Source organism: Rhinopithecus roxellana, chromosome 2 (genome assembly GCF_007565055.1).
Source record: "Rhinopithecus roxellana isolate Shanxi Qingling chromosome 2, ASM756505v1, whole genome shotgun sequence".
Lineage (NCBI taxonomy): Eukaryota > Metazoa > Chordata > Mammalia > Primates > Cercopithecidae > Rhinopithecus > Rhinopithecus roxellana.
This window is the reverse complement of record NC_044550.1, coordinates 107331100-107475278: the sequence shown is the minus strand read 5'-3', so window position 1 is coordinate 107475278 and position 144179 is coordinate 107331100. Positions and strand designations below refer to the sequence as shown.

Genomic DNA, 144179 nt, shown 5'->3' with positions numbered 1-144179 from the left:
ACTGCTCTCTAGCCTGGGCAACAGAGCGAGATCCTATCTCAAAATAATAATAATAATAATAATCTTTAGTTGTTCCCTAGTTAATATCTCATTATACCCCCTCGATTTTGACATCACTGAACTATGAGAAAGAGACACTTTCTCCACCAATCCATTGTCTTATGAATATTTCATTGTATCCCCATGATACCCTCCTGATTGGTGAGAAAAAATTTAAAGAAGCAGGCTTGCAAGCCACCAGGATGGGAAGCTCCCCAAATAAGATCCAGGGGAGAGAGGCTCCCTGGCACTTCAGACATTTGTGTCATTGCTCTTTTACAATAACTTGCTTTGAGCTGGAGCTCCAAGAAAAAGATAATAATAACAAAATAACAAATGTTTTGATTGACAAATAAAAATTGTATATATTTATGGTTTCTTTTCTACATATAATGCTATTCCCTACCCTTCTGGTTTGTTTTGTTTTGTTTTGTTTTTTGAGAAGAAGTCTCGCTCTGTCGCCCAGGCTGGAGTGCAGTGGCACGATCTTATATGAGAAACATCAAGGATCAACAACGTATCCCACATTTATTCACTCAACATTTTAAAGGGCCTTTTATGTGTTCGTTGCTGAGTGTAAAGGTAGGACCAAAGCCCCTTCCCTATGAGATCCCATCGTCTGGAAGGGAAGTTAAATATCTAAAAAGGTAAGGATAAGCCAGTAAATCCTGTACTCTAGAATGTTTCCTCAGCATCCCACTCAAAAACAGATTCAAAGTACAAAGAAGGTAACAGTCAGATTCCTCAAATTCACCAAAAGAAAGTATGTATCTAGAACAGTCAACTTAGAAAAGTGTCTGGCCTGAGGGTTTGGTTGAGTGTTTGAAGCACATCATGTATCTCCAGCCCTGGTTTCACAGTCAGTTTGGTTTTTGTTTTGTTTTTTGGTTTTGTTTTTTGAAATGGAGTCTCATTCTGTTGCCCAGGCTGGAGTGCAGTGGTGCAATCTCGGCTCACTGCAACCTCCACCTTGTGGTTCAAGTGATTCTCCTGCCTCAGCCTCCCGAGTAGCTGGGATGACAGGCACCCACCACCACACCCAGCTAATTTTTGTATTTTTAGTAGAGACAGCATTTCACCAGATTGGCCAGGCTGGTCTCGAACTCTTGACCTCAGGTGATCCACCCTCCTCAGCCTCCCAAAGTGCTGGGATTACAGGCATGAGCCACCACACCTGGCCACTGGTTTGTTTTTTTGTTTTCTGTTTTATTGCTGGAGAAGTCAAATGATCTAATGTTAATCCTGTCCCTAACACTTAAGACACCTTGGACCTAAGCACACAATAAAGAATAAGAAAAATAACGAAAATGAAAAGTCGTATTCATTTCTTCTTACCCCCAATATTTAAATTTTTTATTACTATAAACTGGAATATTGTTCTAGTTAGATGAGATTTTCATACATTGGAAGCAAATTTCTTACAAGTGTATGTCATTTTTAAGATTACAGTAGTATTTAATAATATTGCATTTTACCTAACGAACAGGTAAAATAAAGGAACTTTGTTATAGAATGATTACCTTATGTGAGAACTGTGACTGACCACACTGTCCGTTCTGACATTTACATCTGAGGTGTACTCTGTGAGGGGATTCAAACATCACAAAACCCTTTGCAATGGGTTGTATTTTATACAGAATGTTTGTTTGTTTTTTTTTTTCTGAGAGCAGCCAGGTAGAATTTAAAAAGGATTATAGTACAAGAAAATGTAACTTTTTGTTTTTTCTTACAGAACTATCATGAAGATTTACTTAAATTGACCTTATTTGTAATTTATCCTGATCCCGAGCAATGGTGGTTTTAATACTTTGCTGCCTTCAGGTCAAAACAGGTGGACCTTCAACAGGTGACCCATGATGGCATTTGTGCTCTGATAATTACAGCTGGTTGCTTTGTATTTCAAATGAATTTTCCATCCCAGCTAATGGCTCTTTGTTCTCAGACAGGAAAAGGTCTGTAACCTGAAGCAAGCTTGACCCTAAGCAGAACTCCTTGCAAACATCCACTGTCAAACTGGGGTCTTTCAGGGGTTTCCATGTACCGATTACTCATCGAGAAATGCTTTCAGCTAGCAAGATATTCCTGGTCCTTCTGGAACAGATTGTTTATTGTCAACAAACCTGTCATTTATGGGCTGCAGCAGAATTGAAGAATGAATGTTGGAAATCTCACAAGAAAGAGCTTTGTGATGAGGAAGATGAACAGGCTGAGAGACCCCCAAGCTCAGTGGCAGCTTTGTGCTATCCTATCCCCAACACCACACTCTCCCTGGGAAACCGAAACTCCTCCTGGCAGAAAAGGGCACTCAGGAAGCCACATTGGATGGCTGGGGAGCTCCTAGGTATAGATGCTGCACTTGCTATTACTTTATCATATACATTTCACTAGTTATCAATAACAGTCTGTATCATATATAATCCACTAGTTATCAATAACAGTCTGTAGTCTGTTAAACTGATAATCACATCATCATTGTCATCATGGCTGTGACAATGCAGCAGTCTGCCCTCTCCTTCCCCATCGCCATGATCATCTATATTTACGGAACACCCATCTAAATGCATTATTATTTTCATTCTGAACATCAGTGTACGGGGTATGTATTCCATTGCCTCCCTATCTATGTACCAGGCGCTGGGCATTGAGAGGTATATAGATCTTGGTTCTACCATTTATGATCTAAAACAGCTGAAAGTGTTGACATAAGGATACTAAAAACTAAATAGAGGCTGGATGCCGTGGCTCACGCCTGTAATCCCAGCACTTTTGGAGGCCGAGGCAGATGGATCACCTGAGGTCAGGAGTTCAAGACCAGCCTGGCCAACATGGCAAAACTCCATCTCTACTGAAAATACAAATATTAGCTGGATATGGTGGCATGCGCCTATAGGCCCAGCTACTCTGGAGGCTGAGGCATGAGAATTGCTTGAACTTGGGAGTTGGAGGCTGCAGTGAGCCGAGATTGTGCCACTGCCCTCCAGCCTGGGTGACAGAGTGAGACTCCGTCTCAAAAAAAAAAAAAAAAAAAAAAGAAAAAGAAAAAAAAAAGAAACTAAATAGATATAATTTATTGACATTACAGATATAATTTAATTTTAACTATTAAGAGCACAATCAGGACAATTCTATGTTTTCCATTTCCATTTCATGTCCCTCCTGGTACCCTAAAGGTTTGCATGCTCCAGTTATGTGGGGCCACGCACCCAGTTTGTAGCCAGTGGAATGAGGACAGAAATACCACTATGTTGTAGAAAAGGCGAGCCTTGCCTCTGTTGAGGCTATTCTGAGATCTCAGAGTGCCCAGCTCTTAAGCGGAGTGGCCATAAATCCACGGTGCTGGACATGACATGTACTCTGTGTATGTCTGATCGACAATTAACAGTCACAGAAAAATTAAAAGACAATTGAAAGTCACAGAGAAATTCAACCGTCAATTGTCTTCACACAAAGGAATGACTCTAGTTGCACATCTGACTCGACAGTTGTAATGCTGGGATATGGCCCCGTGACTGCTGTGTGGACGCGGGCATCCTGGAGCTGGTTCTCCGCTCTGTGGTGACCTGGCTCTCTTTTGATTCTACTAAGCATGGAAGAAGTTACTTAGAGCAAATACTTTACATTTACTAGTAAGATAGCTGCACAGGCTGAGACTTTTCTGACAATGGTAATGATCTCATTAGTTATTTTAATAGTTTAAATAGTGCCTTGGAGAGTAAGAAGATCGACTGTTAAGGGAAGGAAAAACACAGCTGAGTTGTCTTATTAATGAATTGAGCTGCTCATTAGCTAATCTTTTCCAAAGTCTTTAATGATCTCCTGGTTAATGGCTGCTAGAAATACAGAAGTACTTTAATAGAGGGCTCTCAATCTAAAACATTTGCAGCTGTAACATTGATTACTTTGTACATAATAATAATAACAACTCAGCCAACTTTTCCTGTGTGCTTACTATGTGTCAGGCACATGTGGGAACAGAGAATACCTGAAAAGACAAACAGCCTTAATTCATTTGGCTATAGCTAATGGGTTTCTAACTCAAGTTACACATCAATTTATTAAATCAGGTCAGTTGATGCAATTAGCCAACTGTTAAAAATTGTACAGATGGAGAGAGCCGGTGGATCCCAGTGGTCATGATTTACGAGAAGGCGTACGTCACACCTTGCCTCTACGGGAAAGAAAATTCATTTTTCACAGACAGTGTAAGTCTCCATCCCGAGGTAATAGAGAAGCGAGTTTGTGATTGTTTGGTTGTTATTGTTGTTTCTCTCCTTAATCTTCCCACCTCGCATTTAAAAACTCAAGTAAAAAATAAACCGTGAATATTAGTCACCATGTTCTTTGTTGTGGAAGAAAGAGACAATGCTTCACAATCCCTTAAAATTGAAGTTTTAAGGGATTGATGCCCTCCAGCAGCTGATTTGGAATACCTGGTTACTTGTCAACTCCTAACCAGGACACAGAGTAGTTCAGAGAAGTCGCCCTGGGAGTGTCAGGTGGCAGCCAAGCGTGCAGATGCGCGAAGTCAGACTGCACTGAAATGCTGTCTTTCCTTGTGAGAAACTGCAGCTTTGCTCAGGTTAATACATTTGCAACATTTCACTTTCCTCATGCCTGGAAATGGAGGCCTAGTAACCACCTCACTGGACTGCTGTGAGGACTCAATTCCAACGCGATGATACACATGATGTACTGGTATGCAACAGGTATCCAGCAGATGGCAGCTACGATGTTTGTGTTTATTATTAATAATGGGAGTACCACTTGGGCAAGTTCATCTTGGTGATATGATGCTTCAGTTTCCTCTCCTAAGATTTGTTGACCCTCCTGCCAACCAGGACTTGAACCCTGCCCAAATTTCTGTATATCTTTCTTAAGCTTTGCCAAACTCCCCCCACACCCCCTACACCCATCCACAGGCTGGACTTGCCCTTTACCCCTGTCAACAATACCGTTGCCCACTCCCCTCTTCCCACCCGCCCCCGCCACTGGTTGTATTTCTGTCATGGACAAAATCATCAAAATGATGCTGATGCCACTTGCTTTTTAGAATGAGCAGACACAATGGCTTCCTGCTGTATCCCTGCCCCACGTATCCGCCGAGCACCTCGGACCTCAGGAATCCCCTCAGCGGGGCTAGGCTTGACTGTTGTACAATGAATCACTGAGCTGCCACAGCTGGGGGCACCACTGTACTGCGGCGAGTTTCCCAGGCTCCCTCCCCAGCTTCTGTCTCCTTCCTGTTGGCTTCGCTCCCGGCATGCCTCACATATGAGCATTTCATCTTAGGCTGTGCAAAGAAATAAAACAGCAACCGCATCAAAACAGGTTCAATTTACTTTTCAACACAGTCTTATCATCTACTCCTCATTTCCCTACCTGGGCAATTAACATAAAACTTATTATTATTTTACTATTTTTTATGTATCAGTAGAATTCTATTAATAAATGCCACTAAAGCGTCCAACTCAGTAATGCAAACCTTGTTTTACCCTATCTTATATTGGCTGGGTGGTGGAGATCACACCACTGAACTCCAGCCTGGGCTCACTGCAACCTCTGCCTTCGGATTCAAGAGATTCTCATGCCTCAGCCTCAAAAGTAGCCGGGACTACAGGCCTGCACCACTGTACCTGGTTATTTTTTCTGCATTTTCTGTAGAGATGGGGTCTTGCTATGTTGCCCAGGCTGGTCTCAAACTCCTGGGCTCAAGCAATCCTCCCACCTCAGCCTCCCAAAATGTTGGGATTACAGGTGTGAGCCATCGCACTCAGTCTCACAGCGATTGTTAATCATAATTTGTAATTATTAATTAGAGAACTCCAGCAATATACATGAACTTGGTGATAATTTTACTCTGATAACATATCATATAAAGATAATATAAATTCTGCCAGAATACTCTGTGGCTTCTTCTGCTTCCCAAATGTCCTACATAAAACTATTAATACTTATAAAAGACTTCAATGAAGAATGAATTTCCCCCAGCTGAGCAAGTGTAATTTGGCTATGGCCAGATGAAGGAGCTTTCTGAAGCATTTCTTGACGTGGAAGCAAATGGGAAGGCCTTATGCACAGGCAACCAAGAAAAAGGAAATCTAAACCATTTAAGATGCAATGACTTTCCAGGTGCAGGTGCATCAGGTACATATCCGTCTACTATCGGCTTCTGTAACAAGAGCCTCTTTATATAACATGGGCAGTTGGTCTTGTACTCAGCTGGGCCTCCAGCATGGCTCCTGTCTCAGCAAACAGAGTCAGAGGGGTTAGCTCTGGTGTAGGGTGCCTGCCTGGGTGGCAATCCCTATTGGATGGAGGAAAATAGATCATTATTTAAAAGTCTTGATCTGGCCTTTCCCTGTGTTTTCTGTTCTGCTAGAGCTGACAGCTAGGGCTTCTCAAGCTATGCACAATTGCTTTCTGCACTGTGTGTGTGTGGCTGGAGCCTCTAGGTTAGCAAATGTATCTGCTCACTCCAGGATGGTCTTTTCATAAAGAAAACCTGGGCCAGGCTTGGTGGGTCATGCCTGGAATCCCAGCAGTTTGGGAGGCTGAGGTGGGCAGATCATGAGGTCAGGAGATCGAGACCATCCTGGCTAACACGGTGAAACCCCATCTCTACTAAAAATACAACAATTAGCCAGGCATGGTGGCAGGTGCCTATAGTCCCAGCTACTGGGAGGCCAAGACAAGAGAATCACTTGAACCCGGGAGATGGAGCCTGCAGTCACTTGAGATGGCACCACTGCACTCCAGCCTGGGTGACAGAGTGAGACTCCATCTCAAAACGAAAAGCAACAACAACATCAAAACCTGATATGTTCAATCATTTCAAATCACGTGCGTCCAACGGGGCCTGTGGGCTGCGTGTGGCCCAGGATGGCTTTGAATGTGGCCCAACACAAATTTGTGAACTTTCTTAGAAGATAATAAGATTATTTTTGGCAGGTTTTCTTTTTAGCTCACCAGCTGTATCATTAGCGTTGGCATATTTTATGCGTGGCCTGAGACAATTCTTCTTCCAGTGTGGCCCATGGAAGCCAAAGGACTGGACACTCCTGCTTTCAATTCTTCTCGGTGCTCTTAGGATAAAGACCCAGGTTCTTCCCATGGACTCTGCTCCCGACACAGCCTGGCCCGCACTCCCTCTCCAGCCCGTCTCCTACCGTACGCCACTGCCCCTCGCCTTGTGTTCACCAGCATGGTCAGCTTCTCTCAGTGCCTGGGGTTCCCGACCTCCACAAGGCCTTTACCATCTCTTCCAGAACTCTGTTCTTCCTTCCAGTTGTGCCTCCACTGTCACTTCCTCTGGAAGCTGTTTCTGCTCTTTCAGACCAACTGGGTGAAATTGCTATGTGTGCTTTCTTCTGCCATGTGTCACTCCTCTGTACCACTGGCCACCTTTTGTTTTTTTTGAGACAAGTTCTCGCTCTGTCAAGCCATCCTCCAGCCTCAGTCTCCCAAGTAGCTGTGACTACAGTCTCACACCACTATGCCAGGCTAATTTTTGTATTTTTAGTAGAGATGGGGTTTTGCCATGTTGTCCAGGCTGGTCTTGAACTCCTGGGCTCAAGCGATCTACCTACCTTGGCCTCCCAATGTTTTGGGATTGCAGGTGTGAGCCACCGTGCCTGGCCCACTCAGCACGTTTCAATATGACACGTGTCTGTGCGATGATGCAGTTCACATTTGCCTCATCTCACAAACTCTAAGCTTCATCAAGCCAGAGACAATGTTGACTTTGTTCTTGATAGCATTTCCAGGGCAAGCATGGCTCCTAGGATAAAGCAAGTCCCCAGTGACTCATTTCATTAAAAGCAGAGAAGGATTAGAAGTTCACCAGGCTTGGCTGGTGCCGTGGCTCATATCTGGATTCCCAGCACTTTGGGAGGCCGAGGAGGGTGGATCGCCTGAGGTCAGGAGTTTGCGACCAGCCTGGCCAACATGTCCAAACCCTGTCTCTACTAAAAATACAAAAATGAGCCTGGCATGGTGGCGCATGCCTGTAATCCCAGCTACTTGGGAGGCTGAGGCAGGAGAATCACTTAAACCCGGAAGGCAGAGGTTGCAGTGAACCGCCGAGATCACGCCACGGTACTCCAGCCTGGGTGACAGAATGAGACGGTCTAAAAATAAATAAATAAATAAGTTATCAGGCTTGATTTTCCAGAGGAGCCAGGTCATCCTCAGTCAGCACCTCCCAGGTCAGGTCCTATTCCCCCAATTGCTCAGCTTTCTACAGCGACGCCTACCACGGGCCGCTCACCCTCAGAGCCTGGGACAGGTCCTGTTCCCCTAGTTGCTCAGCTTTCCACAGCTGTGCCCACCGTGGGCCGCTCACCCTCAGAGCCCTCATGTCTGCTGCTGACTTTTGCTTGCAGTTGGCCCACTTCTGTTCCTTATTCTGCCTGGAATCCTGCAAGTCATTGATCCCTCGTTCAACCTGCCTCTGGGTGCTCATCACAGGCTCAGTGGGGGCCTGGCTCCAGTCCCGGTCACCCTCTGTAAGCACCAACCCTGACACTTCATAATTAACGTTGCCAGGAAGCTCTGATGAAGCCATTCACAGGCCCAGGTGATGGTGGAGAAAACGTCATTCTTTCTATAAATGCTTCCCACATCTCACTTCTTTTCACGACAGGGAGCTGTTTGCTGTCAGGTTTTTGCCTCAGACAGAAATTCATCGCTTTCAGGGCTTTATCCCTGTATCAACTCTTCTGTCACTGTGGCTTTGCATTGCTGCATTAGTAACAACAAAAAGGAACTCATGTTTATCAAGAAAAAGCAAACCTTTAAACTTCAGAGGGATACACTGAAAAAAAAAACATAAAAATGCTCAGAGATTGCTTCTTCAAAGCTCTGAACAGACGAAAACACGTTGGTTATTTGCATATAGACAAGTTCTTTGGTAAGGTCAAGAGCACATCATTTCCAACTAAATATTCTAAGATATTAACTGTCTTTTTTACCCATGTGAATATCATAGGACCTCCAAGTGAGGCCCAAAGCTCTCTGTTTCTAGAAATGTATTTGCAGTGATAGTCCTGGCACAGCTCAAATCTATCCGAACTTGACCTGAATTATAAGTTAATTCTTAACTGCTTTTTGCAAAACAATCCACTGCCTTTGGGAGTTAGGAGAATGAGTGTGCTCCTAAATCACTCGATCATCTTGAGATTTGCTGTTTGCAAAACAGGGCAGATTGCCATCTTGACAGACTACTGAAGAAGAAACCCAGAAAAGGGCTTATTGTTTTTGAGATTGATTTCAATCAAGATCTGAACCCCTGAGGTCTTTCTTTGTTAATTTTCCTCTGACTCTCCACGTATTTCACCCTTGCCTTCTTTTTAATTTCCCATCTGTCTTGCTCTTTTTAGTTTCCTGTCGAATTTTGTTTGTTTTGTACACTAATTCTTTCTTCTATACATGCCTTTGATTTGTCCCCTAAGTCCTGACCTGTTTCAGGCTGTAGTCTCTATTACTTTCGTCCTGGGACATGTTCCTTTGAGTTGCCCTGATGGGTGAACTCACACCACAGAGGGTCAGGCTCGGACATGTCTTGTGGTGGATAATCTACTGGTTACAATTTTTTTTTAAATGGTTCCTACTTAGAAACTCAGTCCTCCAGCACTCATACACATAAACTTTCAGTTACTTTTTCAACAAAATTTTTCTTAGTGGTGAACTCATTTTACCAAGAAGTATTCAATATGTCACATAAATTTGCAGATGTAATATTATATATATATATTCAATAGTACAACATAAATTCAATAGTACTATAAATCGCATTTCAATTTAATACTATACAGATGGGTATAGATTATCATTATTGATGACTAGATTATCAAACTCAACGCTTCTCATAGGTGTTGTCATGAAGTGCTGGTGAGTGAGTCACAGTAGGAAAATATAATATTAACACAAACAGATGCTTTTGAGGATAAAAGAGACTATATTAACAATTACACTGGGACAAGCAGCATAAAACATGAACTGCTGTGGGCCAGCTGGCATGTGTGCTCACCTTAGTGATAACTGTCCTGAGGTGTGCTGCAGACCACTTGACAAATAATCACAAGACTGACATGCAAATGAGGCAGGTTCAAAGAGATTGCTCATTTACAACCCAACATGCTTTCCTGAGTGAAGGGAAATCATTACAAATTTTTTTTTTTTTTTTTTTTTTCTGAGACGGAGTCTGGCTCTGCCACCCAGGCTGGAGTGCAGTGGTGCGATCTCGGCTCACTGAAAGCTCCGCCTTCCAGGTTCACGCCATTCTCCTGCCTCAGCCTCCTGAGTAGCTGGGATTACAGGCGCCCACCACCATACCCGGTTAATTTTTTGTATTTTTGATAGAGATGGGGTTTCACTGTATTAGCCAGGATGGTCTCGATCTCCTGACCTCGTGATCCGCCCACCTCAGCCTCCCAAAGTGTTGGAATTACAGGTGTGAGCCACCACGCCTGGCCAATATTTTTGTTTTTTAAGTTATAAATATTCCTAGGTAGCTTTATATGAACCTTCTTACAGAGTGCCAGCATTATGGGGCCAATACCTTAAAGTTAAGAGCAGATGAGCTAGACAAAGTTAACTGGAATTTAATTTTTAGGAAATTCAAAGTGAATGTGAAAACTAGGGTTTATCATTTGTACTAGTTCACGAGTTCTCTTTCCTGAATTCCCAGGGAAGCCAGACTCCCCACTTACCACCTTTTGAATCTTGAAACACCCTCTTCCTCCTCATCCAGGACCAAGGTTTCCTAGAAAGCGCTATCATTTTTTTCCAGATTAACCTGAAATAGACAATGTCCATCTGAGATCATTTCAATCTTAAAACCTTGGCATCAAACTAAGGTTCAGGTAATAGTCTTGTACCTGAGTGCGATCTTCCTCTCCCTGAAACTCCCTTCATGTAGTTTCAACTGCCCAGTTCCATGAGCAGAACCCAGGAGCAGAGCGTGGAGTTCTTTAGATATGTCAGCAAGGGATGTGCCGCTTGGGATTAGGAAGCGACAAATCTGTAAGCAGCAGGAATTTCTTTTCCCTCCAATTTTTCACGCGGTATCTGGAGAAGCAAAGATCTAGACCTGGGCTCATGGCAAAATAATATGTGGAGTTTTGGGAGTTGTGTCCTATCTTTCTCAAAAAAGAAGTGCAAGGATTCGACGGGTCCTAGACTTCCAGAGGGAATTTACCACAAACCCAGAGAGAAGCAGGGCCTTGGGGCCTGAAGGAGAATTCCCTGCGGCATGCAATCTATAGGAGTAAAGAAAGTGTGACACATGCATCTAGGTCTAATTTTCTGGCAAATGATTTCTTTCTGGTATGAAATTGTTGTAAATCATGAATATTGTTAAAAGGGGGAAGCATAATGTACTTATGCTGGCTCTATTCCCAGAAATAGTATAATGTATAATACATGTTGTGGAAGGGTTCACAAACACCGGTGTTATATTTCTAGTTATATACTTCCGTGTATTATTCTAGTAGTTTCATGCATTTTGATTTTTTTAATCTACAAGTGGATCAGAGCCCATAAGAGGAGGAACCACATTTCATTCACTACTGGACGACAAAGAAAAGCCAGATTGAGACTCTGCCCATGCACATGGTCACTGCCCTTCCACAGCTTTCACTCTGGTCATTTCATAGAGTTGTCTACTGTGCAAATAATCATCTACTATAAGACTATACATTGAGGATATGCTGAAGAATATCAGGTAACTGTCAAAAAAGATATATATGCAATTTTTAGTGCAATGAATATTCTAAGATTTAGCTGTTTATGCTGTTCACAGTGTTCATGGCAAAAGTTAGAGAGTGTGATAATTCCCTACAGCAGTCATACCAAAGTGCCAGGTGTCAAAATAAAAAGGTAAAGGAAATGTATTATCTCACAGTTCTAGAAACCCAAAATCAAGGTGGCAGCTGGGCCTCTCTACTCTGAAACTTGCAGGAGAAAGGCCATTCCTTCCTCTTCCAGCTTCTCGTTGTTTGCCGGAAATCTCTTGTGTTCCTCAGCTTGTGGCAGCACATTTCCGTTTTCACCTCCCTCCTCACGTGATGTTCTCCTTCAGTATCTTCGCAGCATCTTCCTTCTGTGCTTGCTTGTGTCCTAATCTCCTCTTCTTATAAAGATGCCAGTTATTTTGGATTAGGGCGCACCCTAGTGATCTCATATTCACTTGCTTGTATCTGCAAAGACCCTGTTTCTAAATAAGGTCACATTCGGAGGCAGCGGGAACTAGGACCTCAACATATCTCTTTGGGGGAGGACACAATTCAACCCGTGACAGATGGTGTTGCTCTTCCATTAGTTGACATCCCAGGAACCATCGCCTTTTCCCATTTATCTTAAAATTCAGGTCCAAGATTAAGAAATGGCTGAACAACAGGAAAATATGAAAAATGGTAGCTAAACTAAGAAAAGAAATTTTAGTAAATAATAATCATTCTGGAAATGAAGGTAAACTGTAAGTTGCTCAAAGGAGAATTAGATATTGCTCAAATTCACCACGGGACCAAGAAAACTAAATCAAAATAAAGAAGTTAAAAAGTATAATAGAAAAAATAGTAAGTATAGAAGATAGGCAAAGAAGATTGAACACATAGATATATATATAATTGGAATCTGCAAAGAAAAAACCAATAGAATGTAACTAATATTTAAATTATAATTCAAAACAAACATTCCTGAAGGAAAAATACAGACCTAACTCTATAAAGCTGAGTCACAGGAAGTTGCTGGGATTCATTTTCTCACCTGTGGCAAGGGCAGCTTCATTTGACTAAATCCAATATAGATTTAAAGGGCCTACTGGCTGTCTGGGTAAAAAATCACCCACAGCGCTCAACTCTGGAAACTATGCCAATAAAATGATTAACATTTAGAGATTAAAAAAATACTTTTGTGGCTTTAAGAAAAAGAAAAAACCATTTACAAAGGAAAGAAATATTTTTTAGTTTACAGCAGACTTCTCAAAAACATCTACAAAGCAAAACAACAATGGGGCGATATTTTCAAGAAACTCAAGGAAAGAAAGTATGAGTTAATGATTTTATATCCAGCCAAGTTTCATTTCAAATCTGAAGGCTATGGAAAAACAATTTTAAACATACAGAAACACTTTGAATATTGTAACCACAAATCTTTCCTGAGAAATCAACTACAAAACAAACTTCCTTACAGATGTGACAATGGGAGAAACTTTGAACATAGTACTGGTAATGAGTATTAATTATATTCACATGTAAACCTAAGATTTAAACAAAGATTAGGATAAGGATGAAAGAATAGTGTGTAGACGTTAAAAACCCTGATATATATATATAATCAAAGCCAATAAACCAAGTAGTGGGTACCTAAGTAGGGAAAAGGAAGTTAAGAATTTTTTTCAAGGTATTAACAGGAAGGTTACCATCAAAAAGTGAATACAAAACACACCTACTATAATTTTATTTTGAACAGAAAGAGCAATGGGTGGTTGCCAGAGGTTATGAGTGAGATGAGAGCTTCAATATAAAGCCTCATTCCTTAACAAAAAGGTATGCTCTGGGATGATGGAACGGTGTTGCATCCCAAGTGTGGCAACCTATGCATGTGTTAGAATTTATAGAACTGTATACCAAACACAAAGTCAATATTACTGTTGTAATTGTCTATTACAAATATTATTTGAAAGCACAACAAAAGCATACTTGTCAACCAACGGAATAAATAAATGAATAGACCACCCTCCCCAACCTCTACCAGAAAGAGCAAAGCAATAAATGACAAGGTGAAAAACACATTATACATAGAATGCAATACATACAGTAAATATAACACAAAATAATGGCAGAACACACACACCAGTCATATTAATATATGTCAACTGGCTTAACTCACATGTAGTAGGCAAAAAAAATTAGCCCCTCAAAGATGTCTGGGAATATGTCACATTACAAGGCAAAAGGGACTTTGCAAATGTGATTAAGGTAAGGGCTTTGAGATGGGGAGAGGCTCCTGGTCCTCCAGGTGGGCCCAGTGCAATCTCAAGAGTGCTTAGAAGAGAGGCAGGTGTGCCAGGGAGGCAGCGAAACGGAGGTCCAAGCGATGTGGGAGCCTGAGTCACGGAATGCCAGCAGCCTCTAGAAGCTGGAAAAGCTAAGGGAACAGATTGTTCCCAAGAGCCTCCAGAAGGAACGGGGCCTGCTGACCTATTGTGTTCTTCTGACCTGCAGAACTGTGTTGCTCTAAGCCACAAAGTCTTTGGTAATTTGTTATAGAAGCACTAGGAAGCCAGTACGTCATCATTTTAGATTAAAATTATAGATCAGGTTACAAGATAAACTCCAGTGGTCTGCTGTATAGAACAAGCACACCTAAAAAAGCTTTAGAAAGGCTGCAAACTAAAGGCATAGGGAGAGGTGCACAGGCAGCTGTGCACACACACAGAGCACTGTGATTTCGATATCAGCAAAGGTAGAACCCAGCCTTAAAGAGTTAAGTGATGCCAAGCAACAGGCAGAAAGCAAGGAGGCCCAAACACTCATGGGGCAGGTCAAAAGGTCAAATCTGGGGCAATTCGAGAAGCAATGATTGATAGCAAAATGTTAAGTAAGTAACATCCACCAGTGTATAATGACAATCAGAAATGAGGAACCTGAGAACATTAACCCATTTGCCACTATTAGAGGTAACTGTAATAGCAACTCTTTGCTCTAAAAGTGGTAATTTAAAAGAAAGAATCAAGCATTTACCGCACCTTTTTAGAGAAAATGATAGTTCCTTTCCAGCCAATAAGTGAAAGGTCTTTACAGAATAATGCCAGCTAATCAACATAGAAAGAATGACAGGATGAAAGAACAACCGTGCTACAACCCCCAGTGAGATCATCCACTCAGGCCAGGATCATGATGGGTGCTAAAGCCTTTAGGTGAAAGACTTTTGGGACACAATATTCAGAAGGTGTCCAAGCATCAGCCCACTGGAAGGGAAAAAACAGCCTTTGTAATGAAAGTATCTGAAAATCACCACTTTATCCAAAGGATCCAACTTAATACCACTGATAGGGAAACACCCTGACATGTGACCAAGAAGTAATGCACCATGAGGCCGAGCGTGGTGGCTCACGCCTGTAATCCCAGCACTTTCGGAGGCCAAGGCAGGCAGCTCACTTGAGGCCAGGAGTTCAAGACCAGCCTGGCCAACATGGTGAAACCCTGTCTCTACCAAAAATACAAAGAGTAGCCTGGCATGTGTTCTGTGAGGAAAATGCATGAGGGGAGAAGAAAAGACACACACACAATACCTTTAAGGGTAAACAACCTTTACCCCATGTAAATGACAATGCAGATATAATAAGCAAATGATACAATAAACCAATTGATATAATAAGCAAACTGATATGATAAGCAAATTGTAATGAAAAGGGGAGAAGGGGCCGGGCGCGGTGGCTCAAGCCTGTAATCCCAGCACTTTGGGAGGCCGAGACGGGCGGATCACGAGGTCAGGAGATCGAGACCATCCTGGCTAACACGGTGAAACCGCGTCTCTACTAAAAATACAAAAAACTAGCCGGGCGAGGTGGCGGGCGCCTGTAGTCCCAGCTACTCGGGAGGCTGAGGCAGGAGAATGGCGTGAACCCGGGAGGCGGAGCTTGCAGTGAGCTGAGATCCGGCCACTGCACTCCAGCTGGGGCGACAGAGCTAGACTCCGTCTCAAAAAAAAAAAAACAAAAAAAAAAAAAAGAAAAGGGGAGAAGGGAATATATGTGTATATATATATATACACTCACCAGGCTATGAAGGATTTACCACCAGACTGGGAAGCAACAGTCTGGGCTCCAGAGTCATTCACTTGTCCATGCACCGACAAGGAGAAGTCTCATGAAGCTTCGGCGCGGTCTGGGACCCGAGCTCTTTTTGTTAGTGAGTTATTTGCCATGAGACCCAGTCACGAGGGCCCTTTGAGACTGGGCTCAAGGAACACAAAAAGGTCAACTTGTTTTTGCAATTGTCTATTATTTGTCAAGAGAAATAGAGAGTTCTCCAAAACAGCATTGGATGAACGCCTCGAGGGGCTCACACGACCTGTTCCGGGACTTGGTGACCATTGTTTGTGTCCACGTTCAATTGAGTTCAGATTTAATATTTAACTTTTCCTCCACATTCAGCCTCAATTTGATACTCAGTTGTAGGAAATCGCCCTTACAGATACACAGGGAAGGCATCGTTGATATAGATGACAGATACAGGGTCAGCACAGGAGAATTAAGAGCACAGTTAATAAAATCCACACCCAGCGTGGCCTTGCAAGAGGAGTCATATTGTGAGAATTGCCAGGGATATACACACAGCATTCAGTATGCAGTAAGGTGCAGGCCCCTCCCTGGGCTGCGGGAAGCATATCTAATGCCATTCGATTTTACAACACAACAGTATGAAGCTGAGCAAATACATCTGATAACAACGTAAGTCCAGTGCTACTATCATTAAGAGCTTTTTCTACATGAAAGCTTAACATTTTAATTTGTTGCTGAAGCAGGATTGTACTGGCGGCAGGAGAGAATACTGATAGGGTACCACCACCGGGAGTCAGGTGCATTCACGACCAGCGATGTTTGTAAGCATCTGGATTACTGGGGAGGGGGAATATCATCCCGGATGGTGAATGGAATTAATGGCCACCCCCAAGTGCATCTCCTCGTCCAATGTGGGGGCAGGTATCCCCACCACAGGATCCACATACCCAGAGGGCCTCCCAAGGGAAAGAGATAGTGTTTCACTGAGGGCAATGTGGTTGATTTCGAGTATGTGTTGACAATTTTCTGGAGGGAGAAACCCCAGAGTAACATTAGAGGAGCCATTGAAGGCCTCCAGACAAAGCCGGGGGCTATACGGAATCCGGCCACCAGCACCGCGGGTCCCCAACGCAGACTGGTCCAGGCATGCTGGGCAGAATGCCAAGGCTTTTGCCACAAGGTGAGGGTGGAGTTCACCTTTCGTCTTTGCTTGGTTTAGTCAAAGGAAGTCCAGATTGAGTTGCAAGTGCTGTTGCTGTGAGCAACAGAGAGATTGCAGTGAGCCGAGATCATGCCACTGTACTCCAGCCTGGGTGACAGAGTGAGACTTTGTCTCAAAAAAATAAACAAATAAATAAAAGTAATGCACTACATACACAGCATCACTTGTGAAGTGTTCTGCCTGATAGCCATCTGAGTTTAATGAAACATTTACGTCCATTGGTAGCCACAGAGCCATTTAGAAATGACGGCAGGGATGACTCTCCAAAGTAGTCCATTCCCAGCGGCCTCTGACAACTCGACGCAGAGCCAACGTTGACTGCAGTTGGCTTCTTCTGCAGCGGTGGCTACCCAGTTGATGAATTTATTCTTGGCCTCTGACACAGAGACATAGGCACTGACCATTAGTAGATAGGTTATTCCCTGTAATCACAAAAACGGAGGGGAACATGGTATTGTTTTTCATCTTTAGGAAACTGTACAATGCCTTCATTTTCTGCTGCCATTGCTACAAGGTCACCAGCCTTAGGGGTGGAAGCTGATGGATGCTGTACTCATACTTTGGCTCCAGGACTTAAGGTACCTGTACCAGTGGGTCTGAATCCCTCAGTTCTGTATGTAGCCTCTGTTGGGGCAGAGAGGTCCTCAGGGGTTAATTGTTGACAAGGTACCATTAACAATTGAGCAACTACGGTTTTATAGCAAAAGAATCTGGAGTGGTATTGAACAAAATGACCTTTAACTCTCCCCAGTAACCACTCTCAATTATACCACCATACATTATGCCTCTCATTGCAAGGCTGGAACGTGTTGTAATCCATACATCTGTATTCAAGTTTGCAGTTATGGTGGAAATTCTGGCCTGTTGATCTGCCTGCTGATTAAGTAGTCTGTCAAGAGAAAGCAGAGACACATGAGCATCAGCATGGAAAACAGTGCTCATGGTAGTGTGCTCCAGGATTCAGATACCTTCCCAGTATTGTTTTCCCCAGATCTCTTTATTCCCAGTTAGCCATTTGTTTAGTTGCCATTGGGGCATCCGGGTAGTAAGGCCATATGCTACTGACCAAGAGTTGGTATACCAGTGACAAATCCCTCCAGCCTCCTCCTGAGTAGCTCAGAGGATGGATACTAGTTCAGCCAGCTGGGTGCTCCTACCCTTTCCTTCATCAGAAATGCTTATGTTTTTAACAGGATCACAAGCCACGGCCTTCCAGCATCGGGTCCCACCAATGTATCTGGCGGATTCACAAGTAAACCAAGCATGTTTCTGATCCTTTGGGCCTAGTTCTTTAAAGGATTTGCCCCATTGGGCAGGGGAGGTTTCCTTACCTATCTGCAGGACTTGCTCAGTGGTTTCCCGAGCTGGCAAGTTTCGTACATCCTCATGTAAAAGTGATACGCCTTTTGCTTTTGGCTTAGCCGGGTCTTGTATGTACCATTTCCATTTTATGTTGCTACTTTCTTGGGTGTGCCCTATCCGGTGAGTTCTGGGGGAACCCATGACCCAAGTCATAATAGGAATTTCAGGCCTCATAAAAACATCATGGTTTAAGCATAGGCCCTCCGTTTCCAGCAAAGCCCAATAGCAAGCTAACAATTGCTTCTCGATACGAGTATGAGCTTTTCCAGCCTCTGGCAGTTTCCGGGTCCAAAACCCCAAAGGTACCCTCTCTCCATCTTCTTTCTGCCTAAGGCTCCAATTAGCATGTTGATCTAGGACGGCTACTTGCAGTTCTACTGGCCCATCCCATAAGGGCCATAGATCCAGGGCCAATTGCACCACTTCTTTGGCTTGTTCACAAGCCGTACTCTCTTTCCCTCTCCATTGAATGACATAGCGTTTTCTAGTGACTGCGTGCAGAGGTTGTAAAATGTTACCCAAGTGGGGGATATGATGTCTTCATAATCTAAACACGCCAATAAATTTTGGGACCTCCTTTTTAGTGGTAGGGGTTGCAGATTATAGTATTTTAGCCTTAGCCTTTGGAAAAATGGACTATTTCCCTGCATTCCCTAGGTTGCCAAGGAATTTTACAGTTTGTACAGGTCCGTTAATTTTACTAGGGGTTAATTTCCCATCCTTGAGATAGGGAGCTGGGTTTTCGCCTGCTCCAAGCCCCAGCTGACTAGTTCTTCAGTTTTACCCTGACCAGGCCACATGGACTTTCTCAGCATGTGCCTATAGTCCCAGCTACTTGGGTGGCTGAGGCACCAGAATCACTGGAACCCGGGAGGCGGAGCTTGCAGTGAGCCGAGATCATGCCACTGTACTCCAGCCTGGGTGACAGAGTGAGACTTTGTCTCAAAAAAATAAACAAATAAATAAAAGTAATGCACTACATACACAGCATCACTTGTGAAGTGTTCTGCCTGATAGCCATCGGAGTTTAATGAAACATTTACGTCTAAATTCCAGGTGACAAGAAATAAAGGGGATAATTGAAAAAGTTAAATAATATCATGATTAAAAAATTTAAAAATCAGAATATAACACATTCCCCAAGCCAACAAGCCTTTTCTTTTCCCAAACTTAATGTCATGAAAGATAAATTTAAGAAGTGGCTGGGGGTGGGGCGTTGCTCTAGATTAAAAGAGATTAAAGTGGCATAAAAGCTCAGCAGTATGTCAACATGTTTGGATTCAGAGTTTAGAAAAGCACAACTGTGTAAAAGCTTTTCGGAGGGTCATTAGAGAGATTTTGAATAATGGTTAGTATTAAATGATACAGAATTATGTTTCTTGAACATGATCATGACATTGAGGTCATGAAGAAAATGTCCTATTTTATATATGCCTGCTGCATTATTAGGGTGAAGTGTCATGATGTCTGCAATTTACCTGCAGGTAGTATTTATGAAAAAAAGTATATATGCACTGTGCTTCTCTCTGTATATATACACACATACATATGTACACATCTATATACACAGTGTATATGTCTGTATATAGAGAGACGGTGGAAGGAAGGGGAAATGGGGAGGAGATGAAACAAAAGAGGTACTTTGATAAAAATTATTGTTGGAGAAAACATAAACAGAGCTCAGTGTCTCTCTCTTATGGTTCCCTTTGCACACATACTGTGGGTGGGCGTCTGGGAATGAATCTCCGGTTTGCACCTTTTTGGCTTGTGCTGCCCCAGGTCTGAGAGGACGGTCTTCAGCTCCCTAGGTGGGGCTCTGCATTCCCCTTCTCATCCTGGGTGTTTCCGTACCTCTGCTCTGCAACTGCCCCGGAGCTTTGAGAATTGGCTCTCATCTCTGGATCCTTCACGAGAAAGGACATTTCTTTCCTAGAATGCCCAAAATTCTATATTCCAGATGTCTTCTTCATTTCTTCCACAAGTCTCTCTAATAGCAGCTCCTAAAACTCCTGCTTTTGCTCCTGACTCATGAATGTCCAGGCTTAAACGCTGCCGGAAACATATCCTTTGTCTGTTCATCACTGGATCTACCCATTGATGAGGTTTCACTTTCTTCCGTTTGCATCCTGAAACCGTCAAACTGCCAAACAAATAATGAAGAGTTACTTTAACTGAGGCAGGAAGGTGGGGCTTTAAACCCTACCCTGCATGGTCTATGGTGTATCTGAGGCATCTTCAGGAACCACAGGCACTGTGAAAACACAATTTTCAAAACGCTGGTCTCCATCATAATTTGAATGTGGCTTCTATCATTCCCAGCTGCTGTCTTCTTGCATTATGCTAATATTTCTAACAGTCTGCAACAGCCCACTCATGCACTTCACTGCAAAGCTACACCTCACGTGGCTAATCCCATTAAGTCCCTATTTCTGGTCTGAGGAACATACCTGATTATCAGTTCATTCAGTTATTTTGTTTAGTTCCTTCTTTTGCATTAAAAAAAATGCCTAGTGGAAAACAGTGGTTTTTATTAGTTGGCAAGCTTCATTTTTACTAACTTTCCCAATTGTTTCATAATGACTATGTTTGTCTTTTAGGGCTGCTACACTGGGTAACTAACCAACAGAAACACATTTTCTCACAATTCTGAAGTTTGTCAGTCTGAGATCAAGGTGCTGTCAGGGTAGGTTCCCAGTGAGGCCTCCCTGCCTGGCTTGCAGACGGCCGCCTTCTCACTGTGTCCTCACACGGCTTTTCCTCACATGGCTTTTCCCAAGGGAGACAGAGCAAGATCTCAGGTGTCTCGTCCTCTTTTTATGGGGACACCCACAAATCCTATCAGATTAGGACTCCACCCTATGACCTAGTTTAACCTTAATTACTTCTCTAAAAACCCGGTCTCCAAACACAATCACAATGGGGGTTAGTTAGGGCTTCACCATATGAATTTTGGGATGACACAGTTCAGTCTATAAAAAAGACCTTTATTAAAAACAAGATCTTGGATTTTTCTGCCCAAGTAGACAATGAAATATGTTAACACACTTAAGCCTAGAGCCTGGAGTTCTGGAAGTGACTGAGGTTCTATCCAGTAGATTACCAAAGATAATTAGATTTGGAATTAAGTGGGAAAAAAACATAACTCCGTTTTGCTAACATGGATCCTGGTAGAGGGGGCATGATGCTGGAGCTAGTAGCAGCTCCCTGATTTGGCAGGTGGCTTCCCAACTCTGCAGCTTCCTGCAGCAATTATGGTAGCTTTCCTGGTCCTGGCCAAGGTGACATGGTTCTCAAACCAATGACACTTAGTGGAAGCATTTATTCTTACTCATTCATTTGTTTATTCACTTGGTGTCACATATTTCTTGAAAGAATGAACAGATGATTGAATGAGTTTCCTGTATCAGAACTTAGAAAGCTCCCAAAGCAGGAACTTCCTGATTTCTTGGTTTCCTGCACCAATAGTAAAAGCTATTCTCCCAATCAGGGCAGAGGCAGAGTGACTTTCGGAGCTGGGAGTTGTTTCAAGAGCCAAGTCTGGATCTTGCATCTTCAGCCCTTCCACACTGTTGCAAGCACTGAGGACCAGCACTAGCTGAGGTGTCTGTAGCTACCTGTCACTGAACACAGTTAGCTTCTTGCAGAGGGAAGGAAGAAGGAGGTTTTTGGCTAGAGTCCCACTAGGAAGACTGTTCCCTAGAAATCATGTGTTCTATACTACAATTTAATAATCATTCAAATTCAAAAGTTAATAGCATTCTAAATTTGATAATTTACAACCAGACAACATCCTCACTGTAAAGCCTTCTTTTTAGATGTAAGAGTCCCCAGGATAGGGAACAAATGCATGTCTCACCTTCTCCAAAATTCATATGTTGAATCACAAACCCTCAGTGTGGCTACATTTGGAGGTGGGACCTTCAGTGGGTAATTAAGGTTAAATGATGTAATCAGGGTGGGGCTCTAATCCAATAGGATCAGTGTCCTTATAAGAAGGAACACCAGCCCCTCCCCGGCATTCCCCTGTCCCATACATGCACTGAGGAAAGGCCATGTGAGCACACAGCAGGACAGCAGCCATCTGCAATCCAACGGGAGAGTCAGACACCAAACCTGCCGGCACTTGATCTGGGATTTCCAGTCTCCAGAACTCAATTTCTGTCGCTTAAGCCACCCAGTCTATGAAGCTTTATATGGTAGCCTGAGTAGACTGATGTCCCCACCACCGCTTGACCCCCGGAGCCGATGGAACCATCTTCTTAAGCATCTCATTCCCATTTTTTGGGCTTCCTTGCTTTCCTTGAGATGCAGCAGCTAGAATGGTGTGTCCTGTGTCTAGTGTGACCTCACCAAAGAGGAGCAGCTGGATAGGTATTTAATGAGACTGTTAAGCAGAAGGCAGCTTTCCGGAGAAGCCTGTTGTCTATATACTTCATTATTTAATGTTGCTTCATCAGTAATGATACCCAGCGTTGCCTCTCAATTTTCCATTCGTTTCTGAGTTACTGGAGCCCTTGGCCAAGGGCTGAGACTGCAGCACTCTAAAGAAGAAAGAGCAAACCAGCCTCACCTGCTATCTGCCTTGTTCTGGGCTTTGTGCTGGTTGCTCTATTTGTATGCATTGCCCATGTAACTGTTCCAACTGCTCCATGAGGTGGGATATGTACGGATGGGACAATGAGGAATTTCAATATCAAGTTTGCTGTGCTCTGCCTAGCACTTCCGCTCCCCCAGCTTGCTCTCTCTAACACCCTACTCAGAGTTTTCCCCTGTGATGATGACTGTGTGTCCTGTGACCACAGTGTTTCCTGTTCCCCTTGCCTTCAGGAATGCACTGCTCTCCACCTCCAAATTTGATGCTATGGCTCTCAGAATAATCATCTGTTGTGCAGGCCTCAACACCATTGCCTTTTCTTCCTGTCACTTTAATATGCCCACCGAGGGGTGGATCCAGTTCCCTGCCTGCTCCATCCCAGTACCCAGACAGCTGACTGTCTATCATGATGGCCGCACAGTATATTCATGACCCTGTACCTCAAGGGAACCATTCGTACTCAAGAGGCATTTCTGCACTTCCTTAGTCCTCTCACTCTCCCAGCTGCCCACCTTCATCCTCCTCAAATCCCCAAAATGCCTCCACAATTCTCACAGTTGCTTTTTACTTCAATGAGAAAACAAAAGTTATCCTCAGAAGACAGTGTCCTCACTCACTCACCATCACAATTCTAACCTGGCTACCCAAATACCCAAATGACCTGCCTTGAGTAACAGTCATGAATCATGTCGACTTCTCTACTTGTTCATTACCTCAACCTCTTTCCCCTACTGAAGGACAACATGCCAGTATTTGTCCCCTGTCTCCTCCATCACCATGTCTTCAATATCCACTGAGTCATCCCATCAGCACACAAATATGTTATTTCTTCTCTTTAAAACACCTTCTCTTGAACTCAGTTCCATCACACTTGATATCCCATTTCTCTGTCATCTTTCGTAGCAAAGCTTCTCAAAGTTATTTCCAATTTTCTCACCACACTGTCCCTCAAGTCCACTTCAATCTGTCTTTCACTTCCTCTGCTCCTCCAAAAGTGTGCTTGTCAAGATCACCAACAACCTTACATGGAGAACAAGTATTTGGTGCATAAATTAATAAAATAAATACAAATACAATTACAAAGTGGTAAATGGATCTAAATAATCTTTGCCTGAGTCATGATTTTTCTGGAGGCCAGGCATGATTAAATAGTAATGATTACTATCATTAGCACAGTAACAATGACCAAATAAACTACTATTTTGCTTAGCAGAAAGGAATTATACTAAAAATAAAATCAAATTTCTAGGAAGTTAATCACTCCAATGATTTCTGCCAATCACCTTAATGAGTCTTGATGTGCTAACGAACTCATTCTTAATTTCCGACAGCTTCCAAAACATTTTCAATCACCACAAAAGGGATTCATAGATTAGTTTGCAAAGAGATGCATCAATATCAATCACCACAATACAGGATTTTTAAATAAATTACTGCTGAGGCAGCTGGCAGACAGAGAGCCCATGGGAGAAATGTTTGTACTAGGCAGGTGCATGATAACTTAGGTTCTTTGCAGCCCAAGGCTGTTGCCTCTCTTGTCTTTCTTCTGGGATCTCAGTAAGACTGGTAGTGATGTCAAAACAGGAAGAAATTGCAAACTTTCACACATCTAACTTTTAAAAGTTGGAGATTACTCTGAAATAATGACCTCTTACACTAAGGTCGGGATCGATACATGTTTTAAAGTATGTTAAGATGGCTACTTGTCTTATTTTGTTGTTGTTACTTTATCCTTATCGACATAACAACCAGCACTGAAGTGATGTTGGTGAGCAAATGATATGGACTTTAGCATTTGAATTCTGTTGAGCTGGAGACAGCAGTCCCTCCTTCCTCCCCCAGGCCTGCGAGGGAGTACAGGATGATGTTGCTGGGTCACCTAGGTCGATTCAGGCAGTCAGCATCAATAAACCCTGCCTGCTGCAGACATGTTCCCACTGTGAGAAGGGCTCTGCCCAGGGTCATCGCACAGGGTCAGCAAACCGCAAGTCACTGTTGGTTCATCCTTGAACAGCTTTATAAGATGAGAAGATCTATATTCACAAAGTTCTGAATCCCCATGAATCTGTCAAAGACAAAGTTACTCTCACTCCCAATTTAGTTATAGGTCAAATGGGCTTTTATTCACAATTAATGAATCAGGGCAGCCTCCATTCTACAATTAGAAGGAGCGCCCCCACTGGGCAATGGCGGAAAAGCCGGTTTTGTAAGACAGGGACAAGGAAACAGGACAGTAAAGAAAAACTGACTGGTTAACTTCAGGTTACTTTTATTGTAAGAGTTAAAGCAGAAGGGGTTTCCTTATTAGTGGACTCAGGTAAACTGGACTCCTGATTTCAGGGAAAACTGGTTTGTTGGGGGATCCATGTGCTTCCTTAAAGTTTCCATTTTATGATGTGAATTTAGCATGAGTGCCTCTATTTTGGCTTGGCCTGGTTTCTTGGGCCTAGTGGGATAGGCCCAACATAAGCATTTCTTCAGCAGGGGTTCTCAGACTTTGAATTGTACCAGTGAGCCGTGGGCCCTGGTCTCTTTAAAGATTAAATGATAAAAAAGGGAGCATCTTTCATGTCTTAGCTGCCTGTACTGAGATAATTAAGTTAGAAGAAAAATAATTAAGGATAAAAGAAAATGCACAGTATGTCCCCCAGGCCAGTGAGTCCACACCTGTTCATTTGAACACTTTATTCAAACCCTCCCAAGTGAAAATGTCTCCTATCTATTTAGCATTCTTCAGCTTCAGAATTCTCCCAAATTATTTCCTTTTTTGGGAGGCTAAAGTTTTGCCTGTTGACTGTCTGGTGTGAATTACATTGCCATCAATGGAAAGAAGAAGAAACAGAAAGCCCTTCCATTTGCTGGTAAACATTTGTGCTGAAAAAATAGCATATTTGTTTCTTCCAAGTGAAGTGAATAATTTATTTTGTGGTGGAAATGTTTTATTATTTTCACACACTTTCTGCATTGCCTTGTTTTCTCACTAGGGTTGAATGATCAAAAGATTTTTGTAATATTCAAATTTTATATGGACCTTGAGTGATAAGCAATATTAGACATGGCAAATAAATCATTTCATTTCTAGTTTTTTGACCTCTTATCCAATTTTATTAAGTACATATTATGAACAGAGACACAATTTTTTTTTAAATCTAAAGAGGATTTAAAAAATGAAGTAGACGATAGAACCCCTGCGTTTAAGGAGTTACAATCTATTTACACTCACTAAAGAAGAAAATCATAATGCTCAGTGGGTATGCCAACAGGATAAATAATGTTCTATAATGTTCTATTGTCTTTTAAATAAAGAAAATTACGGTTTCAGTTGACTTTAAGGTCTACACAGCAATCAATTGAGATTTCTTGGAGCCGAGTCCACACTCAGTGTGGAAATCTCCTACAAGAAAGATGAGCACTTCTGCAAGTCCTGGCTGGATTATAAGTTACAAAGCTAAGCATAGTAACTGATAAAACCTAAGAGAAAACAATATTATTTGAGGACTTACCGTGGGCCAAATGCTATGCTGAAGAGCTTCACGTGCATCCATATATTTAATCATCCGTATATTTAATCATCACACGCTCCCTATGAGGTAAGTACTCTGATTCTGCCCATTTTGCAGATGAGAAGACTGATGCATAGAATAATTAGGTAACTTGCTCAAGAACATTCAGCTACTAAGTGGCAGAACAAGGATTTAAACTGTCTGACTCCAAGCCTGACACGATTACTATATCCATTGACAGATGGAGGAGTCATGGCATCCAGTCCACGTTAAAATGTTCACTTTGCTTTCTTTTGGAACACAGGGCAATACTGGTTAAGGGGGCTACTGTTCCTGTATGGGCTGAACAGAAAAAAAGGCCTCCAAGTTATTCCATTCTATGCTCTATACACTATGTGAAAAGAAAAATCTATTTTAATTGCATCTGCAGCCACTACTAGCAGACCTGTACCTGATGGTGGGTCTGCACGTTACACTATATACACACATAAAAAAGTACATTGTTTCTTTGGTCAATTAAGCCAAAACACCAGTTCCCCCAGAAAATAACATTCAGTCTGGCTGCTTGGGATTGCACAGACACAATGTCTCAAGAAGTTTGTGTTACCACGATGTGACTTGCCAGCTGCCTTGAGTAGCGTTGTGTAATTGCTCCTCTTCACCTGCCAATACATGCAGGAACACGCCAACAGCCTAGCCCAAATTCCAGCGGGTGAACAAAGATCAAATAAGATTGGACATCAATTGATCATTGTTGAAGCTGCATGGTGCATGCATGTAGGTTGATTATACCATTATCCACTTTGCATTTCCCATAATAAAATATTTTTAAGGTTTTCAAATTTAAAACTTTAAATCTAGAGCGTTTCAAGATATTTAACAAAAGTTTCAAGATATTTAACAAATGTCCCTGATTCTATATTGCAATTGTTTCTATCATTATAACTCTTTACACTTCCATAGGAAAAGTGTTATATTAATGCTATGGTTAGCAGTTTGTATTAATAACTATAATATTATAGGTAAGTTAAATATTAAATTAACCATGTATGTGCTTTAAAAAGCATTGTAGATATAGATGGCAAATCACTTTCAACAAAACCAGTGATGACCTGTAAAATTGTTTCCTTCCCCATTCACCTTTCTTATTTTCTTGGCCTCTTTTCTTTAAATGTCTTGCTCCTGTCTGCTACATAAACTTTGAAGGTTAAGAGAAAATTTGTCAAAGTGGAAATTTAAAAACAAGCAAAACCTACTATTGTTCAATGATGATCAAAACAAAACTCAATTGAATATTGCATATTTTTCAGATGAGCTTGGCTCACAAAACACTAATTTATTTTTAAAACTCTCAGTCATCATATTATCTGATGGAGGTGATGGTGGTGGGGGGAGATGGTAGAACTGTAGATTGTTTTATTGCTACATTTACTCAATATCTTCTTAAAAAACAAAACAAGACAAAAACATGTAAATATCAATTAACTTAAAGGAGAAGTTTATTAGAAACAACTTTAGAAAGGGTAACGCAGTGAACTGTGGCTAATCGTTTGAGCAGCATTTTGTAGTTTTAGTTTGAGAGAGCCACTAAAATATAGCAGTCTTCTATTTAAATAGTAATTCAATTAGATCTGGATGAGATGATTAAAATGACATTTAAAAAATAATGTATTCGGCTGGGCGCAGTGGCTCATGCCTGCAATCCCAGCACTTTGGGAGGCCGAAGCAGGCACATCACAAGGTCAGGAGTTTGAGACCAGCCTGGCCAACATGGTGAAATCCTGTCTCTACTAAAAATACAAAAATTAGCTGGGCATGGTACTGGGCGCCTGTAGTCCCAGCTACTCAGGAGACGGAGGCAGGAGAATCCCAGGAGGCAGAGGTTGCCATGAGCCGAGATTGTGCCACTGCACTCCAGCCTGGGTGACAGAGCAAGATTCCATTTCAGAATGATGATGATGATGATGATGATGATAATAATAATAATAATAATAATGATGTATTTGTTGGAGTAAAACTCACAATTCCATTACTTTTGCAAGGTAGTTCTGTCAGAGTCACAATTTTATTATAGTCAGGCCAGAAGGGAGAAGAGCTTCTCATCATTGACCTGTAGTTATTTAATTAATCATTTTAAAAAATGAAATGAAAAACCTCAATGAGATATCATCTCATGCCAGTTAGAATGGAGATCATTAAAAAGTCAGGAAACAACAGATGCTGGAGAGGATGTGGAGAAATAGGAACACTTTTACACTGTTGGTGAGAGTGTAAATTAGTTCAGCCATTGTGGAAGCCAGTGTGGCAATTCCTCAAGGATCTAGAACCAGAAATACCACTTGACCCAGCAATCCCATTACTGGGTATATACACAAAGGAATATTAATCATTCTACTATAAAGACACATGCACAGGTATGTTTACTGCAGCACTATTCACAATAGCAAAGACTTGGAGTCAACCCAAATGCCCATAAATGAAAGACTGGATAAAGAAAATGTGGCACATATACACCATGGGATACTATGCAGCCGTAAAAAAGGATGAGTTCATGTCCTTTACATCATTCTCAGCAAACTAACTCAGGAACAGAAAACCAAGCACCGCATGTTCTCATTCATAAGTGGGAGTTGAACAATGAGATCACATGGACACCGGGAGGGGAACGTCACACACCAGGGCCTGTCTGGGGGTGGGGACTAAGGGAGGGATAGCATTAAGAGAAATACCTAATGTAGATGATGGGTTAATGGGTGCAGCAAACCACCATTGCACATATATACCTATGTAATAAACCTGCATGTTCTGCACATGTATTCCAGAACTTAAAGTATAATATAAATAAATAAATAAATAAATAAATAAATAAATAAACAAATTTTAAAAATGAGCATTAAGGAACCCATGGCTCAAAACAAAATGTAGGTTCTTTACAACTGCTTATGTCTAAATGTATGATACTGCTATCAACCCACTCAAGGTAACCAACATCCTAATCCTAGATTCATAATTCCCTGACTTTTCTTTCAACAGAGTTTTAACTATGAACGTGCATAAGTACATTCTTTTGAAATCTTGATTGTAACTTTTATTAAAGTGCCACATGCAATTTTTTGGGCCTTCAGTTTTTTCTTTAAATATAGCATTGTTAAAATTCATCCTATTGTTGTTTCTGTGGTTCATTTGTTTTTATAGTAATATGACATGCATCACATGAACAGACCATGAATTAGTCACCCACACTTCTTTAACAGGCAATGGGTTGTTTACAAGAATTTGCTTATTGTGAATGGAGCTGCTTTAAACACTCTTGGCCAGGTCCCCTGTTGTATGTATGAAAGAGCTTCTCACCTGGAAGTAGAGTTACTGAGTCATTAGGTACATAAGCAATCAATGGTAGTAGGTGTGAAAAACCTACTCATGAACTGGGCAGCTCCCCTAACTAGAATAGGTTCAGATCTACACCAGGGCTGCTACATGGTCAGATAATATTTATAGACAAAACAGGGAAAGTAGTGAACAGCAAACAGACGTGAAGTACAACAGTGAGGTTACCTACAGCTCTGTGGTTGCCTTATTTGAACACATCTGAACAACTGGCCACCTGTGACTGACTGAAACTCAGCTGCTGTGATTGGCTGACTCATCTACTTGTTTCCACATCCAGTTAGGTTACCGTTCACTATACATATAGAGAAAAACCTTAAATCCAAACTTAAAATATGTAAGAAGGCAGATTTAAGCTAAACTTAATTCACACTGATGGTTTTACCCATTTTTTAGTGTTTTATTTTATACATTTATTTTGTTTATTTGTTCCTTTGTGAGTTGCATCTGTCTTGTTATTTGGCTCTTCTGACTGGTTTCAGGAATTCTTTATATGAACTTAGTTCTATATATGAACTTTATATGAACTTAGGAGTTCCGCATATAAAGTCTATTTTTTGCATCTTGTAATATGTTAGTATAACAATTACATATGCGGATTTTCTAAGCAAACTTCACAATTCTTGAAATTCAAATTCTGTTTGAAACACAGATTTTAAAGATAGTCACCCCTGGTTTAAACCCATCCCTCTTATGAACTGTGTTATCTCGGAAAGTATATGAATCTACTTGAGTTTGAGTTTTTTCACCTAGAAAATTAAATACTAAAGTTAATAAATACTACACTTAAGTTTCCTATGTCCTCCGTAAAAAGTAGCTATTATTAATTTTGTTTCTGGATATGAACTAATTTTTTTCTGAACTATTATTCTTCCAAGTGTAGCATCATTGCAAACAAGGCCAGATTTAAGTTTAAAACCTCTCCCAAAAATGTGCCCATTCATCCATTCATTCTTCAATATCCACATATATCAGAATAGGATAGTTTTTATTTCAGCAACAAACAACTCTCAAATCTCCATCCTCAGCCAGCTGAAAATTCTGCTCCATGTCGTTCTCAATCAGCTAGAAAGAGCAGTCTGTACCTGGAACGTTGCCAGGTCACCGTGTCAGAAGGAAAGCGAGCATGGTGAATAACACACTGGCCAGTACACAGCGTCCACTCAGAAGTGACGCAAGTCACTTTTGCTTATAGAGCAAGTCACAGGCTAGACCTCAATTCAAGGAGAGTGTGTGTGGAAGTGTAGTCTTTTCATGAGCTTAATGGTAGAAATGGAAATATTTGGTGCACTACTAGCACAGTATCTACTAAGCTCCAGCCTCTGTGCCAGACCCTGTTGTAGGTGCTGAGAATACAGGGTGAACACAGTAGACAAAATACTTATCTTCACGAACATGATATTGTCACTGGGGAGAGACAGTAAATAGGCATTGCAGAAGGGCCTGAAGTTTCAGAATGGGTTGTAACCTTAGAACATTGCCTGCTATCAAAACTCTCCTTGGACTAAATCCACCTAGCACCAGGAATCAATTTAATTGTGACTCTAGAATTCATAACAAAATCAAATAATACAGTTGAAGTGACTTCATGTGGATTTTATAGACTAACTTCATGGCAGAGTTGACTGAAATAAATATCCAGAACATTTTTAATTGGACTTCAAGCTCGTATACATGGAGGATACAGGGGCAACATATTCTGCCTTTGTTTAGATCACAGTTTCCTGCATGAACCAGCATGCAGGAAACTATCACTTGTGAATCTGTCACTCCACATGGGTTCTTGATCTGAGTTCTTTGGGAAAGCAATAGCTGTCACTTCTTGTAAAGTGCTGCCGATATAGGTGGGAATTTATTTCACTGCATCTCATTTCAATCAGAAGTACAAGGGCAAAAATCACAGGATCCTTATTCATTGACAATACCGTCAATCCCAATTAGTCAACACCTGGAGGATTCTCCAGTAACACAAGTGTGCTAAATTCAGTTCCTATGTACTCTAATAATAGTCTCATTTATATTCTGAGTGCATGGTTAGTGATTTTGCATTGCTAGATTTCATTAAGAGATACATGGGAGGGAGTTTTTGAAAAAAAGATCATCTGTTTGTTGCAAAATAAAAAATATATAACTTGAATTGAGTCTATTCTCATTAATCATTAGCAATCAAATGACCTGAGCTTTCTCCTAAACTACACAAGCTAATAACTGACATTACCATGAACATAAGCAGAAATGTAACAGCATGGTGCCAGCCACCACTGTTTCTGTTAAAGTATAAACACCAAAATAACAGAAAGCCTTTGTAACCTAATAACTAAACATGGTATCCTTAGAACTCTCATAAATCATATGTAAAAGTCTAGAGATTCATGAATTTGGAAAACAAAGTTCTATGGGGGCCAGCTTCCCATCTATCTGGAGAGCACTGCCTCATGAGAGTTAGGATGGAATACCGCCTAGCTTGGCATCTGGCTCTAAATGACTGCAATGTGCTAGACTCCTTACATAATTAAAAATTATGTAGAAGTTTAAATTCTGCTTTGTTCTTACATAAACAGAATCTGTACGGCAAAAGAGAAGAACAATTTTTTTTTTTTTTTTTTTTTGAGACGGAGTTTCACTCTTGTTGCCCAGGCTGGAGTGCAGTAGTGTGATCTCGGCTCACTGTAACCTACGCCTCACTGGCTCAAGTGATTCTCCTGCCTCAGCCTCCTGAGTAGCTGGGATTACAGGCGTGCACCACCACACCTGGCTAATTTTGTATTTTTAGTTGAGACAGGGTTTCTCCATGTTAGTCAGGCTGGTCTCAAACTCCCAACCTCAGGTGATCTGCCTGTCTTGGCCTCCCAAAGTGCTGGGATTACAGGCGTAAACCACCATGTCTCAAAACTTTTTAAAAGTAATTAGTCTGAATTAAATATACCAAGAAGAAAATGCTGGCAATTTTTTTTCTTTTTTTTCTTTGGCTTTTGGGGATAGTTTATTTATATTCATTTTCAACAAACTTTAACAGGCTTCACTGCCTTCTAGCTGCAGGCACTTATTCTTTGACCTCTTCAACAACATCCTAATGAGTCTCCTGGCTTCCTCACTTAAGCACAACCCAACCCATTCTCCACATAGCAGCCAGAGTAAACTCTTTGAAAATATGTAAATCATATTAAATCAATCCCTCCCTAAAATCTTTCATACCCTTGTCATCAGAGAGTTCAAAACCCTGAATCTCCTTACCATAACTGACAAGTCCCCGCAAACAGCAAACTGCATTTCCCATCTCATCTCTATTCTTTTCCTCTCACTGTGTACTCTTGTAGGTAGCAGTGGTTCCTTCACTTTCAAGCTGTAAGTTGGTTCATTTTATAAACACACAAAACATGATTGAGCTATTCAACTCTTGGTGGACATTCAAGTTGTTTCCAATTTTGGCAACCATGAATATTGCTGCTGAACACATTCTCATATGTAGGCACACATATTTGTGCACTTCTGTTGGGTATATAGCAAGGAGTGAAATTGCTAGCTTAAAGGGAAAGCTTTTATTCAGCCTTGTTAGACAATACCGAATAGTTTTGCAAAATGGTCGTACCAGTTGACACCCAAACAAGAGAGAATGAGAGTTAACTGTGCATTCTCTCCAACATTAACTGTTGTTAGTCTTGGGGTTTCAACCAGTCTATTGTTGTAGCTCATTGCTGCTCTCTCCCTATGGGCATTTGCTGTTATCATTGTTGTTAATGTATAATTATATTCAGTTTGTGGCTTGTTTTTTTATTGTGTATTCCTTGAAGTTTTAATTTTGATTAAATGTAGTTATTTTTTTCTTTCGTGATTTGTTCTGAGTTCTCTCTAGGAAATCTTTGCATAACCACAGGTTGTAAAGATGTTCTAAATTTTTCTAGGAGCTTTATAGTTTCAGCTTTTCAATGAAAAAATGTTTCAAGTTAATTTTTAGATATGGCATAATATATGGACCAATTTTCAATTGTTTTAATATAGATATTTAATTGATTATGTGTGTTTGGCTGAACGTTTTCCTTACCTTATTGAATTATTTTGTTGCAGCTGGGCACAGTGGCTCACACGTATAATTGCAGCACTTTGGGAGGCAGAGGCAAAAGCATCACTTTAGCTCAGAAGTTCAAAACCAGTTCTGGCAACATAGCAACACGCACACCACACATTGGTCACAATTGGAGAATGCAAAACTAAATATTTTGAAAATTTATAAATAAAAGAAAACATTCAAGCATTTATTATGTCATTTTTTACCAACAATTTTAGGAAGTAACCAAATGCTAGATGAGGAAAAGAATATATGAAAAGAAACAATAAAACTGGATATAGTAATTTAGCAACTTCTCATGAATTAATGAATGCCACTGATATTTAAATGGCTACTGACACATTTAAAAAAAAGATAACCAGAAATACATGATTCCTGATGAGAAAGACGTAATTTCAGAAATAGTCTTGTCCTCCCCAAATTGAATAAACCAATCAAGCAAAATTATATCAAGCCTTTATATTCAACTATCAATTTATTAAAAAAATTCTGAAGATGGAAGAAGACATTGTAAAGCAGACCAGGATGTAATCTGGAAAATCCAGACTGTGATTGTCAAAAATTCTATAGCAAAGACAATCTATTTTCTTCAATAAATAAAGTGTAAGAGAAAAAGAAGATGGATGAGAATCTAGAGAGCAAAATCAATGTAAACCAGCTTTTTCTTTTTTCTTCTTTTTTTTTGAGACAGAGTCTCGCTCTGTCACCAGACTGGAGTGCAGTGGCACCATCTTGGCTGACTGCAGCCTCTGCCTCCGGGGTTCAAGAGATTTCCCTGCCTCAGCCTCCTAAGCAGTTGGGACTACCGTCGTGTGCCACCACACCTGGCTAATTTTTTGTATTTTAGTAGAGACGGGGTTTCACCATGTTGGCAAGGATGGTCTCAATCTCCTGACCTCATGATCCGCCAGCCTCGGCCCCCCAAAGTGCTGGGATTACAGGCATGAGCCACCATGCCAAGTCCAATGTAAGCCGTGTCTTTTTAACCAATCATACCAGGAGACACATTTGGATCCTGATTTGAACAAATAATTTTTTAAACAACATTTATAAGATGATAGAAATTTTTAATACAGACATGATACTTTATAAGTTAAGAAATTGTTACATTTTTATATGAGATAGTCATTTGGTGGTTGTTTTATTTAGAGTTCTTATCTTCTCAAGATAATCCTAAAAATTTTCAGGATAAAACTACATAATGTCCACGGCTTGCTTACTATGTGGGCCGGGAACTGGTGGGATGTAGATGAAGCAGGATATCTTCAACTGATGATTTTGGATCCTGGGTGATGGAAACACAGGTATTGGTACGCTATGAAGTCAAATTTACACATATTTGAAATGATTATTCAATATGAAAATTGAAAATACTATTTTTCATAATAAAAAGCTTATAAGTTCACAATCATAGCAGCAATCTGGAAATCCTCAGGTGTTATTTGTCACAGAATAATTGACTCAAAGTAGAACTTGTCGGACCCTGCACTGTGCTGTGTATGAACAAAAGCAGAGTTAATTTTGTAGTGGTCAGATTCTTTTTATAATCTCAGGGGAAAAAAAGTGGATAACAGGACTGAAATACAGTGGTGTTACACTGAGAACCATTGAATTTTAAAGGTGGTAAAGAAAATATTAATGACAGTTTTAAGAAATTCTATATACCATATGCTAATAAGTTGCTTTTATGCGTTTTCTAGGGTGGTAATTCAAGCAGAATTTGTTAACATGAATGAAGACTATAATTTTTGCCATGTATGCACAAACATCTTACATATCAAGGGGAAATATAGCAATAAGAAGACATTAAAACAGAACAGAAAAGCTTTCAAATTTATTGTTTATTGGGTACAAAGAGGTATAATTTAAAATATATTTCCAGATTTCCGAAATACATTACCATAACTGAGTTAACTAATATACTCTACTTTGGCCAATGATATGCATTACCCTAAAAGATCATAGAAAGGAGACTTTTAAGAGACCGATCATCATGGCGGACAGGAGGCAGGACTAGAGTGCCACTCAGGACAGAGCAGAGTGCGGACCTCACATTGTGAATTTTAGCTCCGGATCAACAGTAAGAACAAACCAGCAGTCCTGAGAGGACCCACAGACCTTCTGAAGGAAGCGGACTGCTCCTGCAGGACCCGGGAGACCCCCGCAAAGATGTGAGTGCCCCAACTGCAGAAGTGGAAAAGGGAGACCCTCCTCTCCCAAACACACACCCCCATTGGGGAAGCTGAAGGTCTGTTTGCGGGAGGATTTCCAGCTTCACCTGGGGCTGGGTCCATCTGGAGAGCCAGGAGAAATACAGGGGGAGAGAAAGCAGCGGAAAGGCCGGGGGGCCGCTGGGTCCCAGAGCAGCCCATTCCTGCTGGCGCCACAGGCATTCATCGGGAGAGGAGCGGGCAGAACTCCACAGGGAGAAGGAAATCTCTAGCTGAACTTTGTCACAATTTGAACTGGGTGAGAATCCTCCTGGCCAGAAGTCAGAGGAGGGCACGAATCCGGTGTGCAGCCTCCACAGGCGGGGGAGGAACCAAGTCTTTTTCTCTGGCAGCTGCGAGGCGGGTAGCCTGGGGCAGGTTTTCAAGCCCGTTTCCCTCTCCCACCTGGAAACGGACTGCGGACTGTTGGGGGGTGCACGGTGGCAGTGAGACCGGCCCCTCGGTTTGCATGGGAGCTGGGTGAGCCCTGTGATCGCCGGCTTTCCCCCACTTCCCTGACAACCTGCATGACTCAGCAGAGGGAGCCATAATCCTCCTAGGTACATAACTCCAGTGACCTGGGAGTCTCACCCCCAGCCCCCACAGCAGCCGCAGCAAGGCCTGACCAAGGAGAGCCTGAGCTCAGACACGCCTACCTCGCCCCCACCTGAGGGTCCTTCCCTACCCACCCTGGAGGCAGAAGACGAAGGACATAAAATCTACGCCCCTGGTAGCAGAAGACAAAGGAGTTCTAGGGCCCCGCCCACCACCGGTTCCTCTCCACACTACCACAGCTGATGCTCTCTGGAAAGCGCCACCTCCCGGCAGGAGGCTGTAACACCAGCACAAAAATAGAGCATTAAACCCTCAGAGTCCATTGCACTCTCCTTGCCTCCCATCGCCACCTCCACTGGAACAGGCGCTGGCATCCATGGCTGACAGACCCATAGACTGTTCACATCACAGGGCGCTGACATCCATGGCTGACAGACCCATAGACTGTTCACATCACAGGGCGCTGACATCCATGGCTGACAGACCCATAGACGGTTTACATCACAGGACTCTGTGCAGACAACCCCCAGTACCAGCCTGGAGCCGGGTAGACTCATTGGGCGGCTAGACCGGAAGAGAGACAACAGTCACTGCAGTTTGGCTCTCAGGAAGCCACATCCATAGGAAAAGGGAGAGAGTATTACATCAAGGGAACACCTCGTGGGACAAAATCAAGGGGAAATATAGCAATAAGAAGACATTAAAACAGAACAGAAAAGCTTTCAAATTTATTGTTTATTGGGAACAAAGAGGAATAATTTAAAATATAATTATACCTTATATTATATTTTATATATAATATATATAAAGAATCCAAACAACAACCTTCAGCCCTAGACCTGCTCTCTGACAGATGTTACCCAAATGAGAAGGCACCAGAAAACCAATCCTGGTAATATGACAAAACAAGGCTCTTCAACACTCCCAAAATCACACCAGTTCACCAGCAATGGATCCAAACCAAGAAGAAATCCCTGATTTACCTGAAAAAGAATTCAAAAGGTTGGTTATTTACCTAATCAGGGAGGGACCAGAGACTAACAAAGCCCAACGCAAGGAAATCCAAAATATGATACAAAAAGTGAAGGGAGAAATATTCAAGGAAATAGATAGCTTAAAGAAAAAACTAAATCAAAAATTCAGGAAACTTTGGACACACTTTTACAAATGTGAAATGCTCTGGAAAGTCTCAGCAACAGAACTGTACAAGTAGAAGAAAGAAATTCGGAGTTCAAAGATAAAGTCTTTGAATTAACTCAATCCAACAAAGATAAAGAAAAAAACATAAGAAAATATGAACAAAGCCTCCAAGAAGTCTAGAATTATGTTAAATGATCAAACCTAAGAATAATTGGTGTTCCTGAGGAAGAAGAGAATTCTAAAAGCTTGGAAAACATATTTGGAGGAATAGTCAAGGAAAACTTCCCCAGCCTTGCTATACACCTAGACATCCAAATACAAGAAGCACCAAGAACACCTGGGAAATTCATTGCAAAAAGATCTTCACCTAGGTACATTGTCATCAGGTTATCCAAAGTTAAGATGAAGGAAAGAATCTTAAGAGCTGTGAGGCAGAAGCACCAGGTAACCTGTAAAGGAAAACCTGTCAGATTTCTCAGCAGAAACCCTACAAGCCAGACGGGATTGGGGTCCTATGTTCAGCCTCCTCAAACAAAACAATTATTAGCCAAGAATTTTGTATCCAGCAAAACTAAGAATCATACATGAAGGAAAGAAACAGTCTTTTTCAGACAAACAAATGCTGAGAGAATTCACCATTACCAAGCTACCACTACAAGAACCGCTAAAAGGAGCTCTAAATCTTGAAATAAATCCTGGAAACACATCAAAACAGAACCTCTTTAAAGCATACATCACACACAACCTATAAAACAAAAGTAAAAGTTAAAAAACAAAAACAAAAAAACCATAAAAACACAGGCAACAAAGAGCACAATGAATGCAATGGTACCTCACATTTCAGTACTAACATTGCATGTAAATGGCCTAAATGCTCCACTTAAAAGACACAAAACTGCAGAATTGATAAGAACTAACCAACCAACTAGCTGTTGCCTTCAGGAGACTCACCTAACACATAAGGACTCACTTACACTTGAAGTAAAGGGGATGGAAAAAGGCATTTTATGCAAATGGACACCAAAGACAGCAGGGGTGGCTATTCTTATATCAGACAAAACAAACATTAAAGCAACAGCAGTAAAGGAGACAAAGAGGGACATTATACGATGGTAAAAAGCCTTGCCCAACAGAAAAAGATCACAATCGTAAACATATATGCACCTAACAGTGGAGCTCTCAAATTTATAAAATAATTACTACTAGACATAAGAAATGAGATAGACAGCAACACAATAATGGTGGGGAACTTCAATACTCCACTGACAGCACTAGACAGGTCATCAAGACAGAAAGTCAACAAAGAAGGGATTTAAACTATGCCCCTTTGGACAAATGGACTTAACAGATATATACAGAACATTTCATCCAACCACCACAGAATACACATTCTTTGCAACAGCACATGGAACTTTCTCCAAGATAGACCGTATGATAGGCCATAAAATGAGCCTCAATAAATTTAAGAAAATTAAAATTATATCAAGCACTCTCTCAGACCACAGTGGAATAAAACTGGAAATCAACTCCAATAGGAACCTTCAAAACCATGCAAATACATGAAAATTAAATAGCCTGCTCCTGAACGAACATTGGATCAAAAACAAAATTGACATGGAAATTAAAAATTGTTTGAACTGAACAACAATAACGACACAACTTATCAAAACCTGTGGGATATAGCAAAGGTGGTGCTAAGAGTCCTTCATAGCCCTAAATGCCTACATCAAAAAGACTGAAAGAGCACAAACTGACACTCTAAGGCCACACCTCAAGAAACAAGAGCAAGCCAAACCCAGCAGAAGAAAGGAAATAATCTAGATCAGAGCAGAACTAGATGAAATTGAAACAAACAACAAACAACACAAAAGATAAATGAAACAAGAAGCTGGTTCTTTGAAAAGATAAATACAACTGATAGACCAAGAAAAGAAGAGAGAAAATCCGAATAACCTCACTAAGAAATGACACAGGAGATACTACAACTGACACCACTGAAATACAAAAGATAATTCAAGGCTACTATGAACACCTTTACACACATAAACTGGAAAACCTAGAAGAGATAGACAAGTTCCTGGAAAAATACAACCCTTCTAGCTTAAAGTCATGAATATTAGATACCATAAACAGATCAATAACAAGCAGTGAGATTGAAGCAGTAATGTAAAAATTACCAGTGAAGAAAGTCCAGGACCAGGCAGAGTCACAGTAGAATTCTATCAGACATTCAATCCTTTTGACACTATTCCACAAGATATAGAAAGAAGGAACCCTCCCTAATTCATTCTATGAAGCCAGCATCACCCTAATAGCAAAACCAGGAAAGGATAAAACCAAAAATGAAAACTACAGACCAATATCTTTGATGAATGTAGATGCTAAAATCCTTAACAAAATACTAGCTAACCAAATCCAACAACATATCAAAAAGATAATCCACCATGATCAAGTGGGTTTCATACCAGGGATGGAGGGTTTGTTTAACATACACAAGTCAATAAATGTGATACACCACACAAACAGAATTAAAAACAAAAATCACATAACCATCTCAACAGATGCAGAAAAAGCATTTGACAAAATCCAACATATGTTTAGGATTAAAACTCTCAGCAAAATCAACATACAAGGAACATACCTTAATGTAATAGAAGCCATCTATAACAAACCCACAGCCAACATAATACTGAATGGGGAAAAGTTGAAAGCATTCCCTCTGAGAACTGGAACAATACAAGGATGCCCACTCTCTCCACTCCTCTTCCACACAGCATTGGAAGTCCTATCCGGAGCAATCAGACAAGAGAAAGAAATAAACGGCATCTAAATTGGTAAAGAGGAAGTCAAACTGTCACTGTTTGCTGAAGATTTTGCAATTTACCTAAAAAACCCTAAAGACTCCTCCAGAAAGCTCCTAGAACTGATAAAAAAATTCAGCAAAGTTTCCAGATAAAAGATTAATGTCAAATCAGTAGCTCTTCTATACACCAACAGTGACCAATTGGAGAATCAAATCAAGAACTCAACCCCTTTTACAATAGCTGCAAAAAAATTAAAATACTTAGGAATATACCTAACCAAGGAGTTGAAAGACATGTACAAGGAAAACTACAAAACCCTGCTGAAAGAAATCATAGATGATGCAAATAAATGAAAACATATCCCATGTTCATGGATGGGAAGAATCAATATTGTGAAAATGACCATACTGCCAAAAGCAATCTACAAATTCAACGCAACCCCCATCAAAATACCACTATCATTCTTCACAGAATTAGAAAAAACAATTCCAAAATTCATATGGAATCATAAAAGAACCCGCATAGCTAAAGCAAGACTAAGCAAAAAGAACAAATCTGGAGGCATCACACTACCTGATTTCAAACTATACGGTAAGGCAATAGTCACCAAAACAGCATGGTAGTGGTATAAAAATAGGCACATACACTAATGGAGCAGAATAGAGAACCCAGAAATAAACCCAAATATTTAAAGCCAACTGATCTTTGACAAAGCAAACAAAAACGTGAAGTGAGGAAAGGATGCTCTTTTCAAAAAATGGTGCTGGGATAATTGGCTAGCCACATGTAGGAGAAAGAAACTGGATCCTCATCTCTCACCTTATACTAAAATCAACTCAACGTGGATTAAGGACTTAAGCCTAAGACCTGAAACTATACAAATTCTAGAAGATAATATTGGAGAAACCCTTCTAGACATTGGCTTAGGCAAGGATTTCATGACCAAGAACCCAAAAGCAAATACAATAAAAACAACATAAATAGCTGGGACCCAAATAAACTGAAGTGCTTTTGCTGGCAAAAGGAACAGTCAGCAGAGTAAACAGACAACTCACAGAATGGGAGAAAATCTTCACAATCTACACATCTGACAAAGGACTAATATCCAGAATCTACAATGAACTCAAACAAATCAGTAAGAAAAAACCAAACAATCCCATCAAAAAGTGGGCTGAGGACATGAATAGACAATTCTCAAAAGAAGATATACAAATGGCAGCAAACATGAAAAAATGCTCAACAACTAATGATCAGGGAAACGCGAATCAGAACCACAAAACGATACCACCTTCCCCTGCAAGAATGGCCATAATCAAACAACCAAAACACAGTAGATGTTGGTGTGGACGCGGTGAACAGGGAGCACTTCCACACTGCTGGTGGGAACGTAAGCTAGTACAGCCACTATGGAAAACAGTGTGGAGATTCTTTAAAGAACTAAAAGTAGAACTACCACTGGATCCAACAGTCCCACTACTGGGTATCTGTCCAAAGGAAAAGAAGTCATTATTTGAAAAAGATACATGCACATGCATGTTTATAGTAGCACAATTCACAGTTGCAAAATCGTGAAACCAACTCAGATGCCCATCAATCAATGAGTGGATAAATAAACTGTGGTATATATGTGGTATATGTGGTATATATGTGGTGTATATGTGGTAAATATGTGGTGTGTATATATATATATATATGGTGGAATCTATGCAGCCATAAAAAGGAATGAATTAACAGCATTTGCATTGACCTGGATGAGATTGGAGACCTTTTTTCTAAGTGATGTAACTCAGGAATGGAAAACCAAACATCTTGTGTTCTCCCTGATATGTGGGAGCTAAGCTATGAAGACGCAAAGGCATAAAAATGATACAATGGACTTTGTGGACTTGGGGGAAAGAGTGGGAGGAGGATGAGGGCTAAAAGACTACAAATATGGTACAGTGTATATTGCTCAGGTGATAGGTGCACCAGGATCTCACGAATCACCACTAAAGAACTTACTTATGTAACCAAATACCACCCGTACCCCAATAACTTATGGAAAAATGTAAGAAAAGAAAGGAGACCTTTGTATTTACGTATGTGTATGTGTATATATCTATATCTACATATATTTATCTGCCTCTTTATCCATATAGATATATTTAGCCATATATATATAAATAGATCATAAAAATAAAGGGCATATATTTACTTTCACTTTCTATGATTTTAGCAAAATATATAACATTGATATATGATTAGGCTGATGCTATTATTTTAAAAGAATTATGGAGGAAGTAAAACCAAAAACTGTATAATCATCTCAAAAGATGCAGAAAAAGCTTTTGATAAAATCCAAAATCGCTTCATGATAAAAACCCTCAACAGACTAGGCATTAAAGGAACATACCTCAAAATCAAAAGCACCATCTGTGACAAAACCACAGCCAACATCATACTGAATGGGCAAAAGCTGGAAGCATTCCCCTTGAGAACCAGAACAAGACAAGGATGCCTACTCTCACCAGTCCTATTCAACATAGTACTGGAAGTCCCAACAAGAGCAATTAGGCAAGAGAAAGAAAGAAAGGGCATCGGAACGGAAGAAATCAAACTATCTCTCTTTGCTGATGATATGATTCTATACCTAGAAAATCCTAAATACTCTGCCAAAAGGCTCCTGGAACTAATCATCAACTTCAGTAAAGTTTCAGGATACAAAATCAGTGTACAAAAATCAGTAGTATTTCCATTCACCGATAACATTCAAGCTGGGAGCCAAATGAAAAACACAATCCAATTTACAACAGTCACATAAAAAATGAAATACCTAGGGATACAGCTAACCAAGGAGGTGAAGGAGCTGTACAAGGAGAACTACAAAACACTGCTGAAAAAATCAGAGATGACACAAATAAACGGAAAAACTATTCCATGCTCATGGATTGGAATAATTAATGTCATTTAAAAGGGCATCCTGCCCAAAACCATTTACAGATTTAACACTATTCCTAACAAACTACCAACATCATTTTTTTCACAGAATTAGAAAAACTGTTCTGAAATTCATATGGAACCAAAAAGAGCCCAAATAACCGAAACAATCCTAACCAAAAAGAACAAAGCCAAAAACATCTTATTACCCAGCTTCAAAATAGACTACAAGCCTACAGCAACCAAAAAAGCATGATACTAGTACAAAAATGACATGTAGGTCATTGGAGCGGAGCAGGTAATCCAGAAGTAAAGTCACACACCTACAACCGTCTGATCTTCGACAAACTCGACAAAAAATAAGCAATGGGGAAAAGACTCTCTATTCAATAAATGGTGTTGGGGTAGCTGGTTAGCCATATGCGAGATTGAAACTGGAGCCATACCTATCAACACATACAAACATTAACTCAAGATGGAATAGAGACTTAAATGTTAGACCTCAAGCTATAAAAATCCTAGAAAAAAATCTAGGAAAAACCCTTCTTGAAATCAGCCTTGGCAAATAATTTTTGGCTAAGCCTTGAAAACCTATCTGTACAAAAACAAAAATTGATAATCGGGACCTAATTGCACTAAAGAGCTTCTGCATAGCAAGAGAAACTATCAAGTGATTAAACAGGCAACCTGTGGGAGAAAATATTTGCAAACTATGCATCTGACAAAGGTCAGATATCCCAAATCTATAAGGAACGTAAATCAACAACCAAAAAAACAAATAACCCCATTAAAAAGTGGGCAAAGGACTTGAACAGACAATTCTCAAAAGAAGACATACAAACAGCCAACAAACATGAAAAAATGCTCAACATCACTGATCATCAGAGAAATGCAAATCAAAACCACAGTAAGACACCATCTCACACCAGTCAGAATGGCTTTTGTTAAAAAGTCAAAAAATAACAGACATTGGCAAGGCTGCAGAGAAAAAGAGACACTTAACACTGTTGGCAGGAGTGCAAATTAGTCCAGCCAATGGTGAAGAGCAGTTTGGATATTTCTCAAAGAACAGTAGTTGAACTACCACTTGACCTGGCCATCTCATTACTGGGTATATGCAAAGGAAAATCAATTCTACCATAAGGACACATGTGTGTTCATCACAGTACTATTCACAATGGCAAAAACATGAAATCAACCTCTGTGCCTATCAACAGTGCACTGGATAAGGAAAATGTGGAGGATGTCCACCACAGAATGCTATGCAGCTATAACAATGAGGAAATCATGTTCTTTGCAGCAACGTAGATGCAGCTGGAGGCCATTAACCTAAGCAAACTGACTCAGGAACAGAAAGCAAATACTGCATGTTCCCACTTACAGGTGGGAGCTAAACATTGAATCGACATGGACACAAGGATGGCAACAATTGACACTGGAGGCTACTGGGGCTTGAGGCAAGTAAAGGCTAAACTACTGGGGACTGTGTTCACTAACTGGGTGATGGATTCAGTCACACCCCAAACCTCAGCATCATGCAAGATACCTTTGTAACAAACCTGCCCATGTTCTCCCTTTTTCTAAAATAGAAGTTTTCAGAAAATAAAATTATGAGGCTAGGCATGGTGACACAAGTCTGTAGTCCCAGCTACTCCAGAAGCTGAAGCAGGATTTGGAGTCCAGCCTGGGCAACATAGCAAGATTCTGTGTCTAAAAACATAATAACAATACAATAAAATAAATAATAAAAATAAAAGTAATTTTGGGTAAATCTTCACTTGGATTTAAGCCTTGTTGTTTATGTGGCTAGGCATCTGCAAAGCGGGTAACACAGGTGAGCGCTGATGCTGCAGTCTCGTGTCTGAGATCTGCAGGGTAGGTCAGACCGGCTGCAGACTCAGGCAGGATTTCTATGTTACTGTCTTGAGGCAGAATTCCTTCTACTCCCAGAAATTTCAGTTTTTGCTCTTAGGGTCTTCAGCTTATTAGAGTAGGCCCACCTACATTATTGAGGGCAACCTGTTTCACTTTTTACCAAGTCAACTTATTGTAAATGTTAATCCCATTCACAAAGGACCTTCACAGCAACATCTATAATGATGTTTGATCAAAGTGGGCACTGGAGCCTTGCCGAGTTATACATAAAATTAAACATCACAGGCATATTTTTTCAACCATAAGATTTTTGATTGGCAAAGACATTTGGGATCAAAGGTTATTTGTGCTATATAATTGAAATAGGTTAATAAACATGTTTTTCATTTTTTAGCAATAAGGAACCATATTTCTACTATGCTACAGAAACTCTGATTACGTTAAACGGTTACTTACTGAGCACCTACCGCATGCCAGAGACTATGGTAAGTGCTGGGCACATGGCAGTGACCAAGTTCGATGCTGCTCTGAGAAGCCTGTAAGGAGGGAAGTGAACCTGGCTGCAGCTGCCCGCTTGCAGGTGGATGGGTGGCCTTTTGATGAGGTGACATTTCAGCTAAGACTAGAATAAGTAAGACTTTGTCAGGTGAAGATGGAAATGGATAAGAACATTCTGGGCGAAGGAAAGAGCATAAACCAAAAGCTAGGAGTTAAGGAAATCATGGAGTGTTTAGAGAGTTGAATGGAGTCCCGTTTAGTACATACAGCAAAGAGAAAGAGGTAGAAAATCAAGCTGGAAAGATGAGCTGAGGCTAGACCCTTACAAGCTACAGTAGGGACTTTTCAATTTTACCTTAAGGGCAGTAACAAATACATGCACTAAGCTGTCCTGTTATTTCCTATTACATCAAAAAATGAAAGAGTGTAACTTATCAGAGAGGGAATGAACGCAGTGTAGAACATTCCTTTCTGTCATCCTCATTGTTTAAAAACAGAGCATGTGATTAAACAAATCAATGAAGTATCACTTTATCTTTAAAAAGATGACTCCATTGCAATACAACTTCAGTCTAAAGAAACAGATCCATGTCTAATGTGAGTAATGACATTTTTGTTTGTGATTCTGATCACTTCAAGAACCCCGCAGTACGTGCACTTTGTTTTGTGATCCAAAATTATGTGGTTGGCTGTTCTAATCTCAAAAAAGAAAACTCGTGGAACCCCGTGAGCACCGTGGATGGGAGCTGGGGTTCAGCTATGTCTTCCTGCTAAAATGACCTGATCACTCCCACCCTGGTGTTGAAGTCCACTTATTTTTATTATAAGGGTTCAGAAGCCGTCCGAGAAAAGAATTCATGGTGGGTACAAGATTGGAGTTCAGATATACAAGCAAGTCTTATAAAGAAGGGCTGGGAGTGGAGAAACAAAAGGCCAATTATAAGGAAGTGTCCTGTGTGGCCCAGGAGTGTCTTCAAGCACAAGCGTGACAGTGACTCTGCGGGAGTCGCCAGACTTCAGACAGCAGCAGTCACAGCTGTTGAGGAACTGGACTCACCTCTGCCATGTTGGCGGCATGCAAGCTTGGAAATGAGCCTAGCAGAAGTGTGGCCTTTGTGGGGGGATCAAAGCAATGGGCTCAGGGCCCGAACTCAGAAGAGATGCTGCAGAAGAAAGGGGAGCCTCGGCAGCCCTGTCCCGCAGCAGCAGCAGCAGCAGCAGCATCTTAGACGTGACCCGGACAACACAGCTGCAGTTGCGGCGTGAAGAGCAGGTCAGCCAGAGCAGGTACTGGCTTCCAAGGGCGATAGGAGGATCATCCGAAATGTGCAGCGATGCTGTGGTTTGCTCGAGAAGGGCCTGTGTGCTTACAGCAGGCTAGTGGTGTGGGTTATTTGGCTAGGCCTGCCTTGCCCTGAGGCTTTTAATTAGAGTGCGGAAAAGAGAGCGTTGAAGCTGTTCTGGGGCAAACGTCATGACTGGCAGTCTCAGACATCTCCTGGGGTGTCATTGTCCCAAGCGCAAAGCTCAAGCCTCTGTGGCAAGGCCCGATACTTTATGAGAGCTGAAGCAAACGATAGCAACCCAAACCGTAAAGGCTTCACTCACCAGTATTTTACTCACCTGGGATGCTCCACATCAGAGCAGGCCTGTGTGATCGCTGTGAAGACCTGCCTGCAGAGCCAGGATGGCGAGGGGAGGAGGGATCCAGCCTCGGCCAGACACTGGGCCAGAAACAGCCTCTCCTATAACCATCAGCCATGACCCAATCGTTGGAATCCCAAAGGAAAATTGGAAGAGAAACCCCAGATGGTTCCTGGGAGCTCCCCCTTCTCGGTGACTGCTAAACTACATTTTGCTTATAATCCAGAAACCCAGAGGCTTACCAAGGCAAAAACAAAACAAAACAAAAAAATTGTCTAGCTATGCCATTGCCTAAAAGAGTGGATGGAATCTTCCTGAGATCCACACCACTGCATGTGCCCTTCTGGTAATTTGCCGAGGGAACTGGACTTCTATAAAGGATGGCTGAGCTACTAATTTAAGAGAGAAAACTCTCAGTAGCCCCCAGTGGTTGCATTCTTATTCAGCTGATAATTGGAGTATATGTCCCTTTTCACCAGGCCCCCATGATAGACTATGTGAAGATCTGAATGTTATATACAGTTTCTTACTGTGAGTTGATCATTAGGCTCAGCAGAAAAAGAAGAACCCTAAGCGTTGAGCTGTGGGCACATGACATATTCACAATTGTGGGGAATAAAAAAATTAGTGGATTGAAAATATTAAAATACAGTGGTCAAGAAATTTAACACATGAAAAGAATCAGGATGAAAGTTCAGAAGCTTCCCCCTTTGCAATTGTCGTATTTAGCTGTAAAATAAAAACTTCAAATTGATTGCTACTAATTCATCTTTTTGGATAAATTGTGAGGAATTTTTTGGTGGAAAAATTACCTAAACCTGGCCTGATAATTATGAAAAAAATTAATAGAGAAATTTTCTCTCTTTCTTACGTTACCCTATTGTCATCATGTTAATTTCAATTGTACTTATTTCTGCTTAAGATCATATTTCATTTGCGTAAATGAAAAACAAAATCCAATAACTGGAAATGACTTTGCTAATCTTAAGGAAATAACCAGTTCATTTAAACAGAAGTTAGACAGCAGTTTCACACTATCATATTGCTAGACAGATAAGACTTAGAAAAAGAAAGAAAGCCAGTTGCAAGACTGTATTTTCTAAATACCGAATTCCTCATGGCATAGTGTGCTTCTGAAAGCAAGTTTTTAATTATTAAAAAAATCAAACAATATCAGACCTTGACTTTATAAATTAGACTATTGATGAAGTGCCTTTTCCGCTTCATTACTGTGAAGAGAATGAGTGTGATAAGGTCCCAGAAGTGTTACTCTTCTTTTGTTAGATTTATTACTTCCTCTATATCAATTCCCTTGCCTTCTCATGTGTGTTTTCACCTCCCTGCGTGGCCAAAACAAACTTTTTCAAAGTTCTGTTCAGAAAAGCAATTATGAGTAATAAGTTACAGTTACAAGCATCAAGGTACAGATGGTTTAAATCTAGAGAGTATTACTAACAGGGCTATGCAAAGAAAATGTTGGGATGATTTTAAAAATTGAAGATCACAGCCTGCTATGAATTTGAATAAATGATTTCAATGCCATCCATTATATCCTACAGGAAAGAAAATAGAGCACACACATGAAGCTTAATATTTAAAATGATATTATAGCATGCATGTAGAGAAGTACATGTATCTTAATTGAATGGGTCAATCAATTTTTACATATGCACTATACATATATACACTTCCATATTGCTAGCACCCACGTCAAAATATTAAACACTATATTAGATCCTAGAGCTGACATACAGCACCACACGCTAGGGCTGTACGCAACAGAGACTTACATCTCACAGTTCTGGAGGCTGGAAGTCCAGGATCAAGATGTTGGCAGGGGACAACAGGTCCCCATGTTCCTTCGGAGGCTGAGAGGGAGAATCTGTTCCATGCCTCTCCCAGCTTCCGGTGGTTGTTGAGAGTCTTTGGCATTCCATAGCTCAGAGATTCGTCACCCCAATCTTGCCCTTCACTGTCGCGTGGACTTCTCCTATCTCTCTTCACACAGTCGTCTCTCTTTGCATGTCTGTCTGTGTCCAAATTTCTCATTTTTATCAAAACAGCACTCCAACAGTGGATCAGGGCCCACCCTAGTGATAACATTTTAACTCGATTCGTTCTGTAAGTATAACGTCCCTTTCTGAGGCACTGGGGGTTAGGAATTGACCTTTTAGCAGAGCAGAATTTAACCCATGACAAATGCCTATGACACCTCATATGGATCCTTCTTACCTCTCAGCGTAGACCAAACCCTCCCCGCAGAGAAGACCAGTGTTCTGACTTGTATCACACAGATTCATTTTGCCTGTTCTTTAACTCCGTGGAATCATACACCGTGTACTCTTTTCTGGGGGCTTCTTTTGCTCAACTTATCTATGACATTCATCCATGTTTTTGTAATAGCAATCACTTGTTATTTTACAGCTGTGTAGTATTTAGTCTCTTGAACATTTTGGCTGTTTCCAGTTCTTGGCTATTACAGATGATGCTGCCATTGGCTCTGGCACACATTGCCATTTCTCTTGAGCATATACATGCAGAATAGACGTGCTTTAGTAGATACTGCCATATATTTTTTAAGGATATTGTACCAAACTATGCTCCCATTGACATTTAAAGCTATAACTAACATTACACTTGTTCTTCTTTTATGGTTGATGTATTTCTTGGTCCTATTTTAAGAAATTTCTGCCTACACTATATCATGAAAAAATTTTTATGTATTTTTCCTAGAAGTATTATCATTATTCTTTTCATAACATTCTTCTTTTCATATCTTAAATTGTTTTTTGTGAATGGCAAGAGGTAAGGGATTAAAGATTAAGGTTCATTTTTTGCTTTACAAATATTCAATTGCTCCTGCACTGTTTAATGAAAATACCATTTTCCCTTATTAACTTGAATTGGCAGCTTTGTTGTAAACTAAATGACTTTAATTATGGAGAGGTGTATTTCTAGACCCCCTGTTCTGTTTCAATTGTTTCTTTATTTTTGCATGAATACCATATTGTTTTAATTACTGAAACTTTATAATAAATCTCAAAATGTAGTAATGTGATTCCATCAACTTTGATCTTATTTTTCAACCATGCCTCGTCTAGGTCTTTTATATCTCTGTGGAAATTTTAGAATCAGTACTCAATTTACACAAGAATCAGTACTCAATTTACACAATTTAGACAAAACCTTAATGGGATTTTTCTTTGTATTTCATGTAATGCAAAGATTGACTTAGAAATAGTTGACATGTTAAAAATATTGAGTCTTCCTATCCATGAACATGGAATTTCTCTATTTATTTACGTTTCTGTAACTACTGTTAAAATATAAACCAATAATGCTGTAGCTGCTTTGGTTGAAATAAAACAAGGATTCTTTGTAATGAGGCAAAGAGAGTAAAACATGTGAAATCCATTGATTGCTTCTTTCAGAGGCCAATGAATGTATTAAATAGGTTGAAGCCAGAAGATATTAAATTATTATACTCTATATAAGATATCATTAACATGGTTAGCTTTATTAAACATGAATGTATCAAAATACATTAGCATTATTAGATGGAACCATAAAACACTTTAATACAAAAGGCTCCCTATTTATCTTGAGGCAAGAATATTTTAAAAAGAATTTTTCTTTTATAAAAAGACAAGTGTTCCAAATTTTCTGTCTTCTTCTATGAGGACAAGTAGTCAGTAGCATCCTGCCTAGCGTAACGTTCTCAGACTCAAAGTGTGCATCAGAATCACCTGGACAGCTTGCAAGACACAGATTGCTGGGCCACACCCTTGCAGTTTCTGACTCAGTAGGTCTGGAGTGTGGCCAAGGGTTTGTGTTTATTACAGTTTCCCAGGTGAGGTCTATGCTACTGATCCAGGCAGGGTACTTTGAGAGTCATTAACTTAGAACTTAGGGATATTTTTACATACACACACACACACTTAATCTGTACCTTTTAGACAAATGTAACCCCTTAAGAATAAATAAAAATGTAACTACTTTTTTTATTGTGGTGAAATATATGCAAAATTTACAACTGTTAAGCATACAGTTCAGTAGCACTGAGTACATTCACACTGTTGTGCCACCCTCACTATCATCCACTGAACATTTTGTATTATCCCATACTAAATCTCTCCCCACTAAATAATAACTCTCCACTCCCCCTTCCTACCTGCCCTGGTAATCACCATCTACTTTCTTTTTTTTTTTTTTTTTTTTTTTTTTTTTGAGACGGAGTCTCGCTCTGTCACCCAGGCTGGAGTGCAGTGGCCAGATCTCAGCTCACTGCAAGCTCCGCCTCCCGGGTTCACGCCATTCTCCTGCCTCTGCCTCCCGAGTAGCTGGGACTACAGGTGCCGCCACCTCGCCCGGCTAGTTTTTTTTTTTTGTATTTTTAGTAGAGACGGGGTTTCACCATGTTAGCCAGGATGGTCTCGATCTCCTGACCTCGTGATCCGCCCGTCTCGGCCTCCCAAAGTGCTGGGATTACAGGCTTGAGCCACCGCGCCCGGCCTATCTACTTTCTGTCTCTATGTATTTGACTACTCTGGGCACTTCATATAAGCAGAATTATTCAATGTTTGTCATTTTGCGTGACTTATTTCACTTAGCATAATGTTTTTAAGATTCTTGCATGTTGTAGCATGCATCAGAATTTTACTCCACTTTATGGCTGAATAATATAGCAGTCTTTTTTAAAGCATGTGTTACATAGAGGTTTTGAATGAATGTGTTTTTATAATGTAATTTGAGTGCATTGGAAACAATGTGAGTCACCTGTAAATACTCTTTTATCTTCTCCTTAAAAGTTGAAAACATAATTTACAAACTTGTTTTAAAATCTGTCAAATGAAAGTCTTAAGTAGATTTTAAAATCATTTGTCAAAAATACATCAGCTTCCTTATAGTCTGCAAGGACAACTGATTAACATCAGGCAAAATTGAAAATTTCTAAAATCCTCTCCCAATTATTGAATGGAATTGCAAAATGAATGTCAGGATTTTTAAAAGGAGCCAGTTTTGATTTCTTTTTGTCAAAGCTCTTCATAAATTATCTTTCTCAGGTACAAAAACTATTACAATTGAGTAATGATTTTATCAAATAAAGTGAACTTAGGTCTAATTCTTTACATTGCTGTGTACAGAATATTAAGCCAAGATTTTTTAAAATAAGGTACTTTCTAACATACTGTTCTTTCTAAATTATTGATCATATTTTTGTGAAAGCAAAAAGTATTTGCTATTATTTGATAACAAATATTTTTAAAAATATAATTTCACCTTCATCTCACACTTTTCAAATTTTTATTTTTGCACGTTTTAGATAATAAATAATGCATCAATAGAGTAATATTGTAAAATCTCCACAAGTAAACAAATATGTGTATATCAAAGATACAGACTCAAAAATTCTTAATAAATTTACACAATCAAAAATACATGGACAGAGGTGTGTGTGTGTCCATGTGCATTTCCCTGCTCTAGTATTTAAGGTGTCAAAAGTTGTCTTGGTTTCACTTAAGATGATAACTTTGAGGCACAGGAAATACTATTCTCCTGAAGGTTAAGGTTAGAGTCTTGAGGCTGTGAGGTCACCTACCCTGAGAGTAGCTTTTATCTTTTGTTTTCTAAAGTATTCAGAATTCAGATACCCGCTCCCTCTCCCAGGAAGCAAGTCATGGAGAACTGTCAGACTGGGTATGTGGAGTGCTGGACACAGGAGCCATTTCTGCGTTAATATTTGAGGTCACATTCTCAATGGGAGCAATTATCTAGCGACTCGAAAGTTTTCAAGTAGCTACTTGAACGTGAGAAGAGCTAGCTAACAGCGTTGAACACGCAAAGAGCTGGCTAACAGTGTTGAACACGCGAAGAGCTAGCTAACAGCGTTGAACACGCGAAGAGCTGGCTAACAGTGTTGAACACGCGAAGAGCTAGCTAACAGCATTGAACACGTGAAGAACTGGCTAACAGTGTTGAACACGCAGAGCTAACAGCATTGAACATGTGAAGAGCTAACAGCATTGAACACACGAAGAGCTGGCTAACAGCATTGAACATGTGAAGAGCTAACAGCATTGAAAGTGTGAAGAGCTAACAGCATTGAACACGCGAAGAGCTGGCTAACAGCATTGAACACGTGAAGAGCTAACAGCATTGAACATGTGAAGAGCTAACAGCATTGAACGTGTGAAGAGCTAACAGCATTGAACACGCGAAGAGCTAACAGCATTGAACACGTGAAGAGCTAACAGCGTTGAAAACGCGAAGAGCTAACAGCATTGAACATGTGAAGAGCTAACAGCATTGGACGTGTGAAGAGCTAACAGCATCGGACGTGTGAAGAGCTAACAGCATCGAACGTGTGAAGAGCTAACAGCATTGGACATGTGAAGAGCTGGCTAACAGCATTTCAGCACGCTGACGCTTCCGGGAAACCCATGAAAACGTGTATACATATTTATTTTGTCAGAGACATTTTCACCAGCTACAATAGTTACAGTGGGACTGAAAATGTGAGAACAGATCATGTCTATATGCCACCTGGAGAGGCCTGGCCTCCAGCCTCCTTTTAACAGGAAACTCGTAAGGGGAAGTGTCCGCGAGGAAGCTGGGTTCTGGGGCTTGGGCCTGGGGTAAATGAGGAGCATACACAACGGGCAGAAGGCCTGACAGTAGCTTCAGACTTTGGAAACAGAAGTCATGTGCATTTTCACACAGGCTTCCCGAGACTAGCCAGCCGAGATAAGGACATTCAGAAATCCGGTGGCAGAGGCGAGGCTCTGTGTGAGCCAGTTCTGTGTTGTTCTCTCACAGGGCTGGGACTTAGACTATTCTGTCCCCGCTCTCTGGATGTGACTGAATTCTGGCCAAGAAGATAGCGGCAGGAGTGACGGCCATGACTTAATAGCCTGCCACGAAACTTCTGCATCACTGCCCACAATTTTTCTTCCCTGTCTACGTGGAAGGCCATGGGATTAGAACAGCAGCTCCAGGAAATGGAAGCAGCCTGGAGTCATCGCTTCCTGGAAAGTTGCCAGGGAAAACCTAAAGAGGGCCTAAATGAGACTATCTTATGAGTTTATTTTGTTAAACTATTGAGATGTGGAGGATTTTTAAAGACGATTATTACTGAAGCACAACTTAGTTGTCCCGATTCAAATAACGCTCCCTTTAATAAGTGATGAGAGTGGCAGCTCCACAGCACACAAAAGGGAGGGTGAGCAAAAGAAAAGAGTTTGCCTTTCCTGTCTCAGAATTCAAAGTGCAGGTGAGAAACTTCAAAGGGACCCTGGACATGAGACATTCCCGGGACTTGCCAGAATAGACTCGACTCAAGTCACTCCACTACTTATTACATGCCAGGACTAACGTGACCCTAGGTGCTGACAATAAGGACACGAGAGGTGTGGAAATGGCCAAGTGAAAAGAGTGCTTGAGAAGTTGCCCAAGTTTTGGCATCCTTCTATGACACATCTTAGCCGTTGTCCATTATGAGAATTGAATGAATATGTCTGTAGGATTCAAGTATCGGCATCCACCCCACTTCTGTTATGTAATTACTGAACTTGAGGAGTAAAGGGAGGAGAGGGCCAGTGGTTAATGCCTCCATATGTAATCCAGTATTGTATGCCCAATATTAATACAAAGTGTCTATGTTCTGCCTGCAGAAAATCCTGGAAGATAGTAGCAAAATGGGGACAAATGGCATTATTCTATGGTTCTTTGCCTGGGGTGGTTTTATCTGGAGATCCTTACCCAACTCCACCCTCATATAAATCCTTAGAGCTTTATTTTTATTTTTTCTCATGCAAATTTATAGTATACACGAGAAAACTTGTTACATGTACATAATGCATAGTGATCAATTCAGGGAATTCAGAGTGTCGGTCACCCAGGGACAATACATCTTTGTTAACTTATAGTCATCTGCTATCAAACGTAGAATTTATTTTCTTCTATCTAATTATGTGTTTGTACCTCTAACCACTTCTGTTTATCCTCCCCCTTCCCCCGCCCTATGCTCCCAGTCTGTTACCTATTTTTCCTCTCTCCACCTTCTTGTGTTCAAATTTTCTAGCTCTTACATGTAAGTGTGAACACATGATATTTGTCTTTCTGTGCCTGACTTATTTCACTTAATGACCTTAGGTTTCATGCATGTTGCTGCAAAGCACATGATTTCATTCTTTTTCTATGGCCAAATAGTATTTCATTGTGTGTATGCACCACATTTTCTTTCTTTTTTTTTTTTTTATTTTGAGATGGAGTCTCGCTCAGTCACCCAGGCTGGAGTTCAGCGGTGCGATCTCGGCTCACTGCAACCTCCACCTCCTGGGTTCAAGTGATTCTCCTGCCTCAGCCTCCCGAGTAGCTGGGATTACAGGTGCCTGCCACCACGTCTGGCTAATTTTGTGTTTTTAGGAGAGACAGCGTTTCTCCATGTTGGTCAGGCTGATCTCGAACTCCCAACCTCAGGTGATCCACCCACCTCGGCCTCTCAAAGTGCTGGTATTAAGGCGTGAACAACTGTGCCTGGGCACACCACATTTTCTTAATCCAGTCATCCACTGATGGACACTTAGGTTGATCCATATCTTTGCTATTGTGAATAGAGCTGCAATAAATATGCAATGCTGGTATCCTTTTGAAATACTGATTTCTTTCCCCAGTAGTGGGATTGCTGAATCAAACGGTAGTTCTGTTTTTAGCTTTAGTTTTTTGGAGAACTCTCCATACTGTTTTCCATAGCAGCTGTACTAGTTTACATTCCCACCAACAGTGTGTAAGAGTTTCCTTTTCTCCACATCCTCGCCAGCATCTGTTATTTTTGTCTTTTTTATCATAGCCATTTGGGCTGAAGTGAGATGATATCTCACTGTAGTTTTGATTTGCATTTTTCTGATGATTAGTGTATTAGTCTGTTTTCACATTGCTAATAAAGACATACCTGAGACTGGGCAATTTACAAAGGAAAGAAATTTATTGGACTTATAGTTCCATGTGGCTGGAGAGGCCTCACAATCATGACAGAGGCAAGGAGGAACAAGTCACATCTTACATGGATGGCAGCAAGCAAAGAGAGAGCTTGTGCAGGGAAATTTCCATTTTTTAAAACTATCAGATCTCATGAGACATATTCACTATCACAAGAACAGCACAGGAAAGAACTGCCTCCATGATTCAATCACCTCCTACCGGGTCCCTCCCATGACATGTGGGAATTGTGGGAGCTACAATTCAAGATGAAATTTGGGTGGGGACAGAGACAAACCATATCATTCCGCCCCGGCCCCTCCTGAATCTCATGTCCCCACATTTCAAAACCAATCGTGCCTTCCCAATAGTCCCTCAAAGTCTTAACTCATTTCAGCATTAACTCAAAAGTCCACAGTCCAAGATCTCATCTGAGACAAGGCAAGCCACTTCCACTTATGAGCCTGTAAAATCAAAAGCAAGTTAGTTACTTCCTAGACACAATGGGGGTACAGGTATTGTGTAAATACCATCATTCCAAATGGGAGAAATTGGCCAAAGCAAAGGGACTACAGGCCTCATGCAAGTCTGAAGTCCAGTGAGGCAGTCAGATCTTAAAGCTCCAAAATGATTTCCTTTGACTCCATATCTGACATCCAAGTCATGCTGATGCAGGAGGTGGGTTCCCATGGACTTGGGCAGCTTCACCCCTGTGGCTCTGCAGGGTACAACCTCCCACCTGGCTGCTTTCAAGGGGTGGCATTGAGTGTCTGCGGCTTTTCCAGGCACATGGTACAAGTTGTTGGTGGATCTACCATTCTGGGGTCTGGAGGACGGTGGCCCTCTTCTTACAGCTCCACTAGGCAGTGACCCAGTAGGGACTCCTTGTGTGGGCTCCGACCCCACACTTCCTCTCTGCACTGCCCTAGCAGAGGTTCTCCATGAGACGTGAGAGCCCAGCCCCTGCAGCAAACTTCTGCCTGGACATTCAGACATTTCCATACATCCTCTGAAATCTAGACGGAAGTTCTCGAACCTCAATTCTTGACTTCTGTGCACCCACAGACTCAATACCACAAGGAAGCTGCCAAGGCTTGTAGCTTCCACCCTCTGAAGCAACAGGCTGAACTGTAGCTGTGGCTTGAGCGGCTGGCATGCAGGGCACCAAGTCCATATGAGAACACACTTGAGTGCCTGGAGTGCCTGTGCTTTAAGATTCTAAAGGAGGCCAAGAGCAGTGGCTCACGCCTGTAATCCTAGTACTTTGGGAGGCCGAGGCAGGTGTATCACCTCAGGTCAGGAGTTCAAGACCAGCCTGGCTAACATGGTGAAACCCTGTCTCTACTAAAAATTAAAAAAAAAATAGGCAGGTGTAGTGGTGCACAACTGTAGTCCCAGCTACTTGGGAGGCTGAGGCAGGAGGATCACTTGAGCATGAGAGGTGGAGGTTGCAGTGAGCCGAGTTCGTACCACTGCACTCCAGCCTGGGCGATAGGACAAGATCGTCTCAAAAGAAAAGAAAAAAAAAAAAAAAGACTCTAAAGGAAACACTGTTGAAGACTGAAGACTATGAATTTTGGGGTGGGAGCAACAGTGGTCAGGGGTCTAGGTCAGTGAGGTCACAGCTGCTGGAGGCAGTCTGGGCATGGGTGGCTGCCAAGCTTATGACCACAGCAAAAACTTGCTGCAAACATGCATCCTGCCGGTGCTCACGTGGCGGCCTGACCATCTGAGTCTGGACACCCTCTGCACCCCTTCCTTATCCTTCCCCATGTTAACAATTGCCACCAAACTGATCATAGGAGCTCCCTGTATGAAACCTCTTCAACTGCATCTCATGACGTAGCATTGCTTCCCAATATTTTTGAAAGTTCTTCCAGTAGTAGAGGAGATGAAGCATGTAGTTCTGACAGAGTTAGGGTTATAGCCAAAGGCAGCCCAACACTTCAAAGATAAAATGTCTAACTTAAGTAACATGATTCACTTTAAAGATTAATGTGGATGTTTCAATCTATTCCATCTCTTTTTCCTAAGAAAAAAGAAATGGCTTTTTAAAGTAATGCTTTAGCCATAAGTTAAATCATGCTCCAAGAGGAGGCGTTGCGTGTATATGTGGTTTCTTGTACCATTCTAAGTATGAGGAAAGATATGGTCCGGTTAGAGAGGCATGGGCCTAAGTGATGAAGCCCAAATGTCTTTGCGTGACTTTGTGACTCTGTGCGGTATGTCTCCAATCTCTCTGACGTCCTAACTTGTGCTGTGTCCTGTGCTCCAGCCTTTGACACTTCGACCCTGTTCTGAATGCCAAGTTATTTCATTCTGCCAGGCCTCTGTACACATCGCTTCCTCGGCCTGGGCTGTCTTTTCTTTGCTTATCCAATTATTAAGTTGGTATTTGGTCTTCAAGACTCGTTCACGTTTCACCTTCTCAACAAAGCCCTTTCCCACCCTAGACACTCCCTCCTTTTCACATTCTCTCCATTCCTCTCTGTTGTCATGTTACACGCCGAATTTCTTTCTGTTTCCCCTCATCATCCTGGACTTCTTGAGGGCAAGGCAGTATCTCATTCATCTTTGTACCCTCAGCACAGAGAAAGATGCCTGGCATATACTGCCTGATCAATAACCAGCTGAATCAGCGACATTCGTTTCTTTTATGCATATATTCCCCATGCAGGTGTTTTCATCTTTCACTTTATTCTAGTGTTATTTTTCCAGTGTTTATTTTTTATGTCATATTTCTCACAAGCCTACTAAGATATTAATTAACCATATGAAAAGTCTGTTCTTGTGACAGTTATGTAATGATTTAATGCTGCACACGTATAAACAGCCCACGCTAAGAAATACGATCTCCTTAAGAGTTGTTTTCTGTTGCTGATTTGATCTGTAGCTCTCAAGATTGTGTTTTCACTTACTTAAATTGAGTGTTTATCCCAGACAGATGGCCCCTACCAATCACGGAAACCAAGTTACTATAAACAAAATCTAATTGCAAAGACAATTTTTACTCTTTTATTGCTTTTTTTATATGTTTGTGTTATCCATCTTTCAAAACACTGGTGGAAAATCATATGGTTCAACTACTTCAACTATCTCATTGTCTTTGCCCAAGAGATTTAAGGTAGGAAAGAAAACATTTAATGATTTCCATTTGGAGAAAACGGTTCTGTTTTCATTACGTACTAGTTATTGAAAACATAGCTTCAGAATATTTAGTTATAAATTTCCTATTTAATAAGCTCAATTTTTTTTCTAGTTACATAGCATAATATTTCTCAAATTCAGATCTGTGTTATTCCCCTGCTGAAATTCTTCCTTGGATGGCCTTGAGAATGACACTCAAACTCCCGAGCATGGCCTCAAGGTCTTTCCAGCCAGGCCTCATCTGTCCCCTGGCACTGGGTGCACACACACCACTATCACCACTCAGACCAGACCACTTATGCATCCCAACATATTCTCATGTCTCTCTACCTTTACATGTGTCACTTCCTCCACCTATGCTACACACACACATGCACACAGTCACACATACACACACATACACCCAAACCCACACACACTCACACCCACACACAACCACACTCATGCCCGCACACACACGCCCACATGCCCATACACACTCACGCCCACACACACACACATGCACACACAGTCACGCCCACACACACTCACACCCACATGCACACATACGCCCACACTCACACTCACACCCACGCCCACACACATTCACACCCACACACACGCCCACACGCACACACACTCACACCCACATGCACACACATGTCCACATGCCCATACACACTCACGCCCACACACACATGCACACACAGTCACGCCCACACACATACACTCACACGCACACACACTCACACCCACACACACACATTCACGCACAGTTACCTTTGCCCCGTTTATGGTCTATTCCTCCTCAGCTCACCCTAAGGGTAGCCTCTTTCTGGAAGCCTTGTCTTTTTTTTGATTGTCAGTGTAATACACAGAGAAATAGATCTATATGTTCAATCCTGAAATTGGTTATAACTTAGTTAATTCAGCAACTGAAAATACACATTTAGAAATGTGCTTATTTGGCTGGGCACGGTGGCTTGTGCCTGTAATCCCAGCAGTTTAGGAGGCCGAGGTGGGTGGATTATCTGAGGCTGGGAGTTCAAGACCAGCCTGGCCAACATGGTGAAACCCCATTTCTACTAAAAATACAAAAATTAGCTGGGCATGGTGGCAGGTGCCTGTAGTCCCATCTACTTGGGAGGCTGAGGCAGGAGAATTGTTTGGACTCAGGAGGCCGAGGTTGCAGTGAGCTCAGATTGCGCCACTGCACTCCAGCCTGGGCGACAGAGCAAGACTCCATCTCAAAAAAATGAAAAAAGAGAAAAAGAAATATGCTTATTTGAATGATTTCCCTTGGCTACACACAAAGCCTAAAGTCATCAGAATCCCATGTGCTCCATTCCTCTCTTATTCTGTTAGCTAGGACCTTACATTCACCATCTGTCAGACACCAAGTAAAACCAACTCTGGATCAGTTTTTAATATGAAAGAATTAAAAATAGCGTCATTTTCACCTGCAGCTTAGTTGTTACTACTCCTTCCTGAATAGGGCCATACGCAGACAGGACTGCTCTCCTGAAGACACTTATGACTTGGTGAGAAAGTAAGTCTTAAACACGTGTAAGGAAAGGCGAGCACACGTGTGTGCGCGCGTGTAGTCACAGCATCAGTGAGGTGCACGGGCAGCGGGGCTGAGGGGCTGTCTGTGCGGCAGTGAGTAACCATTAATACTAGTGGAAGGAAGGAGCGAAGTGGAGTGGGTGGGATAGTTAGAAACTTCTCAGCGGCATGTCTTGAAAGCCAAATTAAAGGAAAAAAAAAAAACCAGAGAGATGGGACACCTGTGAAAGGTTTATTAATTTTCCGGATAATAAATCTGCTGTAGTAGATGAAACATGCTGGATAAGGGGAAGACGGAAAGGGGAATATAAGGTCGGGACCAGGTGGTATGTGTGTGGTCTAGTATGTTTGCAGTGGAAAGCGGAAGGACACAGGGGCTGCCACCCACAGAGGAAGCAGTGTCAGGCTCTGTACATTCTTTGACCAGCCTCATAAATACGGCGGGGAGAGCAGGCCATGCTTGTGCTCAAAGCCAGCCATTCAATGACATCCCTTCAAGCACAGAATGAGATCAAAATCCATGGTGTGGCATGTAAGGCCCTACAGGCTCTGGCCTTTACCTACCATGAGGCCTACTGCCAAGTCTGCTTCGGTTACAGGGACCTCCGGTTTTTCCTGGATCATGTCAAGCTCTGTCCTGCCACAGGGATTTTGCACTTGCTCTTACCTCCGCCTGGCAATCTTTCTCAGCTAGTCATGACTGGCTCCCCCAACCCTTCATGTGGCCACCCAGTATCACCTTGTCAGCAAGCCCTTCTCGACCATTCTCATTCATCCAGCACTTGCCTATCTCCATCCATTTCTAGCCATGGAGATAGATTTATTTTCCTATATAGCACTTGTTCCTACCTGACACTGTAATAAACGTGTTTTGGCTTACTTGTTTACTGTCTTCCTCTCTAATTATAATGCAAGCTTTCTGAGGGCAAAGACGCCCTTCTGTTTACTGTATGACCAGAACCTAGACAAATGCCACCTCTGAGTGGGTGCTTGGCAGATTCATTCTGGAAAATGGCCAGGGCAGTGAATGAGCAGAATCAGCACGGGAGGGGAAGTTGTAAGAATTATGAAAAGCTAAGCACAAAGGACTGTAAACAAGGCACAGAAATAAGCTTTGGGGGACAGAGGCACCTGGTCTAAGATTGGGATGGGAGAAGTCACCTCCAGAAGTCAAGATGAGACTGAAATCTGTCTGCTTTTATTTTCAGTTTCTGGCTGCCTCATTCAATAGCACTTTATTCATTTTTTTAACACTGTGTGAGGACAGGACTGTTTCCGCCTTATTTCCATTGAATTGTCCATGTGATCGGTATCAGATACCAAAGTGGGTTTGAGGCAGACCTCCATGTGCCAATTCCAAAGGGAAATTTTGAAAAACAGGGGCCTTTCCACCAGATTCAAGATATAAAAATGACCACAATATAGGAGTTTGAGACCAGCCTGGCCAACATGGTGAAACCCCAACTCTACTAAAAATACAAAAATTACCTGGGAGTGGTGGTGGGCACCTGTAATCTCAGCTACTTGGGAGGCTGAGGCAGGAGAATCGCATGAATCAGGGAGGTAGAGGTTGCAGTGAGCTGAGATCGTGCTATTGCACCCCAGCCTGCACTACAGGAGCAAAATTTCATCTCAAAAAAACACAAAAACCAACAACAACAACAACAACAACAAACCCAGGATATGGAGAGAACAGCAATGCTTGGAAATATATTTCTTTGCCAAGAGCTGCCTTCTTCCTCTCAAGGTTAGTGAAGAGAATCTTCCATGGGAACATCCAGAGAGCTCTGAAATGTGTTCTCCACAGTCGGGAGGTGCAAAAGATTGGTGTCTGACTCCCATACCGGGTACACAGAAGGTGAAAAGTATATCCACTCCACACAGCTCCATGGACATTTTCCTCTCCCAGGACTTACTGATCCAAGATCTATGTCTGAGGACCAAACATGAACGACAACAAAGCTAGAGAGATGGAGCATGCCGAGGCTTCCCAAGGGAATTTCTGCAAAAGAGAAGGAAGATCCCAACACTGAGATTCTGTGAAGGGTAGGGTGCTGGAGGAGTTGAACTGAGGGTGCCGGAGGTAATGAGAAGAAAGGACTGTCACCAGTGTCGTAGGGACTGCCACTGGAGGGAACACGTGAGGAATCTTCTAAACATCCCCCAACACATCCACGGGAGAGAAGATGTAACCATCTACAGTTACAGGGACGATGAAGCCACAGACAGATAAAGAAATGCCTTATTATCTTATCTCTGCCCCACCACCTTGCCTTCCCCACTTCGATGTAGGCAGCCATAAAACCAGTAGATACTGATAGGGGAGGAAATGAAGGAGAAGGGATGGTGCAAGCCACCAAGCTTCCTTTCTCTTCCCTCTCTTAACTAGAGGCCGGTGGCCACCCATTTCTAGCCTGAGCATAGACGAATGGGAAGTTCCACTTTAAATGGAGATGCAAGGATGTAGGATTCTCTTCCTCTTTCTCTTCTCATCACTTTCCTTCCTGAACAATTTAGTGCAGGAGGTGAGAGACTGATTCTATACAGGGGAATTGATCAAATAAGCAAACGTATTTCTAGAGATTCTTAATACAAGGATCATCGTATTACAATGGAGGGAGTTACAAATATGGAAAGGAAGATGACTCAAATGAATGGATGATGTTGGATTGGAACTGGAGATATCCATGTGAACTCAAGGCTCAGATGGACAGATACACATAGATGTAGATGCCTGTGTACTTACAGACATTTTCTAGATCCCTGCATTGAGAGACTCTGGGAGCAGTGTCACCTAACACCCAGGTCTTGCTTCTAAGTAATATTCTCAACTAACAGAAACCAGACTCCTTGGAGAAATGACTGATTCCAAGAATGGAGCAAGGAAGTTCAAGATGAGGCTGGAATTCTTTGTGTCAGAAGATAAAGAAGTTATCAAAAAGGTTGGAGACATGTTAAAAAAAAAAATGGAGAAGCCAGCTTTAATGCACTCCTACTTGGTAAACTGGAGATAATTTGATCATTAAAATAAATAATAATAGGCCGGGCGCGGTGGCTCAAGCCTGTAATCCCAGCACTTTGGGAGGCCGAGACGGGCGGATCATGAGGTCAGGAGATCGAGACCATCCTGGCTAACACAGAGAAACCTCATCTCTACTAAAAGAACACAGAAAAAAAAAACTAGCTGGGCGAGGTGGCGGGCGCCTGTAGTCCCAGCTACTCGGGAGGCTGAGGCAGGAGAATGTCGTGAACCTGGGAGGCAGAGCTTGCAGTGAGCTGAGATCCGGCCACTGCACTCCAGCCTGGGCAACAGAGCAAGACTCCATCTCAAAAAAATAAATAAATAAATAATAGTAATAAACTATAATCATTGAATAAAATAGGAAACCAGGGGTTATTAACAGAAAAATTTTATTTTAAATAAAAACAAATTAATATATTGAAAATTTGGTGAAGAATAGGATATTTATACAGCCTTGAAGTACTGTACTACAGAATACATATTAATTATTATTAAACAGGTGATGAAATGACCCTCGTTAGTTCTGTGTTAACGACAGGATACGCACATGAGAACACAACATCCAGGCAGAGACCAGAACCAGAACCTAATCACGCAGAAGCATCAGAGAAGACAAACTGAGGTACACAGTGACTTAACTGTAATCTTCAAACGTGAAAGTCAAGAAAGAGACTGGAAAATTACTCCAAACTTAAAGGCTAAAGAGACATGAAGCATACTTCCAATCTAGATTACTTTGCTAATGTAGAAACTAAAAGTTCCAGTGTCAATTTCTCGATGTTGATGGTTGTATTGGCATTTTTAGGTACAGAGGAGAATATACTTATTTTTAGGAAATACAGACTGAAGTGCTGAGGGCTGATGGATCATGAGGTCATCAATTTGCTCCCAAATGGTTTAGGAAAAATTTTCCCTGTGTTGTATTTGCAATAATTGTGTAAATTTGTTACTGTTCTTTAAGAATGAGAACAACATATAACTTTCTTCAAGTATCAAAGTTTTGTTTTACCCATCCTAACTCCAAATAAAAGATCTAGAACTGGGCCACGGCTCAATGGCTCATGTCTGTAATCCCAACACTTTGGGAGGCCAAGGTGCGCGGATCACGAGGTCAGGAGTTCAAGACCAGCCTGGCCAACATGATGAAATCCCATCTCTACTAAAAATACAAAAATTAGCCAGGCATGGTGGTGCCCACCTGTAGTCCGAGCTACTCAGGAGACTGAAGCAAAAGAATTGCTTGAACCCAGGAGGCGGAGGTTGCAGTGAGCCAAGATCGTGCCACTGTACTCCAGCTCCAGCCTGGGCAACAGAGTGAGACACTGTCTCAAAAAAAAAAAAAAAAAAAAAAAAAAAAGGATCTAGAACCAGCCAAGAGCAGTGACTCACGCCTGTAATCCCAGCACTTTGGGAGGCTGAGGTAGGTGGATCACAAGGTCAGGAGTTCAAGACCAGCCTGGCCAAGATGGTGAAACCCCGTCTTTAATAAAAATACAAAAATTAGCTGAGTGTGTTGGTGGATGCCTGTAATCCCAGCTACTTGGGCGGCTGAGGCAGGAGAATCGCTTGAACCTAGGAGGTGGAGGTTGCAGTGAACCAATATTACGCCACTGCACTCCAGCCTGGGCGACAGAGCAAGATTTCGTCTCAAAAAAAAAAAAAAAAGACCCAGAACCTCTGGACAGCCACGTTGCTAAACCCAGCCAGTCTACTGCATTAGAATAGAGAATCTGTGGAGCCTGCCATGGGATTTCATTCAGCAGCAAAGGAGCTATGTCTCTTTTTGGACAAAGCTGATCAAAGTAGCTTTTTATATTTGATCAAAGCTGATCAAATATATAATAAAGATGAAATTTGATTACAGTTCATGCATTTTCTGCATACCAATTCCAACACCATTTATCCCTCCATTGAACATAAATTCTGGTGGCTGTTCTATGCCACCATGTTTGCTAGTTACTGAAGTTACATAGGCGAATAATAACCTCGAGTTGGTCATAGCATGGTGGAGAAGACTCACATGATAAAAAAAGCAACGTGGCATATGTGTTGTTATAGAAATATAAATATATATATTATATACGGCAGTTGAAAGCCAAGGGAAGAATTAATGAACTCCAAATGGGTAATCAGGAAAGGTTTCACCAAAGAGCTGCGATTTGGATCTGGGTCTCCCAGTTTGAAAAGAAGTCCTCCAGCAAGGCAAGACAGCAGCAGAGGGACAATGGCAGTAGGAGGGATTCTCAGCAACTTGTGTCCTCTTGAAAGGACTTTGGATGTCTGGGAAACAGAGGAGTTCAGCATGAGTGGAAGGTAGTTTACTACAAATGGAATAGGGTGAGAAAGAGATTAGGGTGGGTGATTTGTAAGGATACCCCATCCCTGATTCCACATCTTTCCAAGATATGCATTTTCATGTCAGAAAAACACACCAGTGAAGAATCCATTTCACGGCCGTGTTTTCCCTAAGGGTTTGGCGGGCTGATAAAGGAAGGTGGTGGGTTGGGGGCGGAGCTTGTTCTCCCTGACTTCAAATGGGACTCTGGGACTGCGGTTGGAGGTCTTGATGAATTGCCATTTACTCTGCCAAATCACCGCTTTGTTAAAAATTCAGATTGTTTTCCAGAAATTATTAAATGCTGTCTTAAACTCGTATTGCAAATTGTCATAGAGAAAAAAAAAAGAATTATATTCTCCAAACTGGGAATTTATTCAAAAAATTCCATTTTCTCATGTTGTTTGGTTACATATCTCCAAAAGCAGATTTAGCTTTCTCTTTGCTTTTCCTGAACTGTAGCTAAGATTATATTTTACATAAAAATTTAAAATTTCTATATGATCTGAGCCAAAAAGTTTCCAACTTTTGGGATTATGTTTTGTTTTTATTTTGGTCTGAGGGGGCTGAATCATCTAAAAGTTTCCCTCGTCAAACACCCACATGTAGGAAAAGAAAAAGAGAAAATTAAAAGTAAAAGGATTTATTACAACCTAGATTTCTTCCATTCTACTTCCTCTAGTAAGCATCACCCACATGGTAACTTAGTTATCTAAGAGTCCAGAAGATAAGCTGAACATTATAAGCATTATTTAAAATATTAAACATTGTGAAAACATAGATATAGATGTTTATTGAAGATAATGTTTTCAAAGTTACATAATCATTTTAACATAGGAATCCTAGGAATTTAATTTTTTCTGACCTCAAATACTTTAACACCACCAGGATATCTGGGTAATCACAATCCCTCAGGGCTTTCAAATATGCACATTTAGTGAAGTATAGATTGGAAAAACTACAGTGAACACACTAACATTAATCAGTGTATTTAAATATGTTTCCTATTATTGCTGTAATTTGTGGTGCTTTGCTTTTGAGGTGACATGCTGCCCTTGGATTGGAGCACCTTAAAGTTCTAGAAATAGATCTAATGATCGATACATCCAACAGAACTGAAATACGATGTCCATGCTTGCAGGAACCTCATAAAATGTGGTTGAGGATTTCTGGAGTGGTAACCCTTTCAGTTTGTGAAGCACCTGCCATCTGACTCTCTAAGATGCTTCTTTATTTGACACAACTGAATGTGAGGCTAAAGTGCTAAAACAAGGTACTCATTTCCCCTTCTTTTCTCCTGTGCATTTCATTCTCCCTTTGAAGGTGACTGTGCACTCACAAATTCTTTTTTTTTTTCTTTTTGAGACGGAGTGTCGCTCCGTCTCCCAGGCTGGAGTGCAGTGGCGCAATCTCAGCTCACTGCAAGCTCCACCTCCCAGGTTCACGCCATTCTCCTGCCTCAGCCTCCCGAGTAGCTGGGACTACAGGCGCCCACCACCACGCCCCGCTAATTTTTTTTTTTTTTTTTTTTTTTGTATTTTTTAGCAGAGATGGGATTTCACCGTGTTAACCACACAAATTCATAAACAGTAGAAGTGGCAATACTTGAATAGGCAGAAGAGAGTATCCTGAAAGTGTCTCTCTCCCTGGGCAGCTGGAGTGATTGAGGGAAGAAGTCCAGCATCTGACCACCTTCACAGGGAGGTTCGCTCAGCACAGAAACTCTCTAAGGAACTGGGGAAGAGACGGCAAGAAGTTTCATTATTCCCACATACAACACCCTGTTACAGTGATGGTGTAATAGTGGAAGATTTAGGAAAGAATATTGTCATGATTTTCTCCTTTTTGGATCAAAAGGAAAGAAAAAAAATTGTGTTATGTGACATCTTTCTCAGGAGATGCGAATTGGTTTTTAAACGGTTCAGATTTAGTGCTTTCCTGAAAATCAGGATCAACCAGATCTCCAATGGTAACGCTATGGAGTGAAGAAATCCACTGGGAACGATCACATGTTGCATAGAGGAACTCTGGGCTCCATGAAGCCATCTGAAGAGAAACATGGGAGGACAGGACTGTGAAAACCGGGACCCCTGCGGCACTGGGGAGCCATGGCTGTTTGCAGTCTGCATATTTCTGTCTGGGCACCCAGCTCTTCCATTTCTCCCAACCTACCTGTCTTGCTACTCAGAATATGAGGATTAACCCAGGGCCCTAACCAGGGAAGCTGCGATCAAGGAGGAGCCAGTGCCTCTGCATCCACCCTGGAAGACACACTGGTGGGTAAAGACAGGGACATGGCCTCCTTCCATTCCAGGACCTTCAGAGCCGGGATGTTGTGTGTGTTCAGCTGGTTTATCTCCCGAGGGGAGAGGGAGGAGGGAGGGAAAATCAGTGGCTGTAAACACACATACAGTGTGGTCTTTCTGTAAATGTGATAAGTAACATCCAACTTTGTGCATAGGACATGTTAGGATGGTCAAGGCCACAGTCCCTTGAGCCTGACCTGTAGAAAGTAACCATGGCAGGGCACGGTTGACCAGTGCTAATGAGTATGGCTTGCAGGGCAGGGCAGTGGTATAGCTCTTGGTAAGACAAGCATGAAGAGACTCCAAGGTGAGTAAAATTACATCTTTGAAAGAAGGATCGCTTTCTCTCATCTCTAGTTAGGAAATTAAAGTTATTGCATGTGCACACAGCGTTAAGCCTAAATTCACAACAAGTGACTTTAAGTATACCATTTTACAGCAGGTATATAGGATGTGTCTCAACGGTCATTAATGAACCCAAATAAAAGTAACATAATTTAAAATGCTTGAAAAGTGACCTGGAGTAAATCTGCTACCTGCTCCTGCTCAGAGTAAGTGTTAATCATCTGAGATACTGAGGTACATACCTTTGTAAAAGGAAGCAGATGCAATCTGGTATGCTCTTAGCTTAAAATTCCCACTTTGAAGAGGGCAAGGTGCAGATCATTCTGGATTTATATAAAGTAGTAAGAGTTTGGTTGGGATGGGGGGGTGGTCAATGAATGATAAATAATGTCAGAAAGAGTCTTTGTATAATCTGCTGCTGATGATGTGCCATAGACCTAGTGCCGTGGTTGACTGAGCCCTTTGACCTTAAGGAAAGGAAGGGAGGGAGGTCGGAGGCAGGGAAGGCAGAAGACATGCTTCACCTGATACTAAATTCTGAACCAGCTGAGGGATTCACAAAAGATTCCAACCAGTGGAGATAAGGTCAGTTTTTATCACAGACAGGGCTGTTGAGACTGTGACTTGGCTCTAGGGCACAGTAATGCCCTATCCCTGAATTCTGGGGTAAGACAGGCTTGCCCACCATTCAGAGGCAATGCTGACCAACCGCAGGTCTGAGACCCTAAGTTAGAGAGCTGGGACAGCAAAGCAGAAAACCAGGGTGCTCTCAGCAGGAAAGAAGGGGCTTTCCCCCAATAGGGTTTGGGGTTGTGTCCCTGCCCAAATCTTGTCTCTGTAAAATACAAAACTCTCATGTCTCAGTGTTGGAGGAGGGGCCTGGTAGGGGTGATTGGATCATGGGGGTGGATTTTCCCCTCACTGTTCTCATGCTAGTGAGTGAGTTCTCACAAGATCTGGTTGTTTAAAAGTGTGTAGCACTTCCTCTGTCTCTCTTCTCCCTCCTCTCTTCCAGCCATGTGAAGATGTGCTGCCCCTTCATCTTCCACCATGATCATAAGTTTCCTGAGGCCTCCCCAGCCATGCTTCCTGTACAGCCTGCAGAGCTGTAATCCAGTTAAACCTCCTTTCTTTAAACATTACTCAGTCTCAGGTATTTCTTTATAGCAGTGTGAGAACAGACTAATACATTCCCCAAATCACATGTGAAATAACTCACTCCTCCCAGCCTGGGCAAAATAAACAGAATGCTTTAGGGGAAAACCCTACTCATATAAACGAAAAGATCGGGGAATAAAGGCACCTCTTCTCCCTTTCCCCAATAGTTCTGTTGGTTCCTTCCATTAATATTTCTTGATTCAGGCTGAGTGCGGCAGCTCACACCTATAATCCCAGCTTTCTGGGAGGCCACGGCTGGCGGATCACTTGAGGCCAGGAGTTGGAGACCAGCCTGGCCAACATAGTGAACCCCCTCTACTGAAAATACAAAAATTAACTGGTCATGGTGGCGTCCCTGTAATCCCAGCTACTTGGGAGTCTGAGGGAGAAGAATCACTTGAAATTGGGAAGTAGAGGTTGCAGTGAGCTGCGATTGCACCACTTCACTCTAGCCTGGTGCTACAGAGTGAGAATCTGTCTAAGAATAATAATAATTCTAGATTTAGTATTTAGCGGTTTGAGAGCCCAAGCAGCCTATAATAATAATATTACAATGACCTGTAGGGGAGACGTGAAACTTTATCTCTGCTTTCTTAGGTCCTGGCTGGACCTGAGAGTGAAGTTGACCTGGGTAGATTATCAGGAGAAAAGCATACAAATTTAATAGAGGTTTTACATGACAAGGGAGCCTAATAAGGAAATGAATACCCAAAGAAATGGCAATACCTAAATGCTTTTATATTAGGTTGAGCATAAAGAAGAAATTATGGAAAAGTAACTAAATTATGTGGGGAGGCTGCAGGAAGATAAGCATTATTTTACCACGGTCTGTTCCTATAGAATTCTCTTCGCTATGGCTCCTGGTCACAGAAGGGCTTCTTTTCTCCTGGTACAGGGAACGGCATCTTTCACATGAGTGTTTTTACCTCCTGTTTTTTGGGGGGAAAAGGGGAGAATGACATGCACTTCTTGTATCTGCTGTTTTTCAAGTGTTTCTAACTCAAAATCATCCTTAGGCCAAAGTGATACATTTTAGGGTGGACATTCTGGCACCCTTTACCTGTAAATGGATCACTTATTCCAGGGTTTCTCAGATTTTTACAGAACTTGGGCATCACTGTGAGGTGACTGTAATAGCACTCAGGGGTTTGGGTTTCATCGAGTATTACTGAACCAAAACCTGCCAGCAGGAAACGCAGGCAGTTAGAGCCAGCTCAGAATGCCAAAGGCTTTGTGGAGCCCTTGCTGTGTCCTCGGGATGCAGAGTTAAGCTGGAAACAGTCCCTGTCCACAGTCTTGAAGAGGAAACACACAAGTAGGCAAATAAATTCCAGCACAGTGGAAGGCTGTGACAGCAGGAGGATGGGAAACAGGCGGAGGAAGCCTATCGCCACAGCTTCCCAGGGGCTGGTTCTGACATTCACCTCTCAGACCCCGAGGATCCTGGAAGGACTCCACATTGATTCATGGGCTCCTTTACTTTCTGGCTTTGGGTTCTGTTCAGCCAGCAGGGCACCCCCGCAGGAGACAGAGAAGGAGGCTGGGTGTTCTCCCCCTGGCTTATGCCACAGGGTGGCCTGTGTCAAGGGGGGCTGGGTAGGGAAGCTCCTGACAGCGGGACTCTTTCCTGGTGGCGGCACCACCGCGAGAGAACAGGGGAGGCCCCAGCTTCCCTCTGGACCCTTCAGGCTAGGAGTGGTAGGGGCTCCCCACCACCTGAGCTAGTGTCCATACCTATGCAAACAGTCCCTTATGAAACTCTCCTAACATTACCCCATCCACATGTGCCAGTGATTCCCTGACTTGTACAGGAATCAATGGCTTGGAAGAAGATTCTGAAATCAGTCATGGAGGGCTTAGGAAATGCTGCCCTACCCGTGCTCCTGGTGGCACAGAGGCCGACGTCATCTGCCCGTGCTCCTGGTGGCAGAGTCCGACATCATGCAGAAAATTATTGACATTACTTTGAGTTAACAATAGATTCAGGAACCTCTCTGAAGTCGAGAATTTCTGGAAGCCATAAACCAATGTGTTTTACTGATACATTCCTCTTCATGAATGTACAATAGGGATATATCATTGTTTAAAATCTTTGTCTTTATAAGCCTACCCATTTAGGTAAGTACAAAGTAAAAAGAAAGCACTTTTTCACAATTTAGTTGACCACCTACATTGTTTTAATGAAACAAAGTAATGATAACTCATACAACCAATGGCATTTTAGATTCCATAAACAATGATAATGGCTTTTGGCCTGAGTTCTGCCTGGCCTGGTATTAATACTGTGTTCCCTGCCTCCTTCTGCAGGCTTGCACACCCTTAGCTAGCCTCTCATTTTCAACATTTCTGAATTACTTTATTTTAGATGCCTCTCTTTTACATAGCTCAGGGCTTTGCTTTATAAGTGACATTTTTTTGTGTGTCTTATTTCTACCAAGAACATATTTAATGATTTTCACAAATCTTTTGTCATAGTTCCCTTTGTCATCTCTTGGTTGACTGAAATTTATTCTCCTATGGTTTCCTAAAGGAAAAGCCCATAAGAACAGTATTTTCTATCTTAATGCATGTTTAATGGTGTTTTACTGATAATTTTTTTTTTTTTTTTTTTTTTTTTTTGACATGGAGTATCACTCTTGTTGCCCAGGCTGGAATGCAATGGCATGATCTCAGTTCACTGCAACCTGCGTCTTCCGGGTTCAAGCAATTCTCCTGCCTCAGCCTCCCTAGTAGCTGGGATTACAGGGGCCTGCCACCACGCCTGGCAATTTTTTTTGTATTTTTAGTAGAGATGGGGTTTCACCATGTTAGTCAGGCTGGTCTCAAACTCCTGACCTCAGATGATCTAGCTGCCTCAACCTTCCAAAGTGTTGGGAATACAGGTGTAAGCCACCACGCCCAGTGTTTTACTGACATTTTTACACAAAAGGACACTTTACCTTCAACTTTTCTCTTTTCAGTATTTTGCAGGTGTTGCTTTGCTACCTTTTAGTTAAAGTTTGCCAGGAGGAAACTAGAGACTAATCTTTTACCTGCCTTGCAAGTCATTTTCTTTTCTTTTCTTCATTTTTTTGTGTTGTTGTTTGTTGTTTTGGCCTTGCTGACTTCAAAACTTTATCTCAAAGCACAATGATTTTACTAGAATCCATTTCAGTGTTTACGATTCTAGTCCTGTTTTCCGAGGGCATAGTATACCTTTCAGTATGTTGCTTGTTTTTAATTTCAGGAACATTTTTTGAATTAACATGGAAATAATCATTGTTATTTTGTTTTCTCTTTAGGATTTTAATTTTTTGTGCATCACAATTCTCACCTGATTTCTGATCTATCTTTTCTCCCTAGTCCTTTTAATTCTTCCTGTGTTCCCATTTCTTTGAATTCGCTTTTCTCATCTGGTGTCCCTATTCATTCGTGCAGCTTCTATTTCCATTCGTGCAGCTTCCGTTTCCATTCGTGCAGCTTCCGTTTTCATTCGTGCAGCTTCCGTTTCCATTCGTGCAGCTTCCGTTTCCATTCGTGCAGCTTCCGTTTCCATTCGTGCAGCTTCCGTTTCCATTCGTGCAGCTTCCGTTTCCATTCGTGCAGCTTCCGTTTCCATTCGTGCAGCTTCCGTTTTCATTCGTGCAGCTTCTATTTCCATTCGTGCAGCTTCCGTTTCCATTCGTGCAGCTTCCGTTTCTATTCTTCCTGGTGCTCCTTTTGATGTCATTTTCTTTTCCTTTTTTCTTAAATAATAATTCTGAGTTCCCTAAGCTCATGTTTTATCTACTGTTATTTAGTCATCATTTCCTTAAGTTCTCAAATATCTGATTTGTGATTCTCCTGCATAGAGGTTATTTATTAAGATTTTTTTTTTAATCATAGAGGAACAGTCACTTTAACAATCTGCGCTGTGGCAATGTGTTTTCTGGTGAGTGTTACTTCTCTATTGAAATTTTATTGCCTTTTTTTTCCAAAATTTTTCATGTAGTATCTTGCATCAGTGATGCCCCAGCTCCTTCCTAGCTGCTGTTGCTTTTTTCCGCCATCATTGAATGACTTAGAATTTGTGGACATTTCCTATATAAAGGAGGGGTCCAGGGAACCTTCAGATTTTTACTGTGAAAGATTCTGCCCTCTGCTGCTGTAGAAACAGATAGCTTCCTGCAAATGTGGCCAGTTACTGTATTTCCCTCTCTCTCTCCTTCCTTTTTGATATCTCATTTCCTCTAACTCTTTGAGCCAAGCCAAGTTCAAGAAGCCTTCTCCCTTATACTCTGTTTCTCCATCCCTTGTTTCTAACAAGGAATTCAGCTGTATGTTTCAGTTCAGTTGCATGTTTCCATCGTTTTTGGGAAATGTGTTTTTCCTAACTTTTCTAAAGATCTGCTACAATTTAGCTCACCTTCAGCTTTTCATTATTTTACTCTTCAATCTTGCTTGCATGCTTCTGCAAGATCTTAGCTGCTTCTAGTATTCTGTGCATGCATTTTGTACTAGAGGGGATACATCTATCTCAAAATGCTCAAAATGGAGGTTTTGCTCAAAGTGGATGTTTTCCTTTTACGATTTCCAGGAGGAGAAAAGGAGAGATGATGATTTATGCAGTAATACTCATAGTGTACATCCACTTAGAAATGTTTTAATTTGATTTATTGGAAATATTTTCTGTGGTATCAGCTTTTGGTTAATATACTATACAGAGATGCTGCTTGACTTACAATGGGGTTACGTCCCAATAAATCCATTGTAGGTTGAAAATATGGTAAGTTGAAAATGGCTTTAAAGGATACGATGGTCAAGATGGTGAAATGCAGAAGTCCTAACTCATGTGCAATGGCCATTACTGGTTTGCAACTTCATGCTGGGAAGTTATCTTCAGTTTCATCTCAAGAATAATTGCCTTCTTCTCATCAGAAGCAGGAAACACAGATGAGCGTCTATAGAAATGAAGAGATGGGAAACACAATATCCAAAAAACTGCAGGCAACACAGTCCACTGTGCAGTACTGGCTGTTACCCCGATGGTCATGGGGCTGCCTGGGCGCTGCGGCTCACTGCTCCTGCCCAGCAGCAGGAGGGAGTATTGGACAGCACGTCCCCAGCCCTGGAAAAGATCAAAAGTCAAAAGTGGAAGTACGGTTTCTACTGAATGTGTATCACTTTTGCAGCACCCTAAAGTCAAAAAATTAAGCCAAACCATTGTAAGTCAGGGAACATCTGTCTAGCTGTAGGACGATTCTTGGAGAACTAAATGCAGTGCTCCCAGAATGGTGCAAATATTAGGATAACATTCAGTTTAATTAAATGTCAAATCATAGGGTGGAAAATGACAGTGTCTTTGTCCAAAAAGCAGATGCAGAAGCAGCATAATCCACAGAAATTTTCCATTTCATTTGCGACCCAGTGGCTAGAATCCATTATCTGTTAAGTATTGTTCCAGGGCTTCAGCCTCCCCAACAGATTTCTCCTGTTTTCGTTGTTGCTGCAGGGACTGGCCCCGTCTTCTGAGGGCCAGGCCTCCATGGTGGCTGCACACCTCTGCTTTAAATACTTTTACACTTGCAGAAAAGGACCTTCTTGAAGTAAAAAAGACACCGTCCTCTTCTGCATGGGCCAATGCTCAACATACACATGCATGGAAAAAATTTCCAGGAACTAATAAACTAAGCATGGGGCAAATAAAACAATGCATGACCTAATTTCACCTCTAAGTTCGCTCTTGTGTAGGAAAAGATAAGTATTTCTTTCAATGTTAAGTTGGGGTGGTATCTAATAAATCAGAATGAAAACTCAGGTTTCATAAAAGCAGTGCTTTCTCTTCCAAAAAGGGCTCTGAATACATTGCTACTTACTTGAACATGCTGTCCATCAAGGTAGGAACTGAGGCAGGGCTCACACCTGTAATCCCAGCACTTTGGGAGGCCAAGTCAGAGGATTGCTTGAGCCCAGGAGTTTGAGGCCAGCCTGAGCAACATAGTGAGACCCAGCCTCTACCAAAAAAAAAAAAAAAAAAAAAAAAAAAGATGATGCTTGCCTGTAGTCCCAGCTACTCGAGAAGCTGAGGTGGGAGTATCAGTGGAGTTCAGGAGGCAGAGGTTGCAGTGAGCTGGGATCATGCCTCTGCACTCTAGCCTGGGTGACAGAGCGAGACCCTGTCTCAAACAAACAAACAAACAAACAAAGCAGGAGATGATATCCAAGCCATTTGTGATTTGTTCTGACCTTCCAATCTATGATTTAGGTATTGATTTAGAATGCATTTTATTCATCCCATAAAAATCTCTGCCAATTCTTCTTTTTTCTTTTTTTGAGATGGAGTCTGGCTTTGTCACCCAGGCTGGAGTGCAGTGATGTGATCTTGGCTCACTGCAACCTCCACCTCCTGGGTTCAAGTGATTATCCTGCCTCAGCCTCCCGAGTAGCTAGCTGGGATTATAGGCGCCCACCACTATGCCTGGCTAATTTTTGTATTTTAGTAGAGACACAGTTTCGCCATGTTGGCTAGGCTGGTCTTGAACTCTGACCTCAAGTGATCCTCCTGCCTCAGCCTCCCAAAGTACTGGCATTACAGGTGTGAGCCACCACGCCTTCTCAGAATAATGTATTCTTTAACTTTTTGTCTGCTTTTTTTAGATTGAAAAATTTCAAAATTATAAGCACATTAAATGGTTGACATTGGACATCAACATTGAGCTGGAGAAAAATCAGTGGTTCCTTCTGATGTGAAAGGAAGCAACAATATATAAATACAGGTCTATGTCTTCATTTCTCCTTGTAACAAAAATGGGGTTATTCAGTGTTGAAAATTTGCTTAGGCAATTCCCCAAACAACTACTTAAAAATACCCAGAGGTGGCCACTTGTTCTGTGCCTACATCAGACTCCAAAAAAGGAACAAATACTTTCAGCAATGCTGATTGACCCTCCCATAAGTTTCTCTCATTTTAAAATATGGGAAAATCATCACTTCTCACTCAATAGAAGAGGTTAGGTTTAGGGCCGTGCTGTGTTTGTTTTATTGCTACTAGGTAAGCCAACTTTGATTCTGGCCAGAACGATCAGCTTATGTTTATATCAGCTTTAACAAGATCCATAACTGTTTTCCCTCTTCACTATCCTGGCCATATGTGGGATATAAACTTCTGTGCTTCTTACCAGGAAAAAATAATCCAATTTCAAAGACTCAGGTCTAACCACTCAGGTGACTTTAAAATCAAATTATTCTGTAGAATTTTACAGAATGACAGCAAGTTTGTTGAATGATACAATATTGATGTATATATGAATTTTTAGTTGGAGACTAAAATCTGTTTTAGAAATAGACCCAGCTCTTTTTAGAAAGTATTTAAATTTTTCCCATTGATCATATAGTTCCCTAAAGTTTTAGCTTCTTAAAAAATCTAAACAGCATTATGCTTTTAAAGAAAGCAAAGTGGAACGTTTGATTATGAGATGTAAGGAATGCTAATGTTTTATAGTTTATGTCTTCGATAATCAGTTTCTAACTTTTTTTTTTTTTTTTTTTTTGAGACAGAGTCTCGTTCTGTCGCCCAAGCTGGAGTGCAGTGGTGCGATCTCCGCTCACTGCAACCTCTGCCTCCCGGGTTCACGCGATTCTCCTGTCTCAGCCTCCCAAGTAGCTGGGACTACAGATGTCCGCCACCACGTCTGGCTAATTTTTGTATTTTTAGTAGACATGGGGTTTCACCATGTTGGCCAGGATGGTCTCGAATTCCTGACCTCATGATCTGCCTGCCTCGGCCTCCCAAAGTGCTGAGATTACAGGTGTGAGCCACTGTGCCCAGCCCAGTTTCTAACATTTTTAATAATCATCATACAATTGAAACGAGGTGCAATTGGACTCATGAGGTCATGGGTCAATTTCCTGACTGTGGGTTTAGACCGTCCAGCTTGTTCTCCTGCCACCCACTCTTAGCATGCAAGGATGAAGCAAGTGACAATCAGCCAACATGTGCTCAAATGGCTAGATATTCGATATTGAGTAGAAAAATCCTTACACATCAGCTGAGTTTTTCAATGTTTACTCATATATTTTGGCATAGAATAAACCAAATCTGTGATTTTTCAGCATGTTATGGTTGTAGAGTTCATGAACTATTATTCCATCTCGGGAATATGTTGAGAAGTAAAGTAAATTTTATTATTGCAAAAGATGCAGTAATATGTGGTATTTTGTTTTAAAAGTCAAAACTTACTCAGCAAACGCGTGACATACAGCTGGTGAAGAGCTGATTCAGTAAAGTTTTGGTTTCAAGAAATCCTGGCCCACCTAAGGAAACTCCAAGATAGCAAGGTTTATCTTAAAGAGAAAAAAGGATCAAAAGACCCTCAAGAATTAGGCACCCACCCCCTCTGTCTCCCTCTCCCTCAGGAGCCATGCAATTCCTTGCAAGACTGTCCGCTCCCCACCTATGACTGTTCTCTCCCTTCCCTCGGAGTGGGTTCTTCACCACAGCCGCTTGTGCTGGCCTCACATGGTCACTTGTGCCACACTTTATCATAGCTCACTGGCCCCTCTTATCATTTCTCAGTCCCAGATTATTGACAGATGAATGGGATTTTCACAGTTTACCTTTTCAATGTGGCTCTGCATCCTTAGCAAACCTATGGATTTGCTGCCTGTGGAAGAATACAGACGGTTGCAAACTCTGTCCTTCTCCCATCGAAAGATGAAGTCTGGTTTCCCTCCCTTAACACTGGCTTTGCCTTTGAGATTTGCTTGATGCGTAGAATACAACAGAAGTAACTCAGAAGAAGAACTTCCAAGGTTAGGTCAGAAGGAGCCTCTCAACTTCTATCTGGGTCTCTGGTAGAACCACACTCTTGCCCTTGGAACCATGAGCTGCCACTTTGCTAGAAAGACCTTGTGAAAAGGCTCTTGGACAGCACAGATCGGAGAGGAGTCCAGCTGAGTCTTGCCTTCCCATGCCTCCGCCAAGATGCCAGCCATGGGAGTGAAGCTATCTTGGACCCTTCAGACCAGATCAGCTATCAGCTATTGAATACCACCCACTGTCCCGAGTCAACGCCACGTGTAACAGCATCGCCACAGGAGCACTACCAAAATCTCTGACCCACAGAATTATGAAATTTAATACAATAGTTGTTTTAAGCCACTAAGTTTTAGGGTAGTTTGTGATATAGCAGCAGATGAAACGCCTCTGTTCACAGCGGCTGAGACTCAAATGGATGCAAGCCAAGCAACCTACGTCTACCCCAGCAAGGACAGTGGGTAGAAGTTTCCTTACAGAAAAGACTGCATGTCATCAGGAATCATAATTGAAATATCTAAGTTAATTCCTATCCTAAATTTCCCTTGAGGATACAACAAGGAGAAACAGTATTAAGTTACAGCTAGACTCTAGTGGGATTTAGATTAAAAATACAAAAGTACATCTAGATGCTAGATGAGACTAGTGACGTCACAAGCCAGACTGAAACTTAATCACATTAAGAAGCAGGTAATCATATTCAAACTTCATTTGTACTCGGTAACTTAAGGATAATTACATCTCACAGCTAAGGACTATCTTTGTCAGTCTCATGTTTTCATGATCATCTGAAGCAGAGGAATTAATAAATTTTAATTATGCCTCAAATTTTTTTGAAACTTAGCCTACATGTATTTTGTAGATATTCACTTAAAAGTGAAAAATATTATGCAAAATTCAGTTACGTGTAGATATTTTTGGAGAAAAAAACCTTAAAACTTAGAAACCAGTTACATAGTCATTATTAACTCAAAACAGATCATACTGATATATTTCTCATGTTCCATGCCCTTCCTTAAGGACAATGATTTTTTCTTAAACATCAAACATTTCAGCCTTTGCATATTTCTCCAGAAACCACCATGAGCATCCATATAATGTGTTCATTGTCAGGTTTTTTTTGACTTGCCTTCAAAACAGTTGACTCTGAGTTTAGTTTGTTGATTCACAGGAAAAAAAAAAAAAAAAAAAAAAAAAAAAAAAAAAAAAAAAAAAAAAACAACCTGAATGCCACCAAGAAATCTCCATGGATTGTTAAAAAAAATTAACTGTGAAAAGAAGAACCTCTGATCCTTGCCCAACGTGTTCTCTAGTTTCTCCCTCAGATTAATTAAGAAAAGCATGTTAATTACAGTGGATTCCAAATGTGCTCACCTCCAGTTAGTGTTTTTCAAAGTATTGACTATTTTGGCTGGGTCCAAGATCGCCTATTAGATTATAAGCTCCTCTGAGACCCAGAGGCCACGCCTTTCTTGTCATTGACCAGATAGGGAGAAACAGGAAAGCTCTGTTCATTTTGGGGGGTGTGATAACTCACATTTCAACTGTGCTGAAGGTGCCAGTGATTGACATTTGCTATTTTTACCATCTAGCCTCTGTTTATTGCTTTATTCAAAATATCTTCTCCTTGAGGAGAACAGCCTCCCCTATTTCATCCATCTGATTTGGGTGGACAGAAGACCCACCTCCACCTGCAAGGATGAGACATCACGGGCTTCAGTTGATCAACAAATCTCAACACCTTTGCAGACAGATTTGCTTAGAAATGTCCCAATAGTCCACAGCCAAGGTGGTATGTTTTAGGGCTTCTGGATAAATACAAGCTTTTTTTCTCTGGCTTGCAGGAGCTCCTGAAAAGCAATTTCTTCCTTCTCCCAAGTGTGAGGTTGGAGATCTGTAACTACAATCACCAGTTTGCTGCCAGGTGGGAACAGCCTTCAAAGGATGCAGCTGAAAGCAGGAAAGGTTCGTGACATAGACATAAGCTGGATGAAGCCTCACCTCAGGTGTACATCTGGACTTTGCCATTTTATGAACCAATAAGTTCTCTTATTCCAAAGGTGAGTTTTATTTTGGTTTATGTTTTGCAGCTAAAATATTTCTACTTTCTCTTTCACTACAGGATCTTTGAATGATTTAGATATAAACTTCAAGCTCCATTTAGGTCAGAGATTTTTGTCTGTATTGTTCACTGATGAATCCCCCTGCCTTGGACACTGCCTGGTAATATTAGATGCTCTGTAAATATCTGTTGATAAAATGTGTAAACTCAGTTCAGCCTTTAAGAAGATTAATATTGTTAATAACACATGCCTAATGAAAGAATCTGAGTATATATTCCTAGAATACACACATAAAATTTAAAACACCTAAAAATGCTTAAATACATTTAAAAAAACCCAAAACTATAATGATTGGTGAGATTCAGCAAGTAGTATGTTGCAACTGGCTTGTCCTGGCTTTGGAGACTGAGCTGTGTACATCTCTTCCTGATTCCGCACCCAGTGTCTTCGTGTTGGCAGCCTGAAATTGATCATAGGGGCATTTATACCATGGTAATTGGCAAACACTACAAATGAGGGGTTTATTTCCTCTCCTCTGCCCCACCCTCCCAGAGAGCCAGTTCAGCATTATTTTCCCTAGAAAAACCTTTTAGTGTAGTGAACACTTTCTTTTAAACAAATAAAATCTTTCAATTTCAGAGCTGGAAAGAAACTTTGTTTTGACTTCAGTATCCTAAGTTGACAGGCGAGGAATCTCTCCATGAGCTAAGTTAGGGAGGTGATAGCACACCCCGGACCCGCGATTTGCAAGATCTAAATCACACAGCCACTCTGCAAGAAAAAGCTTGGAAAATAATCCAAACACATGATCTCTAGTGAGACGCCAGGCATTTATTGGGGAAAATATGTCCCTCTAATTATGCGATGTCAGGGATCACTCTAGATGGGGGTTGTGTGGGTCAAATGTGGTACCAGGATCCCTAGATCTGGCCAAGTCTCTCCCAGGCTCACTGACCTGCAGAACTGAACGCCCAGTTGCAGCCTGGTGTGCTGTCTCTGCGAGATAAGTGAAATGACTCGGCGTTTCCTGCTCTTTCTCAAAGGTAAACTCACACCAACCCTTGTGTGGCAGGCCAATTCTCCCTGACCATCACACAGACAGGCCTGCCTGACAGTCACACAGACAGCCCTGCCTGACAGTCACACAGACAGTCCTCCCTGACAGTCGCACAGACAGGCCTTCTGACAGTCGCAGCGACAGCCCTGCCTGATGGTCACACAGACAGGCCTCCTGACGGTCACACAGACAGGCCTGCCTGATGGTTGTACAGATAGGCCTGCAGAGCACTGCAGTTACACAGATAGATTTCTACAGCACGGCCGTCACATGGAGTGGTTAGTTAAACCTAGGGAAATCAGTGCCCAGACATCAAAGCTAGAAATGAAACATATGGTCAGTAGGAACCTTACATGGGCTTCTCCCTAACCTAGAGCAAGCTAAATAATAGACAGTCTTACATTCCTCGTGCCAGGACCCACCTCATCTGAGATGAGTCAAGGTAAGAGGCAGCTGTTTGAATAGATTCATTGGAGAGTCTAAGGCAGCTCTGTGGACCAAGCTGTAAAGGAGATAAAGTAGAAATGATCACTCCGGTGCCACAGGAGACAGGCCTGGAAGGTACTGGGGCCCTCACAGCTCAATCGGACTTAGCAAGCATGTTTTTACCTCTGACCTTCTAGTTGAAACAAAATTAGTTACCAATAGACTGAAGCACTGCTATACTGCATGCAGACACACAACACCAACCTGTATCAGCACTAAGAAAATTGTAACACTTTGAGTTAGTCTGGTGGAATTTTCTCTGGCCTTCTCCCTGTATCCGGTTACAGCAATAAATTCCTTCTTTCCTAGTTTGTGTGCTTCTTGTTACTGGGCCTCGAGAAAATGCAGCAAGCTCCGGCTTGGTTCTGTGAACACTTGTGCACCAGAATCGAAGGTAAGGCAATAAAAACCTTGATCTTTATTATATTCTGTGAGCCAAGAATAATGACTATTTGGGCTTTTTCTGGGAAATAAAATCAATAAATAAACACATAAGAAGAGATGAAGAAAATGGTCTTAAATTTACTACAAAAAAAAATCCCGTTTTCCCACACCTGAAGATGCTGAAACAAGGCGTTAACGTAAGCACAGACGGATGGTTCCTGGTGCGGTGCAGGCTGTGTCTCTTGGTTTTCCCTGTAAGGTGCCCTGCCAGCTCCCAGCTAGGACTCCAGGCATCCTCCACACTCCTCCCTGCCCCAGGCACGGTTTCCTTGATGCCGCGAGGAGTGTGTGGAAGGAATGAGGGCACTGCGGTTCACTGCCATCCCAGAAAAGCTGCTGTCCCTGTCACTGACGTCTAAAAGTAGTCTGCCACTGGCTGGGTGTGGTGGCTCACTCCTGTAATCCTAGCACTTTGGGAGGCTGAGGCGGGTGGATTGCCTGAGCTCAGGAGTTCAATACCAGCCTAGGCAAAACGGTGAAACCCCGTCTCTATTAAAATACAAAAAAAAAAAAAAAAATTAGCTGGGTGTGGCGGCGTGTGCCTGTAATCCCAGTTACTTGGGTGGCCGAGGCAGGAGAATTGCTTGAACCTGGGAGGCAAAGGCTGCAGTGAACCGAGATCGAGCCATTGCACACTGCACTCCAGCATCCTGGGCTACAGAGTGAGACTCCATCTCAAAAAGAAAAAAAAGAGTAGTCTGGCACAATTAAAAAAGCAGTGTAACCCTGATTGTGTCAACTTTATGTGGATAAATCAGGTGTTATTTTCATTATAGGATTTTTTTTTTGAGACAGAGTCTCACTCTGTCACCCAGGCTGGAGTGCAGTGGCACGATCTCGGCTCACTGCAAGCTCCGCCTCCCAGGTTCATGCCATTCTCCTGCCTCAGCCTCCTTAGTAGCTGGGACTACAGGTGCCCACCACCACGCCCGGCTAAATTTTTGTATTTTTAGTAGAGACGGGGTTTCACCGTGTTAGCCAGGCTGGTCTCCATCTCCTGACCTCGTGATCCATCCTTTTACCCATACTTAGTTTTTGTGTTTTCCTTCCAGAGGGGAAAAGAAACAAATGCCAATCTAAAAACATGTGGAGTTTCTATAGTCAGTCGATTTTTTTCCTGGCTGATCAAAAAGATCAGTAATAACTTTGCACTTAGCATGACATAGGTAATGACATTATTTCTATCGTTATTGCATTTTCCCTATTTGGATAATCAATTAAGTCAACAATATTTAGAATTTTGCTGCTCAGACTGAGTCACTGGAAAAATAAATAAGCCAGTGAAAATATAGACCCCAGATTAGAGGCCCGGTCAGGATCAGGCTGTGGCTGGCGGAGTGGAGTGGGAGCCTCAAGAACAGGGAGAGGCTCCTGTGCTGGCCCAGGGAGGTGCCCCGGCAGGTGCCGCGTCTCTCCTTTGCTCAGACACCCAATGCTTGAATGCTTGGAACGACTGTCTTCTTCTTTTTCTTTTCTTTTCTTTCTTTTTTTTTTTTTTGACGGAGTTTCACTCTTATTACCCAGGCTGGAGTGCAATGGCTTCAAGCGATTCTCCAGTCTCACTCTCCCAAGTAGCTGGGATTACAGGCATGCACCACCACGCCCGGCTCATTTTGTATCTTCTGTTTTCAGTAGAGATACGATTTCTCCATGTTGGTCAGGCTGGTCTTGAACACCCGACCTCAGGTGACCCACCCGCCTTGGCCTCCCAAAGTGCTGGGATTACAGGTGTGAGCCGCCGCGCATGGTCTCTTTTATCTTTCTTTCTTTTTTTTTTTAAGACAGTTTTGCTCTTGTCGCCCAGGCTGGAGTGCAGTGGCACAATCTCTGCTCACCACAACCTCCACCTCCCAGGTTCAAGTGATTCTCCTGCCTCAGCCTCCTGAGTAGCTGGGATTACAGGCACCACCATGCCCAGTTAATTAATTAATTTATTTATTTATTGTATTTTTAGTAGAGATGGGGTTTCACCATGTTGGCCATGCTCGAACTCCTGTCCACAGGTGATCCACTTGCCTTGATATTTAAAAAATATCTACTGTAAAAATGTGCTTAGTGAGGAACACATACACGCACTGGCTAGAGAGAACTGAAATAGGCCCTGCATCCATTACTCAAGTTAGTCCAGAAACTGTTCTACAAATGAGCACTGGACTTGGAGAAGCCCAGGCCAGCCCTTGACATCCCGGATACTATAGGAAAACTCCCTGCCTCCCAGACCTCTTGTTTTCTAATCTTGAAATGAGGAATTGGAGTAAGAAACTCTAATACCCATTCGTATTTTAACATTTATTGGTTCTGAATGTTCTTACCCCCCTGTAGTGCTGAGCCAGTTTCCACAGAGAATCTAATATGCATATTTCCATCAGCCCAAAAAGGCAGGTCTGCTAGAAGAGTGGAGGAAGGACAGACCCTCATCGAGTAATCTCCAAGGAGAGGCCTTTAGATATTCTGGCTACTTAACTTAGAAAATTAATATTAAGTATCATTAGCATTGGCATGATTGTCCAAATGACATTATCAATTTCTAATACATAGATCAACAACTCATGCATTGATTCAGCAGTTATTTGGTAGGCGTCAAATGGTCTCTCTGTGTTCAAATATTTGAAGTCTAGTGGTGGGGGTACTATTTAAGGCATCGTAAGACAGTACTGCATTAATAGCAAATAAGCTGGTTAGTTCAGGGAAGAGGAGAATTCATCTGGACGTGTATATTTCATAAGGCCCCGACGGGGAAAGCGGTGTTGATACTTGGTCTTAGAGAATGTATGTGGCTTGAATAAGTGGGGGAGTGTTCACAGGATATTTCCTGGGGGCTGAGATAGAGAAGGGGAACAGACCTTCTCGAGGAAGAGTGTGCCTGCCAATCTGAACACAGTAGAAGCTTCCTCTGGCCCAGTGGAATGGCAGTGCGGGAAGGGAGGCTCGGCACCCACTTCTGGAGACAGGACATGTCAAGCTAAACTGTCAGTGATGACCCACCCATAACTGTCACACTTCCCAACGCCGCACACACCGCATTACCCACCCATAACCACAGCATTACCCACCCATAGCCATCACACTTCCCAATGCCGCACACACACCGCATTACCCACCCATAACCATCACACTTCCCAATGCCGCACACACACCGCATTACCCACCCATAACCATCACACTTCCCAATGCCGCACACACACCGCATTACCCACCCATAACCATCACACTTCCCAATGCCGCACACACACCGCATTACCCACCCATAACCATCACACTTCCCAATGCCGTGCACACGGCACATTTTCTTTGACAGGAAACTGCAAGTGTTCCTACCTAGTTTCAGTATCATTTTAAACTTTTTCTAGTTTGACTTGGTCATAAAAATAAAGCTTAGAAATCTCTACTTTGTGCCCTTTTTGTAGAAAAGAAACAAAGCATTTTGAAATGTTAACACAGTGGGCTGGGTCCAATATATTAAACATGAAAACCTTAATGAATAGTAGATACACAGTAATCTTCCCAGCTATGATTCCTGGAGATTTTTTGGACTGAATTCAGATGAGGCGTTCTAGACAAAGGAGGGGAAAGAAAGTATGAATGGACAAAAGGTCAAGCTGAGAAGGCAGCAAAGCTTTTTTAATTCAAATTGTAAGAAATAGTTTGTTTCAACAGAATGAAGGATAAAAACAACTATGTGATTATTTCAATTGATGCTGAAAAAACATTGGATAAAATTCAACATCGCTTCAAGATAAAAACCCTCAAACAACTGGGAATAGAAGGAACATAACTCAACATAATAAAAGCTATATACAACAGACCCACAGTTAGTATCATACCGAATGGGGAAAACTGAAAATCTTTCCTCTAAGATCTGGAACATGACAAGGATGACCACTTTCACCACTGTTATTCAAGATGGTACTGGAAGTCCTAGCTAGCACAATCAGAGAAGAGAAAGATGTAAAGGGCATCCGAATGGGAAAAGAAGTCAAATTATCCTTGTTTGCTGATGATGTAATTTTATATTTAGAAAAACCTAAAGACCGACAAGAAGACTATTAGAACTGATCAATTCAGTAAAGGTGCAGGATACAAAATCAACATATAGAAATCAGTAGCATTTCTATATGCCAATAGCGAATAATGTGAAAAAGAAATGTGGAAAGTGATCCCATTTACAATAGTCACACATAAAATTAAATACTTAGGAATTAACCAAAGAAGTGAAAGATCTCTGTAATGAAAACAGTAAAAAACATTGATGAAGGAAATTGAAGAGGACACCAAAAAATAGAAAAATATTCCATGTACATGGATTGGAAGAATTAAAATTGTTAAAAATGTTCATACTATCCAAAGCAATCTACAGATTCCATGCAATCCCTATCAAAATACCAATGATGTTCTTCACAGAAATAGAAAAAACAATCCTAAAATTTATATGGAACCACAAAAGGTCTAGAATAGCCAAAGCTATCCTAAGCAAAAAGGACAAAACTGGAGAAATCACATTACCTCACTTCAAATTATACAGAGTGATAGTAAGCAAAACAGCCTGGTACTGGCATAAAAATGGACACATAGACCAATGGAACAGAGAAGAGAACTCAGAAACAAATCCACACACCTACAGTGATCTCATTTTTTACACAGGTGCCAAGAACGTACACTGGGGAAAAGAGAGTCTCTCCAATAAATGGTGCCAGGAAAACTGGACGTCAATATGCGAAAGGATGAAACTAGAGCCCCCCCTCTCTCTCACCATACACAAAAATCAAATCAAAAGAAATTAAATAATTAAATCGAAGACCTCAAACTATGAAACTGTTACAAGAAAACATTGGGGGAAAATCTCCAGGACATTGAATCTCCAGGTCTGAGCAAAGACTTCTTGAGTCATACGCCACAAGCACAGAAACCCAAAGCAAAAATGGACAAACGGAATCCCACTACGTTAAAAGGTTTCTGCACAGCAAAGGACATAATCAACAAAGTAAAGAGACGATCCACAGAACGGGAGAAAATATTAGCAAACTACCCCTCTGACAAGGATTAATGAGCAGAATATATAAAGAGCTCAAACAACTCTACAGGAAAAAAAAATCTAATAATCCAATCAAAAAATGGGCAAAGGATTTGAATAGACATTTCTCAAAAGAAGACATACAAGTGGCAAACAGGCCTCCCAAAGTGCTGGGATTACAGGCATGAGACACCTTGCCCGGCCTCTCTATTTTTATGCAACAAAAGATATTCCACCAGAAGGTAACTTCAGTTCCAGTTGTTTATTCTCTGAGAACTTGGTTTGGAGATAGGGTTGGTAAATGGTTAAAAGTGTGTGGCATCTTTAGTCATTTCCCAATTTGCTAAATTACAAAGGACGAGCTTTTTGATAGATTACTGGGTGGCCAATCTGCTTGATAAGAAGCTCAAAGACAAGTCTGTTCCTCAATTACACATTTTTAATCCTCGAGGCCAGAGGGTTAGTCTTTCCTTTAACTTCCTTTTTAATTAATTTTATTAATCTGTTGCAGATGTTCTTTTGATATATCCACATTGGTCAAGGAAGATGGACATGAAAGCTAATGTCTTGGCACAAGATTATGCCTAAAGCCCATAACTTAAAATCAGACGGGCTAAACTTCACATAAACTGCATACACCTTGGTATCACTCCTCCACAAAACTTCTACCATCTCACTACTTACAGACATTCCAACTTCAGAATCCACGCCTTGTATGAGGTGACTGCCACCTTCTGCTCTCTGAAAATATTTCCCTACTTTTAGGTGTAAAAGGAGCAGTAAAGCGTTTAATCTTATAAAAATTCTTTTCTGCTAATATGCTAGCCCCTCAGGAAACAGTCTTAAATCATTACAAAATTTGCATTTGTTATCATTTTAGGTGCCATTTAGGTCAGTGGGGGGAAATCTCTTCAGGTCAGTCTTTCGTTTTTGTTGCCACAGATTGCTTCACAAAGATGATAGCAGTTCCAACCAAGAGCGCCAAGGGGCTACTTCCCTCAACACATCACAATGCACAGGATTAAAAGAAGAGTTTCCCAAAAACATTGTATCCAGTAAATTTAGATTAGGTTGAATCTTCTAACCCAAGCAAAAAGGCATTATCTTGCTTCCATGCTTATTAAAATCTTGGTGTTTGTTTTATAGTTTTAGTCTTTAAGCTCCCAAAACGCAAAGATTTTTGAATAATTCCCAGTAGTTTTACCACGTATAAAAACTGCCTTCAATTTTATAAGCTTATTTGATCTCTGCTAGGCCAGCATGCTGGGGGGGATAAATATCAAAATTTAAAAAGAAATTCTCGGCCAGTAAGAAAAGGTAAAGATTAATTCACTATGTTACTGTACATTCAACAATTGACACAGCTCTATTATCACTTTATGATACCATCCGCTGACCATCATTCTTCCTTCTAGAAAGGCTTTAGTGGTAAGAAATTAACTAAGAAAGAGAAAAGGAACTTTAACTTGTCCTCACAGAGATGATGGGTGGGAAAGAAGATAAAGAAATTTATTACTGAAAAATATAAACTGGATCAGCATTAGTCACATTAAACAGATTAATGCTTGTTTTCCCAAAGTATTTCTTGGTAGTTAGAGTTGCATCCCTGTTCTCTGCTCACCCTGAGTTAGGCCCAGCCTCTGGAGTTGTGGTTTGAACAGGATCAGCACTCCAGTAGCCACCTAGTTTCTCTAAGTCTTGAGCATCCTGTTTTTCCCAGGCAGCCAGAGTCCTCTGATTTCTTTTCTGCTTTTTTCTTTGTTGTTTTCTAATTTAGAAACAGGGTTGCACTCTGTCACCCAGACTGGAGCACAGTGGCACAATTATGTCTCATTGCAGCCTGGACTTCTTGGGCTGAAGCCTCAGCCTGCCTCAGCCTTCTGCCTCAGAAGTCCTCCTGCCTCAACCTTCTGAGGAGCTGGGACTACAGGTGCACACCACCATGCCTGGTTAATTTACCAATTTTTTGTAGAGATGGGATGTTGCTTTGCTGCCCAGGCTGGTCTCAAGCTCCTGGTACAAGTGATCCACCTGCCTCAGCCTCCCAAAGCTCTAGGATTACAAGTGTGAGCCACCACACAGGGCCCAAAGTCCCTGATTTCTGGGGTTTCTTTTCAAGTCACAATAACAGATGACTGACAAGATGGATACATAATCACCTGATTTAACCCTTAACCCTGCTCCCTGGAGCAGAGTCAGCTGGAGAATTCAGAGCTGCAGCGCCCAGGTTTCTCAGGTAGGCAGTCTCAGATTCCTTTGAATGTGGTTGCTCTTTTCCTTCATGGCATGATTCCTTGTTTGTGGTAAGCTCCTAAACTAATATAAGGTTTTAGAAATCATTTCACCAAAGTGGTTGCTTTGGTAAAAGAGAGAGAGGGATATATTTGGAAGAGACAGGAGGGTGCTGAAAATGGGCTATTTCTTAGCCTTCTTAGGCCAAGAGTTACACTATAACATTGTAGTTACAATGATGTGCCTACTTTGTGACAAATTCACAGGAGTGTGCATTTCTGATTTGTATGCTTCTGTGTTTTATTTCCATTTTAAAAGCTTAAAAGTAAAAAAGTGGCATGCCCCTGTAATCCAGCTACTCGGGAGGCTGAGGCAGGAGAATTGCTTGAACCTGGGAGGCGGAGGTTGCAATGAGCGAGATCATGCCACTACACTCCAGCCTGGGCAACAGACTTCGCCTCAAAAATAAATAAATAAATAAATAAATAAATAAATAAATAAATAAAAATAAAAGAAAGCTACAGAATGGTATCTGTGTGTTATCCTCTGTGATTTGCAGAAGTTTACTCTGTACGCTTTTAAACACACACATTATTTCTGGGAAAACATACAAGAACTTAGTATTAGTGGTCATCAATAGTGGGAGGTCAGGGAACAGTTATGGGATTTTAGTAGAAACCTAACAATTTTTGTGTAAATCTTTATGTACTCTTTAAATCTCTCAACATTTGTATGCATATATATTCAAATAAAGAAATCAACATTTACCAAATAAATAAACTAGAACCGAACTGAACTGAAAAAAGTGGGCACTGTATTGAGGGACATTTGTTTGGTGTGGACGAAATATTCAGAAATGTGGTGATGGACACGTGTAGCAAAGCAAGGAGCAGATTGCAGGAGGTCCAGAACGCCCGACAAAGGACCTAGACCAAACCAGCACTGAGCCCCGCCCCGTCTGTCCCAGCCTGACTCTCCTCCTCCAGTCTACCCCTTCTCAGTATTTTTCATCACAAACCACCCAGTTATGTATAGACTGCACGTGGACTACCCAACCACAACTTCTCCTTATTCCCCACCATCATAGTCATCACTGACTCCTTCACAGTCTAACTCAAATGTCTATTTTTAATATGTCTACCTTCCTTGACGTCCGCAGATCCTACCCTTGGCCACATCACCACCGCCTCTCCCCGACATATCACAGTATTCTTCTGACTTGCTTTCTACTTGCCTCTTTCTGTGCCTAGAGAAAGCACTTCAGTGGGTTAACACTGCGCGTTGGTACCCCCTGAACCTAAAACGGAAGTTGCAAACAGTGGAGCCGTGCTGGCCGTGGCCAGCAGCGCCCTAGCGGATGTGGTGCTGCCTGTCTCAGCCGCACGGGGAAGCGGTCCTTCCTCTTCCGTGTTCCAGCCGCTCTGCTCTTCTCAGAACCTTGAGCTTCACTCCCTCTTTCCTGACTTGGAAACTTTGAGACGTTGTTCCCTCCGCCTGGAACCCCATTCCAAACGATCCTTGTGTGGTTGGCTCTGTTTCTTTAAGTCTTGATTTAAAAGTTACTTCCAAAAAAGAGACTTGCTCTGATGACATTCAGTGTTCCTGCCTCCCAGTCGTCTGGACCGCGGCTCACTGGCCACGGCATTCGTCTGCTTCCTTCTGCCTTCCGCATTACAGGCTGCTGCGGGGGTGCAGGGTGGAGCTACTGCAAAATCCATGGGATCAGCCGGGCGCGGTGGCTCACGCCTGTAATCCCAGCACTCTGGGAGGCCAAGGCGGGCGGATCACAAGGTCAGGGGATCGAGAGCATCCTGGCTAACATGGTGAAACCCCATCTCTACTAAAAATACAAAAAATTAGCAGGGCGAGGTGGCGGGCGCCTGTAGTCCCAGCTACTCGGGAGGCTGAGGCAGGAGAATGGCGGGAACCCGGGAGGCGGAGCTTGCAGTGAGCTGAGATCGCGCCACTGCACTCCAGCCTGGGCGACACAGCGAGACTCCGTCAAAAAAAAAAAAAAAAATCCATGGGATCACCTATGTACTAACATATTTTCCCCATTTAAATTAGCCCTGAAATTCTCAAGAGAAATTGTGCAAGTTAATCCCTTTAGCTCTGTGCCTCTGAAAAAAAGACAAAGAAAACAAATGAAAAGCAGTAAGTGAACTGAAGCTGCAAGCCTGCTAGGCCCTGGGCCCAGAAACAGATAGAAGCACCATGATTTTATTCTTGGGGAAGGACCACAGCTCGGCTCACTAAGACCTGGCCAGGAGCTGGGCTCTCAGCCTCAGGAAAGCAGCCTGCTGATGGCCTGCTGCTGCTGCTGCCTCAGAGACTTGTGTGAAACTGCACATGTGGGGAGGTGAGAGTTCACACACAGCCTCACTGCCAGCACTAGAGCCTGGTGCCCACTGCATGTGCAGTAAGCTCCCAGCACAGAGGGTCAGCCATCCGGGGTCACCGTGGGCAGATGACCACATTCTTGAGTTGAGCCTTGGGAAGCACAAGGAGGATCCGGGAAAACATTAAGCAGAAGATAGAAGAGAGAGAATTATCCTGCTGAAATATGAAAATTCCAGCCTGGCATGGTGGTGCACACCTGGAGTCCTTGTTACTCAGGAGGCTGGGGTGCGAGTATTGCTTGAGGCCAGTAGTTTCAGACTATAGTAAGGTATGATCTTGCCTCTGCACTCCAGCTTGTGCAAAATAGCGAGACCCTGGTCTCAAAAATAATGATAAAAATAATTTCCAAACCAAATTCCAAACCCAAATTTCAAAACATATGTAAAGAAATGTCACACAAAACTATTAACAATTGGGAAAAAAAAGACATCCCATACTAAACAAAATAAAGCAAGCTGAAAGAAAAACACTTTAAAATATGTACCTGAGGATACTCAAAAATGTTCTTTTATTCTATTAAAAGAACAGAAATTATGAATTAAGAAGCATGATGTGTGGGCAAGAAAAAGAACCAACTAGAGCTCTTGGAAATGAAAATACTGCTTATGGATTTTTTAAAAACTCAAAAAGTGGTACTTGTAGTTAAATTTGGTAAATTTAATGTGTATCTTCCTCTGTATCCTCTGCTCACTAAAATAATGAAAAAACAATTTTTAAAGGCATCATGAAAGACATCAACAAAATTTTTGAAGTTGGAAAGTGGATGGACTTATTAAGGCAGAGACATAACTCTGTAAGAAGGAAAGTAACAAGAAGTAAGCCCACATGTGACAGAACCCTGAAAATTTACAACATTTGGGGCACAATGAATTTCTGCAGGATGGTGTGTGGAGTGTGGCTGGGACAAAGTTTATAAAAGAAGTTCAGGCACCTTATATCCCAAATGCAAGCCAAAAAAGAGTGGCTTAATTTCTAAAGAGGCTAAACCACAGAAGGTCTGGCCTTGGAGGGAGACCAATCTCTGCTGAGGGTCTGTTAAGATGATGTACTGAAAACGGGGATGTTAGGTAGGCATCTGCATACCAAATGGAGAGGTCTTCCATTTCCAGCTCACTTCCCCTACTTGGCTTTTAGAATACTGATCTTAGGCTTCTAACATACCTCCACTCACCACCCCACCTCCACAACAGCAACAGGAAACTCGTTTCTTGAGAAAACTGAGGAGCTCAAGAAAAAAAGGCATTTAGATGCTCCCAATGGAAAAGTCAGCATGCCAGATTTCCAGTGTTCTCCTAAATTCATTCTCTCTTCTGCACTCTCTTCTCTACCCTAGGAATCTGAACTGCAAAGGCTACATAAGTGATCCTACTGCCCTCTGGCTTTTTACTGGGTTCAACTATTAGGGAGCCCAGCAATATAGATGCAAGGGTAGAAGGATAATACATCAAGAGCACTTATGCACTGACTTCCCTACATACAGGACTGCTTTCTGCTGACTGAGCTGTTGGTCAGGCATCTTGGTTTCTCTTCCAAGACTCTCATTTTCTAAGCTCTAGTAATCACTTCTTCACTCCATCCCTTTGAGCCCAGGAGTGGTCATAAACTCAGAGTATTTCCCAATTCCTTGTGTGTTTTCAACACTGTAAATGCCCAACAGGTTCTTTGTGCCTGCTGCACAGATAAAACCAATTCACTGAGACAACAGTATTGCAGTAGAGAAAGAGCTTAATGCTCACAGGGCTAGACAAGTGGTATGATGGGAGTTAAATACCCAAGTCAGCCTCCCTGAGAACTCAGAGGCTAGGGTTTTTACGGATACTTTGGCAGGGGGCTAGGGAATAGGTGCTGCTAATTGGCTGCAGGAGGAAATCATAGGGGTGTAGAAAATGCTCCCTATGGGCTGAGTTAGCCTCCAGGTGGGGGTCATAGGACCAGCTGAGTCATGCATCATGGGTCTGTTTGGGGTCAGTCTTTTACGAGAATGTGAAAGTCTAAAAAGCATCTCAAAACCCCAATTGTAGGTTCTACAATAGTGATGTTATTTACAGGAGTAATTGGAGAAGTCACAAATCTTGTGACCTCTGGCCACACTGACTACTGAGCAGCCAGATATCATAGGAAAGAAATCTAGGGGACAATTGTTGGATATTATTTAAATACACCTACATCTTAGCAGAGTTCAGGCCCCTTCCATCATCCTAATTTTGTGGCCATTCCTTTATCTTACAATGGTGGCTTCAGTTCTCAGACAGTGGCCTTTCATTAGTCTTACAAAGGCAGTTTCAGTCTCCAAATAAGGAGGGAGTCAGTTTTAGGGGGGATCTATTATCATCCTTGCTTCAAAGTTAAACCAGAAACAGGCCAGGTGCGGTGGCTCAAGCCTGTAATTCCAGCACTTTGGGAGGCCGAGACGGGCGGATCACGAGGTCAGGAGATCGAGACCATCCTGGCTAACACAGTGAAACCCCGTCTCTACTAAAAAATACAAAAAAAAAAAAAAAACTAGCCGGGCGAGGTGGCGGCCACCTGTAGTCCCAGCTACTTGGGAGGCTGAGGCAGGAGAATGGCGTAAACCCAGGAGGTGGAGCTTGCAGTGAGCTGAGATCTGGCCACTGCACTCCAGCCTGGGCGACAGAGCGAGACTCCGTCTCAAAAAAAAAAAAAAAAAGTAAAACCAGAAACTAAATTCCTCCCGTAGTTATTGTATTAGTCTGTTTTCATGCTGCTGATAAAGACATACCCGAGACTGGGCAATTTACAAAAGAAAGAGGTTTAATTGGACTCACAGTTCCACAGGGCTGGGGAGGCCTCACAATCATGGCAGAAGGCAAGGAGGGGCAAGTCCCATCTTATGTGGATGGCAGCAGGCAAAGAGAGCTTGTGCAGGGAAACTCCCCCTTAAATACTGTCAGATCTTGTGAGACTTTATTTGCTATCACGAGAACAGCAGGGGAAAAATCTGCCCCCATGATTCAATCATCTAACATCAGGCCCCTCCCACAACATGTGGGAACTATGGGAGCTACTAGATGAGATTTGAGTAGGGACACAGAGCTAAACCATGTCAGTTATCTTGGCCCATGCCTAGGAATGAGTGAGGACAGTCAGCCTGCAAGGCTAGAAGCAAGATGGAATCAGCCATGCTAGACTTACCTTGCTGTCATAATCCTTGCAAAGGTAGTTTCAATTCTGTCTACATCATTGTAAGTTGTCATTTCACTCAATTTTCCTAAAAATTGTCCTAACTGAAGCACCGTCTTTTTTTTCCCCAGGACTCTGACACTACCAGTTCACTACATTGTGGCCCTCTCAGTGAACTCCTCAAGCCCTCAAATTCAGCTCTCACCTACAGAGCATCCAATCAGCTTTTTAGTGGTTCATTTTCAACCACGAATGGACAACCAAGAATTAATCACCAGACACATAAAAAAATCTTCCAGCATGAAAGATAGACCAAAACGAAGAGGAGAAAGATACAATGAGATGACGTGAAAAAAAAGGAAGAAGACAGCCAACATCTCTCCAACAGGAAACTTAAAAATAAGAAAATGGAAGAAAAAATAATCAAAGAAAAGGTTCAAGGAAATGTCCCCAAAGTGAAGGACTTCATTGTAAAAACAGCAAAAATACAAAGATGCTGCTAAAAACTTCCATAAAGAAAAACAAGTCACATCACAAATCAGAAGGATGGCCATCTTCTCAACAACTGTGGAGAAATTCCTTACATTTATGAAGAAAAATGACTTGCTACCTAGAATTTTATAATTAACCCAACTATTAATCAAATGTGAGAATGGGATTATAATTCATAGACAGGTAAACTGCTCGAAAATTTGCTGCAGTAGACAGCTTCTAAGATGACCCCAAATGTCCTGACCTCCTAGCATTGATGCCCTTACAAGATCTCCTCCCATTGAGTATGAGTTGGACTTAGTGACCTACTTCTAATGAATGGAGTATTGGAGGAGTCATGGGACACCGCTCTAATGTTAGGCTGTAAGAAGGCTGTGGCGTCCATCGCTGGGCACTCTCCGATGTTCTCTCTGGGTTTGCTTACTGTGGGGGAGGTCAGCAGCCAGGCCATGAGGCAGCTCTCTGGAAGGACCCACACAGAAAGGGCTCAATGCTTGCCAACAACCGTATGAGTACGCTTGGAGGAGTTCTAGTATTTATTTTTTAAATATGACATAGTTTCTTTTTCTCAGTTTATTGTAACACTTGTAACCATAGTAGGTCTGTTGCCCAATTCGCATGACAAGTCGACACCCTGAGACCTGGGGCTGCAGCACAGAAAGGGGTTTCATCAAATTCTTCTCCCTGGGGAGTATGAGGGTGGGGTTTTGTAAAGAATTTTAGAGTAGGCTGAAGTGTGAAGATCATGGATTGGTCAGAGTGCAGGATGAAATACTGGGACAAGAAGATAAAGAAACAGTATTCCCATGTTGATTTGGTTCCTCTGTGGGATCTTCAAACTGGTGGCATTGACTATTCCCCTGGAATTCAGAATCTGCTTAAGCACTTCTTAAACATAAGCCTTATGATTCTAAGGTCAGAAATCCTCCCTGTAGGAGCAGTGGGGATACGAGTTCTCAGTACGTGGTGCAACAGGCCGTTCAGTTACAAGGAAGTCGGTCAAAGCACAGCCTGGCTAATGCTTAATTACAACAACATTTCTGTCCAGCATTCTTGTTAACACTGTCAGGACAGCCTTATTGTATTAAGTATAATAATCACATTGAAAATTATTTAAGCTTTCCTCAAAAAGACAAACCACAGACCATTTGCAAAGCATGTAATTAATAGAGGAATAATGTTCAAGATTTGTCAGAGTTTGAAAAATATATTAAAAAGATAACTGAACAGAAAAATTCTCAAAGAAAACAAATAGGCAAATAACAGAAAAAAAAGGGAACCCCCCCCACACACACACAAGTGGCCAGCGAAGAGATACCCAGCTTCACTAATAACCCGGGAAATAAAAATTTAAACGAAAGCTGACAGCATTTTCACCCATCCATTTTGTAAACATTATGAAATCTTTTTCACCAACCTGATGCTAAAAAAGAAAAAAATTACAAAGTCTGGCATTATAACGTATTGTGGAGATTTTGAAAAGTGGAAATACTCAGCCATCACCAGTAGGAGTACAAACTGGAAAAACCATTCTGAAAGTATTTTTATTATGTCTATGAAAGTTACCCCCAAAAAGTACAAGTTCTACAAAAGAACAATTTTACTTTTTACATATGTCATATTAATACCTTACACATCTGCACAGTGAGACATGTAAAATAATGTTGTAAGGACAAATAAAGATTAAAAATGATAGCCTAAGTCTCCCTGTTGAAAATAAGGTAAGAAACTTCTCACTCTCCCTTTTCTTAGAACATTTACTTTAGAAAACTTGTAAGTTCCTTTTCTGTCTCTTTGAAAGGTATCTAAATCTTTTTCAAAGCCCAATAAGCCTCTTGCCAGCTTTATGACCCAGGAATGGCTTTCTCAAGCACCTGGAAATCACCTCTTTGTAAACATTGAGTGAGACAGTGCCTCTGTGGCCCAGTTTCTGGGGGAGGGTAAGAGCCTATCTTTGGGGGATGACTTGCTCCTAGTTGCAAAACTACCTCTTGTCATAAAAATAAATGTTTATTTTTCCCTCATTTAAAAGTGATTACCAGGTGAATTTAGGATGAACTGTGTGTAATAAATGGTGCTATCACATTCTCTCACTTGAGGTCTAATTATTACGTACCTTGAGAGCATGTGTGTCATGAATTGTATCTGCTTGGTTATACAAAGGGGTGAGATTCCTTTCTTTCTTTGCAATCTCTTGGTGGGTTGTCTGTGACATACAGCACATTCTGATTTAATGCCTATTCAATTTTTAAAATCTGTTTTCTTTCTCTACTACCTTTGTGAAGAGGTTTTCTAGGTTGGGAGAAGATTTTTGGTTTAAATTAAATTTCCCCAGCAATGTTCATTATAGCATTCTTTGTAATAGTGAAAAATATAAGTACTTTAAAATATCCACTTGTAGAAGAATGAATAAATTATCATAAAATAATACAATGCACTAATATACAGCAGTTAAATAACACACTATGTGTCAAAATGAGTAATCTCAAAAACATGATATTCAATGAAAACATAGTGGCAGATAATAGAGGTATCATTTTGTTTCCATAAAATTGAAGGTACTAAATATATTATATATGGTTATATGTAAAAATAGTAAAGATATAAAAATAACAACAGGGCCAGCATGACGGCTCATGTCTGTAATATCAGTGCTTCAGGACACTAAGGTGGGAGGATCACTTGAGTCCAGGAGTTCGAGACCAGCCTGAGCAACACAGGGAGACCCTGTCCCTACACAACAGCAAACAAAAAAAAAATTAGCTGATTGTGATTATGTGTGCCTCATGTCTCAGTTACTCAGGAAGCTGAGGTGGGAAGATCCCAGGAGTTCAAGACTGCAGTGAGCTGTGATCGCCCCATTGCACTCCAGTTGGAGCAACAGAGTGAGACTCCATCTCTTAAAAAAAATAAAAATGAAAACAAATAGCAATAGGAAGCATATGCACCAGTCTGTAATTACCATTACCTGTGGCGCAGAAGGGAGGGTAATTATTTTGGGAGTGAGAAAAAAGAGAATTTGACTGTATCTGTAATAATTTATTTATTAGAATCTGAAGCAACATATAGCTAGATTGCAACATATAGGTAGTAATCTGGCTTTTAGATACAGAAAATAATATGACTTAGATTGGTGGGGGTTCATCATATTATTCTCTGTATGTTCAAAAATTTTCAGGACAATAATATTTTCATAAACAAAAACAGAGTTCCTGGATCAAAGAAAAACCATTTTAGAAGACGTTTTCATCCAAAAGTTCTACCAGTGAGTGGAAAGTATTTCAAACACATTGTCTACACACAAAATCTGGAGACCTAACTCTCTTTACCAGGGAGGAAAACTGTCTCTCATTCTCAATTTAGCAGGGCAATCTCATGATGGGAAACATTTCCTGTGGGTTTTCAGTGGCCAGTGAAGAAGTAGAGCAAAGTACTTGCTACCTGAGTTACCTGTTAAGACCACAGACCCTGCCAGAGCATATCCTGGTCCCTGTGATGCCATGGAACACACTAGTCAGCCTGGGGACACCATTCCTGTCACCACAAAGGGGTCCCAATCCAGACTCCAAGAGAGGATTCTTAGACCTTGCCCAGGAAGGTTTTATGGATGAGTCCATAGAGGAAAGTGAAAGCAAGTTTATTAGGAAAGTAAAGAAATAAAGAGCCCAAGGTGGGCAGATCACGAGGTCAGGAGTTCGAGACCAGCCTGACCAACATGGAGAAACCCTGTCTCTACTAAAAATACAAAAATTAGCTGGGCATGGTAGCGTGCACTTGTAATCCCCGCTACTCAAGAGGCTGAGGCACGAGAATCACTTGAACCCAGGAGGCGGACATTGCAGTGAGCTGAGATCGCACCACTGCACTCCAGCCTGGGCGACACAGAGAGACTTCGTCTCAAAAAAAGAAAAAAAAAAAGAATAAAGAATGTCTACTCCATAGGCAGAGCCACAGCCTGGGTATACTTACAGTTCTTTCTTCATCATATGCTAAACATGGGTGGATTATTCATGAGTTTTCCTTGAAATAGGTGGGGATTTACCCCAGAACTGAGGGTCCCCTTTTTGACCATATAAGGTAACTTCCCGACATTACCATGGCATTTGTAAACAGTCCTGGCACTGGTGGTAATGTCTTGTAGCATGCTAATTCACCACAATTAGCATATAATGAGGATGATCAGAGATGACTTTCTTGGTTTTTGGTTTTCATTTTAGGCTTGGGGGTACATGTGAAGGTTTGTTACATAGATAAACATGTGTCACGGGGGTTTGTTGTACATATTATTACATCACTCAGGTATTAAGTTGAGTACCCAGTAGTTATCTTTTCTGCCCCTTTCCCTCCTCTCTCAAGTAGACCCTGGTGTCTGTTGTTTCCTTCTATGTGTTCATAAGTTCTTATCACTTAGTTCCATTTACAAGTGAGAATATGCAGTGTTTGGTTCTCTGTTCCTGTGTTAGTTTGCTAAGAATGATGGCCTCCAGTCCCATCCATGTTCCCACAAAGACGTCATCTCAGTCCGGAGCTCACTTTCATTGCCATCTTGGTTTGGGTGGGTTTTGGCTGGCTTCTTTACTGTGTCCTGTTTAATCAGCTGGATCTTTGTAACCTGTATCTTTGCCAACCTCCTCTCTCATCCTGTGACTACTCCTCCTGGGAATGCAGCCCAGCAGATCTAAGTCTTATTTTACCCAGCTCCTGTTCAAGATGGAGTCGCTCTGGTTCCAATGGCTCTGACATTCCTATCTTTGTTATTATTGTGAATACTTTTTTCAAAGTGTAATATATTTATGATATCAGTTATTAACTAGCCCTGACACTGAGATGAACCTTGTTAGCATCTGCTGCTTACTCTGGATGCCTCCCCTAGTCAGACAGCCTTTATGACTCCCATCCTATTCTACTTTTCTATTGTCCTGCAACACATCAAGGAATCCAAAGAGATCCTAAAGATAACCTATCCTCAATCAAAACATTTTCCTCTCCCCTTTTCTTCTCTTTTCTGTCTTTCTTTCTTTATTATTATTATTATTATTATTATTTTTGAGACAGGGTCTCACTCTGTCACCCTGGCCAAAGTACAGTCTCAACTCACTGCAGCCTCGACCTCTTGGGCTCAAGTGATCCTCCCACCTGTGCCTCCCAAGTAGCTGGAACTACAGGTGTGCACCACCACATCTGGATAACTTTTTTGTATTTACAGAGACAAGGATTTGCCATGTTGCCCAGGCTGGTCTTGAACTCCTGGGCTCAAGTGATCCACACACCTCGGATTCCCAAAGTGCTGGGACTACAGGCATGAGCCACCACACCCAGACTCCTCTTTTCAAAGGTTGTCCTAAAATGTTCTCAGAAATAAAACAGCTATCAATAGCTGCAGTCTTAACGCCCATTTCTTGCAGCTGGAAAGTACCAGAATATGCCATCCCAAAATATGCTTCATTGGTATGTGTGGATTATACTGAGCCAAAGGCAACTGAGAACCAACAGAGGAAGTAAAGGCCCTTTACCTTCTCCCAACTGCCTGAAAACAGAGTATACATTTCCCCTTTTTGTAACAAAAGTTTCCATTTATAAAGGACATTTTTATCTCTAAAGGTGTATCTGTATCAGGAAGAGAGTTTCTTCCTATTACCTGGAAACGACACTTATCTGCATAGCAAGACAGCACTAATTTACCATAAATTTCTTCTCCTTACCTTCCAGAATTCCTCCACCCACCCCTCCAAAGCCCCATATTCTCTTTTTAAGCCTAAAATGATATAGAAACCTCAGTCATCTGACCACCTCCTTAAGTGTCAATTTTTGTGAAACTCCCATGCACACATATATAATTAAACCTTTTTTCTCTTGTTGATATGTCATTTGTCAGTTTAATTTCCTGGGTCCCGGCCAGAGAACCTAGGAGAGCAGAGGGAAATGGTTTGTTCCTCCCCTACACTGCCCTAAGATATTAACAGGAAGTAAAAGCATATTCTCAAACCCTCGTGATACAGGATTTTTGTTCTTGGTCACTTTGCAAGCCGGGGATCCCCAACTGGCAATGCTCCAGCTTACTGTGTTATAGCTTGCAACCGTGTTCGGCAGTTCCCGAGCTCTTGTACTGTGCTTGAGAAAAATGAGGATATGCTGGACATTGAAGGGTAAGGAGGGCAGAGAAGAATTTTGAGTGATGGAGCAGCTGTCAGTGGAGAGGGGATGCGGGGTGGTCCCCGAGCCCCACAGTCGGGTAGTTCTCCTCGTGTGGCTGGGCCCAGAGCTTTTTACGGACTCAGAATAGGGGAGTGCATGCTTATTGGTTTGTGAGTATGCAAAAAAGGTAAAAGCAAAGACATCACTCAACGGTGGGCATGACAGTGTAGAAAATCAATTAGGAAAGGGTAGGTATATGTAAAATAGGTGAAGGATGGGGATTAATCAGAGGAAAGTGTGCCAAATGGGAAAACAAGTTCTCAGTCCGGTTTGAGGATTGAACTTGTGCTTGGCTTTCAGGCTTTAAACTGTCTCCAGCTTGGAGGTGAGGTTTCACTGGGACCTGCCCCTATCTGGCGAGGCATTTGACTGCCTCCTGCCATTATCACTCATATGGAATTATTTTCTTAAATGTTTAAATGTTTTTCACTTCTACTTGGCAGTTTTTCCTTTGTCTGGTGTTTATTGTTTTAGTGGTTCTTTCAAAACAAATGGATTGTGATCAACTTCTAGAAACATTGAGGGAAAAGTGGGGCACATCTTCATCTATGGTCCTTATGATACTGTTTATGTAAGGACTTCATGGAAATTGAAAAACAAAGATATTTATCATGAATTTAGATATAAAAGTTCATCAAAACTTTTTCCTAATGAGTACAGTACTTCTGAAAAATATTCTCCATTATTCGAACAAGCTTGTACTGGGCATACACTGTTCTCAGGGCTGCCAGTATAAAGTGTAGGGGAGATAAACATTCTCTGACTTTCTACCCATCTTAGTTTCATGGGCTAGGGACTGCCAATTAGACAGACAAAAGATAGATTAGCAAGAGAAAAACAAACAGAAATTTATTAATGAGTGCATTGCCCATACACACAGGAGTACTCAGTAATGAATAGGTCAAATGGATCGCTAGAACCTGGGTTTATATTTTACCATCTTAACAAAAGAACAAGAATTTTGTGGAGAAGTAACAACACAAGGGGAAGGGGCCTTCAGTTGTAGGGCCAGCACATTGTGGAAAGGTAAATCAATGGAGGAAAATAAGGGAAGACAAGGGCTATTGGTACAGTTCATTCTGTAGATTCCTCCCTTACGCAGATTCTCCAGGCTGTGGAGGGTCTCTAGGGAATTACCTCTGGCCATTAAGAGTTATCCTGCACTTCCTGGTAGAGAGGGGGAGGTCAAAGAGTTTTTCTTGCGTCTGTCCTTTTTAATTGCTTTCAGCTCAAAATAATCCTACTTCAAAGTGGCATATTTTGGGGTGGCATATTCTGAGCCCCTTCAAAGCAAGGGAGAAAAACATAATCCCTGACACAGAGTGTAAAGTACAATGAAATAATTCATATTCAAAAGGAATCCGGTCCCTTTGATAATCAGACTTGGATTTCCACCAGAAACTGATACAGCTATTATAATGTCAAGAACTCGTTGCCTGGACTTACAGGACATGACTCTATGAACACTCAGGCAAGAAATTTCAGATTCTCTGAAAAGGTGACTACCACAATGTTCCATTTAGAGTTCAACCATTTGCAGATGTACATGACTGACTTCTGTGCACTCTCAATTTTTGTAAATACATGAAGAACCACCCCCCCCACTGAGTTTTTCCTCTGTAGTGTGAAAGTAAACCCCAAATATGGTTCACCCCAAAATATGGTTCCCTGATATCACAAGTATTTTGAATTAAAGGCCCTTAGAGATCAACAGACACTGGAAGAGGCTTTTCTCCCATCTATATAAAGGCCAGATGAACCTACCAAGTAAGAGCATTTTTTTTTTTTTTACTTCTCCTCCTGCTATCTCATTATCTATTGCAGAAAAGAAGATTAAGAATGAAAAAACACCTGAACTGACTCCATAAGCTATTATCTGTCTCTTGGGTTTACTCAGCTTCCAAAGGGAACCATTTACAGGTTAATCTCCATTGCCCAATCCATTCATTCTTTCTGGTAATCATTTATTGCCCCTCAACAGTTATGTATATTCCCATCCACCCGTCCCCCGAAATGGGGCCGTATAGGTATGTGGACTCCATTGGGATATTAGGCAGTCATCCCATGAATCTCCCCTGTGCACACATTAATAAACTGGTGAGCCATTTTCTCAATTAATCTTCCCTTTGTCAATTGATTTTTCAGGGAAACTTAAGAGGACAAAGGTGAAATTTTCTCTTATCCCCTGCAAGTGGGATGGGTGAATATTCAGAGCCAGCTAACTTAATGAAAAATCTCACAGAAAACATGACTGGCTGAAGCCTAAAGCAAAATAAAGTCTTTAAGGGGTCCCAGAGCTACAGAAAGTAGTAGGAACATGGTGATATCTCTCTCCTGACAAGCATATGGCCTCATCATTTTTCTGTGAGGATGTCAGAAGAGGCTCCCTGATGATTTGATCAGCACTTGTTGTCGGGCACCATGTTCAACTGAGTGTTCCTGATGAATTAATATCTTAATAAAGTTAATATAAAGGTGGCATTAATAAAAGGGTGCTCTTGCCAGGCACGGTGGCTCACGCCCGTGATCCCAGGTGGGTGGATCATCTGAGGTCAGAAGTTGGAGACCAGCCTGGCCAATGTGATGAAACCCTGTCTCTACTGAAAATAAAAAAATCAGCCAAGCATTGTGGCGGGCACCTGTAATCCCAGCTCAGGAGGCTGAGGTAGGAGAATTGCTTGAACCTGGGAAGCAGAGGTTGCAGTGAACTGAGATTGCGCCATTGCACTCCAGGCTGTGCGACAAGAGTGAAACTCTGTCTCAAATAAATAAAAATTAAAAAAAAATTAAAAGGGTGCTTTTACCCAAAGGCAAATCTCATTAGCATAGACAGAAATCAAAAATAGTTCTATATGGTCAAGAGATGTTTATATTTGTCTGTTATCTATATAATTGTTGACCTGTTTAGATATAAATTTCCCCTTCATCTAGGTGTATTAAAATTATAAAGAAAAATTTATCTTGGAGATTTCCATTGAAAGGGAGAAGAAAACCTTTATTCCTCTACTCTCCTAAATTCTCTGACTGGACCTGCAAATCAAACTGACAGATTAACAAAAGAAAAACAAAGTTTTATTTACATACGTATGTATGGGTGTTTCACAAAGAAATGAGACTCAAGGAGGTGGTCAGATAATTGAGGCTTATGTACACTTTGGGCCAAACAAAGGAAAAGAGGTTTGGGGCTTCTGCATGAGGAAAGGCAAGTTATGGAAAGGAGAAGGAGGAAATGCAGATAAATGCAGCCTGTCTTGCTATGCAGGTGAGAGTCTGAGGTGGAAAGAGTTGTCGCTGTGGCCACATGCAGTGGCTATGCCAGTAATCCAGCCTTTGGGAGGCCAAGGCGGGACGACTACTTCAGCCTAGGAGTACAAGACGAGCCTGGATAACAGGGAGAAACTGTCGCTACAAAAAAGAAAAAAGTTAGCCAGATGTGGTGGTGGTGGTGTGTGCCTGTAGTCCCAGCTACTCAGGAGGCTAAGGCAGGAAGACCACCAGAGACCAGGAATTGAAGGCTACACTGAGCTAGGAGGGTGCCACTGCTCTCCACTCTCTAGTAACAGAGGAAGATCTTCTCACTAAAAATAAAAATATAAATAAATAAATAAAAATTATTTGGTCAAGCACAGTGACTCATGACTGTAATTCCAGCACTTTAGGAGGTTGAGGCAGGAGGATTACTTGAGCCTAGGAATTTGAGACCAGCCTGGGCAACATAAGCAGATTCTGTCTCTACAAAAATAACAATTTAAAAAATTAACCAGGTGTGGTGATGTGCTCCCGTAGTCCCAGCTACCCCAGAGGCTGAGGTGGGAGGATCACTTGATCCCAGGAGGCCAAAGCTACAGTGAGCTGAGATCACACCACTACACTCCAGACTGGGCAACAGAGTGAGACCCTGTCTTTAAGAAAAAGGAGGGGGGGTCGGGCGTGTTGGCTCATGGCCTGTAATCCCAGTACTTTGGGAGGCCGAGGTGGGTGGATCACAAGGTCAGGAGATCGAGACCATCCTGGCTAACACCTCGTCTCTACTAAAAATACAAAACATTAGCAGGGCGTGGTGGCGGCGCCTGTAGTCCCAGCTACTCGGGAGGCTGAGGCAGGAGAATGGTGTGAACCCGGGAGGCGGAGCTTGCAGTGAGCCGAGATGGTGCCACTCACTCCAGCCTGGGTGACAGCGCAAGGCTCCATCTCAAAAAAAAAAAAAGAAAAAAAGAAAGAAAGAAAGAAAAAGGAGGGGGGTTGTCTGTCTCTAGGAGTAGCTGTCTTCCAGGTACAGAGGCCCGTTTCCCAGTGGAAATTACTTTCGTAAGTGTAAATCTTCTTTATAAAAGGTGGGGTGGGGGTGGGGGTGGGGGGGGCAGTATTTTTCACACAGACAGGGAAGGTAAAGAGCTTTTCCTTCATTCACTGGCTCTGAATTACTTAGTCAAAAAAATCCCTATGCCTAATGAGAGGTGACAGCATGCTGGCAGCCCTCCCTGGCTCTCAGGCGCCTCCTCGGCCTCAGTGCCCACTCTGGTCGCGTTTCAGTAGTCCTTCAGCCCTCCGCTGCACTGTGGGAGCCCCTCTCTGGGCTAGCTGAGGCTGGAGCCAGCTCCCTCTGCTTGCCGGGGGAGGTGTGGAGGGAGAGGCGCAGGTACCAACCGAGGCTGCGCAAGGCACTCACGGGCCAGGGCAAGTTCCAGCGCGACTTCCAGCTGGGCGCAGGCTCCATGGGCTGCACTCAGAGCAACTGGCCAGCACCGCTGGCCCCTGGTGATAAGGGGCTTAGCATCTGGTCCAGCAACTGTGGAGGGTGCACTGTGGAGGGTGTGCTGAGCCACACCAGTGCTGGCCCGCCGCACCTCGCTCAAATTCTCACCAGGCCTCAGCCGCCTCCCTGTGGGGCAGGGCTTGGGACCTGCAGCCCACCATGCCTGAGCCCCCCACCTCCATGAGCTCTCACAAGGCCCGAGCCTCCCCGACAGGTGCTGCCCCCTGCTCCGCAGTACCCAGTCCCATCAACCACCCAAGGGCTGAAGAGTGCAGGTGCACCACAGGACCGGAGGGCAGCCCCACCCACAGGCCGGACAGAGATCCACTAAGCAAAGTCAGCTGGGTTCCTGAGTCAGGTGGGGACTTGGAGAACTTTTATGTCTAGCTAAAGGATTATAAATGCACCAATCAGTACTCTGTATCTAGCTCAAGGTTTGTGAATGCACCAATCAGTGCTCTGTATCTAGCTAATCTAGTGGGGACTTGGAGAACTTTTGTGTCTAGCTGAAGGATTGTAAACGCACCAATCAGCACTCTGTCAAAACGGACCAATCAGCACTCTGTAAAATGGACCAATCAGCAGGATGTGGGTGGGGCCAGATAAGGAAATAAAAGCAGGCTGCCCAAACTAGCAGCAGCAACCTAATTAGTTCTATTTTCAAGCTGGGGAAGGATTGTTGTTTTATTCTTTGCAATATATCTTGTTGCTGCTCAGTTTTTGGATCCATACTGCCTTTGTGAATTGCAACACTCCCTGCAAAGGTCTGCAGCTCCTTCCTGAAGTAGCGAGACCTGGAACCCAGTGGGAGGAATGAAAAACTTCAGACGCGCCCTGTTAAAAAGCTGTAACACTCACAGCGGAGGTCCGCGGCTTCATTCTTGAAGTCAGTGAGACTAAGAACCCCCGGATTCCGGACACGCTAAGCAGCATATTTTGGGGTGGCATATTTTGGTACCTTTCTCCATTCTCCCTTTCAGAGCCCCATGTCCCTTTGGGCAACAGCTCTTGACCATTAGGATCTGCTCTTGGTTCCTTATTTGAGACCAATCAATTGTTCGCTATTATGAATGTGTTATGGTGAACCTGTTCTCTAAGTATGGAATGAAAGACAAGAAATTATGAATGTTAACAGGCAGCCTTGGCTTGGTACCACCGAGTTTCTACACAATCCAGTGTAGAATCTTGCTGAGATCCAATTCATTTATTTGGTAAAAATCAATTATCTTAACACTCCATAAGTATTGCTAGTATCTACTAAATCTAACTTAGGTTTTATTTATGAGTTTGAATGGATGTAATTCACCTCAACATGTCCTAGAATTTCAATTTTTCTGCATGACAACAGAAAAAGATAAAATTTATTCTTTATTGCATTAAGTCTGGTGGAATATGATTGGAAAGTCATTCTTCCAGAAATATTTATTGAAGATTCTCAATATGCCAAAATTTTTATGCATGGAGGCTAGAAAGGCTGCATGAGGGACTACAAAATCTTAAGAAAGTTGTTTCATTGAGAAATGAACCATGGGACCATGTTAATTAGCTCAGATGACGTTCTTTAATGGTAGAGTCAGTGGTGATAAAAAGCAAAAGATTGGAAAATGTAAACACAGCCTTTAAAATCTAATTCTATGTTAGTGCTTTGGAACTGTTTTTCATTAGGCTCTCTCTAGGGGAAGTCTTGTTAATAAGTCTTTACCAAGTACACTGTAAGGGGCCACATTTTCTACATTTGCATTAGGAGATTGAAAGTTGGTTTATAACTTTTATTTTTTTTATTTTTTTATTTTTATTTATTTTTATTTATTTTTTATTTATTTTTATTATACTTTAAGTTCTAGGGTACATGTGCATAACGTGCAGGTTTGTTACATATGTATATTTGTGCCATGTTGGTGTGCTGCACCCATCAACTCGTCAGCAGCCATTAATTCATCATTTATATCATGTATAACTCCCTGATGCAATCCCTCCCCCCTTCCCCCTATAACTTTTAAAGATCAAATTACTTCTATGCATTTTATGTGTCCCAATTTCAAGTGTAAAGGGCACATATAAAACCTTGAAGAGGGATAGATGGCCATTGGACTTTACATAATGCCTAGAATAGACACACTGATGATCCTAAACATATTTTTAGAGATCGAAAGACAAAAATCAACATTGAAATAGAATTTAAGTGAAACAAGAAAATTTTAATTAAATATATATTATATTTGTTTAGTACATATATGTTTAAAATCATCTTGCTTCACTTAAATTCTATTTCTCATATATTCGTGTGTGTGTGTGTGTGTGTGTGTGTGTGTGTGTGTGTTTATTTTGGTAGAGCCAGGGTCTTGTTTTGTTGCCCAGGCTGGTCTTGAACTCCTGGGCTCAGGCGATCCTCTTGCCTCTGCCTCTGAAAGTACTGGGATCATAGGTATGAGCCACTGTGCCTAGCCAGACAGTTTTTAAAAAAGAAATTCATCTTCACATTGTGACTATCAGTGTATCCTACTAATAGCTGAAAAGCTCATATAGATTCAGAGTTCAACCACCTCACTCTCCTACCCCCCCCAAAAAAATAATAAAAATAGAAAAAGAACAGTGGCTCTCTTCTGTTAAAGGAAAACACAAACCTAGGAGAAACCAAGTTTGGAGACAACATACGATCTCTTGCTACTGGAGGCCATGTTTTCATAAGGAAAGATAGCATTGCCACTGCCTTGGGCTCCAGTCATGCAGATGGCCCTATCTGTAAGTTACTCAGTCTACCTGAAGCAAACTGCTTCTCCCAAAACAGAAGAGTGCCTGGTAACCCAATTACACCTTGCTGTTTTTTCTCCTCGCACTCTTTTCTTCTGGTTCACATGAGAAGAGGGGATTCTGAATCATAAACTAGCTCTAGGAGATGTGTACTGGCTGTAGTTTTTGGTTAGTGACACATAAACGAAATCTATTTTGATGTGTATTCTCATTCTTAAATTAACTTTCTCAGACATATCAACACATTTTTTTTTTTTTTTTGGCCAAGGTACAATATGGCAAATATAATTTACTATTTCTTATCAAATTAAGATTGTGGTCTATCTCAAGGTTACAATTAAACATGACATGTGCTTTTAAAGAATAATTTTAGTTACAAATAGATAAATAAGGCCGCCTGTAATCCCAAAAGTTTGGGAGGCCGAGGCTGGCAGATCACTTGAGGTCAGGAGTTCGAGACTAGCCTGGGCAACATGGCGAAACCCCATCTCTACTGAAAATACAAAAAGTTAGCCAGGCATGGGTGGCATGTGCCTGTAATTCCACCTACTCGGGAGGCTGAGGCAGGAGGATCACTTGAACCCGGGAGGTGGAGGTTGCAGCGAACCAAGATGGTGCCACTGCACTCCAGCCTGGGTGACAGAGTGAGCCTCCATCTCAAAAACAAACAAACAAAACAAGAAATCACAAATATATAAATAAAAGAAACAGAACTAATGAAGCTCAGCTCGTTTCCTAAAAAGTAACAGTGAAACTGGAAAAGGCAATCCCAGATTCACCCCAAGCACTCATTCTCACAGCTGCTGGGAGGGTCAACAGGTTCAATTCTGCTGCCTCCAGCCTCTCTCAGGTGCAGGAGAAGAAAAATCTCTCTCCATCTACCCTTCTAAGTTCTCAGTTGGGAACCCCTTCACGAAAGACAGATTAATAAGAGAAAAAGCATAGAAATTTAATTAATATAAGTTTTACATGACATGGAAACATCCATGAGAAAATAAAGACACAGAAAAAGGATTAAACTGCGGTGTGTTTATGCTGTTTGATGAAGAGTGGAAAGTCTTGGGGAAATGTGACAGAGCAGAGTATGAGCTAAGAATATGGGCTAAGAGTATGGGCTAAGAGTATGGGCTAAGAGTATGGGCTAAGAGTATGGGCTAAGAATATGGGCTAAGAGTATGGGCTAAGAATATGGGCTAAGAGTATGGGCTAAGAGTATGGGCTAAGAGTATGGGCTAAGAGTATGGGCTAAGAATATGGGCTAAGAATATGGGCTAAGAGTATGGGCTAAGAATAGTAAACTGGGGGACACTCAGCAGGGACCATTTGTTCCGATTCCTCCCAATATTCCTTTGTCTTTGGAGATAAGAATGTTGTCCTCTAGGTCTAGGAAGGCACCTCTCACATGAGGGTCTCATCACCTGCTTCAGGAAAGAAGGACAGAGACAGGTCAGAGAGACCTTCTTGCCATTTCTCAAATTCCTTCAGCTTGACATATTCAGTATGCCAAGGTGCCATATTTTGAGGTTGTACTGAATCCCATCAAAGGCATTGATTTCTAGGGCACTCTCCCATAAACTTTCTGCACCCAAATTCAGTCTCCAAGACTGCTTTCTAAGTCAGTTAATATAAAAATCAGTGAAGAGCAACACATCACAACACTGAAACATCTTTCAAATAAGTAAGATTTTAAAAAAAATCAAATAAGTAAGATTAAGGCAATGAACTTGAAAATGATCCTGTAATTGTCTTACAAAATACACATCCATGTTATCCTTGCAATTTTATTTTCCATGTAAAACATGTCACATGACTGAAAAGGTTCTCATTAACCTATTAAGAACTAAAAACCACCATTGAGCTCAACCAGGTGCTCTTATTCTCATGGCCTGACATGTCTTCCTCTCCCTCACCACTCTCCTTCTTCCCTAGTAGTCTCCAGATGTTCAGTTAACTATGGTATGTGCTCTTTTTCTCAAAGCCAAGTACTTCCGAGTTTCCTCTTATATGATGTCCTATATAAATAAATGTTTAAAGCATATCAATATAAAATTGAGATAATGGAAATATTTACTGTTCCTATCACTTCATCTTTTCAAAGCCAACTTTAACAGCAAACACTATTGGCCTCGCAAGGCAGGAGATCTGAAGACAGATATATTAAATAAATAATTTTGATGTGTACCATGAGCCAAGGTAATAATATAAGATTGTGAACACTCACTGGGAAAAATAACGATCTGATGTAGAAAATGACAGGATATTTGAGAGAATATAGATATTTTTCTGGACAAAAGTAAACATTAATGTATTTATGAAATGTTTCTCACTGAGAAGTAAACTCTGACCTTTTTCTCTCTTGCCCAAATTCCTATCTAAGGGGCCTGGGGAGTCACGCCTACAAACCAAAACATCTCATCAGATGGGCTTTATTTCACCCTCTATAATGTGGCTCACTTTCCAACCTGACACTAGCATAACATCACATGAAAGATAAAGAAAGAAATCAAAATATTTTACCCCCAAAATATGTAGGGTTTTTGGCCATATTTTGAAATGGCGCTGCAAAGTCTTTTTTGCATCTGTGAAGAATCTCTGTTAACATAACTAATCTTCCCCTTCCAGGACCTCCCAATCCTGAAAAGATTAATTGAGAATCTAGCAGTTTCTATTTTTTATTTTTATTTTTATGTTCATGTTTTTTGAGATAGGATCTCACTCTGTCACTCCACAGGCTGGAGTCCAGTGGAGGGATCTCAGCTCACTGCAACCTCCACATCCTGGGCTCAAGGTTCAAGCAATCGAGAGTCTAGCACCTTTTAAAGGTTTGAATAGGAGACATTCACCATCTGTTGTTTCTAAGGGCAGCCACCTATAAGATTTCATAAGAACCTCAGTGTCCACAGTCCCTTATCTTAACCCAGACACTCCTTTCTATTGACTGTATTATTCTATTTAGATAATAACTCTTTTAACGAATTGCCAATCAGGAAATCTTTGACTCCATCTACGATCTGGAAGCTCCCTCTTGGAGTTGTTCTGCCTTTTCAGAATAAACCTCATGTGTATTGTGTATGTCTCCCCAGAACATATAGAACCAAGCTGTGGCCCAAACACCTTGGACACACGTTCTCAAGGTCTCTTGAGGCCGTGCCTCGGGCCATGGTCATTCATATTTGGCTCAAAATAAACTTCTTCAAATACAGAGTTTGGCTATTTTTGTTGACATTGTAGGGATAAAAAAATGATTACATCATATGTGACTGTACTGACTGAGGTAGCATTTACAAAGGACAGAATTCAGATAAATAAGAAGGAGGTTCTAGAGAGGCAGCCTTGTTGACCTACCTTCTTGCTATCTGAAATGTTCGGTTGTGGGAAGTGGAAATGAACCCTTTTCCTACACACCGTAGATGAGGCTAAGAGTGGGCAACAACTGGCCACATACTACATGCAGATGGATGGCAGAGACAGCCAGGACCTGGACAACCTTGGTACCCTAGAAAGAGACACCACCACCTGTGAAGTGTATGTACCCAAAAGACAAAAATTACCTGAATCTAATCAAGGACTTAAATCTAGTAACTGGTTTCAAAAAATACCAGTGAGAGCTGGGTGCAGTGGCCCATGTCTGTAGTCTCAGCTACTCAGGAAGCTGAGGTGGGAAGATGGCTACGATCACGCCTGTGTACAGTCACTGCACTCCCGCCTGGGCAACATGGTGAGAACTCATCTGGTAAAAAAATACACATGTAGGTGATGAAGGAAAATGATGCCATGGGGACATAATCAACAAAATCTAGAATTGGAAATTTCTAGATGTAAATTATTAGGTTTCTTCAACAAATAGCAAGGGAAAAAGAAGATGGAGGGAAATCACAGATTAAAGCAAGTTGATACATATGAAGCAAATGTGATATGTGGTCCTTGTTTAGATCCCAATGCAAACAAACCAAATGTAAAACAAACATTTTTGAGAATTGAGAAAATTTGTACACTCACCAGATATTTGATTATATTAACATTATTGTTGATTTTAGGGATATTAATGATATTGTGTTTACATTAAAGAAAGAATCCTTATGTTTTAGGAATATATGTTGGAGTGCTTCTGAATGAAATGATATGATGTCTGGAATTTCCTTTAAATTATTTGGGAGGTGGGAGGATGGGTGGAGAAAGAGATGAAATAAGAGTGGACAAATGGCGGAGATTGTTGAAGGTGGGTGATGGCTGTGAAGGGTGGGTGAACTGAAGAAAATGACAGAGGTGAGTTTTTTTTTTTTTTTTTTTTGAGACAGAGTCTCGCTCTGTCACCCAGGCTGGAGTATAGTGGCGTGATCTCAGCTCACTGCAACCTCTGCCTCTGGAGTTCAAGTGATTCTCCTGCCTCAGCCTCCCGAGTAGTTGGTACTACAAGCGTGTGCCACCATGCTCAGCTAATTTTTGTATTTTCAGTAGAGGCGGGTTTCACCATGTTGGCCAGGATGGTCTTGATCTCTTGACCTCATGATCTGCCTGCCTTGGCCTCCCAAAGTGCTGGGATTACAGGCGTGAGCCACCACACCTGGCCTGATGGAGGTGATTTTAATCCATTTAGAGGTTTATTTTGCCAAGGCTGAGGAAGCACTTGACAAATAGAGACACAAGTCACTGTAGGATCTGTGGCCCACCCTTTTTTCGAAGAGGATTTTAAGAACTTCAATATTAAAAGGGGAAAAGCAGGCAGGAGGGTAAAAGAGGGAAAAGGAGATGGAGGGTTGGTCACATTCTTTTGAATACACATGAAAAGGAGTGGGTAGATGAACAATCAATTATGTATTCATCTCCTGCTCAGTACATCTGTACTTTACACAAGATAAGGTAAACATCAGTAGAGAAAGCAATTCAATATGCATTCATCTGAGGGTGGGCTGGGGGACAATTTCTAGGATCCTCTTATTCCATATTCTTGAAGATAAACTGTTAATTTCCATGGTTAGAGCGAGGGAGGCCCCTGTGGAAACATGTGGACTTCCATCAGTAGCTATTAGTTTCGGAAGAAAAGGAAAGGCAGGGTTTTTTGGTTTTCTCATTACTCAGCTTTCAAGCTTAACTTTCCCATTTTGGCATACCGAATTTGGGCTCCCAAGATGTCTTCCTTTCATAGGAGAAAAAGTAATTTCTTTTCTCAGTCCTTGTAAGTTCGTAACCGGCACAGATTTCTGTTAACAGAAGACAGATTAACAAGAGAGAGAAAAAAAAGCATTTTTATTTACATGTGTGTGCCTATCCCATGGGGAGAAAGCTGAGTTCAAAAGTACCTCTCAGAAAGGTGGCTTAGGGTCCTGGCTTACATAGCACATCTAGCAAAGAACAATATATTCAGAAGTGACAGGACAAAGGACGAAGCAGCTCCAGGCTCCCAAAAGTGGAACAACTATGGAAAGGTAGTAAAGCCTGCTCCCAGACTCCTCTGGCCCTGCTGGCACCAGCCACTGCACTGAGAAGTGAGCCACTGTTGACCTCTCTGTCTTCAGGCAGATCGGGGAGGCAGAAGCTTGTCTGCATCTTTTCACAGCAATTTTTATGGCCTGCCTTAGGTAAGAAAGGGCAGCTCAGACAGCCCTTTCCTGTAACTATACTTTCCACTTGCCAAAGAAGCATATTTCGGGGTGAAATGTTCTGGGGTTCTTAAGATGTATGGGAGTTCATAAGATTATTTTCTCTTCTGCTGTGTCTAAAATTCCACAATGAAGAAGTTAAAAAATCTCTACTGTAATTAAAAGCAAACTGAAAAATATTACCGTTTTAGTGAATTAAATATTTGAAGTTTTCACACAAAAATGCAAGTTTTTAGAATCTATGCATCTGAAGGATATTTTTTAAAATCTAAAAATTGAATATAATTAATATGCAAATTATGTTCTTTTCTAACCTAGGATGCTACTTATTAAAAACCTAAATTATGGCTTTAAAGAAAATAATAGAGTTTTTTAGTTCACCTTAATTATATATTTTATAGTTTTGTTTTCTGTTTTGGGTTTTGTTTTTGGTTTTGTTTTTGGTTTTGTTTTTTTTTTTTTTGACAGGGTTTTGCTCTGTCTGGAGTGCAGTGGTGCAATCATGGCTCTCTGCAGCCTCAAGCCTCCTGGGCTCAAGTGTCCTCCCTCAAGTAGCTAGAACTTGGCCCTCAAGTAGCTAGAGCTACAGGTGCTCACCACCATGGCCTGGATAGTTTTTGTGGCTTTTTTTTTTTTTGGTAGAGATGTGGTTTTGCCATGTTGTGCATGCTTTAATTATATATTATACAGGGAATAACAAAGACACTATCAGTGTAAACATGCTAGAAGCCAATATAAGCCACTTCAAACAAGCAATGTACCTACATGACCTACATGAGAGCTTTTCAATCTAAGTTGTGAGGCTTGGTCAGAGTTGTGCCTGAAATTACTGAATTTTGTTTCATTTCTTACACACTATTATTGCATTAGTAAATTTGTTATGCACTATTATAGCATTATAATTCTTATGAAATATAAATATACTCTGTATGATAAAACAGATGCTGAGTTCTACAGAAACTCTTCAATTTATATCACCCCAGCAAAATATCAGCAACAATGGCTAACGAGTGTGGAGTACTTTCTGTAGTGTCTAATATATTACTGTGTCACATTAGTGGAGTGGCATTATTAGTGCTTCTCTTTCTTCTCAGGCTGAGGAACCAACAGATGAGAGGGTTCGGGAAGGAACCGCTAGGTTCCAGAAGTGCTGAGGTGGGATTTGAGTTCTGATCCTCTCACTCCAGATCCTGCCTTCATCATCATTCCAAAGACTGTCCTTATGACAATAACAATTAGTTGAACTCACTTTCTAGAATCCAATATCGCAGTGGTTCTCCAAATTAGTACATTGCATTATGAAGTAAATTTGCCTTATTTATTACTGTTTTACTTTCATCCACCAGTAGAGGGAGTACAAATTCACCTGTAACTGAGTTCAGATCCCCAAAACAGATTCAGGGAATGATAGGATCAGGCAGGAGTTTAAATCTTGTATTTTTATGTGTTAAGGAATCCGAGGTGGCAAAGGTTGGGTGAGTTAATGCAGTTACATGGTGGCCAATGGTGGGGCTAGATGAACAGGTCCTTTCTGGGGATATCAGGTTTCCTTCCTAGCCCACTGGGTGGTCATGTGGAATGTTTCAGAAAGCCAAGCTCAGTTTCCTTCAAGAAAGTGAGTGAGCACTAGATTAAGATACATTTGTATTTGGCTGTGGTGAAACAGTTGATGATATATTCCGTAAAATGAACATTAATTTAGCAAATTAATATACTGCACAAATAAGTATACAAAAGCAAAATCAAGAGGTAAATGAAGACAAAATTCCTCTCTGGGTCTTTCAAAAACACAATATTAGTTGAGAACGAATTGACTGTTTACAACTGGAGGTGAGAAGGGTGTATTCACAGATGCCTGCCTGAGACCATTGGACAAAGGGATGAGTTCCAGTTAAATTTTGGGAAAAAAAAGGGGGGGGAAACAATAGGGCACAGTGGCTCACACCTGTAATCCCAGCCCTTTGGGAGACCGGGACGGACAGATCGCTTGAGGTCAGGAGTTTGAGACCAGCCTGGCCAATATGGCGAAACCCCGTCTCTACTAAAAATACAAAAATTAGCCAGACATGGGCGGCTGTAGTCCCAGCTACTCGGGAGGCTGAGGCAGGAGAATTGCTCGAACCCAGGAGGCAGAGTCTGCAGTGAGCCGAGATCGTGCCACTGCACTCCAGCCTGGGCGACAGTGAGACTCCATCTCAAAAAAAAAAAAAAAAAAAAGGTGAGGTGTTGGGGGTGGGGGAACAAAACAAAAAGCTGACCCTGAAAGTTTCCTTACTACTCAGTTTGAGAGAAAAAAAAGTCCAGCTCCCCTGTTGTTTACGCTCATGCCTGGCTCTGCCTCCGCTGCCTGCCATACACTTTGCCGGGGCGGGGCTGACTCTGGCTCCTTAGGGGCAGAACTGTCTATAACACTGTGTTAAGTTCCACCTTTTCTATGTCTGGGAGGACACGCCTGTTTCGTGTTCATTTGCATTCCCAGCTTGTCTTTCTTTTTTTCCTGGTGCACACAGGAGGTGCTCCGTCGGCTGGCAGGCCCGTTTCGGGTGTTGTCTTTCTTTTTTTCCTGGTGCACACAGGAGGTGCTCCGTCGGCTGGCAGGCCCGTTTCGGGTGTTGTCTTTCTTTTTTTCCTGGTGCACACGGGAGGTGCTCCGTCGGCTGGCAGGCCCGTTTCGGGTGTTGTCTTTCTTTTTTTCCTGGTGCACACGGGAGGTGCTCCGTCGGCTGGCAGGCCCGTTTCGGGTGTTGTCTTTCTTTTTTCCTGGTGCACACACGGGAGGTGCTCCGTCGGCTGGCAGGCCCGTTTCGGGTGTTGTCTTTCTTTTTTTCCTGGTGCACACAGGAGGTGCTCCGTCGGCTGGCAGGCCCGTTTCGGGTGTTGTCTTTCTTTTTTTCCTGGTGCACACAGGAGGTGCTCCGTCGGCTGGCAGGCCCGTTTCGGGTTTTCTAATCCAGGCTTTTGACTAGGTTTGGTAGCTATTCTCATTCTACTTCTCATTCTTTCTAATGCTCTTTCTACTGTTTTTCACTTAGACGTAGTTTTCTTGGTAAGGAAGGCCATGGTAAGCAGACGTAGTGTGCACAGTAAATATGCAGCCCTTCTGAGTTCCTGGATCGCAGTAGCACCATAGTCACCCATGAGAGCCACATAACAGCCACACCGAGTTCTAAGAGTGAGTAGAGTTGGACCAAGTTGTGAAACTTCAAGGTTGCCTTTTTTTTTAGTTGAGGCCTAACCTAGGCTTGGCTGGGCACTTTTTTCAGGGTGCTAGTGTTGTAGAACCTCTGAGAGCAGAGAAAGGTTTATTCGATTTGGCCAAGGCCAGAGGGCGGGAGAGAAAATCTCGCAATTCTGATCTGTCTTTGGACATAATTGAAGCTTTATGAGGAAGGTGGGGGTGCGGGAGTGGTGATCCCAAGACCAAAGCTGCTCGCCTCCCTCGGTCCCTTGGCCAGATGAAACTTCTAGATGCCTTAAAGGATCTTGTTCTTTAAAAGAAAAACAAAGCTGGGTGTGGTGGCTTATGCCTGTAATCCCAGCATTTTGGGAGGCCAAGGCAGGCAGATCACTTGAGGTCAGGAGTTTGAGACCATCCTGGCTAACATAGAGAAATCCCCGTCTCTACTGAAAATACAAAAATTAGCCAGGTGTGGTGGTGGGTGCCTGTAGTCCCAGCTACTTGGGAGGCTACAGCAGGAGAATCGCTTGAACCCGGGAGGTGGAGGTTGCAGTGAGCCAGGGATTGTGCAACTGCACTCTAGCCTGGGCGACAGAGTGAGACCCTGTCAAAAAAAAAAAAAAAAGAAAGAAAAGAAAGAAAGAGAGAGAGACAGAAAGAAAGAAAGAAAGAGAGAGAGAGAGAGGGAGGGAGGGAGGGAGGGAGGGAGGAGGAAGGAAGGAGGGAGAGAGAGAAGGAAAGAAAAGGAAAGGAAAGGAAAAGAAAGGAAAGGAAGGAAGGAAGGAAGGAAGGAAGGAAAGAAAGAAAAGAAGAAAGAAAGAAAGAAAGAAAGAAAGAAAGAAAGCCCATCAGAGACAGAACGAAGAAAGAAAGAAAGAAAAAGAAAGAAAGAAAGAAAGAAAGAAAGAAAGAAAGAAAGAAAGAAAGAAAGAAAGAAAGAAAAAGAGAGAAGGAAGGAAAGGAAGAAAGAAAACAGAAAAACAAGTTCATCGATCTCACAGGCAGACCCTGGAGGGTTAGGATAAGAAGGTAATCATTTATTAGCAACTCCCCTCCACCAAAATGACTCCATGCCAGTAAATGTGCACGGGGAGAGGAGAGGACAAAGAGAGAGGAAAATAAGCAAAACAAACACCTTAGGGGCTTTTTGTGTTTGTTTTTGTTTTTTGAGATGGAGCTTAGCTCCTGTTGCACAGGCTAGCGTGCAATGGTGCGATCTCGGCTCACTGCAACCTCTGCTTGCCCCCCCACCAACCCCCTCGAGTTCAAGTGATTCTCCTGTCTCAGCCTCCAGAGTAGCTGGGATGACAGGCACGCACCACCACACCCGGCTAACTTTGTATTTTTGGTAGAGACAGGGTTTCTCCATGTTGGTCAGGCTGGTCTTGGACTCCTGACCTCAGGTGATCCACCCACCTTGGCCGCCCAAAGTGCTGGCTTTACAGGCATGAGCCACCGTGCCTGGCCTAGGGTTTTTAAACTATAGGCTCAGTCACACTAGCCTGGTCTCCTTTTGCCTTTCAAGGCCAAAGACACATACCTCCAGGAAGCTGTGTCGCACCACCTACATGCTGTAAAGATAAAAGAATGCACTTATCTAGGCCACTGCTGTCAGGTCTTCGTTTCTTTATTTTTCTTTCTTTTTTTTTTTTTTTGAGACAGAGTCTTACTGGAGTGCAGTGGTGCAATCTCAGCTCACTGCAACCTCTGCCTCCTGGATTCAAGCAATTCTCTTGTCTCAGCTTCCCGAGTAGCTGGGACTACAGGCGCCCGCCACCACACCCAGCTAATTTTTGTACTTTTAGTAGAGACAGGGTTTTACCTCATTAGCCAGGATGGCCTGGATCTGACCTCGTGATCCGCCCACCTCGGCCTCCCAAAGTGCTGGGATTATAAGCGTGAGCCACTGCACTCCGCCTCATGTTTTCATTTCTGCAACAGACACCTCCATGCCCAGGTCTTCCAGTCTTCTAGCTGTGATCTTTCTCAAGACTGACACTGGGAGTGAAGCAAACCCCAAACTGGTCCCAGAGAAGGAGAGACAAATACACCCACCACCTGCAGCTCCCGCGGACACCATTCGTTAATCACAGCTCTCCTTCCGCCATTCATGGATCACAGCTCTCCTTCCTGCTGAGCTTGGGTGTAGCCTCAGAGTCCTTCTCAACGTAGCATTCCAGACAGCCACCACCAAATGTGGCTTGACACTCAAACAACACACATTTACCATTCCTGCCTGTCAATGAGAACTAGAACTGGACACTACTTAAAGTGGCGTAGATCGATTTTATGGAGAAACTAAACTGCTGTAATAGGGGAAAAGAGACTTCAGGACAGAACTGAGCTCAGTTTGAGTACAGGCACAAGTGAGAATTTATCACTGAACAGCAGGATGGGGGTTTCAGTGGATGGAAAGTCACTAAGAGGAAACATCAAGTAGTAGGTTGTTGAGAAACTGACTTAACAGGGTTCTTGCTGAGAGCAGGCTGGCAGGATGGGATATCAAGAGTTGGGAATTCTTTTGTAGGGAAGGAAAAATATCTTTTCTCCTACCCTTCAGAGTTTGTGGCTGGGGACCCCGTAACAAAAGACAGATTAACAAGAGAAAAGCATAGAAATGTATTTAATATAAGTTTCAGGAGACATAGGAGCCTTCGTAAGAAGACGAAGAGCCAAAGAAATGTTTAAACCTTAGTGTTGTTATGCTAGATTGGATGAAGAGTGGAGAGTCCTGAAAAAATGTTTGAGGCCAGAGCTCCATATAGTCAACTGGGGGAACATTTAGCAAGTCTCAGATTCCTCTCAGTGTCCCTAAGTCTTTTTTTTTTTTTTGAGAAGGAGTTTCACTCATGTTGCCCAGGCTGGAGTGCAATGGCACGATCTCGGCTCACTGCAACTTCTGCCTCCTGGGTTCAAGAGATTCTCCTGTCTCAACCTCCCAAGTAGTTGGGATTGCAGGCATGCGCCACCAAGCCCAGCTAATTTTGTATTTTCAGTAAAGACGGGGTTTCTCCATGTTGGTCAGACTGGTCTCAAACTCCTGACCTCAGGTGATCTGCCTGCCTGGGCCTCCCAAAGTGTTGGGATTGCAGGCATGAGCCACGGTGCCCAGCTCCCTCTGTCTTTAAAGTCAAGGACACTCCTTCCCTCCCGGTATAAAGAGGTCACCCCTTACATAAGGGTTGTATAATCCGCCTCAGGGGAAGGTCAGAAAATCGTTTCACCAATTCCTTCAGCTAAAATATTCAATATACCAAGGTAGTGTGTCCTGAACTCCACCACTCTCTAAACTGAAATAGCAGGATTCGTGATAAAACTGAACTCAACGAAGATGAACACAGAAGCCCACGGAGGACACCTGATGGAGAAGAGGGCTCAGAGGAGTGTGACCACAGTGTGGTTAAGAAGAAAGTCTTTGTCACGCCACAGAGTTAGAGTACACAGCCCTCTCTAGCTAAGAAACTATAAATAACTCCAAAGCAATCCATCTGCAGTTCCAGGTAGACAACGTCACGTGCACCATCAGTCGCTTTTGACACCAGGCAATTCTAGGCACGTCGGCATGCTGAGTGTGTTGAGCAGAAGGAGGTTGAGAGATCACAGAAGCAAGAAAGTCTCTCCAATCTTTCCTGCCCTCCTTTCTCCTAACCCCCTTTCCCCTCTAAAGCAGGTCATGGAATCGAGAATTCTCCTCCCCTGAAGCAAGTCATCAAACTCTGGAACGTCACTCTCTGAGCTCATCGCTCCTCCAGTGAAGACCCTCATGTGACAGGTATCGTGTCCTATACCTGGGGCGGGGGAAGGAATTCATAGACACAAAAAGAATCGGAACAAACAGGCCTAAAGGAGTTCCCCCAAGTTTATTACCATTAGATCACACTCTCTTTTATCCAGTCATCCTTCTCTACAACTATCTACTTTTTTTCATCAGACTTAGCATAAAAATACAGTTTTCCCTGGTTCTTGGGGCCTTCATTCCTGAAGGCCGCTGTGACATGTGAAGCTTTCATTAAATGTATTTTTTAAGCTTTTCTCTTGTTAATCTGTCCTATGTTACGGAGGTGTCAGCCACAAACTGAATGGGTGAAAAAATATATTACTTTTTGTGCTCTACAAGGCTCAAGGCTCAGAAAGGTATTTTTCAAAAAAGAACTTGAGTTGTACAGCTCTATTTCATTTTTTCGCAGAGACCACATAGACAAAATTGAACAAAGCATTTTATAACTTGTCCAAGAAGGCAAAAATATAGGTCACTGAAAACATAGTCATCTTGAATTACTTTTATTTGCCAAACTTTAATTTAATCCTTGTAATAGTCGCATGAAGAAAAGCTTTTTCTACCAATTTTCCTACCAGTTGAACACTGTTTTGAAAGTGGGCTGTCAGTTGCACAGCTCGGTGTTTCAACTAATAACCTATTTTGCAGCTGACATACAGGAATACAAGTGCTATACATGAAATAAATGTTATTTTTCTCTTCTATGGAATTGGATCCAGAAAAAAGCCAGTGAGAAAGGCTTTTTGTATGTACGTTTGTCCTGGCACTTTTTCCTTATTAAAAATTTAATGGTGTGGGCCACATATTCATATTCGGATCAACTGTAGCTGTGATAATTAAGATTTTACTTTTATGACAGTCTAGAAGAGCACAGATTTTACATTCAATATTCTGCCACTTGACAATTCTTTAGCCAGCTTTTCCCAACTTCCCTTCTCATAAGACTCCACTCCAGATTCTGATTCAGCAAGGTTGAGATGGAGGCTGGAGTCCTGGTATTTACAAAGAACTGCAAGTGATGTTTATAACCAGAAAGGTTTGGAAAGCACCACTCCAGGCAAATATTCAGTTTTAGGGGTTTTAAAAGATTTTCAAAACAAAGCTGAAGATTTTAGTTTATTTTTATTTTTATTTTTTCGAGACAGGGTCTGGCTCTGTCACCCAGGCTGGAGTGCGGTGGCATGATCATAGCTCACTACAATCTCAAACTCCTGGGCTCAAGCCATCCTCTCTCCTCAGCCTCCCAAGTAGATGGGACCATAGGTGCATACCACCACTTCCAGCTAGTTTTGTTTTCAAAATTTTTGTAGAGATGGGGTCTTGCTCTGTTGCCCAGCCTGGTCTTGAACTCCTGCTCTCAAAGGATCTTCCTGCCTCAGCCTCCCAAAGTACTGGGATTGCAGGCGTGAGCCACTGTGCCTTACCAAAACTCAAGATTTTTCAACACAACACTAACACCACAAAGGACAGACATGACGGTCGCCCTGGTGAAGAGGTGAAAGCACTTGCCAGCTGCCGCTGCCTCAGCCTGCCCCAACCCCATGCAGCCCTGCTCCTTCTCTCACTAGAAGTGGCAGGGGAAGGCACGGCAGGGAGAGGGGTAGGGACACTCTGAGCATCCCCAGAAACCATCGCAGCGCCTCTTGCCGGGCTGCAGTGGGGCCACTGCATTCCACCAAGTCAGCAGAGGGCTCTCAGGACCAGACCAGAATACACTTCCATATGCATTTCTTCCACAATTCTTTGAGTGAAGCAGCACCCTCTGTGCAGAATCTTTATAATTATTCTTGTCTCACTCTTTTGTCTCTCTACAGTGCCTTTGGTAACAGCAGGGATTCCAGAAACAAGGACGAAAGCATCTGGCAACAAGGAGGCTGCTGGCAAGACTGAGGGCGGCAGAGCTGGGAGGATGAATGTGTGAGAAGTGGACAGGCGACAGGAAGAGAAAGGAAGAGAGAAGGAACAGACCGACCGGGGACAGCCCCTCAGTGGCCTGTAGTGAACTTTCCCCAAACCTGTCCTCCTGGCAGAACTGTCTCAACCAGCTCCTGGAGGCGGAGCCAATCCCAGGCCAGAGGCTACAGCAAGCAGACTTCAAGGTCGCTGCCTGCACCTCCCACAGTGGCTTTCACAGCTTCCCTGCCAGCTCCATGCCTACCCTAAATCTCCAAAAAGCATCTGAGGAGGCAACTCCCACTTGGGGTTAAAACACCAGTGTCACCCCTGTCAGAAAAATGTGCATTATTCGTGTGGTGAACTAAAAATAAAATCTTAAGCCCCCCACTGATCAGACCCCCTCTTGGCCAAGGGAACTCCAGAGAAAGCCTAAAACTGAGTTTCAGGCCATCACAGGAAGGGAGGTCAGGCATGTCTCGTCATACCCACTTTCTTTTGGACCTTAAACACAACAACTGACCAGCATTCCTGTAAAAACAGATATCATAAGGCTGACAAAACAGACTCTTTGTCATAATAAGAAGCCAAATTCTAGGCCGGGAGCAGTGGCTCATGCCTGTGATCCCAACACTTTGGGAGGGTGAGGTGGGCAGATCACAAGGTCAGGGGATTGAGACGATCCTGGCTAACACAGTGAAACCCCATCTCTACTAAAAATACAAAAAATTAGCCGGGCATGGTGGCGGCGCCTGTAGTTCCAGCTACTCAGGAGGCTGAGGCAGGAGAATGGCGTGAACCTGGGAGGTGGAGCTTGCAGTGAGCTGAGATCACACCACTGCACTGCAGCCTGGGCGGGGTGACAGAGCAAGACTCTGTCTCAACAAAACAAACAAACAAACAAAAAACAATTCTAAACAGGATGTAAGGCCGGGAGTCTTGCTGAACAGGTCGTACTGTGGCTGACTCTGACACAGCATCTTTATCTTTTTTTCCTTTTTTATTCTTCGCAGGGCAAATCCTAAGCATCTTTAACTTAACTTCAACAGCCCCTTGTGCTAACTCCATATTTTTAGACAAAATTTTGTTCCTTTCGCCAACTGCAGATTAAAGAATCTCAGAATCTGCCTGTGACCTGCAAGCTCCCACTTCAAGATGTCCTGCGTTTCCTGGCCAGGCCAGTGCACACTTTCCACGTATGGGTTTGTTCTGCCTCCTGGAAATGTGTAAGGCCACACTGCAACGCAGCCGCCTCAGGAGCACTTGCTCAGAACCCCTTGAGACTGGTTCCCTGGGCTGTGGCCACTCATATTGGCTCAGAATAAACTCATTAAAATATTTTACAGAGTTTGTTTTTTCCCACTAGCAATGTCAACCTAAAAGGAAGAAACTGAAACAAAATTAATGTAAGTAGAGAGTTGATTTGGGCTAAGCTTGAGGATTGCAATCTGGGAGCATAGATTCAAGTTGCCCTGAACATACATCCCAATGAGCAGAAGTTATACGTGGACTTTTTTTTTTTTTTTTTTTTGACAGAATCTCACTCTGTTGCCCAGGCTGGAGTGCAGTGGTATGATCTCAGCTCACTGCTACCTCCACCTCCCGGGTTCAAGCGATTCTCCTGCCTCAGCCTCCTGAGTAGCTGGGACTACAGGCTCCCGCCATCACGCTTGGCTAATTTTTGTATTTTTGGTAGAGACAGGATTTCACCATGTTGGCCAGGATGGTCTAGATCTCCTGACTTCATGATCTGCCTGCCTTGGCCTCCCAAAGTGCAAGGATGACAGGCATGAGCCACTGTGCCTAACTGAATTTTTTTTTTAGACAAAGCCTGGCTCTGTCCCACAGGCTGCAGTGCAGCCTCAAACTCCTAGGCTTAAGTGATCCTCCTGCCTCAGCCTCACAGGTAGCTAGGACTACAGACACATGCCACTGTGCCTGGCTAACTTTTTTAATATTTTAATATTTTTGTAGAGACAGGGTATCACTATTTTGCTCAGGGTGGTCTCAAACTCCTGGTCTCAAGTGATCCTCCTCAGCCTCCCAAAGTGTCGGGATTATAAGGATGCGCCACTGTGCCCAGCACAGGTGGATTTTTTTTTTTTTTTTTTTTCGAAGTCTCGCTCTGCCTCCAGGCTGGAGTGAGTGGCGCCATCTCGGCTCACTGCAACCTCCGCCTCCCAGGTTCAAGTGATTCTCCTGCCTCAGCCTCCTGAGTAGCTGGGATTACAGGCACGCACCACCATGCCCAGCTAATTTTTGTATTTTTAGTAGAGACGGGATTTCACCATGTTGGCCGGGATGGTCTCCATCTCCTGACTTCGTGATCCACCCACCTGGGCTTCCCAAAGGGCTGGGATTACAGGCCTGAGCCACCACACCCGGCCAGGTGGATTTTTAAAGGCAATAAAGGCAGACCGGGAGTGGGCTGATACAATGAGACTGGTCAGGAATTCTCACTGGTCTACAGAAATAACATTGATTACGGTGGGTCGCAGTGTCCGGGCGTGGTGTCCTTAGGTACGTTTACAGCTACTGTGGCAACAGCAAGCAGTTTCGAGAGATGAATTCCGAGACCAAAAGGGGCAGCAGGCTGCGGCTGCCATCTCATTTTAACATCTCTCTGAGTCTGGCAATTCAAAAGACTTGCATTCCTCAGACAAAAGTTCCCCTCCCCTCCCCTCCCCTGCCCCATCCCCCTCCCCTCACCCTTCCCCTCCTTTCCCGTCCCCTCTCCCTCCCCTCCCCTCCCCCTCTCCCTCCCCTCCCCTCCCCTCTTTTCTTGTCTTTTCTCCCTTCCCCTCCCCTCCCCTCTCCCCTCCCCTCCTTTCCCGTCCCCTCCCCTCCCCTCCCCTCCCCTCTCCTTTTCTTGAGGAGACTCCGGGAAAGTGAAAGAATTGTGGCAACTTTTCTTGAGCAGAAACTTCTTAAGCTAGGAAAAGCCCTTATGTGCGACGCCAGGGAGGCTGGAGAAAGTCCGCGCTGCACAGACCTGGGTGGCTGCCCACAGCTTCAGCGCCTCTGAAGGCAGTGTCACATAGGGAGCAAGTCGCCAGGGAGCCACACAGGCACAAGCACGTGGACGCTTTCTGCCTTGGAGATCCAGGGCCACCTTCCTGCCCCTGGGGGAGCTCCAGCTGGGGTTCCTGCCAACCAGGCAACCAGCACAGCGCTCCTGGGCAGCCCGGGACCAACCGTAAAGTGGTGATGGCGGGAGAAACCCCACAGGGACTGCCTCACACAAAGGGCCTGCCTCACACACACACACACACAGGGACTGCCTCACACATTTTAAGTGAAGGAAGAAATCAGGAGTTCTTTCCTTTTTTACCAATTTGAAACTCTAAGAAAAAGGCTACAGTGTGATATTAATGTTTCACACTCCAACCCCCTTTTCAAGTGAAATAAAGAATATAAGGGAAGCCAGAAACATGCTGAAGATTTTGGCAATGAAGGGTCTGACCACAGAGAAAGCCAATGTGCCACCTGTGTGGCTTTTTGCAGAAAGAGTAAACAGCCTTCCTGCAAAGCACAGGCTGGAGAGGGTTCCATTTTCATGGCTGATTGTGCAGAATTGGCTTAGGCTGGATGCACTGAGCAGAGCATGGGGTCTGAGCCAAGTGAGCCTGGGGTCCAGAGCAGACAGCGTCTCCCGCAGACACGGGTGAGGTAGGTTCATGCCATCTCCACAGTCGCACAGGGCTGTGGGTAGGTGGCCACTAGGGTAGGTCACGCATAAAAGTTGCTTTGTATCTGCAGCATGCACAAGACTTAAAGAAAGATCTGTTTTATAAAGACGAAGCACTGTTAAGTATGTCATTTAGGATGAAGTATAAAGACGAAGCAGTGCTAAGCATGTCATTTAGGATGCAGAAGAAGGCAGGTAAAGCGTTCATTTTACAAGTGCTGCGATGATGGTGCAGGACACCATGGGGTGCGGGAGGATGCCTTCCTTCCTCACGGATCTTCCCTCCCCTCACTACTGTGCTGCTCTGCCTACATGCCCTCATGCCCAGGCTAGTTTCCACTCAGCCAGAGGCAGTGAAGATTGGATCTGCTGATGGCAGCATCTTGGAAACAGGAAACTGACAGGCCTCTGAATATGCCATCCTAAAATATGACTGTCAGGGACCAGACTATACACCCCAAAATGTGATTGTCATAGACCAGACTATATCACCCCAAAATATGACTGTCAGAGACCGGACTGTATCACCCCAAAATATGACTGTCAGAGACCAGACTATATCACCCCAAAATACAACTGTCAGAGACCAGACTATATCACCCCAAAATGTGAGTCAGAGACCAGACTATATCACCCCAAAATACAACTGTCAGAGACCAGACTATATCACCCCAAAATATGACTGTCAGAGACCAGACTATACCACCCCAAAATATGACTGTCGGAGACCAGAGTATATCACCCCAAAGTATGACTATTAGAGACCAGATTATACACCCCAAAATATGACTATCAGAGACCAGACTGTATCACCCCAAAATATGACTGTCAGAGACTAACCAGACCACTCCTCCAACACATACCTCTTTGCATCATTTGGAGCTGGTTATTTTGAGAAACTGCAGACACAGGAAAACCTTTAAAAGCACAGACTTACCATTTTGTGAAAAGGAAACTGACTGTCCTCTTCACGCAAGTCCCTCTCCCCGCCCCTGACTGGGGAAGTCAATGATTTACCAAACATTGACTGTCCACTTGTAAGGTGTCTTCCTCTCTGCACCAGGGAGAGAAGAACAACTAGATCTCTAGACTCCTGAACCATGGAGGTTTTTCAGCCTGAAGTTTACCCGTTTGAGATCAACTCCAGAAACATACTCAGTTCTCTGGGTGTCTCCCAAGTACACACGAGCTACACATACTAATAAACTTCTGTTTGTTTTTCTCTTCTTACTCTGTCTTTGTTATAGGGAGTCTCAGCTAAGAATGTTGGAGGGCAGAGAGAAAACTCGTCTTCTGCTCCTACCGGAGCAAGTGTGTGTTCCTCTGGACTGACGAATGTGCCTGTCTCCAGAAAGGGCACCCCGTAGGTACTGAGAGCAGAGGTGGAGCTTCTAAGAGAGCAGTGATAGCCTCACTCCTCCTCTCTGGCCCACCCTCACCCCGTCCCCTGCACCTGGAGCCACTGGAAGATGGAGGAACCATCCTTTAAGAATCTCCTGGAGGACTCCTCAACCCCATGGGGACATGGCTCAAGGCTGGAGAGCAGCTCTGTGGTGAGGGAAGGAGGGAAGATAATCCCATTTCCTCCCAGTCTAAAGAATGGGCATTCCCAGGGGAAGGAGACAGCAGAGCCTCGGCCATGCATAACCCTCTGAGAAGTCAATCGGACTGTGATTAGAAGTGGCTGCTACATCAGCCCAAAGTTGACTTTCAGCAAGGTAGGTTTGTGCAAGTTAAAGCAGTGACAATTGATTTAGACAAGGTTAGCCTTAAGTCATTTAAAAAATGCTTTTGCGTAAGATCTCATTTAATCTTCATTGCAGTTCTTGTAGAAAGGAATCAGAATGTAAGGCACCAGTGTAAGGTTGGAGAGCTGTTATATTACAGAGCTAGGGTTCTGACCTATCTGGCTTAACAAGGAGGGGTTTAATAAAGACAAGGAATCTTCGAGCCCAAATACAAGCAAAGCCAGCCAATGAAAGATCTGCTTCCAGATCTTAATCCTCGAGGAAGGGAAATGTTTAAAATTTTCCTGGCCGGGCGCGGTGGCTCAAGCCTGTAATCCCAGCACTTTGGGAGGCCGAGGCGGGCGGATCACGAGGTCAGGAGATCGAGACCATCCTGGCTAACACGGTGAAACCCCGTCTCTACTAAAAAAATACAAAAAAAAAAACTAGCCGGGCGAGGTGGCGGGCGCCTGTAGTCCCAGCTACTCGGGAGGCTGAGGCAGGAGAATGGCGTAAACCCGGGAGGCGGAGTTTGCAGTGAGCTGAGATCTGGCCACTGCACTCCAGCCTGGGTGACAGAGCGAGACTCCTTCTCAAAAAAAAAAATAAAATAAAATAAATAAATAAAATAAAATTTTCCTAAAATCAAAATTGACAAGACAAATCCAAAGAAAACCGTGTCTTATCCAGTGTGGCCTCGAGGTCCAACGGCATCCCCTGAACAGCAAACCGTGTCTTATCCAGTGTGGCCTCAGGTCCAAACACATCCCCTGAACCTGGTGCATTCGCCTTTGGGTACATTCAGTAAAGGAGTCACAGTCTCAGAATATATGGGGTGCTATTTTTGTTGGGAGCAGGGGTGGAGAAGTTTAATATATACAGATTAAAATGTATATATTTCAAATGTATTTAACAAAATTTATAGCTAGGTAAATATTCCCCACTATCTGCAAAAGAAAATGTAGAAATTATCCACAAAGAATTTAGAGCTTCATCTGTTTTCAGAGGAAGAAGCTGTTAGCATGCTGTGTTCAGAATAAATACATTCAATTAAGTTAATAAATTAATCATGTAATCTTTGATTAAGATTATCGCCAATGAAATATAACTACACAAATAGTGTAATTGATGAAGAGAAATGTTCGACTGTAGCTTTGCTTATTGCAATGAAAAGGATGAACTGGAAACCCTCCTGAAAACCTTGTGAAACCTGTGACTGTCCTCTTCACGCAAGTCCCTCTCCCCGCCCCTGACTGGGGAAGTCAATGATTTACCAAACACAGCACGCAGGACCTAGCACTATCTGCCTAAAGATGGTAACCTGCTTATGGGTGGCCATGGTCCACAAGTCAGCAGTAGCTTGGGCACACGGGTCTATCTTCTGGAATGACCTGGCATCCCTACGTAGGCCAGAGTCTTCCTGCACAGGCCCAGGGCCCTAAGGCTGCCCAGGTGCCTGAGGTCCAGTCTGCAGATATGTTGGGATCAAGGCACTGCGTGTGCTTCTGCTAAGTCAGTGCTTCCCATACTGTTGGCAGGCACCAAGATCACTTAGAGAGCTTATAATTCCTCAGGAAATGACCTTCAGGCCTCTCACAAAAAGTATTAAAGAACTGAAACCAGATCACCACACCAGATGCCCAACCCCTCATTCACCATGATCGATTCCTTGCCCCTCCCAAGTTCCTGCTGTTTTCTTTTTCTTTTCTTTTCTTTTCTTTTCTTTTTTTTTTTTTTGATGGAGTCTCACTCTGTTGCCAAGTTGGAGTGCAGTGGCGCAATCTCAGCGCACTGCAACCTGCACCTCCCAGGTTCAAGCTATTCTTCTGCCTCAGCCTCCCAAGTAGCTGGAACTGCAGGTGCACGCCACCATGCCCAGCTAATTTTTGTATTTTTAGTAGAGACAGGGTTTCACCATCATAGCCAGACTGGTCTCGAACTCCTGACCTTGTAATCTGCCCACCTCTGCCTCCCAAAATGCTGAGATTACAGGTGTGAACCACTGCAACCACCCTGAGTCACTGTGCCTAGCCCTGTTTTCTTATACATTGTTACATTTCTTGCCTGCTATATAAACTCCTGGTTTTGATCAGTCAAGGAGATGAATTTGAGACTCAGCTGGCATCACCTCAGCTGCAGCACCCTATTAAAGCCTTCTTCCTTGGCAACACTCATCACGTCACTGATTGGCTTTCTGTGCCATGAGCAGCAGGACTGAGAGCAACCCTCTGGCATTTCAGTAACAATTTTTCTACTTTTTTTTTTTTTTTTTGTAGAGACAAAGTCTTGCCATGTTGCCCAGGCTGGTTTCAAACTCCTGGGATCAGGTGATCCTCCCACCTCAGTCTCCCAAAGTGCTGGGATTACAGGTATGAACCACCATGCCTGGCCCCCTAGTGAAATCTAAAACTGCAACACTCTTTTTTCTCACAGCTTTCTCATGCCACTAATTCTCTCTTCTGCTTCTCGAAAAACTTTAATCTACTCCACTGTTCTTAACATTTTAGTTTTTGTCTGACTACACTGTTTTGCCTACCCCATATTTGAACCACTTTTTCGCTACTGCCCCAGCCCCTATTGCCCTAACAGACCCCCCAGTCTTCTCAGACCTGCACAGTGGAGATGAAGCCTGTAGTCACTGCCTGTGCTGTGCGAAGCAGGCCAGGAGCCCACAGTTGTCCTTAAAGCCCTCGTGTCTGTCGTGTTCACCTTAGACAGGCCTTCGCCCCTGACTTCATTTATCTGTTCTTGCTCAGCTTCTGTAGGGGAGAAAAAGTAATATCTTCTCTTAACCCACTGCAACATTGATGACTGAGACCCCATAACAACAGACCAATTAGCAAAAGAAAATCATGCAAATTTATTTAATCAAAGTTTTACATAATCTAGGAGCCTTCAGAAACGAAGGCCCAAAGAAACAGGGAAAACTGTATTTTTATGCTTAGGATCGATGAAGAGTGGACAGTCCTGTAGAAGGATGGTTGGACAAAGGGAATATGAGTTAATGAGAATAACCTGGGGACTACTTAGCAAGGCCAATTTGTTCAGATTCTGCTTGGCATCTGTGGGTCTTCATTCCTTTTCTCTAGGTATAGGAAGGAAGAACCACTGGAATGAAGGTCTAATGACCTGTTTTAGAGGATAAAATAAAATAATTATTTTAGGACCTGCTTTGGAGGAGAACAGTGGGAGAAGGTCAGAGAGATCTTCCTGCTTCTGCCCCGCGCTCCCCTTCCCCTCTTTCGTCTCCAAGGGTCCCTGCCCTTGTTCACCCTCCTGTGCTCTCGCAGTCCTCCATGATCATACTCAACCCATTAACCCTTTCTCTCCTCTCTTCTGGCTTGTTCTCCCCAGGCATACCCATAAACCTTTCCTAATAAATCCTTCTTTCTCCATCCTGTGTCTACCTCTACTTCCAACCATTTTTTCTACTTATTTAATTCACCATCTTTACTTACATGCTTATTTTATGCATTAATTATTACAAAATTATATTTTCAGCCCCCACATTTTCCTGAAGCTCTTTTGCAACTGTTGTAAATAATCTTCTAGCAGCCAAACCCCTTTTTCGTTGCCTCATTATGGAGGGTTTATACTTACTAAGCAGTCCCCACTTTCACCACTGAGCTGGCATTGGCGATACGACAACGAACAAGATACAAACGGCCTTTACCCTTATGGAGCACACAGTCTGTGGTAAAGAAAGAAACAAGACAATCAATTACAGACCAGCCTGGGTAACATAGGGAGACCTCATCGCTGCAAAAAAAAAAAAAAAAAAAAAAAATTAGCCAGGCGTGGTGGCGCATGCCTGCAGTGCAGCTATTTGGGAAGCTGAAACAGAAGGATCACTTGAGTGGGGGAGTTTGAGGTTGCAGGGAGCCATGATCACGCTACTGCACTCCAGCCTGGGTGACAGAGTGAGACCTTGTCTATAAAATAATAATAATAATAATAATAACCAATTAAATTACAGCATAACAAATGCCAGGATGGAGAAATAAAGGGAAACCCTGGGTACAGAGGAGGGAGGTCTTTAAGGCAGATCAACTCTCTTTGGCATTTAGTTCTTAATACTGTTCTCCCATGCGGCTTGTAGGACCCACATTGCCCTGAGAGTTCCACCACTCCTACTTGTTTTTTTTTTTTTTTTTTCACTACTCCATTTCCCCAACTATCTTTGAAATGTTTGTGTTCCACATTTCATTTCACGTGAGAAAGTTCCATACAGGACTTTCTCATTTACACACTCTTCCCTTCTCTTTCTAGAGGCTTCCTTGAGCATGTTCACTGCTTGAAAACCTGATGAAACTGACATCCATCTCTAGCCTGGAGACGTTCTCTTGCACACTCAGCTGTATGATGGGCTCCTCAAACATGAAAGGCTCGGGAACTGAGCTCATTATGTTTCCTCCCAGTCCCTCTCCTATGATGTTTCCTACTCTAGTTAATGAAATTTTCACCTCCCTATTCGGAACAAGTCAAAAAACTGAGAGTCAACCTATATTTCTCACTTTTACTTACTCTCCACCTTCACTGGAGGCTGGACCACTTACGAGCACATACTCTAAAGCCAGATGGTGTGGACTGAATCACAATTCTACCATTTGCTAGAAGAGTGCCTTAGGTAAATTACTGCATAGCTCCGTGACTCTGTTTCCTCATCTGGGAAGTACATTGTTAAGAATCTGGCTGGCCTTTGTCCCCAGGTTCTGGGAAGTCACTTCTAAACCCTTGGCATTTCCCATGCTCTAGGAGTGTCTTTGTAATTCATTGGGGGGCTCCTGGGACCACACTTGATAGTTTATGTGAACACGATGACTTGGAATGGAGGCTGCTCAAGGCAGAAAGACCAACCATGTGATTGGGGGTTGAGGGCTTTGAACCAGAGGTCTGACCTCTGAGGAGGAGAGGGGCCAAAGACTGAGACACACGGGCAATGATTCGATGAATCACGCCTATGTAATGAAACCCCAATAAAACTCACAAGAACTCAGGGGAGCTTCCCTGGTTGGCAATTTCCTCTGTGCCAATGCACAGTGGCAGTCCACAAACTGATGTGCTGGAAGGGTAGCATGTCCTGAGGACAAGGGCAGCTTCGCAGCTGGAACCCTCATAGATCCCTTTCTGTGCATCTCTCCCTTTCGCTGCTTCTGAAGTACATCCTTTTACTGCAATAAAACTGTCATCATAAGTATAATGCCTTCCTGAGTTCTGTGAGATGTTCTAGAAAATTGTTGAACCTCAGAGAGTCTGTAGGGACCCCCGAATTGGTAGCCAGCTGGTTAGAAGTTCGGGTGGTTCTGGAGGCCTCCAAACTTGCAGCTGGTGTCTGCCATGAAGGCAGTCTTGTAAAGAACCGTGCCCTTAACCTGTGATTTGGCCTAACTCCAGAAAAGGAATTGATGACAGTAACTCCTAATCCATATGGTTACTGTGAGAATTAAATGAGCTAATACAGATAAAGCCTTTGAATAGTAACTGTCATAAGTAACAAATGAAAATCACCTATTTTTATTTTTATTTATTTATTTTTATAGACAGGATCTTGCTCTGTTGCCCAGGCTGGAATGCAGTGGCACAATCGATCATTGCTCACTGCAGCCTCAACCTCCTGGGCTCAAGTGATCCTCCCACTTCAGCCTCCCAAGGAGCTAGGACTACAGGTGCACACCAGTCATGCCCAACTAACCTTTTTAAATTATGTTTTGTAGAGATGAGGTCTCACTCTGTTGCAGGCTGGCCTTGAGCTCCTGACCTCAAGCGATCCTCTTCAGCTTCCCAAAGTGCTGGGGTTGATGTTACCCATCTTTAGAATTGTTGCCTCGCATTAGTGTGAACACAGCCCATACACATGAGCAGTCTGCATTCCCAGGGTCTTCCCAATGGGCCTCCACTGGGTGCCCATAGAGAAGAATGGTACATGGCAGAAAAGCAGAGAGAGAGAGCATCATGTGGCAGCACACAGACAGAGATCCCCACCTCCTTTCTGGGCCTTTCTTTCATACAACACAAAAACATGAGGCTACTGTGGGTGGACAGGTAATCCTTTTGTCCCTCAAGGTTTGCAAAATTTGTTTGTTTGTGGTAGGGTAGTTAAAAGCAAAAGCCATCTGCCCCTGGATCATGCCCCATATAAAAGAGAGGTCTGCTACCATTGGGCAAGGAGCAGGAAGCTTTCTCCGAAAACCCCCACAGATACAAGCAGAGTTTGACTATGAGACAAAGGCAGAAATACTGAGAAAATCCCATACGTGAGGTCCAGGCTAACAGGAATAGCCTAAGATTGAGGCTAGACCAGGAGAATAAAAAAATGCCCCTTCCACACCTCAAGTCTTTCATGGGAAAATAAGCAACAACAGTTGTTTACTCTTGGGAGGGAGGAATCAAATGAAAAGAGAGACATCTTTTGTAGTACAGGCATTCAGGGTCTGCCAAAAGATGAAGGTGAAACACTAACATTGAGAAAATCTCTCCAGCACACCAGGTTCCTCACTAGTACTAGGTGCCAGAGCCCATGACTGGGAGAACTTAAAAGTTTGAACTAACTGTGATTATAGCAGCAACAAAACCCAAACTCAAACCAAATTTCCACACAAGTGGCCTGGCAGAAGTATGCCTATTTCTGGACATAAAACATTGTAAAAGTCCCTTTATTACTATTGTTCCTCTATACACAATGTCTGATGGTTAATTTAAAAAATACATATATATATGAGGTGAAAACCAAGAAAACATCCAACTCACCATCAAGGGATAAGGTAATCAACAGAATAAAGGCCCAGAGATGAAGAAGATGCTAAAACAATCAAACAGGGACTTTAAAATAACCATGATTAGCACAGGACAGGACCAGAAGATCAACTCTCATCACTTCTATTTAAAATGTATTGAAAATCTTAAACAGTAAAATAAGGCAAGAAACAGAAAAAAAGGCACACAGACTTAAAAAAACAAAACTACATTCATTACCTGACTGCATAAAAATTCCAAATAATCTTTTAAAAATGCTATTGGAATAAGTGAATCTAACAAGGTTGTAGAAGTCAAGTCTAAAATATAAAAATCAAATGTCTTTTTATGTACTGGCAATGAACAATTGGAAACTCAAATTTTAGGAGGCATCATTTATACTAGTACCAAAAGCATGAAATATTTGGAGGTAAATCTAACAAAAATGTGTAAAACATATTGTGAAAATTACAGAATATTGATGATGGAAATTAAACTACACATAAAAAATAAAGCAAACTACCATGTCATGAATAGGAAGACTCAATATAGCTAAACTTTTAGTTTTTCCCAAAGTGAGCTATAGGTTCAACAGAAATCCAATGAAAATCCAAGTAAGGCTGTTTTTGGTAGAAAATAGCAAGCTGATTCCAAAATTTACACGGGCTTTACCTTGCACTATATCCAAAATTTAGCTCAAAATAGACATCAGGCATAATATCACACTTAAAATTATAACATCTTCTAGAATGAAAAAAGAAAAATCTTTGTAAACCTGTGTTAAGCAAAATGAGGTGTAAAATGGTATAATAATTTGGGGGAGCAAAATAAGCAGTTTATTATTAGGTTAAAAATACTCTTATCATACAAGCCAGATAGATACTCCTTTTCTAAGTATTTTCCTCCACAAAATGAAAACGTATCCATAAAACTAAACTGCAAATGAATGACACAAGATTTACCTGCACAGTGTCATGGCACTATGGGACTGGCAAGGTAGTGGCATAGCCACGGTGCCCAGGCAAACTTCTCATACCTCCCTGTGCTTCAGTCCCTACAGGGAACTCAGCTACAGGCCATGCCCGATCAGGTTGAGGTTTGGAATGGGCCCTGGATACTGGCATTTTTAAAACTCTTCCCAGGTGGCTGGGCATAGTGGCTTTTGTAATCCCAGCACTTTGGGAAGCTGAAGTGGAAGGATGGCTGGAGGCCAGGAGTTTGAGGCCAGCCTGAGCAACCTAGCAAGAGCTCGTCTCAATAAATAAGTAAATATTCTTCCAAGGCAATTTTGCTGTGCTGCTGGGTTTAAAGCTCTAGCAGGACAAGACAGTCATTGTTTCTAGTATACACGTGAACACATTGCAGGAGGGAATATCATATACAAATTACCACTTAAAAACATTCAGGAAGAAACATACAAAGGAGCAAAGAATTATATATTCAACACATGTTTTGTGCTCTAGAAGAAATTAAACAGAACATGGAATCAAACAAAAATTAAAGATAAAATAGGTCAAAAGGGAAATTGGAGAGTAAAGAAAGCAAATGAAGGACAAAACTCCATTAGAAACATCCAGCAACAGAATGATCAGCTGCCAGCAAGCCAGTGTCAGGGAGGGCAGACTGGAAATACTAGCAAAGAGGAAAAAGACAAAAAGATTAAAGACACTGAAAGGAAAAGATATGGAGAACAGACAAGATACGAAATAAAGCAAAACATAACATTTCTCTCAAGTTTCAAACACGTGACAGGAAAGTATTAATTTAAAGAAGTAAAAGTCAACAGAAAATTAAAAGGCATGAAAATGGCTAATTAACATGTGGAAGGATTCTGTGTAAATTTAGGAAAATGAAAACAACGTTCAGTCGGTGCAAAAGTAATTGTGGTTTTTGCCATTAATACCTCTTTGCAGATCACATCGTCAAAAATTGAAAAGAATGATGTGTGGGCAAAGGTGTAAAACTAGAAACTTGAATATAATGTTGAATAAAACTATCATTTTCAGATTCAAATACCACTTTACTTCAGCACATTTATCTTACATATACACTCGCAACTAGGAAAGGAATATGTACAAGTGAAGTCATTTTTAGTAATTGTAAAAACCAGAAAAATGTCTAAATTTTTGTTTGTAGAGGATTAGTTTAAAATAATGGAATATCCATATAACGAAAAAGGTAGTTGTTCATTGGAAAATACAGTAGCCATCTATATTGATAGCGAAAGATCTTCAAGATTACTCAAGTGACACAACAGATATTTAACAATACCTATGAATGCATACCCTCCTGTTAGGGAAACAGGAGCCTAGGAGAGTCAGGGTGCCACCACTTTAAAATCAACTCCGTCTTAAACCTAATGAGGCACATTCCTTGCCAGTTACCACCTGTATTTTCCTCTTCTCACACTGTTAATAAAGACGTACCCTAGACTGGGTAATTTATAAAAGAAAGAGGTTTAATTGACTCCCAATGCTGCAGGGATGGGGAGGCCTCAGAAAACGTAGAATCATGGCAGAAGGGGAAGCAAACACGTCCTTCTGCACATGGTGGCAGCAAGGAGAAGTACAGCAAGGAGAAGTGTGAAGTGGGGGAGAACCCCTTATAAAGCCATCAGATCTCGTGAGAACTCACTCATTATCACGAGAACAGCCTGGAGGTAACTGCCCCCATGATTCGATTACCTCCCACTGGGTCCCTCCCATGACACATGGTGATTATGCGAACTATAGTTCAAGATGAGATTTGGGTGGGGACACATGGGTGAGACACAGCCAAACCATGTCACCACCCATGGTCATAGGATGTTAATGGCTGAGAAAAATGCCTGCAAGGACAAACTCTTATGACAGCAAAATGTCCCAATGTCCCAATATCACATAGCAATACATGCTTTTAAAGAGAATTATAGTCACGCTGTGGTGTGCATGTGCACTAAAATGCCAAGGACAGCTTTCTTTAAACCAACAAGGAATAAATTTTGTCACACTGTCAGCCCACCGACATGCAGACATAATGTAGCTTAGCTTTTCCATAGATAATATCCCTATAAAAGAGAAACTTAAGACAAAGATGAGGGGTTCCTCCTCTTGCTTTCTGAGGATGCCCTACTTTGTATCTGGGTAGGTTTCAGTAAACCCTCTCTTCTCACTGCACTCTGCCACTCACCTTGAATTCTTTCCTGCACAAGATCCAAGAACCCTTATTTGGGGCCTGGATTGGAACCCCTTTTCCTGGCAACACTCCTATTACACTTGAAATTTTAATCGTATGCCTGTATTTCTTCTTTTTTATATGTTAAAAATTTATATGTTTTCTATGAAAAAGAGTTGGAATTTTTTGTTAAGTTTTAGCTTTTTATGGAGAAAATTATTAACTAGAAAATTAGACTATCAGAGAGACTTATAGTTTCACCTAGCTAAGATTTCATTCTCAAACATGGGCCATTACTTTTACTGGAATTAAGAAATCATATAATTATATTGGAACTAGTGTTGAATAATTTTATTTTTGTTCACATAAAGAAACATGAATAAATATACAATAACTATAATTTAAATCTGAAACAAGCACTAAAATTATGTGCATAGCATTCATTTTGCTACTATGCTGCAAACAGAATATTTTCCTCTCATAGCACCTGCAATGAAGGTCTCAAAGGAGTCTTGCATGGAAGGGCATTGAAGGGGACATGAAATTTTAACTAATACCACAAGCTCACATGCTTCAAACCCAAACTTGCTTATAACCAACCAAAGTCACTTCTTAGAGAACAATATTATAGGCTTTTAGTATTGTGATATAGTTTTCCCTTAAATTATGTTTTGTTATCTGAAATCCCAATTAATGGTTTTAGGGTTTTTTTAATTTTTGTAAGACAGGATCTCAAACTCCTGGGCTCAAGTGATCCTCCCACCTCAGCCTCCCAAAGTGGTGGGATTACAGGTGTGAGCCACCACACCTGGCTAACATTTGCTGTGGACACCGTACGACTTGTTAGCATAATCATAAGAAGACCCTAAAAATACATATTTTAGTTGCTCCCAGAGTCTCTCTGTGTTTCTATAGGACAGTGGGAAACTGATGTAAATAATTAAGAAGCAAATGAATTATTTGTCAATTATGTACCCATCCTGTCTTCTAGCATGGAGACTTAAATGCAAAGTAGAGGCAGCCAGTTGCCAATTACTTTTACAAGCTTCATTCTTAAGTTGAATTAGGAAAGACTAAGATGTAACCAGATGTATGTATTATCAAGTGATGAAAGTTATCTACTTTTTAAAATACTTTTTGATTTAGTCCTCCTAATTTTCCTATGATTGCAACTCCCAAAAAGAATCATAACGTAAAACCTACACCTAAGAAAATTCTGTTCTGATGCAGAGGAAATTCATCTACTTGCAAAAGCACAGTGCAGGATTGCAATTCAGATGTCAAGTTAACCTGATGAGTGATTGGAAAACACACACACACACACACACACACACACACACACACACACACACACACACACACGTTAGCTTTGTAAATTAAAAATCTGGAGCAAGCCACAGAACATGGTCCCTTTCAAAGGGGAGTGTCTTTGTTCTGCACAGCTGCTGTCCTGATGGTGTGGGCACCTCTAAGTGGTCTCTCCATTGTGCTGGACCTGGTTGCTGTGACTAACAATGGGTGGCTCTACTGGTCTGAAATCTAATGAGCATGTTAGTCACCTGCATGCCTGCTCTTATTTAAAAGAGCCGGTTCACCTCCTTTTTTACATAGTCAATTTAGATCCTCTCAGAGAAATGCCAGAATGTTCAATAGACATATTACTCCTGAATTAAAACTAGCTGCAATTTCCAACTTTCACATGGTGGTGAGTGCCAAAGGTAACAATGAATTTGTCATTCAGCCACAAGGAATTGATGCAGCTAATTAAGGCTACACTCTGCCCATAAGATTCTGCTCAGGTTTTTCACTCCATTGTGACAGGGGGAGATCACCGGAAGGGATGACTTCTCCCACTTATATCACATAGAACCCTTGCAAAGGGGTTTTCACACCACAAATACTTGTGATGGATTTTATTATGTTCCAGACAGTGCTTGACAACCTCTACAACGATTAACTCAGCTAATCCTCCGACAACACTTACTGATGAGTTCTATTACTCCGATCACTTACACATGAAGAAAGCTGGATGCTAAGTCACGTGTCCAAGGTCACACAGCTAGTGAATAGCACAGCTGGGATGTGAACAGAAGCACTATGGCTTCAGAATCCAGGTTGGCCCTAACTTTACCACACCACTCCTGTGCTCGAGATAAAGCTGGGTTTCCAATCTCTGCATTGTTGACATTTAGGGACAAGTCATTATTTGTTGTTGGAGGCTTATTCTATACATCGTAGTGTCCCTGGCCTGTACCCACTATGTCCCTGGAGCAATCCTCCCTCCCCTGAGCTGTGAAAACCAAAAATGTCTTCGGATACTGCCAAATATCTCTTTGGGGACAAAATCATCTCACTGAGATATCATTCTCTGTGTCTACTATAGAAATAGAATGACTAAAAAGAAGAAATAATAGAAAAACGTGGGATTACTAAAAACAGTCGTAGTATGTTCGTCTCTGTACATTTTGAGATAGAATTATTAGGAAATATCTCAAAACAGTAACAGTCCTTTTATTTGAGACGGAGTCTCTCTGTTGCCTAGGCTGGAGAGCAATGGTGCCATCTCGGCTCACTGAAGCATCTGCCTCCTGGGTTCAAGCGATTCTCGTGCCTCAGCCTCCCGAGTCGCTCGTATATTACAGGCGCCCACGACCACGCCCGGCTAACTTTTTGTATTTTTTAGTAGAGATGGGGTTTTGCCAAGTTGACCAGGCTGGTCTTGAACTCCTGACCTCAGGTGATCCACCTGCCTCGGCCTCCCAAAGTGCTGGGATTACAGGCGTGAGCCACCGCGTCCGGCCTCGAAATAGTCCTTCTTTTGGCTTTTATGTTATCTCTCCTTCCTAGCGTTTTTCTAATTTTTTTTTTTTTTTTTTTTTGGCTCAGGCAGCTAGGAAGTACAGAGTTCTATTTTCACCTGAAGCCACAAGTATTTGAGGAATTCGTAGGTGCTCAATATTGTTAGATACCCCATATGCACAGAAATATAGGAAGTTACACGGATTTCAGCCTAGTTGAAGAAAAGCATCCACAGGGAAATTAGAATCAGTCAAGCAGCCAGAACATACGTAAATGTTACCTTATGCGGCCTGTGGAAATGAAGCACAACACGACCGGTGGGGGCGGTAGTGAGCAGGGCCGGCTCTGCGGAGAAGGTCGGTGAGCCGAGTCCGGAGAGGAAAAGGCGAAGGTGAAGTGACATCCGGCCAGCTCGCCATGTTGAGAAGGTAACGCAGTGAAGGCTCCGCCCAGCGGGGATGGAAGGCGCACGTTGGAAGGAACGCGACCCACAATTGGAAGCAGGCAACGAGGAGCATTGAAGGCTGGAGAACAAGAACAGAAAGCGCCCTCGCTTCGGCAGCACGTGTCCTGAAATCGGAACAGTACAGGGAAGATTAGCAGGGCCCCTGCGCAAGGATGGCAAGCAAATTCCTGAAGTGTTCTGAATAAGTAAATGAATGAGTAAGAACAGGAAGTGGTTCTGCGCGTTTCAGGAATAATGACGAGCTGCCGCGAACGAGGGCTATGCAGGAGCTCATGGTGAGTTACGGAAGTTGTTACTAATCTGCTTTATGGTGAGAAGGCAGAGAGATCGAGGTGTTGGCAGTGAAGTGGAAAGTAAGGGGTGATTAAGGGAAAAGATTTGAAGTTGAAGAATTGACAGGGAAAATAATAACAAATGTGGTAGGCTGCTTCTCAGTGAGCTCCCAGTCACCCCTTTCTCCTGGGAGCCACCCTCCTGTGGGAGCTTCTCCCCCAGTGTGGGCTAGACCTAGTCAATCATTTCTAATGAGCAGAATATGGCAGAGTAAGGGGTCACTCTTACAAAAGAATGTGACTTCCATCTTGGGTGTTAGTAACTTCTGGGGAGACCCACATGACAATGAAATGATGTCCCTGGACCAGCCAGAGAGGACCAGAGAACTGTCAGAACTCGGCATAGTCCCAGGCCCTGGCGCGTGTTAGATGGTCCCTAGTGATGAGGTGAGTATAATTAATAATGGAGACGAATACTCAGGGTCCTTAAACATATGCGCAAAGCAAATACACTTTATCCTCTACGCAATTCTATATTAATTAGCACTCTTCGTTTATAAGCTTACTAACTACGTCTTGATGAGTGATTCTGCTATTCAAACTTTCAAGCCCATTGCCAGAAACCAAAGCTATCGGTCAGTGTGTTAGTGGTCTCC

General features: G+C 42.2%; 1 long non-coding RNA gene and 1 other non-coding gene across 2 annotated transcripts; one reads left to right on the top strand and one right to left on the bottom strand.

Moving 5' to 3' along the window:
• Window positions 1–71153: 71153 nt before the first annotated feature.
• Window positions 71154–143281, bottom strand: LOC104673819. Its single transcript, XR_749565.2, has 7 exons — window positions 143066–143281; window positions 86103–86200; window positions 85572–85722; window positions 80895–81732; window positions 79011–79156; window positions 78634–78737; window positions 71154–71365 (listed from the first exon to the last, which is right to left on the bottom strand). It is a non-coding gene; the product is annotated as an uncharacterized LOC104673819 (long non-coding RNA).
• Window positions 143282–143329: 48 nt separating this feature from the next.
• Window positions 143330–143438, top strand: LOC115895998. Its single transcript, XR_004056036.1, has one exon. It is a non-coding gene; the product is annotated as a U6 spliceosomal RNA (small nuclear RNA).
• Window positions 143439–144179: the final 741 nt, after the last annotated feature.